Below are 144,179 nucleotides of genomic sequence, written 5' to 3' on the forward strand. Positions count from 1 at the left end.
AAGGACCGACAACATCATCAAAATTTAAAGTACTAGATCTAGAGGCAAAGGTACAAATGGCCATAAATAAACCATTCCAACTTTCTGGCAATGAGCATAGAAATAATAGAGCCCTAACTTCATCATCAAAAGTTACCCCTACAGAATTTAACTGACTGGTAACTGCATTAAATTCAATTAAATGATGAGCAACAGATCCACCTTCTGACATCTTCATATTAAATAATGCTTCATAAGAAATACCTTATTTGAGGCCAAGGGTTCTTCATATAGTTTGGCGAATGTCGACATTAAACCCTCTATTGTCGTTTCCTTTGAAATATTAAAGGCTATCGACGCCGCTAAGCACAACGTGATTGTTCCAAGTTCCTTTCTATCCAGAATATCCCATTCTGTGTCTGTCATACTCATCGGCTTCTTTGTCTTTCCACTCAATGGTAGGTACATATCTCTCTAATATAGATAATATTCCATCTGCATCTTCCATAGCTGGTAGTTTTGGTCATTAATTTTTTTGACCCTAAACCTACCATCCTCCGCCATTTCTCCCACTCAAACTAGGAACCCTTCTCTCTTGTGAATTTATCAGCCAAAAATACCTTCGTTTTGATACCAATTACTAGAAAATTATATATATTACAGAGAAATGGAACGCATAAAATATATTGTAGAAATATAAGCACAGAAACAGATAAAACAAGAGAGAGAAAGATATACGTGGTTCAGCCAATTTGGGCTATGTCCATAGCAAACAGCTAGTCCTTCCATTTATATTAGTGAACAAACTAAAGAGATACAATGTACAGCAGATCCACTATAATTCCCTCTTTTCTCTCACGCAAGCTCCTCTCTCTTTCTCACTCTAAATATAGATCTACATAAACGCAATAAAATTCCCTCATATATAGCGAGGGGTTTCCTTCCAGGGAAAAAAACACTAAATTAAACATAACTTCTATTGTCAAATCTCCACCTAATTAATGGCCTAGATTGACTATGAAATTAAAACATTTTAGAAGGAAATTTTACATCTATTTTTGGCTTCGGGGGCGGTGGTGGGGGGAGGGGGTGGCGGGGATGGGGGGCTCCCAAAGTTCACATCCATCCCCCCTGGACCCCATTTGCAGTGCAAATATTACAAGCAGCATTGCCACCACATTACAAACTGGGGTCCAATGTGGTGATACCTCTGAATAAAGAAGATAATCAGGCTCCACACCCAACAGTTGCAAGTATATGCAAGAAACTAAATCTTGAAAGACTCCAAGAGTTAGAGGAGATTAATCTATCTCTTCGAATGGAGGATGTTGCGCTAATGAGGTTGCTTGAAATTGTAGATGAGGATAGAGGGAAAATGTGCCTACATTTGTAGCATGTAGTGGACGAACATATTAGTGAGAGTTATATCCCATAACTAATAAAGAATTCCTATAAATTGAAGCCAATTTGTGGGCATGGTTCATACACAGGATATGGACCCTATGTTGAGAATTATGCTTGTGAGTTTTATCAGCATCTCAAATATTCTTCTTTTATGCAAGTTCGTAAAACTGGTTTGCTTGATTCATCTTCCACTTCTTCATTAAAATCTGAAATAGAAAATATGGGTGATAGGCCAAAAGAGGTAATTAACATTTCTAGTTCTACTCATCTAGCTAATGTTGATCATACATGTTTTGTAGCCTTTTAAAATCATAGTAAAGGTATTGGTATGAAAATTTTAACCTGGATGGGTTATGAAGGAAGAGACCTTGGAGTCAATGGCAAAGGTATCACTAATCCTATCGAGGTGAAGGAATGGCCACTATATGAAGGATTGGGTTATGGTCATGAGAAATTGGAGAGTGCTCTAAAAATTTTGAGGCAAATAAATCATCAAGTGATGATATGTCACACCATAATGGTGGTGATAATGACAAATTGTCTCCAGAGAGAGATAAACATTCCAAAGGACATGCAGATTCCAGTTCTTCTCTTCAAATTCACTTCCCAAAGGACAAGTATATGTGTCATGGGGATTCCATAAATCTTGGCGATTTTGATTATTTATAGGAAAAGTTTCCTTACACATTTTGTGATGCAACTAACCATTGTGTGGTTGAATGTGAGAAAAATAAGGTGATTGTCAAATGGATGGATTAAATCCTTGGGACAAAGAATGTAGAATCTCTCCCTGTTATTAGAGTTCCTTCTTAATGGGAAAGCAAAAGCATTTTTGTACCCATTGTAGCAGGAATGGGTACCGAATTGAAAATTTTTGGAAACTCCTTTCAGAAATTCATCCCAAGAAGGACAAAGAGGTCATGTGATCTGTTGTGAGGAAAGAGGCAGGTGGAAAAATGGAAATTGATGTAGTTCCTGAAGTATCCTTTAAAGGAAAACAAGTGCATAAAGAGAACCCATAAGCCGAGATAGGCAAAGAATGGGTATACTATTTTGTATAGTCTGTTTTCTTTGTAAAATTGTAGATACTTGTTGTATATTCCTGTTTGGGTACATTGTACAGTGAATTTATGTGCAATCAATTATTTTCAAAAAGCGTGTCTTTTTTGACATGTTATGCTATCTTCACTTGATGATAATTCAAGTTGAATGGGAGATTTTGGATGAGCATTTGTATTCGATATAGTATGTCTACAGTCATGTGAATCACTCACTCATAAAAGTATTTCGATGTGAAGCTTCTTTGTGAATTTTGTTGGGTTGTGTTATATTCTTTCCACGACTAGCCCCCGCAGTATGAGGGGTTTGAGGGTTCAGTGGTCCACCTCTACGAGGTCTGTGCCAGTGCCCCAAGGAAATTTTTTTGGACCCTATAGTAGGTGGGCAGAGCTACCTATGGTTTTGTGCATGGATGCGATGGTTTTCGGTCCATGGTATTTTGTAGATCCGATCAAGGGAACTACGGTTATCTTCTAATCTAGGGTTAATGGATTGGGGTTTCTGGATGCTTCGGCATGTATATATATCTATTGTAACATTGAAAGGAACATAATGAAAAATCAATATCATATTCCTAGTTTTGGGATCTAGGGGAAAATATCTGTGTATATTTGTTTTATGTGCTATGCTCTCGTGTAGTGTCCCTTCATGGTGAGATACCTTTGATGACACTTAGCTAGGGTGATTTTGATATAATGACATAATATTATGCATGAGAAACTTATGTAGATTCTTATATGCTATAGATCTGGTTTGGGTCACCTAGTTGTTGTGTGCTTAGGATAATATTTATGGTTGTGTGTATAAGAATTGATTTTGGTTAAGAGCATATTATCGATGTTTTCTCTTTTGGTATCTTAGTTTGGAAATAAGTGTATGACATGGATGTTGATTCAGGATTGAGACACATAGATCCATGGATAATCATGGTCATGTGGAACATATGGTTAATTATGATTTATGGCTGATACATGAGTTATATGATTATATATTTTTAATATTGTAATGAGAAAGATGTGGCAAGGGACATACTTATTTGGAAACAAGGATGCTCAAATTATAAATGACTATGGAAGTCATGATACATTATTTTTATGGTTTTATATGCTTAAGATTGTATTGAGAAGGATGTGATATGGAACGTGGTTATTTCGAAACAATGACGTTTAAATTTTAAATGGTTGCAGAAGTCATTTCTCTAGAACCAAAATGGTTGTGGAAGTCATGCACAATCTTTAGTAAAATATGAATAAGTTAATTATGAAATTCATTGATTCCTTTGATCTATGAGATTGTGATGTGTGCAGGTCTTGGAACAAGGCCTTACCAATGAATCATTAGATGGGTATGTGTTCACAATCAGTACCTTAAGGTGAAGCATGGAGTTTCAAATCAGACTAGATGAGAAGCCATGCTAATTAGGACATAAAGTCCTAAATCCATGAAATATAAACAGGCATAGTCTTATATCTATAATAAAATGTTTACGGCACAGGGTCCTAAACATTTAAAAATATCAAGGTGTGGAATCTTGGATCTTTAGAGTAGATCAGGGTGCGAAGTCCTCAATCTACTAAGGCATGAAGATGCATGCAATAGGAGTACGAAATCCCTATTCTATGGAAGAAAAATACCACTCATGGGAAGCCCAGGGATGAATTTCCTTAATAAAACATCTTTTCTGAAAATCCAAGAGTTACTTTCTAAAAATAGAAAGTCATGTCTAGCATCTCAATCATGACTTTCCAAAAATAGTATATCACCTTACATAAATTTCTAATCAAGTATAGTTGAAGGAAAATCACTTAACTTATCATTAATCAATCCTAATCATTCAATCTCAAATTAATCCTCAATATCATTAATATTATTAATATTATTATTATCTTTTATGAGACTATGATATTATTATTAAAAGAGAATTACAAGTCACCTTCATCTCCTCAATCACTTCGTACCTATCTCTTTGATGACTCTCATGGCTATATGTAAATCTCTCTCTTTTAATAATACATTACACTCTATTTTATGCAGTCATCAATGAAGAGGACAAGTGCCACAGTATTGTAGCACTAGACATTGGATTTAGTTTGACTATGGTAGTGGATTTCTGACTTCCTAGGGAGGAGGTGAATTCTGGTATTACTTTGAGGGTGGAGGTGTAAGATTTTGGATTCCCTTGTTGCAGACACAAGCATCGTATCCATTTATTTGTTGGTTGAGAAAATGTGCATATGTGTATAATGTTAGTTTGAGAACTAAGACTATTGTAAGTGCCATTATGATGTTGGAATGTCATGCTTATTATGTGATGTGGATGGAACGAAAGTTGGAAGAGTGATTTCGAATCACACTTCATGGTTGTAATTCTTACTTCTATTCAATAAAGTATTTACACCTTTTTCCATATGCTTATCTTGATATATGATGCCCATATATGTGAATGTATTTGGTTCCATTTACTTGTAATCAATAGATCTTTTGCTTTGATTGGTTCTTTGTCTTCTATTGATGTTTACAGGTACTTCTCAAGCCTATTATGTATGGGAAGGAGCGACAGGACCAATACAAAGAAGACAAGAGAAAAGCGAAAGTACAAGGAGGTACTCTAATTCTCTTTGTCTTATATATTATTTATAAAAAAAGGTTTAAGTGCTTTAAACTGTTGTTCTAGATATGGCTACTTATCTAGGGAATTAGTATTTATCTGTAGATACCACATTCTTAATAACACTAGCAGATATATATATATATATATATATCTGTGTGTGTGTGCTGATGTATGGGTGTGGAATCCATACTAGCATATATCTATGAGAAAATGTATGGGTGTGGAATCGATATTAACATATATCTGTGAGCTAAGTAATTCTTCTGGTTAGAATGAACAAAAATATTTTGATGAAATGTGAGACATGATTAAGGAGGATTGATTATGTGTAATTAAGTTAAATGGAGAGAGAGTCGTAACGTGTATTTGATTGAGATTTAAATCCATTATTTTAATTGAAGATACTAATATTCGTATATTAAACACCATTAGGTGGTTTAGAATGTTTGGAATAATTGATTTTGATATATGGAGTCAAGTGTGAACTAGGTATCTATCCTCTAGTATTTTGATTATTTTGTATGTGTTGGATTTAGGTAGAATTAAAATGTTTTTCAAATGATTGAAATGTCAAAAAATAATATTGTGATAAATTGATGAAATATCCTTTCTATTGGCTCAAGAAAAATTAGGTATAGGAAAGCCATAACAGTCTCTTTAATTATTTTTTCAGTCGAATATTGGCTGAATTTTATTTAACCAAATTAATTAGAGAAATTATGAGGATTGAACTCATGAACTACTCTAAACTATTACTAGTTAGGTGATTGAGTCAAAATTCATATTGTTTATGAACTTGATGAACTGCTTTCTTAGAATTTGATTAAATTGTAAATTTTTAAGAGAATAACATGTTTAGAAGATAAACATTTTATGTGGTAAGAACTTTGTTTTATTTGAACTTAAAGAAAAAGGTATGTGATTAATGAAAAGCTTAGTTGAGTTCTTGTTTTATAAGAAGTGATATTCTTTTTAGGGAGAAAATGATGGAGAGTGAGATCACATTTTGATGAATTGGAATTCTTGCATGATTTAGAAGCATAAGATGATTGTATTATATGTGGAATGGAAGAGATTGAAGGATTTAGGAATTTTGTTCTTGGATGTATAGTTGTATTAGTTAGTAATCATGTAGAAGGTTATAATCTTTGGAGAGGTAGTAAAAAAAAAAAAAAATTATCCTTAGTCTATAAATGTCTTTATGATAGCCTAAAGCTTCTTTAAAATAAACAATATTCTTCATAATTTGAGAAATGCATGGTTTTCATAACTTGTTTTTTATTTGTTTGTTTGTATGTATTAATAGTAAGGAATAAGACATGAAACCAAGTGGATTGATCGATTATTCAATAGAAATTATGAGTGATTTTATAGTGGGAGAACAAGTTGACTTATAGTTATCAAGATAGATTGAATAATATAGATATTGTATTTGTATAATTACAAAAGTTGTTCTTGATTACAAGACACTTTCGGAAAGATATATTTAATTATTTTTGGAATGAATATCTTCTAACTGAATCATTCATAATTGATTCTCAAGTAAGAGAAGTGAATAATAATGAAGATTATGGGAATTAAAGGAATGGTATATAATAAAAAAGTGGGTCAATGAGGACTATATGGAACCTTAGCTTGTTAGTTTAAAAAGAAAAATGTTGTCTTAAACCTAAAATTGTAATTTTTCCTAACGATTAAGCATTTCGTAAAAACTATAGGTAGATCCTAAAGATTTTGATTGAAAGAATTTCTTATGGAATGAAAAGGGGAAAATTGGATTGGTAAGACATAAATTAAGTGAGATGTAAGAGTGGGTTTTATATATGACATTAGGTTTTGGTGCATAGTTTCACAAGAAATTGTATGTGGATGATTTTATGCTTCTTGTATGCAGATTTGGTTGTTAGATGGGATGGACCATTATTTTTCTTTTACAACCAATGTGTGAGCTATTTATAGCTTGTCAAGCTCAACATACTATAGAACCAAGAAGATGACACATGTATGATTCATATAGAATATGAAAAGGAACATGTAGAATATAAAAATATTATAGATATCTTAATTAGATATCATATCAATTACATAAAGTAATATTTTGATATGGTACTATAAATTGTATGGTTGGTTTTGAAATAGAAATATTTGGAATTTTATATAGAAACATGCCTAATATGGCATGGCTATATTTTCTACTTGATTAAGCATGGCATGTTTCAGTTTTCATGGAGTTGCTTCCAATTTAGAAAACATTAAACTATGGTTTGGCACGAAGAAAAATATATCAAATACATATACATAAGGTTAACACCTTTGTGATAGGAGAATAAAAAATAACTAAGTATCTTATGACTATAGGAAAAGCTTCGGGCCAAGTTTAGCCCAAGAGGGGGAGTATGTAGTGTACCTTCTTGGTGAGATAGCTTTGATCACACTTAGAGAGGGTGATTTTGATATAATGACATAATATTACACTTGAGAAACTTATGTACATGCTTATATGTTATCGATTTGGTTTGGGTCACCTAGTTGTTGTGTGCTTAGCATAATATCTATGGTTCTGTGTATAAGAATTTATTTTGGTTAAGAGCATATTATCGATGTTTTATCTTTTGGTATCTTACTTTGGTAATAGGTGTATGACATGGATGTTGATTTGGGATTGAGACACATAAATCGATGGATGATCATGGTTATGTGGAACATATGGTTAAATATGATTTATGGATGATACATGATTTATATGATTATATATGTTTCATCTTGTAATGAGCAAGACGTGGCAAGGGACATAATTATTTGTAAACAAGGATGCTCAAAATATAAATGACTGTGGAAGTCATGATATTATTTTTATGGTTTTATATGGTTAATCTTGTATTGAGCAGGATGTGATATGGAACGTGGTTATTTTCAAATAATGATGTTCAAATTTTAAATGGTTGTGAAGTCATTTCTCTAGAACCAAAATGGTTGTGGAAGTCATGCACAATCTTTGGTAAAATATGAATAAGTTAATTATGAAATTCATTGATTCCTTTGATCTATGAGTTTTTGATGTGTGCAAGTCTTGGAGCAAGGCCTTACCAATGAACCATCAGATGCGTATGAGCTCACAATCAGTACCTTAAGGTGAAGCATGGAGTTTCAAAGCAGACTAGATGATAAGCCATAGAAATTACGGCGCAAAGTCCTAAATCCATGAAAGATAAAGATGTGGAGTCCTGTATCTATAATAAAATGTTTAGGGCATGGGGTCCTAAACATTTAAAAATATCAAGGTGTGGAATCTTGGATCTTTAGAGTAGATCAAGGTGCGGAGTCCTCAATCTACTAAGGCATGGAGATGCATGCAATAGGAGTACGAAATCCATATTCTCTGGAAGAAAAATACCACTCCTTGGAAGCTCAGGGATGAATTTCCTTAATAAAAAATATTTTCTAACAATCCTAGAGTTACTTTCTAAAAATAGAAAGTCATGTCTACCATCTCAAGACTGAATTTCCAAAAATGGTAAACCACCTTACATAAATTATCAATTAATTATAATTGAAGGAAAATCGCTTAACTTATCAATAATCAATCCTAGTCATTCAATCTCGAATTAATCCTCAATATTATTAATATTATTATTATCTTTTATGAGACTATGATATTATTATTAAAAGAAAATTAAAAGTCACCTTCGTCTCTTCAATCACTTCACACCTCTCTCTTTGATGACTCTCATGGCTCTATGTAAATCTTTCTCTTTTAATAATAAATTACACTCTATTTAATGCACTCATCAAACAATGGCATATTCCTCCTACACTCATTAAAGAGATGTCATAAAAGATTCCTCTTACGCTCTCTTTAATGCATAAGTTACACTATCCTTAACTAAGGCATGGATACCACTCCTTACTGGCATGAGTTACACTCCTATAAATGGAATACAAGGCATGCATATTACTGCTCCTTTAAGACAAGAATTTGTTGCTCTTCCTATATATGTGTCTCATGTATCCTCACTTAGGGGGAGCAGGAGGTGCATTGTGAAAATATTATGAGAGTGAGATACTTGGAGAGCAACCATTTCCTTTCGAAATGATTTTGAAATTCCTAAACTAAATTACTATGTAGCTCTAGCTGTTGGAGCTGACCATGAGTGGTGTTGGGAGGAAGTGAAACTTATCTTCCTCAACTTGCCTTGGATATCTCTCTACTGCTATATTTTGGTATTGTTTATAAGATCTTACAGCACGGGGGTTCCAGGGGGAGAAATTCTCCTTGGATATGGTTGCATGGAAAACCGAATGGTTCATATTAGTTGGTTAAGGGATCAATGATGGATCATATTCTTAGCGATTGGAGTTGAATACCTCTTCAGGTATAATTTTTATTGTCCTAAAATTATAGTATAGCTTTAGCATAAAATAAAAGTGGAAATTTAAATTATTGTAACAATCTATTTTTTTTTTAAGCTTATGTTATTTGGAATCTTATTGGATAGTTGAAAATGAAGACTAAGAGTGGTCTAAATGAATGGATTTTCAAATCTCAAGATGTAATGGAATTATTATTGGTGTAGTCTATTGTACTAACATTGGTATTGTAGCATTTCAGAAAGGAAAGACAAATATTGTTGAAGGTAATGGAAATAAAGAAATTCCAAAGGACTTGGGTAAGAGTTCATGAGTTATGGTTTTGTTTCGTGTAACTAGAGACATGTTTTAGAAAAGGTTTCAGGATATTTTGCAAAGTGTTTGAAAAAACCCATGAATGAGAAATGTTATTATTATTTTTATCATTATGCATGAATAAGTGTTAACTTGTAGCCTACCAGAGTAGGAAATGGATGCATACCTAAAATATATCAGGAAGATTCACTAGATCAGTCGTTGAAATAAAAACATTAAAAAAAAACAAGATGGAAGACAAGAGTTTCAAAGAGAATCATTGAGGTAATTTTAAATCATTATGTATTGCAATAGTTCAAGATGCTTGCCATGGGTTTGTAGGAATGATTGAATGAAAATAATGTTTGATGAATCTGAAAGCCCTTCGATTCACTTATAGTGGATGAAATGATTTTGAAAGGAATTTAGATAATACATAAGTGATTATAATTTAATTCTAGGTTGTTATTTGCTTTTCATAGTTGTAGATTCAAGATTGCATGCCATGTGTTTGACAAAAATTGTAAATTAAATTCTCGGAGTAAACATATTCGTTAGTTTTTAAAAATTCATCTATGCATGGTTGCGTACCGATTGAGGACAACATCAGGGGTTATCTGTGCCTTATGAACCTGTAGCCCCCGATTTGATTACCAAAAATCTCTTTTCAAGACCCAGATCATAAATCTGGGCAATTTTGCAGATTCTTGTTGCCAACTTTGTACGCCTATTATCAAGTTTTGGGTGAAAGATTAAGATGATTTAGTCATTGTTTTAATATTTTTTCATTTGAAGAATTAATATATAAATTTTATGATCTAAATAGGTTGAACGAGAATCCTATATTCATTTCAAATTTCGTTAAGATAATTGTAGCTTGCAAGTGTTTGACAAAATACCACAATTGTTGTAGATTGCAGGTTTGTAAAGTGTTTGTTAAAATGCGTCAATGGTTGTAGATTGCATGCTTGCAAAGTGTTTGTTAAAAGGCCTCAATGGCTTTAGATTGCATTCTTGCAAAGTTTTTTTCAAAGGGCCTCAATGGCTATAGTTTGTAGATTGCATGCTTGTAAAGTGTTTGTCAAAACTTCAATGCATGTAGTTTTTGTGCATACAAATTGTTAGAGTAAATGTCCTACTTACTGTAGCTTTTATTCACTAGAAAATTTATGAATAGATTATTTAATGGATGTAGCTTCCTATGTCTACAAGTTTTTTCATGAATGTGAAATTGAATTTAATAAGTTGTTGAGTTGTGAATAGAGAATAATGCAGGTGTTACTTTTATTATCTAAAGCTTTCATTTAAAAAAATGGTTGTTGGAAATCATTTTACAGTGACTAATTCTGTAGGAATTTGTGCAAATGAGCATAATAAGTTCCGTATGAGTTGCATGTATTCATGGGTGCATTCTTGTGCTTCAATGACTGTAGAAAACAACTACTTGTCCCCAGTTTATGTAGGTCCATTGTTTTACTTGACACGTTTTGAAGAATAATATGATTTTGAATTGGTAACACTAATTTCTCCAACTGTAACATTCATTATACAATTCTCATGATTGAAGCATTAGCTTAATAATTGGGATTTGGAATTTTAATTGATGAATTTGGAAATGTTGTTGGGTCAATATATTTTGTGATATTCAGGGAAAGTTATCCCCAACTTCTTATGTTATATTCTTAAATTGAAATAGTTGAAGGAACATGATTACGAGATAGCTAAGTTAGTTATATTATGAGTAAAACAAAAATAAAATAAAAATAAAAACTGAGTAATAGTATTCAATGTGACCTTTACTTCTCTATACTATGGATGGTTGGTAAGGTGGGACCTTACATCTCTGTTAGCCTCACCATCATAATAAAACAATTATAAATCCAAATATCATAATTAAATATATTAAATCTTGAGAATTAGGAGTTAGTTCCTCAAACTAGGGAGTTTTGTTAGGATGAGAGATTCTCTCCAACTAGTTCTTCTAGATTAGTGTTTTTTTTGAGAAAATATCTCAACCATAGTGTCCAAGTTAGACGTACTATCTTGAGACCAACTTCCTCATGTATTTATTTGTACTATTATCATTCTTTGTAAATTGGATTGATTAATAATGAGAATGAGAGGAATACAGTAAGGCTGAGGCTTTTTCCGCCATGTCTACTCTGTATATATCTGATATTTATTTTATGAGTGAGTGAGTGTGTTATTATTAATTTATTAGTCTTTTACATGTGGTACAAAGCTTATGGTTTTCTCTTTGGGAGTGACAAAGTAAGTGAGTAGAGAATGGTTTGTTTCTTCATTGTAATTTGTGTAGACGTGTAATCTCAATTGAGCATACTATTGCATGAGAGGAGGATCTATAGATTTAGATCTAGAAAGAAATTGGTATCAAAGATTCTAACCATTGCAGTACCCTTTTCAAATGTGGCCTCACGGTTCGACTTTGCATTGGATCCGTCGGTAATAAGATTGTTATGATCCATGGGCATTTTAGTTGGGGGAAAATGTAATGTGACCGAGGCCTGATCTTCGAGACCAATGTCAGTTATAGCTTTGCTTCTATCTATGTCCATGTAGTCCTCAAACCCTGAATCTCCTTCTCCTCCTGTTACTGCGGGTTGTTCTACTTCTTCTTCTAGTAGTGACTTGTGGTTATCATAATAGTCATCATTTCTAGCATTAATGTCATCCATTTTTCAGAGGGTAATTAACTGGTCCGAGGCAATGTAGTCTGGTGTACCAACAATTGAATAAGCCAGGATGCACCTATTCCTTTACCAATGTGAAAGCTGCTCCTGTTGAGTGCGCTTTGGTGTGGTTGATGTGTTCAAATGCCCATCCATATCCAAAACATATTTTAGATTTTTTCTAGTGGTGAAGCCATTTCGATGTTATTTGATTAAATATGCAATTATTGTCTACCTCGGCAAGAAGATTCCTCTCTTCCTTCAACTTTTTCATTGCATAGACATTACTAGTTTACGTTTCGAAATCCAGCTTCTCTCTTTGCGCTCCTTTAAATCCCTCATTTGAGCTTTATAGTGGTTCTCTATGTATTGCTTGGTGACAGCTACTTTCTGTTTTCGTGATGTTTGAGGGAGCTTCGCCGTGAGTGTTGGAAATAATACTGAGAGGGGGGGGTGAATCAGTATTATTAGATCAATATAACCTTTTCTCTTTCCATATTAAGATTCATATGTGATGCAACAAGTATATATCCATTAAACATATGATTCAGTTAGTTGATCTCTAATGAGTGCATCAGAACATTATTAACCATATGAGTAGTAAACCAGAGCAGTAAAATAGAACAGATCATCACACACAAGAAGCACACATGAACACCATGATGTAAGGTGGAAACCCAATGTGGGTGAAAACCACCTGCTACAAGTCGTCTCAATCTTCTTTAATAAGAAATACCTTTTACAATAGTTTTGTACTGGTGTAGACTTATACCAGTACATAGGCTTCTACCTGCAGAAGGCTACAACCCTCTCTCGTTCTCCAGACTCTCCTGGAAGGGAGCTACAACCCCCTTTGCGCAGGCTGCTACCTGCTGAGATGCTCCAACCTTTACTTGTTTTCCAGCTGCTACTAGAAGGGAGCTACCACCCCCTTGGCTCTTGTACTAGCTGATGTACTAGTACGTAGGTGCGGACCTACCGAAGGCTACAACCTTCTCTTTCTTCCTCCAGGTACCATGTTTCATCAATTTTCAGACTGGATACACTGAAGCACAACATCATAATCTGAAAGGCCACGTTTCATCCAATTTTCATACTGGACCCATTAATATCATTGAAGCACATAATCAATCAATCTTCTGAATCACCCAAACACCATATCAATACATATACAAGGATAATATATCTGTTAGCACCCAGATCTAGTCCATCAGATCACATAAATATGAGTCATTATGATCCTGATCCAATATTAGTTCTCATCCATCAATACTGAAGCTAAACGCAATCAACCAAACAGGATATGCAGAATACTGACACCTTTAAACTGTCATCAGAACCCATCAACAACCAGAACCACCTGTGACTTCAAATATCATAGCTCAAATTGTATACGCTACTACAATGAACCAAACCTGCATACATACACGCTTACACCAAAGCCAACCCGCGTACAGATCTATAATATTCAAACATGACATGCAGCGATTTCAAAATTAAGTTATACCCAGTTCAGATCAGTATACAGATCTAGAATAAGCGTAATCAAATATATAGAGATAGTTCATTTCAAACCATTTGATCCCGATCTATCCTTAGATCTTGTTCTCCATTAACCGGTGAGATCCCTCTTTAGCTCAGATCCAAATCTGCACCATAACCCAATCACAGTATTCCAGATCTAGCACTTTATCAGATATTCAATAATTCAAAAGATGCTTTGCCAAATGATCTCCTTCCTCTTTTATAGCCTTAGTCCTTTCTCAATACCACGGTCCAAAACCATAGGATCAAAAAACTGTTGGACTAATACCATGAACCAACCATGAAAGTGCGTGAGATCAACACTTTTGGATGCAATACCACGGACCAAAACCATAGAATCAAAAACTGTCAGACTAATACCATGAACCAACCATGAAAGTGCGTGAGATCAACACTTTTGGATGCAATACCATGGACCAAAACCATAGGATCAAAAACTGTCGGACTAATACCATGAACCAACCATGAAAGTGTGTGAACTTTTCTCTTGCATGAAGGGAACTTTTCTCTGCATGAAAGTGCATAAACGTTTCTCTACATGAAATAAACTTTTCTCTTCATAAAAGTGCGTGAACATTTCTCTACATGAAATAAACTCTTCTCTGCATAAAAGTGCATGAACGTTTCTCTACATGAAATAAACTTTTCTCTGCATAAAAGTGCGTGAACTTTTCTCTACATGGAGTAAACCTTTCTCTGCATAAAAGTGCATGAACTTTTCTCTACATGGAATAAACGTTTCTCTGCATAAAAGTGCGTGAACTTTTCTCTACATGGAATAAAATTTTCTCTGCATAAAAGTGCGTGAACTTTTCTCTACATGAAGGAAACTTTGTTGCACTATAATTTATCAAATAAATTTGTTGCACTATAATTTATCATTTGTGTGATTTGCCATCAAGGACAACACTTGTCTCATAATGCCAACAATCTCCCCCTTTGGACTTGTCATACTGAGAATTGTCATCTGATATCTCTTCCGTAGATTCATCTAGATATAAATAAGAGAGATGTTCTTTTATGAGTGGGTTTCCATCAAGTACAACACATGCATCATAATGCCAACAGTGAGTAGGTCTGGGGCGAAATGATGCTTGAATCTGTTATTTTTTTTCACGTTGTTGAATCGCTTTCATGTTCTTAAACCCCCAACTGAATATCACATTAATATCCTTCAATTGGATCCCCGATTGGGCCATAACATTGAGTGATCAACCACCGCTATGGAAACATAGGTGTTCCAAATTTGGACAATTATTCATGATGGTTAAAGTAGCAGAGTCCCCAAGGGGTGAATGAGAGAACGACATCATGATACTTTCCCCAAATACCCGTGCCTAAATTTGAGGGACAGGGTCTCAAGTTTTTGATAGTTAATGGCAAGTGATCTGTGTATGATTACCCTAGCCGTGGGCTTAACTATACACTTTCTCAAAAGAGAGATAGAGTTTTCTTGGAGGGTTGTTTGAATCTTGCAACGTCTCAGCTCAGCTACAGCAAAATGACGTTGACATCAACTTGCAATGTTTTGTTTCGACAACGATGTTGATAACATCCATTTCCTTGGTGTTCAAGTCCCTCGTATAAAGCCCGTTCAAACTAATGATGATGGCATACAACTGGAATTAGGCCCACGCATTTCACCCAACATGCGGTCAGGTTGTGGAAAGTAGCAAGCCCATTGGGGCAAGTCGCCACTGTAACTCACAATAGGGCAGTAACCTTCAACCTCCCTATTATAGGTGCAACCTGAGGAATGTGTAGAATTGTAATGATAAGCCCCCTTCCATTGGTCACATGGAGAAGTAACAAAGTTGATTCCTTGATGTTGCCCCCATTCTAGTTGTTCAGCCATGCTATAATTTGCCAGATACCACCCACTATCCTCTAAGAGATAAAGTGTCATTGGTGAAACAACTGACCTCATGTCTATGGAATTTGAGTGTGATCAATGAGGGCGTACAATTGCAGGTCATGTAAATGTAGCACCTCGGCATCTAACAACAGAGGCTAAAACATTGCCTTTGCAACTTACTATTATTATTTAGGCTCCCCCCATCTATTGAAGCCATGAGGCTACACAGATCCCTCCTACAACGATTTCATAATTGTTTGAAGTAAAGTGAACCTTTTGCAATTAGGAGATAAGGTGTATTAAATGTTTTGGAGAAATAAGGTGCATTAATGTTCATTTTATTGGAGAGAGGATTTTTAAATAAGAAATGTTGGTAAAGTTTTTTTTGGAAAAATAAATATATTGTAATGGAGTGATAAGGTGTATTTGTTAAGAAGGTCATCTTCATATTTTTGTTGAATAAAGAGGGTGAGTCATTTCTAAAGACAAATTGTTTCAAGGAGTTCTCAAACTTTGTGCTTGAGAAATTTCAAGGAAGATGTTGTAAATACGAAAGGTTGACGTACTCAAATACTTAATAAAGACATATTTTTTTGTGGTGCTTGTGTCCTAGATCCCCCTGAAATTGAATAAGGGGATCTTAGGTACACCTTGTGTAGTGACTGATTGTGCATGTTGCGTATGCATGTCTTGTGTTCAGATTATAAAAAAAACACTCTCTTTGTATTATGCTTAAACAACTACATGCACATAAGTATGCTTAAGTATAAGAACGCTTAATCAAGCTTAAGTGCACAAGCACAAAAAGTCACATCATCAATTTTATAAGATGATCTTCCAAGAGAGAACATTTCACTAATCAAAGCATTCAAGTTAAGGACGCTACAAAATCAAGCATTTCAAGCCAAGACGACATCAACATCATCAATGCTTTTTGTATCACTTGCAGATAAAAATTATGTAACTAAATTGTACGAGTGAATTCTTGGTTGTAACCGACACCCTAATTTGAATTGCTAAGGTGAATACATTAAGTCAAGTATGTCCTCAATTGATTCATCAAGATTGAGCTTGTCATTTGTCTCTTGGGTGCATTTTCAACAGTGTTCGACACCCTTCTTTTTTGAAAATCAGCACATTTAGTGAGTACAATCAAGAAAGCACAAAGAGTCAGTAATCAATCAAGCAAGTTCAAGCAAGCCATCTATCAAGAAATCATCATCAAAAAAGTGTATTCTATTCTTAAAGTGAGCATCAAATCAAGTCAATGTTTAACGCAAGTGTAATAAGCAATAAAGTAAGCAAGCGTGTCATTCAAACAACCAATCAAGCAAGTGTTTCAACATCAAGTGCGAAAGTTCAAAGCATGACATCTATGACAATTAAGCCAGTGTGAAGTTGATTGAAGCTTTCAAAAAGTGTTAGTGAAGCATTTAAGCAAAGCAATAGTCATCAAGCGAGCGTGAAATCAAGAGTTCAAGCAACCAAGTTATAAAACTCTAGCAAGTAAAGCATCAGCAATAAGCAACAGTACAAGTGAGCCTAAATTCAAAGTGAGCAAGATAACATGGTGACACACATTCAGTTGTCCCAACTTATTAATAATTTGATTTTATCTCCATCCTTCTCTCCTTTCTATTGACAAAGGGGGGGAAATGTCAATGAAATTGACAGTGGTTGTCAGGCTAAAACTCTTGACAACATCAACCAAGCAACCAGTGAACATTTTCATCAGCTAGTGAGCATCAAAAACAAAAGCTATAGTGAGAAGTTTCGACATCAACAAATTCACCAGTGGGCGATCATCAACAAAGTCAGCCATGAGCAGTTTTCAAACATAGCAAAAGCAACAGTGAGTTGTTTTTCAATGTCATCAGCCAGTGGGCATTCATCAAATTTTGTCAGTGGACGTAAGATGCTAATTTCAATCAAAGGAAAGATGCATCCTTTTGTAGCTTGACACGTGATGGAGTTTTCAAGCTGAATTTCATATATGACTCAGAATTTTAGGTGATTCATTGTCTCTTTATATTGCAGTTTCTTCAGCACCCAGCTTTGGTGGTTTTTTCAGGAAAATGTTTTTTGAGGATCAACTTGAGAACTTGGAAGAGGGTTCCTTGTTCTTATTTTGGATTTATTGTTGGGGGGGACTGTTAGCCTCGCTCTCATAATAAAATAATTATAAATCCAAATATCATAATTAAATAAATAAAATGTTGATAATTAGGAGTTAGTTCCTCAAACTAGGGAGTTTAGTTAGGATGAGAGATTCTCTCCAACTAGTTCTCCTAGATTAGTGTTTTGTTGAGAAAATATCTCAACCATAGTATCCAAGATAGACGTACTATCTTGAGAACAACTTCATCATGTATTTATTTGTACTATTATCATTCTTTGTAAATTGGATTGATTAATAATGAGAATGAGAGGAATGCAGTAAGGCTAAGGCCTTTTCCGCCATGTTTGCTATGTATATATCTAATATTTATTTTATGACTGAGTGAGTGTGTTATTATTAATTTATTAGTTTTCTACAATATCGCCATTATTGATTTTCTGTTTTTTAGAATTCATATGTAGGTAATTTCTATACGGAGTTAAAACATACATTTGGTATCAGAGCTTTTTTGGCTTCGAGGGGACATCTTTGCTATTGAGGGGTTTTGCTCAGGTTTGTGGTAGATGTTGTTTAGTGCGAGATTTGTAGGATCTATTCTTGTGGTGAAAGGAGATGGTGAGTAGTGTAAAGATAGAGATCAAGAAATTTAATGGTCAAAGTTTTGAGTTGTGGAAAGTCAAGATGGAGGATCTATTGGTGGATAAATATCAGTGGATCGCGAAAGATCCCGATACTAAACCAACAAGAGTGTCCAATGAAGAATTTCATAAGTTAGACCGGAAGGCAAAAATCACAATATGATTGTGTGTCTCAAATTCAGTACTGGTGAAAGTATGAGGGGAAACTACGGTGAAGGCTTTGTGGGACAATTTAGGGACATTTTACCAATCTAAGTCTCTGATGAATAAACTGTTCCTATAGAAAAAGTTGAATAAGTTGAGGATGAAAGATGAAGACTCTGTGACACAGAATCTGAACGCATTTAATACTATCGTAAGCTAATTATTATCTGTTGATATTAAAATTTCAGACGAAGATAAGTGCATCAGTTTTTTGTGTTCTCTACCAGATTCATGGGATAGTCTGGTTATTGCAATAGGTAGCAATGCAATTGCCTTGTAGTTTGATGAAACAGTCTCAGTCTTGTTGATGAAGGAGATGAGACGAAAAATATGTAGAGAAAAAAAGGTGATGCCTTGTCTATAAGAGATAGTCCTAGAATAGAAACAAAAATAAGTCATGGAGTGGGATATCTAAATCTAGAGGGAGATATAAATCTCCAGGAAAACCTATAAGGGTGTGCTGGAAATGCGGAAAGGAAGGACACCACTAAAGGGACTATAAATCTAAATCTCCTGAGAAAGGAAATGGATCTGATGATGCTCCTTCTATAGAGACAAAAACCACCTCAGATGAAGGTGGGGATGTGTACTTGGCTTCTTCTACAAATACACATGTGGATCATGAGGCATGGTTGATTGACTTGGGTGCATCCTTTCACTTCACTCCCCATAGAGAGTGGTTCTGCGAATGTGAGAAATATGATGGTGGTGATGTCTTCTTGGGGGATAACAAGAAGGCTAGAATCGTTGGTCATAGAAAATTCAAGCTGAAACTGCAGGGTGGGAGGAATAGAACACTTTCGATTGTTCTGCATATTCCTACATTAGCTAGAAATTTGATTTTTGTAAGCAAGTTATATGTTACAGGTGTAAAAACATTGTTCGAGAAAGATACCTAGAAGATGGTTCGAGGAGCACTAGTATTGATGTGTGGAGTTCAGATTGGAAATTTGTGCAAGCTGTAAGGTAGTACTATTATTGATGAGTGCAACAGTTCTATGGTTCCTCAAAGTGGAGCAAAAATCTAGCGGTCTCTAGAGAAAATTCCATACTACGGCATCAAAGGCTTAGACATATTAGAGAGAAGGGCATTCAAATATTTCATGGTAAAGGTATGGTAGAAGATATGACTAATAGCTCTCTAGATTTTGATTTTTGTGAAAATTGTGCTTATGGGAAGGAGAATCGGGTGAGTTTCCCCTCTGGTGGTAAGAGGGCGAAACAGATAATAGAGCTTGTGCATAGTGATGTGTTTGGACCTATGAAGGTTCCATCACTAGGTAAGTTAGTCTATTACGTATCATTTATAAATGAATTTTCTAGGAATACATGGATATATTTCCTCAAGAAAAATCTTGAAGTCTTTGACAGGTTTAAAGAATTTAAAGCTCTGCTGGAATACCAGACAGAGAAGAAGATAAATGTGTTGAGGACAGATAACTGTGGAGAGTTTTGTAAGAAGGAATTTGAAGAATTTTGCAAGAAGTGTGGTATATCACGACTGAAGAATACCCAATAGACACCTGAGAAAAATGGAGTTGCAGAAAGAATTAACAAGACTTTGATGGAAGGGGTGAGAAGCATGCTCAATTTTACCGGGTTAGGATAGGAATTCTGGACAGAGGCGATGGAGATTGCATGTTACATGGTGAATAGATCACCTTCATCAGCTTTGGCGAATAAGACTTGAAAAGATGTATGTGCTGGTAAGAAACCCTCTCTTTCACATATGAGGGTATTTAGATGTGATGCATATGTACATGTTCCAAAGGAGAAAATAACAAAGTTGGATAGTAAATCTGAAAAGTGCATCTTTATTGGGTATAAGGATGGTTTAAAAGGTTATAAGCTTTGGAACCCAGTAACAAGGAAGGTTGTGTACAGCCGAGATGTGGTGTTTAGAGAAGTGAAAGATGTTATCAAACATGAAGTCCTACCAAAGGAGCCTAACAAGATAGAGTTTGATCCAAAGGAGGAAGAATTAGACTCGATAGTAGAAGAGGAATCAGAAGATGAATAGCCACAAAATTTGGTTGTGAGAAGATTAGTTCAAGATAGAAGGAAGCGAGAAATGTATAGTCCATCTTCTTTTTGTTCAAATTTTGCTTTATCTATTATTGATGATTATCCCAGAACTGTGAAGGAAGCAGTAGATTCAAAGGATGGAAAACTCTGGAAAGAGGCCATGGTTGGTGAAATGACATCTTTGCAAAAAAGGTGAGGCTTGGGATCTAGTGGAATTGTTGGCTGGAAGGAAACCCATTGGAAGCAAATGGGTGTTCAAGAAGAAGATGAATTCAGAAGGAAAGGTGGAGAAATACAAAGCTTGGTTGGTAGCAAAAGGTTATTCCCAGGTGTGACGAATTGATTTTGGTAATATTTTTTCTCTTGTTGCCAAGGAAGCTTCTATTAGATTAGTTTTATTTGTTGGTGCTGCTTTTCATTTTAAGGTAGAACAGATGGATGTGAATACAAAATTTCTTCACAGGGATCTGGAAGAAGAGATCTACATGAAGCAACCTGAATGATTTGTAGTGAAGTGTTGGCTAGTTTGGGCCTGACCCAGGTTCGAAAGAGTTATTTAGCCAAAAAAATCCCACAGCTACTGGCCCTTTCGGCAACAGCCCGCAGAGCGCGGACTGAGGTCTCACCTGAGGTAGCAGGGGAGGGTGTTGGAACTAGGTTTCAACACCCTAGGGATGTCTAGATGTGTACTGGAGGGTTCACTCACTGTTCTATAACTTCGCGCTACTTGACCTTCGCGCTGATCTAGGGTGATTATAATTTTCTTATTCATGCGCTATTCTACTTGAAGGAAGCAGTTCTGATTCAGAACTATTCAACAGGATCTCTAAGCAAACATTTAACCAACATAATTCATTTTCACACAAAATGAACCCAGATTCGCACGCATTCATCACATTTTCATTAACCAAATATAGAAAGATAAACCATAAATATAGATGTGTGATAATATAGAATTACAAAAGCAAACTTTTCTTTATTATTATTCTTCACCAATACATCCAAATCTACCCTGCGCACTCAGCTGCAGTGGTCTACACACACAGTTGCAGACTTTCTAGGCCTCTATGCACACAACTGCAGAGCCTCTACCTCCTACCAAACCCTTGAATCAAACTTACAGACACTTTTAGACTATCTTCTATAAGAACCAATTACATCTTCTTTTTCAAAACAACTACTTTTCCCTCATAGAGCCACACTCTATTTATACTCTCCCTTGGCCTGCGATTCCTCTGCAGCCCGACTCTATTTTTATTTCTTTAAATTATTTTTGGGCGAACTACCCTTTGACTCAACCTACTGTAGTTCACACTCCATGCTTTCCGTGGAGTCTTTTACCCTAATATTTCCCAAAATTGCAGGCTTCGCACCCCATACTTGTTCCGTGGGGCTTGTTCTACCCAACATGAAGGGTAAGAAAGAACTGGTATGCAAGTTAAAAATGTCTTTGTATGGGTTAAAACAGTCACCAAGGATGTAGTATCAGAAATTTGATACATTTATCCAGGGAATTGGCTTCACCATAAGCAAAGAAGATCACTATGTATATTTTAAATTAGTTGGTGATCGTGTTATTTATCTAGTCTTGTATGTGGATGATATGTTCCTGGTTGGAAATGAAAATGAAATTATCCAGGATTTGAAGATCCAATTATCCTCTAAATTCTACATGAAAGATCTTGGTGCTGCAAACTATATTTTGGGCATGGAAATTAAACGAGATTGGGCAAACAAGAATCTCTAGTTAAACCAGAGGAAGTATGTCAAGACAATACTGTAGAGGTTTAATAGAAAGATAGTAAACCGGTGAAGGTTCCTATTCATGTAGATGTAAATTTATTTGTTGAATAGTGTCCCAAGACACAAGAGGAGGAAGAGGACATGTCTCGTGTTCCATATGCAAGTGCGTTCAGTAGTCTGATGTATGAAATGGTATGTACTAGACTAGACATTACACATGCAGTGGAAGTATTCAGTAGGTTTATGTCAAAACCATGGAAGGAGCATTGGACAACAGTGAAGCAGGTTTTCAGGTATTTGTGTGGTACTAGTAATTATGATTTGTGCTACCAAGGAAGACCAAAATTGGATAATGTTTTGGACATCCATGGCTTTGTTGATGCAGACTCAGCTTGAAATCTGGATCAGAGAAGATCTACAAGTGGGTATGTGTTTAATCTATTTGGATGTGTAGTCAGTGGGTTGAGTAAGAGAAAATCTGTAGTGGCACTATCAGCTACAGAGGCATAATAAATGGCAGGAACTCATGCAAGCAAGGAAGCAGTTTGGTTTCAAAGATTGTGTTCAAGTATGGGGTTAGTACAATGATCTATAATGATAGACTCTGATAGCCAAAGTGCAATTTTCTTAGCAAAGAACCCTATCAAAGATAAAGCACATTTATGTTTAGTATGACTTTGTGAGGGATATGGCAGAAGACAAAAGGTGTTTTTGGTAAAGGTGGGCACTTTCAAGAATATTGTAGATGCATTGACAAAATTTGTGAGCTCTGAGAAGTTCTCTTGGTGTATAGAAACAATGGGCATTGCTAGGTTGGATCAATGACTAAGCTCTCCTGTGGCCCCCTATGGAAAGAAAACAACAAGTGGGAGAATGTTGGGGTTGTGTTATATTCTTTCCACAACTAGCCCCAGTAGGCAAATTGGAGGGTTAGCCCCCCCATCATTGCACCGATGCATGGTGTGGATACAACCCCCACAGTACGGGGGGTTTGAGTGGGGCAGTAGTCCCCCTCTATGAGGTCTAGCGAAATTCCCAAGGGAATATTTATTTGGACCATATATTAGGTGGATGGACCTACCTAAGGTTTTGTGCATGGATTTCGCACATGGTTTTTGGCGTGATGGTTTTTGGTCCATGGTATTTTGTAGATCCAGTCAAGGTAAATATGGTTATGTTATAATCTAGGGTTAATGGATGCTTCGACATGTATATATATGTATTGTAACATTGAAAGGAACATAATGAAAAATCAATCTAGAAGTCATGGTCTTGGGATCCCAGGGGAAAATCTTTGTGTATATTTTTTTTATGTGTTATGCTCTTGCCATTGTTTACTTTCTGTTTTTTAGAATTTTTATGTAGGTAATTTTTGTATGGGGTTAAAACCTACAAATTTCATCTTTGATAACCATAGTTTAGAAGATTACAATAGTAATTTCGACAAAGCCATGTATGTCATTATATAAGTACATCTTAAGGAGATAAAAGAAAAATATGAATCAATGCATGAAAAGCATTGAGTTTCTTTTGATTTCCAGGTGGAAAATCAAGTTTTTCCTTAGTAAAGATTGGCTTCAAGGTGAAGTTTGTTTGAGCCAAAGAAAGATGGTTTTGGAGAGAATGTTCATATTCCATCCATTGACGTTTTTGTCCCTGCATGTTTAGAAGAAATGTTACAAGCCAAAATGATTAATAGGAAGATAAGGACTTTAGGCAATAGCAAGCTGAAGTACCTTGATTGGAGCTCGAAGGCACCAATTCAAACAAAAAAATAAGGATTGAGATAAATAAAGTTAATGAGTTTTTTCCTCACTTATTTACTAATTCAAGATAAACTTTTGGGGGTCAAAAAGTTCCTAGTGGGGAGGTATGATCTGGAGGGTCAAAATGAAAGTGTTGAGAATCTCCCGAAGTGGGTGTTAAGTCATAATGTTCATCATCCTCATTCCAATGTTTCTTGAATTGTCTCAATCCAACATCGTATGAAGAAATTTTGGCATTATGAAGTTTTTGACCAACAACTAAAAAGTCAATAGAACGGTTGATTGAGTAGTCTGTACAGATGACATCATCACCTAACTATGCAGGGTACAGTTAGTGAAGGACCAATCGGGTCTTGAGAAGTGGACTTTTTGTTTAGGTGTAGGTGGCATAGCTTGGTTGGTTGTTGAATTTGAGGTGGCCCAATCAAAGGTCGCCACATGGCCCAATGAGAGGATGCCATGTGGCACCCCATGATTGATCAAGTTTTTTATATAGGCTCGAAGACTTCAGCAAGGTTCAACCCCTCAACTTGAAGTGTAACAACTCTGTGCTCCATCATCATCCCATACAATTATTTATTAACTCATATAAATGGTCATTTATATTTAATTTCATATTGTTTGATAGTTAAGAGGAGGGGTCGGGTGGTTATCCCTGACCCTAAGTCACATACCCACCATATACCCCACAACAGAAGGGAGAGGGGTGAGTGGAAGCTCAAGCCCCTACTCTTGGTGTTTACCATACAATCAATGATGAGAATCAGTGGGAAGGGTCGGGCGGTTAGGACCTAGCCCTCGAACACATTGCAACCCATGCAACCTCAAGCGAAGGCCTATGCATAGGGTGTGGGTCAATAAGGCCTGACCCTTGGATCTCGAAAAATATTGTGATTATGACATAGTGGCTTTAGTAGTGGGGGCAAGTAGTTGGATCTCGACCACAGCCACATTAGCACCATATAGCCTTATCCCCGAAGGAGCAGAGGCCAAAACCATGGCGGGCGGGTAGTTGTCCCTTGCCCTCGACCCTATGGTGCCACGTGACCCAATTTTTGTGCATAGGGGTTATTGGAAAATTTAACGAGGTAATAAATTGCACTTTTCCTGGAGGGAATCTCATTAGTCCCAGGAAAAAATTTCACTCGGAGGATTGTTGAAAAGGGAAAAATCATTGTGTAGTTAGCAGGTTTGGCCAATTTTCAAGACATATAACAGAGCTTGGCATGGAGAAGCATATCTTTCTCAAGTTTTAATATTTTTGAGCTCAAGAAGACCCTAGATGGTGCTTTTTAGCATCCTGGACTCAATGACAATCTCAAATTCTGATTTGAGAACTTTGTGATGGATTTTTTGCATAGTCAAGTCTTTTAGTGCTAGAGGTAGAGACAACTTTAGAGCAATATGGAGGCATGTTTGAGCATGGAGAAAGCCTAGTTAGATGTTTTCTAGCCTTCCATTTTCATATGCAACAATTGTTACTTCAGTAGGCCAGCTATTTTTAGTATTTTCTCAATGTGTTAAGGAGAGAAGCCATTTTTAACTATTGATTGTGAAGGAATTGCATGTTTACGCTTTTTATTTCAGTTGGACTACAAGGACCTATTAGATGTGAATTCCTTTTATGTTGAAATTTTTATGACTTGCTTTAGGGAGTCGTCTTTCTGGGTGAGAATTTTATGTATGAGAAATAAGCCACTATACTGTCAGCAAGTTGTATGTACTCATTTACTATTGAAATCAATATATTGTCTAGTTTTTGTGGCCAGCTCGTTTCTTTGCGTTGGTAAAGAAACATGTCTCTAGTCTATGCCTAATGTTGGATACATGTAGGAAGTATCAAATATCCTTGAAATTGATAAAATTCATTTTTTGTGTACCTTGTGGAATGTTGTTAGGCCATGTTGTTTGTAGGCATGGATTGATTGTAGACCCTAGTAAGATTGTCGTAATTATCAATTTGGAGCCCCCTAGGAATGTAAAGAAGATACACACGACATGTACTACAATAAATTTATTTAGTCATGTGCACAGATCACTGCGCCCATGGAGAAGCTCTTGAAGAAGGATGTTATGTTTCTTGGGGATGATGACTGTGAAAAGAGCTTGGATAATCTCAAGGAAAAGATGGTTACGACACCAATCCTAGTATTCCCGGATTGGAAGAAGGAATTTTATGTGCATGTAGATCCATCTTGTATAGAATGGGAGTTGTCTTAACTCAGCCAGGGGAAAGGTATATTGATCACCCAATTTCCTTTGGCAGTCGAAAACTATCTAGGATGAGAAGAAATACTCCACCACCGAACCCCAAGGATTGGCCATGGTTTAGGGACTAGAGAAATTCAACCATTATCTACAAGGTGTGCACTTATAAATGTACACGGACCATTCTGCTTTGAAGTACCTGGTCAATAATCTTGTGTTGGGGGGGGGGAATTTGTACATGGTTTCTCATTTTCTAGGAATATGATTTTGAAGTGACAGTGAAGCCCGGGTGATTGAATTCTTGACTAGAACACCTCTTTTGGATCGAGAATAATGAAGATCCTACAAATATTGATGAATTATTTCCTGACACGCAACTCTTTGTTGTCAGGGTTGCGGATGGGAATTTTGAATACATTATTCAATTTTTATCTACCAGCGTAGATTCTGAAGGTTATATGACATAGTAGAAGGACTTCATTATCAGGGCTGCATATTTTTTCATGATTGTAGGGAAATTTTATAATATGGGGTCAGATGAATTTCTACACTAATATGTCCCTGAATATGAAATAAACATTTTTCTAGCTGAAGCATATGCTGATGTTGCTGGAGGAAACTACGCAAGCAAGGAAACTGCGTAGAAGATTCTACGAGAAAGATTATGGTGGCCTATGCTATGTAAAGATTCTAAGGAGTACTACGGTGCATGTGATGTGTGTCAAAGGACTGGGAGGCCATTTCAAAGAGATGAAATGCCATTAAATCCACAGGTGATGCTACAAGAATTTGTATAAATGGTCAATTGACTTTGCTAGACCTATTCAGCCACCAGGGAAGAAGATGGAAGCACATTATGTTATCAGTATGATAGAGTACTCAACCAGGTGGGCTGAGGCACAACCTGTGAAGGGTTGTAGTGTGTTAACACTCATGTTTTCCTTAGAAGTTATTAGAAAGAAGGAAATGATCCAAGGTAACTACAAATCAATCTTTTAAGTATAGATCCTAGCCGATCTACACTCAGAGAGGGCTCTCTCTTTATTATTTAGATTTGTTTGCTGGGATATTAGGCTAGTTACAAAAGTTCAAGGGTGTTTTGATTTTGATTGGGTGGTGGAATTCTGGAAACATATGGGTAGAGCAAGCCTTCAGTCCATTGGGCTATGGAGTCAAACAAAAAGTATCTTAGCCGGATCAGATCAATTTCTAAAGGAGGAATTCACAGGGCAAGCTAATACAATAGACATAAAATCTGTGGGTTGAAATGGATGAGGTAAACCTAGTCAAGGTAGAAGAGCAATGAAGAATCCTTAAACCAAGATCAGGATGAGGAAAAGAGGGAAGTAAAATGTAAAGGGCAATTAAGAGTCCTTCACTTTTGACTTAAGGAAAAAACTACAGAAGTAGGGGAGCAACTAAGATTTCCCAAACCAAGGTAATTCAGTTGAAAAGAATGTGAATGTAAGCATGTCAAAACAGAGAGCTTAAAGCTAATTCTGAAATACTTTTCTTTGTTTGCTCTTCAAATTTTATAAAAAAAAACATATGAATATTTATAACATGATGAGAAAACAATAATAACATGAAGAGATAATACTTATTTGGTTTCCATCATGCACAAGAATCTTGTGAAATGTCTTTAATTTTATTTCATGATCCAGCAGCCAATCAAGACTTGATTATGACAGCTCACTAGCTTGATATGAAATGTATACCAGAAATGTCTTCGAATCACCCTAAAGACTTCAATTTCTGTAGTATTTATACAAAAATTACACAAAAATATATCATAACCATATGAGATTTATTATGGGAAATACAAACTATATTTTAAATAAAGATAGATACAGATGGAAAACAGATTGTTGTTGTCCCTTTATTTATGAATGAGCTGGATATTGGAACTCGGATTTAACTCTTGCAGTTTCTTTTGTAATTGTGTGCTGGATCTTCTTTTTACTTTCATCTGATGACACTCTTTACCTGTATTCTAATACTCTTTACCTGTGTTTTGATACTCTTTACTTGTGTTACCAGACCTTACCGTAGTAAATATTTTATAATTTACAGATTTCCCACAACAACTTATAGTATCTGTGTCATATTAATCCACCATTCATAATTTGGTATTTTAATTTTAATCAATTTCCTATACACTTCATCAACTTCAATGTACTTTGCAAAGTTTGGCTGGACCATTAACAAGTGCTTCACTTCATGTTCAATATAAAAAGGATTTTCTAAACCATCATAAATCACTTTTCCTGTAGGTAGTGCTTTTGTTGTAGAAGAGTTGGCTTGACTTCTGGCTTGTTTGTGCAGTTTCTCAATGTAATCGTCATGAGTCATTAACTTGTCATTTATGACCAATGGGATTGGAAGGCCTTTATCTCTTAGAATGCCATATTTTAACATAAAATCATCTATTTCCTCTTGAATACTTTGACATCTTTTTTTCCAAATTAAGCATCAAGTTCTTTTTAGTAAGAACTTTCTTAATTCCCAGGATGGTGGTAGTTTTATCCTCAATTTCCAATTGCTCCAGTTGGTCCCTGTTTCTGCTATTCAAAAAGTTAATCAATTTGGTTGCCTCTTCAGGGTTCTCTCCCAATTCTTCTATGGTTTTTTGTATGGCCTTCATAGCTATTTTAACTAGCTCAGTCTATTCAAAAATGATTTGGATGGAAGGCCAAATATCATTGATGGAATCAATGATATTGGCCCATAAGATATCTTTAATATCCCTCAAAGGTTTTTCTAATGTTAATTCCTTTTCCAGGACTTTGATTCTTTCTTCCATCCTTTTGTTTTTCCTTTCTTCTTCTTTGTTCTGAATCTGTGCAAGCTCATAATTGGTTTCTAAGCTTGACATTTGTTCTTTAAGTTTCTTCAACTCAGTTTCCTGGATGCTCATCTGTTCCATGGCTTTGATCATCTCATCTGTCTTTTCTGATGCTGACTCTATGCTGGATGGTGTACCTGTAGTCGAAATGGTCTGTGTTACTAGTAGTGTTGTAATTGGTGGTAGCTTTGGTGCCAAGGAAGTTGCCAAAGTAGAAGGCACAGCTATAGAAACTGTGGGAATAACAGTCCGAGAAGTGGTTGACTCACTTTGCTTAGACTGTATTTCTTTTTCCATTTTTTCCTCAGTTTCCTTTAGTTGGTCATTTAGTCTTAGGACCAAGTCCATGAGTTCTTCCTCCTTTTTTCTTTCTATAATTTCTACAGTTTGGGGATGATGGAGTGGAGGGATCTTAAGCTGCTTTTTCAAGGCAGCAATGTCATTATTCTTCTTTTTAATTAACGGTTCAGCTGCCTTCACATCTTTGGGATCATGTCTCAATTCTATTATCAGATCTTCTAAAGCTTTTATTCTTGTGTCCTTAGCTTGAGAGGAAGATTTTTCTAATTGCAGTTGCGCAGAAGTGTTATGCAATGAATTTTGCAGTTGATGGGCTACAATGGCATTGCTAGTTAAAGTAGAATAAACCATTTCCCCGATCTGCTTATGTAGTTCTATTTGGTCAATAGGATGAATATCCTTTTCCAATACTTCAAGATCAGTTTTAAAGTAATCTGCCATGGATTTTAGCTGTTGTATAGTGGGCTTGAGGAAACTCATCTGCATTTTCCCTTCCTTTATGTCAAAAGCTAACATAAGTCTAGTCTAGTTGGTTGGGGCCATTTTGAGGTAATGGGCATAAGTTTGTGCTTTCAATGTCTCATTCCTTGCTTTTATTTCTTTATACTTACCCTTGATATCCAGGCTCTTTTCAGAGGAAGCCCTGAAGGATGGCACCTCAATGCTTTGTTGTCTTTCCAATACTTGCATATATGAAGTAGATGGGGTCCCACCTGTTGGGACAATTTCCCTGCTCCCTATTCTTTCTGCCACTGTGTTGCCTGTGGTCTCCTCAATGAATTCTTCTTTTTCATAGGGATTCAACCTTTGCCTCTTAGCAAAGGTTTGATCTGTAGGTCTACTGGAAGGAGTGGCCTCTTCCCAATATATTTTAGGATTAATTTCCTCATTGAGAGGAGTTTGTAAAATTGGAGGGTTGCTCATGATTTGTTGTGGTTGAGCTATCTCCTCTAAAATTTCGGGATGCCCTGATTCTTCTTGTTGTCCTGAAATTCTTGTTGTTCTGATGTATCTTGATGCTCTGGTGGTTGAGTGTTGGGTTCTTGTGACTGTTTTCATGATGAGGTCTCCCTTGGCACCCGTACAAAGGAATTTTCATCAATCTTCCTTTCCAAATCTACCCATACATTGTCAACTTCAACTTGTGTGCTATCCCAGCCTATTAGAGTTCCTTCCACCCATTCTGAATAATTTGCATATTGTTCAATCTCTGGGATGTTATGGCGGATGTAGGCACATAGCTTATGCTTTTGCCTTCTGTCACAGATGAAGCTATGTGGCTCATATGACCAGACGAAGCTCTTTATTAATCTCAATCTCTCAAGGATTTCCTTCACCTCTTGCCTTGCTCTTATTTTGTTTCAAGTAAAGGGGCCTAGGTGATCCTTTATCCTTAGCTAAGCTTTCTTCTTAGTTTTTACAAAGTGGATTTCATCAGAATTGATCATTTTCCTGTAGTACTCCAAGGCAAATAATCGCATGGGGAGATATTTGGGCAGTTTATAGGGAGGCAGCCCACACCCATAAACTATGATCTTGATATGGTTTTGGTATAAGTACCAATCCCCAACCTCGTACTGCTAGGATAACTGAAGAACTCTTTTAATGTTTGCACTAATTTTAGGTGGAGGATTTCCCAATAACATAGTATTTACTGGATGTAAAAATAATTCAATGAAATCTGTGTAAGGATGAGGAGAAGAGCTAGAATAGTGAAAATTGAGGTCCAAAAGATAACAGACCTAGGATTCCCTTTAGTATCAAGATTTTAGACAGAGAAAAGGAATTTATCAGTTTGAAAGTAGAGAAAAAGATGATACAAGACTAAAGAATATTTATATAATCTCTCTTGCTCTAAACCCATGAATTGGTCACGCATCTTATATGCAATAAATGTAGCATAGTCAAATTTGGTTGCATGAGGTTGACGAGGGGTAAAAATAGACATGTAGGCTAAGGTCATCTCATCTACATACTCATTAGTAGTAAAACCCAAAATGAAAGCAATCATGGTGATGATATCCTTGCCCAGATTAGTAAAGAATCATGACATATAAGGAGGGGGTTCATTTGGCCTATACTTTTCTTCAATGAAAATCTGACAGATTTTGGTAATTTTGGAACTAGACAGATTTGAAGATTTTTCAAGTAAATGAAAAATGGAAAGGGGAGTGAGGTCCTGACTAGGCTGTAACTATAACATCTCATTTATGGATTCGGATATAATGCTGAATAGGATTTTTTGGTCTGGGGATATTACAGCTCTCATATTAGGGTCGTAGTTTGCATGGCATTGGTGGATAATATCTCGGAAAATATGGACCATCAGGAATTGATACTTAGGTAGGTTTGATTCCCATAGACCTATGTTATCAAAATGGTTTGGATAATTGTCTTGGTACTTACAATATAGCTTCAAGGGGGTTTCATCAAAACTAAGGTCCTTTATTTGAAAATCTTTGTCGGTTAAGGGAAGGTGGTCCAAATCCCTGTGGGGTGAAGTAAGTGGCATAACATTCAGGGCGATGAGAGCTTCCATCCTTGGTTCTTGTGTGTTCAAGGAAGTCATGAGGAAAATTAGGGGCCTTATGGAGAACCAAGTTTTTCTAGGGAGTATTCACAGTATTGGACCATTTAAATTTTGATAAAAACACTCAATTTCTAAAGCAATTTAGTCCTGGCTGGATATGAACATAGGGTTTTCCAGTAGAAGTGGGTAAATACCTGGTTATGGTGGTACAGGAAACATAATGGCACTGGTATGTAGTCTAGATGTGGCATGCTTCTCTACAGTGGTGACTGGGAGTTCAGCAGCTTCTTGAAGTTGATGGTTTGAATGCAGGGTGACAGTATGAACATGCTTCTGTGTGCATGGAGAACAGGAGGTTCTATTGTTTTTGGAAAACAAAAATAATGAGTATTTCCGTTTTATTCACAAAGTCAAAATGTTTGGTGGGTGTGGTGAAAGGGACAGATGGTGCCAATCAATGGATGGGACATTTCATTGTTTAGTGATGGTGGTAAGTGGAAGCAATAATGGTTTTCATCACACAGCCTTTGAGCGCTAGGTGGTATTGGGAGAGGTCCACTCGATGCCATTCATTGGGTGACAGGTAGCAGTGGGTAAATAGTGAAACCACTCACATCGGGCGGGTAAAGTTCAGTATCGGAGGCCATTCGATATGAGCATCAATCATCAGATTTGAAAGGGTCAGATCATACAATGGTTGCGGCGTGGATTTGATCAGGAGTTAATGGAGGGGCCCAATGGGAACTAATTGCGGATATACGGAAATTAATAACATCGGGTGTGGTGTGATTGGAGGAGGTTAACTTCTAATTAATCATAGATCAATTAATTAACATCGATTGTGGGAGGTTTTATTTATAAAGTTTATATGACAAACTTTGGGGATGGGATATTATCATTAAAGGGATTTAATAAATACATAGGGGAAAGGGGTTATTTTCCGAGATTTAATATACAAGTAAAATCAGCTGTTAATATGAGATGAAAAATAAAAGTGCACTAAGTATAATGCATTTAACCTTAATTTGTTTTTCATATTAAAACATTATAACTTAGGCTAAAGGGATTTTGTGGGGTAATTACTTTTCTTTAGCAAATAGTGAATTTGCTTAGGGAAAAGGGGTTTTTAGAGGAAGTGAATAAATGATGAAGGGGTGAATGTTTATGAGGGGTTTTTAGCACCTTTAACCTTATAAGTTATTGGGCCGAGGGTCCGGTCCCTCCAGAAGTCAGAGAAATGCTCTGAGCCCCTTTAACTCAAGGTTTTTGGAACCTTTTACTTGTGTGCAATTCATTATAATAAGGGGTAAAATGAATGAGGAAATTAATCATGCAACCTTGTAAATGTGCCTTTGTCATCAATGCTTTGCCAAAGTAATGTGATGATGAAAGAAAATGATTTGAGCTTTTAACTTAACCATTCATCATACATAGTTTTGCAACCAATCATCTACTTACCCACCTACACATCCTACCATTTTTACTTCTTTTATTAGGGTGCACTTAAACTGGTAAACCCTTATCAAACTTTTTCTTTTCTTTTACAATGGAAATCTATCGAAGTCTAACCTTATTACATCCAAGGGCTCAGAATAAATAGTTGAGCTTCTTCTATTTACTCTACCTATCTACTTATCTTCCAAGATTATAGAGTTTGGTCAGATTTTATTCTCTATCTATGAACATAGAAATTGAAAACATGAAATATCCAAGTTTACACTATCTGACCATTCATGGATTATGGCATAAGTGACAAGCTGCACACAATCTTTTATTTTTCACCAAAGTAAATAGTAGTGGCATTTGGACTTGCACACTTTCATGGTCTTTTTCTTTTCCTTGGAGTTCATTTTTTAGCTTTTTTGACCTTTTCTTTTTATTCTTTTTATCCTTTGATTTTCTTTTAGGATATACCCTCTTTACATTTTTCCATTTTTTTGAATTTTTCAATATGGAAAACATTTGCAGAAAGCAAAGGTATGTACATATTACAAAGATAAACTAAGTCAATCATAAATTATGACACCTATTGGTATCGGAACATAACACAGTGCAGACACTACTATGAATTTTATATTTGAATTTAGCACGAAGATTGTGATGAGTGACCATGCTTCACACTTCTTGAATGAGACAATTGCAGCTTTAACAAAAGAGTTCCAGATGCACCATCAAAAGAGTACGTCATATCATCCCTAGGAAAATGGAACTATCGAATCTTTCAACAAGATCTTGGCGAATGCCCTCACAAAGGTTTGCAATGTTAATAGGAATGATTAGGATGTGCACATACCAATGGTTCTATGAGCATATAGGATAAACTGTAAGAAATCGACTGGGTAAACACCATTTCGACTAGTTTATGGACAAGAAGCAGTGATGCCAATGGAATACATAGTGCCCAGCCTAAGGATTCCAGTAGTAACGGAAATGGTAGATCATGACATAATCAAGGAATAACTAGCACAACTACTTGCATTAGAAGAAGACTGCGTTTTTGGCTGGCTTTCATTAGCAAGTGCAAAATGCTAGGGAAAAGGCATGGCACGATCGTCACATTAAGCAGTGCACTTTCAAGAATGTCAATTTGGTCCTAATGTATGATAGCAAGTTTACCAAATTTCGTCGGAAGTTTCAGATGCATTGGCTAGGACCATATGTAATTAAACATATTTCAGATGGTGGCACAATTGAACTTGCAAAGCTAAACGAGGAAGTATTTCCTGAAAGGATTAATGGGAGCAGATTGAAGTTTTAAAGGGATGGTCTTGCCCCTGCATAATGACTACATGGCCACAGAAAATTCTTAGTGCTTCTGACAGTTGAAAGAGAGTGCCTGACTATAAAATACTTTAGCGAGGAAACATTTTATTAAATAAGGAGGGTTGTGTGATGTTTTGGATGACGGCGTGGGTGGAAGTTGTGACGAGGTAGCTGCTCCACAAGGAGGAGTATCACACAACCTACTTAGAAAGTGACTGTTGGAACAAATATAATTGATTTGATGGGGAATTTTCCGTTGAAAGGAGTGGGGGAAATGCATTTAAGGAACAAATCTAGGAAAATCCTCTGCCAAATTTGCATTTATGAGGAGGATGAGGGGGTATAGACAATTTGAATTTGAATTGGGTTATAAATATCACACCCCGCTCCACTTTTGGACACTTTTCGTCTTGAGAATTTTCTATGTGCTTTTGTGCTTAAAGAGCCGAGTGTGTTGCTATATGTCTGGTTTCCTAAGTTGGGAGGAAGTTGAACAATAGTTGTTGAAGAGAGGGTTAGGAAACATCATGACTGCACATTGCCTTCTATGCTACAACACCTAGGTTTCTAATGCCAAAGTATATTACCTCCACGACACATGAGAAAAAGTAGAGGAAACCATAACAGACCCTGATTCGACAATCGTCGTGGAAAGTTCCAACTGAGAAAAGAAAGAAGGGAAAAATGGATAAAGTAAGCAGTCAATGGAGCCTTAAGACTTGGCTGAGGAAAATTTGCATGAGGAGTTTGAGGATATCAGCACAGAAGCAATAGATCCAACTTCTCGGTTGCTACCATATATATCACCACGAAAGCCTACCTCCAAAGTAACTAAGGATCAAAACTCTATAAATTTTGAGGTATTCACACCATTGATTCTAGAGCAAGTACCTATTGAGGGTGAATTACATGCCTATGTACCATACCTAAAGATTGAAGATTGGGATTGGGGTGACATGGGAAATTTCCACAACTAGAACCCAGCAAGTATCTGAAGGCGGTATAATCCGAGGAGGCGAGCCTCACTATATTTGAGCCAATGAAATGGGTAGCCGATACTGAGTGCACATGATTTCCAAACATGTTGTATGTCCTAGAAAAATAACCATTTTTTTGGCTTGAGGGGACTTGGACCCAGGTTTTGAGTTAGTAGCGCTAACAAATAAAACCCTACATTACCAGCCCTTTCAGTAACAACCTCCTTAGCGCAGGCTGCAGTCTCCCCTCAGGCAGTATTGGGGATTCTAGAACTAGGTTTCCACATCAAAAAGGATATTTTATGTGGGGTTAAGGTGTTCCTTCAGTTTTAGACCTGATTTGACCTTCACGAACCCTTATTCCCAAAATTCCCAAACTTGAAGAAATTTTTAGTTAAATAGAGTTATGAACTTCGCATAAATGTCTAGTCATGCATAAATAACATATAATAGTAGATTTAGATCTTTGCAGAGCCATTAATACAAAAATATGGATAAATGGAATTCAAGTGAGCATAATTTTACAAAACACATAAGTATATAAATTGGACACAAAAAATTTTCAAATACTCTTTATTTTGTTAGATCTTCAATATATAGACTTTCCAGATCCTACACACACAGGTGTAAGGGCCCATGCACTCAGTTCTGGAGATACTGAGGTCTCTGCATACACAACTGCAGGATCCTTCCACTTTGTCCAAACTACACAAACATATTATGCTTACAGACTCAAAACATATCCAATCTTACTTATTTATCTATCTTATGCTTGCTAAGACACCCTTTTATTAACCTTTTCCTATTACAATACCACGGTCTGCAAACCATGGGCGGATCTCAAAACAATACCAAAATTTAAAGAGTCTTGACCTTCCTAAAATCTATTGACTCTTATTCTCCTACATGTTGCGTGCTCCATTCCTCAAAATGTGGAGACTTATCAATATCTCATCTTAGCAGCAAAAGAGATGACTACGAAAATGTTGGTCGAAGAAGTTCGATAGGAAACAGTACCATGCAAAGATGCGGCTCACCCAGTGAAGTCTTCACTCAGTAGCCCAAAAGAAAAGATCCAGATCATACCAGTGGAGTGACTCAAGGACAAGTGACTTATTTGTGTTGGGGGCCTATTGGGATGGGGTCCCCTGGGTCCAGTTTTGATAAGATATTGTAAAGTCTCCACATTTTGAGGAGTGGGGCATGTATCATGCAAGTCAATAGGAGTCCAAGGGTTTCATGAAGGTCAAAACCCCTTAAATTTTGGTATTATTTTGAGATCCACCTATGGTTTTCAGACCATGGTATTGTAATAGGAAAAAGTATATAAAAGGGTGTCTTAGAGAGTTGAAGGCAACAAATTGATAGAATTGGATTTGATATGTTTTGAGTCTGTAAAGGTACAATCTTTTATGTAGTTTGGGTGAAGGGGAAGACTCCTGTAGTTAAGTATGTGGAGACCTTTGTAAGTACACAGTTGAGTGTGTGGGCCCCTGTAGTTGTTTACATAGGACCTGGAAAGATTGTATATTGAAGATCTGAAGTAATAAAGAGTATTTGAAGAAATAGTGTTTCTAATTTATATACTTAAGTGTTTTCTATATTTACATGCAATTGAATGCCATTTATCTGTATTTTTGTATCTATCTCTCAGTGAAGATCTGGATTTAGTATTATACATTATTTTATGCATGATTAAACCCTTACACGAAATTCATAACTCTGTTTAACTGAAAAATTTCTTTAATTCAGGGATTTCAAGTATAAGGGTTTGTGAAGGTGAGGTCAGGCCTGAAGCTGAAGAAACACCCTAACCCCATGTCACATAGCCTTCTATATGTAGAACCCTATTTCTAGCATCCCCCAACACTTCCTTAGGTGAGACTCCAACGTACGCTAAGTGGGTTGCTGCCAAAAGGGCCAGTAGTGTAGGGTTTTGTTGGTTAGCGTAGCTCACTCAGAACTTAAGTCGAAGCCCCCTTAATCCAACACATACACAAAGTAACATGAACTCCAAATTGATGCTTCCCCTATGGGATGACATGTCTCCCTATCAATTTAGATATTTTTTAAACCTTTCCCCATTACGCGGAGGTGTGCCCGGACTCCGGTCATTTAGGCATAGAGGACGTCACACAACGACCATTATTGGATCTTATTTTATTGGTGCATATTTGCTCAAAACTCCTCCTGGGAAAAGGACACTCTTCACCACTCTAGAATGATCCCCACATGTGACCCCCTTTGGGATCACACACTCAACTCCTCCAAATAGTCTCGAAGACACCCATCAAGGTAGTTCTCCCAACACATCCCCATAGATGACCCCTTTGCATATAGATTTCCAAAAACGTTTTTCGATGGCAGGTAATGCATAGATCCCAATCTTAGCTTCACTAAATGTACTAGTTTTAAGTAAGCTAACCAATGACCCAATCACTCATGGCCAAAATTGGCCAACTATTCCCACCAAGCTTCTTTAGATATTCCAAAATTTGAAAGGTAGCAGGGCAAATACCGAGGGAACCATGTCATGGTTTTTTTCATATGGTGTTGATCTAATATTATCACTGACTATACTATTAAATTAAGACTATTTTAATGCACCATAACAGGACCTGAAATGAAATGGTATGTCGACCACCCTTCTACATCGTACATAGACTTTAGCCCATTAGCTACAACCTTCCTTACCTTATTCTAGCTTCTATTCTGCGATGATGTAGGTCTAGAACTCCTCACCCACTTGAAACAAACACTTGCTACTCATATCTCAGACCATATCCATGAATTGTGAAAATGGTGTAGTCTGTGGAAAACCTAGTTTGAAGATAAAGTCCTCTTGGACTTATTCCCGAGATGCCCCACATCTGAAATCTCTAAAGACATGGAAAATTGATCCCCCAATACCGAGGAAGAATAGATTAATAAAGCCCAATAGTTGGATCTTATCTCTACCTAGTCTAGGTACATTTACCATGTGCTCCCAGATAGCCTGTGCCTACAAACTTACAAAGAGATCCCAGGTGAATCCATGTTGGTTATAGATTAATTGGGCCCATATCCAAAAATCAACACAACAATAACTACCATTACCCTAGATATCCGTTCAATAGCCAAGAATTTGATGCCACAAAAAATGCGTAATCATTGCAACATATGGGGTATTATCATGGTCAATTTGCACCTATGTAGAATACAGTCAATAGGGTTAACCAATATCAACCCCTTCAAGGAGGCTCATATCGTACCCCACAGGGAAAACAATACTCCTCTTAGAATATGGACACGATGTCCTCTTCCCATAACCCATACATTAACCAGGTACAGGGCAACTAATATTCTCCTTTCCCATCACAACAATAGAATCACCCACCAATGCAAAACAATGCAAGGGTGAATCTAGTGAAACCTTCTCTCACTTCACAACAAAAATCAAAGGAACAACTGAGTTCAGCTAATCCTTCAAATTTTGTTAAGGAAAAACGAAAACGTAAGCCAAAGGGAGAACCCAAGTGATGGGTGGGGGGGGACTAGTAGCAACCCCCACGAGGACCCGGAAGGGGCAACCCCCACCAGAATCAAAACCAGGGAATGACAAACAATAACCCACAGAAACAAGGAAATAACACATGTCTATGGACTAATCATTCATGTGCTATCTATGGGGAATATGGCCACTATACCCACCACTATTCTCAAATTCATGATTTAAAAAGGATACCAGATAGTAGGGGGAAAGGAGGCCAACAAACTGTAGTGATGCAAGACCCCTTCCCCCATTAAGGAGTAGTTAACATACAACAACAAACTCCCCACCCTCATCCATCTGGAGGGAAATCCCATTGCAATCCTAATCATGATATTTTCAGGCTAGAGGAGGATATCCTCCTACAAATTCAGAATCAAATTTACGAAGCTCCCTGAGAGCCCAATCCATCAACCTCAGCTAGAGCGATACCTTTAGGGTCATTGAGCATCCCTCGACCTTCTGTAGAATCTATGCCTAAAATGGTCAAAGGACATTTATGGCATACAGGACACAACTCAGAACGTTCTCATAACTACAACATAGTCGATGACATAGCACAATCGCCATCATCTATGTCAGCATTAGAGGTCTTGCAAACATGCCCAACCCAATGGAAAGCCTTACTTTCTGCTCTAGGCACAATTGACCCAGCTGATTCTCATCTAATGGCCTTCAACCTGGATAAAGTTATTTTCTCATCATTTTTTGGTGTTGATGTCGCAAAATACACCTCACCATTGGTAACATTACTGACAATGTAGAACCATCTAATATGCACTTTTTCAACCCTTCTTGGTTCTATGGCATCAACCAATGAATCATATTCTTTCTTGTCACCCAACATAATCAAGTCTGAACCCTAACCTCAAGACCTGACACAACCCGAGTTAACACTAGATAATAATTTTCACTCATATGATGATATTCTAGAAGCCACGCTGGAACTTGAATTTTGATGGGATCCCATGCACCATTATTCATATTTTATACTTGAAAAAGAATTTATTCCCAATAATGCACAAACTCATGATATTTGCATCATTGAGTCAAAATGTTTCCTCCCATCAAGGAAGGTCAATTGGGTAAAAAATCCCATCCAAAAACCTAATTCATTTGAGGAAGTGAACATGTCAAACATTTCACCTACCATAAAGGTTGATATTTCAATCAAACATAGCACTATTGATGAGATCTCGATGAGGGAAGCATGCTCCCCAGAACAGGTAACCTCCTAGAAAGCCCTGTTGCCTGAATATAGGGACATTCCCACATGGCCATTTTTTGAGATGCCCAGTATCATCCCTTCGATCATGGAGCACCACACCAAGATGTCGCTTGATGCTTACCTAGTTAGGAAAAAGCAACATCAACTTCACTCTTTCAGAGAACCCATCAAGTGCGCCTTCCTGTGTTTTTGGTACATCCTTCTTTCTAGTTTTCATATTTTGATAGATGGATGTTTTCACTTGGGGTATTGGATTTCGAATTTATAGGATATCAACACCTTCACAACAAGTTAATTCCCTCAATAGAAATCAACACTTCAAGTATCATCGCCCACTCAGCATGACAAGCTTCCTCCACCTCCTTGCATATATTTCCATCACATCTATGAAATCAGCCATAGGGTTCACCATCTTGACCATGCTTACCATCACCTTCTATCTGCACATGGTAACTACCCACATTAGTTGATAGAGCCCCACCTGCATGGATCACCCCAATTCATATTCCCCTTCACACTATTGGTATCCATGTTCATCCTTTAGTCCCCGGAGTCATTTTACACACATGTATCAAAGATCAACCTCATACTTATCTTCTTTGCACCATGCATTCCTCCCCTATTCCTAGGCTTCCATCCTTGATCATAGAGTGGTTGAACTGCATGCACCATCACATGCTACACTGTGCCTACCTTCCACCTATATTACAATAGATGAATTTTATCACTTGATCCACCTCAACAACCCTAACACAGAGACCAACAAATGGGGCCCTTACCCTCTGTAGATACACCACATCTCCATATAGGTTACCATCATTATGGGGCACCTGTCTCTGTGGCTATACATCGAAACCATGCTCATATTCTTTTGGAACATGTACAAATATTTTTTACAAAAAAAAATAAAAATCTCCCATCCACATTTTTTGTTGTTCATATCTTTTACTCGACATAAATCTCTAGTCAGTATTGGTCGAATCTTACACCTAACTAGAAGTTTCTTTCCATTTCTATTCTTGTTAAAACATGTCTACACCCATCATGGAAATCCTACCAACTCCTAGGCTATCACCACCAGTAAAAAAAATTTGTCTGCAACCATTTGCACAACAAGCTCCGACCTCGGGCCCGTTGTCCATATCCTCTTGTATCAACGACTCTCACTATCATGCTTATCTAACCCAATTTGTTACAATATGTTCACACCTCATATTGATTTCCCAACTTAGCATGTCGGGAGGTTAACACTACTTCCCTGCCGACTTCAACACTTGCATTCCAGGATGGGGGTAGTATCTTGGATACTCCCCCTCTCAAAGGGATATCCTTGGGTGACACAGTGGGAAACATTATTGCCCATTAACGTCATTGGTCCCCTTGGAATTGAACACCAACAAAAAATTTCATGTCAATAGATGAGCCTCATCATTGGGTAATTATATGGGCCTTCATTCACCTACTATCTTAGTTAAACCAACTATTCTCATAACTTATTACATGCTTTTGATTATATTTTGTTTATGAGGTGAGTTAGACTTGGATATTTTGCTTTGTGGTCTAATGTGCATTTAATGCAGGATTAAAGGAGAAAATCAAGGAATTTTGGCAAAGACCAAGGTCAAAACTAAAATGGGAAAAGGGAGAGGGATTATAAGAGGCAAATCCTCCTCATTTAACACCCCTCCATTCAAATATCACTCCATCATCTCAGAGTGCAAACAACGTAATCATGAGGACTAGAAGGCAGCCGAGAAAGTGAGAGACAAAGTACCAGTTTATCTCGAGTTTGAGAGCCGAGCCTACCTAACTTTAAGGAATTCATTGGAGACTTCAGATGTATAAGTAGAGAGGCCTAGGACCTTATTAGGATTTGTATTTCCATTGTAAAACTTTACTCCATTTTCGACCTGCAATACTTGTGACAGTTCTTTTTATGTAATTTGTGGTTTTGGTAATAAGAATGAGTTTTGTTTTGAGCCAGAACTAAGTTAACTTAGAGGGATGAAGCTCTTGGGTTAGGGCCCAATGCTAGTAGCCAAGGGTCCTCTTGATTGTACATGTATGCTTAGTTTAGATTCATAGTTTAATTTCTACTTTCCTTATTAGATGCATTTTCATTACAAGTGGTGTAGATTAGATTGGTTGTGTGATAGTTTGCTTCCATTTGTGACTTATTGCAAGTAGCATGTTAGCAAGGAGAAAAAGGATCACCACAAGGTTTTTAGTAGGTTTATTGGCCTCACTTCCTCCCTCTAGGACTAAGACTTGAGGAAGGGACCCTTAAGCAGCCCCAAAACATAGATTTCTAGTTCTTTTATGAGCTTTGAAGTTTGATGTCTTTAACTTAGTATTTGGTTAATGTTGCAAGGTAGAGTTCATTTTCATCTTTTCCATCTCCATTTCTACAGTATATCTCACTCATGCTTTCAATCCCTTCAGCAACTTTCTTCATGCATAATAAAGGTAGTTAATTCATTAGTTCTGCTTTTCTAGTTTATGAAAATGTATCTTGTCGCATGACTTTTTGGAAGACCCACATGTTTTATGTAGAGTAGGCGCTTCAAGAGGAGACCAAGACTTTAGAGCCAATAGCCACCTTCCACTTCATCCACCTTAGCCATCGCTTATCTCCACAACCACCCTCACTAGTTTTTCATTTTTCTTCATTGAAATTCTCCTAAACACATTGAGAGAATCTAGCCATCTCTTATCTTGGATATTCACTCTTGAGTGCTCCTAGACCTTCTAACACTCCATTCCACCCATCACACACCTTCCCCAAGCCTCCCAACACCTCCAATACCTCACAATTAGCTCTCGCCTATATCCTATATGTTTCCTATAATTCCTACAGGATCATCTTGTAGGTATCTAGTACATCCTATAGGTTTTCCTGAAACGGCTTGTTTTGATGTTGAATTGATGGGAAACTTCCAGGAAGTCATAAAAATCCTACTAGGACCCCTCCACACCATCCAACCACTTCATAAACCTTCCATCCATCCCTAAACACCTTTTATCCACCTGTCACATCCATAAGAACAATTTGTTTGCATACTTGATTTTGCCTAAAAAGACCAAAAAAGTGAAAACAGATTTAGTTTAGTTTCTTTACTTGCACATTAGTATTGTTTCATGATTTTTATTTCTGAAACTTAGATGGTAGCATTTGTTTATTGTTGATTTAGAATTTCTGCTTAGCATAGCCTCTTAAAGGGTTAATTAGGGTATGGTGTGGCTTAGCATTACATGATGGATTTCTCCATTACTACAATAGAGTAACTCTCTTAGAGTAGATTTTCATTTCTTCCATCAAAAGAATCAAGATTCTTCTGACTCTATAAATGTCTGGCTTGGAATGCCAGTGGTCTCTCACCTGTTGAATAGTGATAAAAAGCAGAACCATCACTTTTACTTGTGCATACAACACTGTCACCTTCAAGTTTGTACGAACCCTGGGTTGATAAGTAAAGCTGGTAGCTTAGGAGTTGTATCATGCTTACTGTGATGCTGGTGCTCATCACTTTTTGGCGTCGTTGCGGGGGAGGTGTGAGTAGAACATGATTACTGCTTTCTTTTCTTCTATTTCTTGTCTTCAATATTCTTCTATTACTTTATTTCTACAAAGGTAATCTAGTTCTCTCATTTCTTTCATTTTGCATTATCTGCTTTCCTTTCCATTCTACAAGTAGGATTTCAATTCAGCAAGTAGCTTTTTCATTTTGTCAGTAATTTTCATTCAATCAACAATTTCAATTCTGCAAGTACTTTCCAAGTTTTAAAAATAATACAAAACCAACCCAAAAATATTTCCTTTCATGCCTCGTAGGAATAGGGACAACTTAGGGAAATTTTTGCCAAATACCCCCACTCCATCCAACATCCAACCTTCTCTCTTCTTCGGTGACTATGAACTGGAGGAACTCTTAGCTGAGCAACCTGAAATATTTGAAGAACCTACATAGGAAGAAGAAGGGGGACCCATTCCTACTAAAACAATGGCTAAAAGCTAAAATGACAGAGGGTATAGAGAGAGAGTTGAGGGTGCCTTCCTCATCAGGGAAACCAATGGGGAGACTAAGATGAAAAATATAAGCCCCTCTACCCTACCTCATTTCAATGGCCTAACCACAAAGGACACTCACACTTTCCTATTTAAGTTTGTTGTTATATGTCAAACCTATAACTATAAAGATGATGAGGAAAAGTTAAAACTCTTTCCATCTACCCTCAAGGATGCAGCATTGCTGGTTCATGGGTTTACCTGGAGATAGTATCACAACTTGGGATCAGATGCAGCAGGCCTTTAACAACAATATCGTGACTATTTTTGGTCAAAGGATACTAAAGAAGAAATTTTCAGGATGACCATAGGCCATGATGAATCGTTATAAAGCTACGAAGAAAAATTCTAGCTTAGTCACAAAAGGGTCAGGTGCACACTTGACCCTGAGTCACTAAAGTTGGTCCTGCTTAGGGGAGTAAGAGAAGATCCTGGATACCTTACATTTGTTAGCAAGAGGTGATATCTACCAATTACCCTATGAGGATATCAACGCTATCCTTATAAACCATTCTAGGGTAGCCACGAAAAAGGGTAGGGGTAGTCAACCTATGGCCAGTACATCAGCTTCCAACTCATCCATCAAGGGTGAAATTGGAAACATCCTGGAAGATTTCAAAAGTGAGATGCTGCAAACCCTTGTCTTGCAGCTGGAGACCATCAACATTAGGAGCAAGTAGGAGGAAGCACAGAGATCCTTGCCCATCTCTTTTCCCAGATGCACCAGAAGGCATCCCAGGAATGAATGCCCATTGAACTCTATTGAGATTTACGCGGTCTACGAAGAAAACCACTCCACACACAAGTTTCCTTCTTTACCTAGACTCAAAGTTGTATATCAAGGAGTTGAAGGGGTCACTAAGTAGCTTTACTACATTAACCAACGGAGACATCAGGGGCCTATACCATACTAGCCGGGCATGCAAGGGTCATCCCATGCATATTACAACCCCAACCAAACCACAACCATACCTTATTGGGGAGCCCATACTCATTCTTCTTGGTCTACACCCCCTCCTTGGTTCTATCCATCTCAGTATCACTCCTAGTCAGCCAACTAGTCTGTTACACTAAAAAATGTCACCATGGCTATCTTGTACACTCTGTATGTAAAGGGGCAGGTGCGTACCCCTGTAAAGGTCAAAAGGCGCGAGTTTCATCTTTAAAAAGTTACTTGTGGTCATTTCTAGAGCATTCTAGAAGGGTGTCCGACGTGTATTGAGCGCCTCCAGATGGTTCATGTACCCCTATGAAAGAGGAACTTATCCCATCAAGAGAGGAGCTATCCCATCCAAAGAGGGGATTATCCCATTGATGGTGGACCTGATTAACTTCCTCTTGAGCACTATAAATACAGGCATTGGGCCAGAAGGAGGGGAGGTTGAAAGCTAAACATTTCTAAGGGTAGATGCTGCTGGAATTAGGACTCCCATTTAGAAGCTTGTGAGGAGAGATTCCCATCCTTTCTTGTTTCATTTGGAAGTGGGTGAGCTTTGTCAAAGTAAAGGAGAACTCTTGATGGACCCTGGGAGGGACTTGCACAACACCAAGGCTCAGGTTGTAATTGTTCCTTTTGTTTCCTATTAATGCAAATGAGTCCATTCTTCTCAATAACTTGTTATTTATGAGTTGTTTCATGTACTCCTTGGTTTATATGTTAAATATGTTTTATTTTATGAGATTATCAAGTGCTATTTAATCGTTTGATTGTTAGTGAATGCAGGTTTCGAAGTGAAGGAGGAGCTCATCCGGATCAGCGAGACTGGACTACTACAACAGCGTTGGACTACAGGTAGGATCTAAACACTTGATTTCTTGTATGGTAAATGCATGTTTAGAGAAGGATTGCTCTTGTTTGTCTTGTTTGTCACTAGAGAGTCTTAGACTCCTAGGGAGGTTGGTTGTGTCCACACTATCGACTCTTTCCGCCTGACAAAATGGCGACTCCACTGGGGAATCCATTGATGTGAAAGTTTTTTCCTTTGTATGCAACTTTGATCTGAGAAAAGTCATTTATTTTCTGGTTTTTGGCTGTGTGACTTTGTATTTGGGTGGGCTAGCTTAGGGTTAAATTAGATTTAGTTTTTCTTGGTTTTTCCAGTAGTACGCACCCTCTGAGTATTGCACAGTGCGTACGTGTACGCACTGTTGCTGTGTGAAAAGAGCGGGCCCGCACCTGGCTTAACAGGTTGCCTGTGTACCCTGCTAAAAATCAAGAAATTTCCAATTTTTACATTTTTCCTCTTAGGTTTTGCTTTTTCTTAGTTTTTACTACCCAGATCCATTAGTCCCCTGTCAAAGATCTTCACCTGAACTTGTTTCGATAGCATTGAGTGTTTTAGTGGATTTTATAGAAGTTTAAGCCCTAGGGTTTGATTTTTGAGTAGGTCCTGTAGTGACTTTGGCGGTAGAAGTTGTCAAGCCTTAGATCTCTCTGGTTTTGTCAGCCTTCTTAGGAGTCGGACCTGTCATAAAAGTCTACCTGTGAGAGCAACTTACCTTTGAGTTGTCTCTTTGGCGAATTTCGAAGTGCTTGTTGATTGAGTATTGAATTCCATTTTACAAAAAGAACAAAAAGATTTGAGTTTTGTTTTCACTGGTTTTTTGATTCTGCATTAGCTGGTCCTTGGCTTGATTGTGGTCAAGTAAAACAACCTAGAATCATCCTTGTAGGCTTTTGCCTCGTTAAGTTTGTTTTAGAGTAAATTTCCTTTTGATTTGCTTGTGAGTCAATTTTTCATAGATTTTATAGATTTTGAGATTGTTTTTTGTTAAAATAGATTTATATGCTTTATTAAATAAGAAAAATACAAAAACATCTCCTTTGAAAAGTTTTGTTTCAAGTAGCTTTTGGAGTATTTTGAAAGAGAAAGAATTTTTCGTGCACGTAATGAGTGGTCATGTTTGTATGCTTGGAAAGATAAAGAGTTTTATTTCTTTGATTTTCGTTGCCAAGAGAGTTGTTTTTATATAAATTTGCATTCTCTAAACTTTCTTAGCTAAGAATTTCATTGAAAAAGAAAAGTAGTGTAAATCATCCTAAGTGCATCTTTGTAGTGGTTTGAGTCGAGTCTACACACCATTGGTTTCATTTCCGCTACCTTTTGTCTTTAAAGAAAACCATAAAAAATTAACGCTTAAAGTAAAATCAACATAGTAACTTTTTCTTTTACTAGGGCTCTGAAGCACCAATATAGATCAGGCTAGTGTCTTAGAGTAGGAGAGTAATTAACTCTCCAAGACAGCAAAACCAAACAAGTAGCTTATCTTGTGGTAGAATAAATCCAACTGTTGCATTTATACTCTGGGAAAGCTCCTCTTAAAGGAGAAGCACGAGCTCGTGTCCGAACTAGTGAGGGGATCAATCCTCTCTCGTTGGGAACGACGCCAGACACACACGTATTACAAACGGTAAACCTCGGATTAACCATTGTCGAGGAGCCAGGGGTGACTTATCGGTAAACCTTGGATTGTTGTCAAGGAGCCGGTAAGGGGATTGAGCTTGATACTCTGCCCTTGCGTGTTCTTGGAGTTTAGACTGTTCCCCCAGGTGTACTTGCCGCTGTTGGTAACCTTAGTGGCCATAATCTTAGGATTCTACCCAAGGTGACGGTGGAGGGAAGATCCCACTGTACCTGGAGCAGACGTCGGCTATACTCACTTGGATTTTCCGGGGGGTTCACTTCACTCGAGACGGTTAAAGTGGAGGAACTTGTGCCGGCCTATTCATTAAGTAGGTTGCCGGGGTAACTGTTCCACCCTCCACTTCTGTACTGAATTCGGCAATGTTGGGTTTCATCTCCAACTAGTGTTTTCGGTCCGGAAGGCTACTGTTTGTGCATGGTTTGACGCCCTAGATTCTTTTGGCGTGTGATTCAAATATGTTTGGTTCTTTAGCGACTTTAGGTGGTTTGATTTGAGATTTTACTTTGTTTTCGTGTGTAGTAGTTAAAAGTTTTTAGCTGTGGCGGAATTACCGAGACAGTCCCGTAGACTTCGGGGCAAGTCACCTGAGATTGTTACCGGAACTGATTTGTTGAGGAAACTCCGTAGATCACGGGGTGGACCTCCTGAAGACGTCCCGGGTCAGTACGAAGGATTGAAGGTCCTTGTAACTCCTCCTAGTGGCAGTAGAGTACGATCACCTGAAGAAGGAGAGTCTTCCTTGGTAGTCCATCCAGATTACCAAAGTCTAGAGACAGGTTATAATCCCGAAGCTGTTACAGTTTCCGAGCTTGCTGGTAGTTTTTCATCTACTAGTGATTTAGGTGAGGAACCTGAAATATCTGAGCTTGTTACTCCAACTTCTAGTGTTCCAGATTCACCAAGAGTAGAACGAGTTATCATCGAAAATCTTCCTACTGGTTTGATTGCTATTGAAGAACTTGCTCCAGAGGAAGAAATAGGCGTCTCTAACCTTGAAGATCAACTTACTATTGATCTAAGGGAGCGTGAATCTATCTTTTACAATCCTCCTAGAAGTACTACTTGGTACCTTTCGTTAACTAACTATTTAGACAACTCAGGGTTAAGTTTTTCTTCACCTCGTACTCCTTTTCCACCCGGAGGTATTTATACTCCTGTAAATATGTATGGTCAGTCGTCCGTGTTCACTCAATCTTCTGAATCTTTCTTACACGGCGGTCTTTATGTTCCCACCGGGTATCAGTCACTTTCTGGTACCTTTGCGGGGGCATCTCCTCAACCCATTGATCATGGGTTATTAGCTGGAAACAATGGTAATAGACCGTTGGGTGTAGGGGACATTTACATGATGTCAGGAGCAGTTCCCGTTTCTCAACCTCAAGGTGGCCAATTACCGCCTGGGGGGCAGCCTCAATTAACGCCTGGGGGGCAACCTCAAGGTACAAAAATTGTGTCTGGGGGGCAACCTCAAGGCCAGTATGTACCTATGGTACAATACATGCCTCAAGGTCAACCCCAGCCTCAATATGTACCCCAAGTTCAACCCCAGTATCAGTATTTACCCCAAGGTTATCAACCTCAAGGTCAATACTCGAGTCAAGGTTATCAACCACCTCAGTGTCAGTCTTATGTTCAAGGTCCGGGAAATGTACCTTTCAATTATCAACCCTACCCTCAACCTGGTTACGGATCTCAATATCCTCAACCTGTTACGGGTCAATACCCCGGAATGATAGTGTGGGATCCATCACAAGGTCAACAGGTGTTGCAGCCAAGTGTACAGTTGTTACCTCAAACCGGACAACCCGTAGTTTCTGGTTCACCCCAGCAACCGCAACCTGTCCAGTCAAATGTTCAAACTTCTGTAACTTCGGTAGTTACTCAGCCGCCAATTGCACCTAGTACTCCATCTCAAACGGCTGCTGCAACTACCGCAACATCTGCCGCACTTACTTCTGGAGTATCGACAGCTCCTGTTTCTACTCTCTCTGTAACTACTCCTTAGGCATCTTTACCCTTATCTGGATCTACGATTCAAACTACGGTTCAGATGCCTGTAGGTCAGCCTGGTATAAGTACGGTTGTCACTACTTAACCACAATTTGTTCATCAACCATACCAGGGACAGTACCAATATGGGCAAGCTGTCCAGCAGCCAGTTTACCAGTATCAACCATATCCTGGGTATACTTATCAACAACCTCAGCAACCCCAGTATGGTCCGGTTAATCCTGGTTTTCCAAGAGGATACAATATCCCGAATGCAATGCCTATATCCTGGATATCCTCCTCCTGGGGCTGGTGTCATGACTCAGAGTTTTAGGGATCCGAACCAGCAATGGCCATTTATCGAAACTTTGGATTTACCAGACTTGTCGCGCCTAACGAACGATCCAATCAATTATCTTCCGTTCTGGCCGGCAATGCCAAATAAGTTGCCCAGTGATATACCCAAGTTTGAAGGTAAGTCTGGAGAGGACCCGTCGAATCATGTGATGACTTACCACCTCTGGTGTGCTTCAAATTCTATCTCGGATGATTCGATCCGCTTACGTCTTTTCTAGCGTATACTGATTGGTCTCGCGGCCAAGTGGTACATTGAGTTACCACGGGCCTCTTTTTACAATTTTAGCCAGTTAGCTACCTCGTTCTTAACTCACTTTCAGTTGTCGGTCAGATACGATAACGGCACGGAGTTATTAACTTCTCTAAAACAATCGACGTCCACGTATATTTCCAATCACATTCATGAGTGGAGACGTCGAAGAAGGTTAGTGAAATTTTATATTCCGGACCAAATCTTAGCTGAATGGTTTGTTAAATCATTATTACCGAAGATTACTGAAGATGTAGCTAAGGCTGGAGTAGTTACTGAGGAGCAGGTCATTGCTCAGGTGCAGTACCTTGACTTAGTTTATACTTAGTCGGGTACGTTACACGAGAAGATCCCAGATCTTCCAAAATCGAATCAAATCGCTGCTGCTCCTTCGGGATCTCATGCTGCTGATGGTATGATTGGTACGGTGAACACAAAGAGCAAGAAGAAGTCTTCCAAGAATTCTACTGCTCCTATAATCACCTTGCCTGATTCCCCGACAGGAGAGTCTTCTCCTGAACTTTCCACCGATATTCATGCTGTAGAGTCATCTACGGCCAAATCAAAAAACGGTGGAAAGAAGAAAGGAAAGAAGAAGGCTAAAGCAGACAAGGCTCCAAAGGAGAAAACAGAAAAGTCAGAAACCAATGACGAAAAGCACAAACCCCGATATCCTTGTCTTATTTGTGAAGAGGATCATTTTACAAGAGATTGCCCTCATCGAGCCGAGGTTGTGAAAATAGTCAAAGGTTCTCCCACTCCTGCTGTGTTGAAAGATCCCTTTCCAAAGCAGGAGAGTAAGATGATAGGTTCTTCCTCGACTGCCAGTGAAGAACCCATTTTGATGATGTCTCATGTGAGGATTGTGACTCGGTCGCAAGATTATGGTAGTAAGAATCCTGTTGATGGTAAGGAAGCAGAATCTTCTCATTCTAATCCATCAACCTCAGCTCCTGGTTCCGATCCACTACAGATCGAAAAACCTAACCCGGACTTAGTAATCAAACCGCCCGCCAAGGGTGTACTTCGAAGGTCTGCTCTTAATGCACATGCAAGAGCAGCCCAGAATTACAACATTGTTGAGGATTTAGCTGTTTCACCCTCTGCAATGTCGGCTTTAGAAGTGCTGCAATCATGCCCAACACAACGAAAATTACTTTTGTCGGCTATCGGAGCTGTTCATGTTCAGGACCCGAATCTGATAATCTTCGATCTAGAAAGTAGTACACCGCGCCTACCCCATCAAATGGCTTTCCAGATTCCAGTGATAGTCAAAAATAGGCCTATTCATCGGACTGTAATTGATGGGGGAGCTTCCACGTGTATTATGTCGATTCAGTGTTGGAGATCGCTTGGTTCTCCTTCACTGAACCAATCCCCGACCATCCTTAAGGCCTTTGATGGTCGTGGGTTCCGTCCGTTTGGTATTCTACAGGAATTGCCTATAGGGGTAGAAGGTAAAACCGTTAGTCTGGATGTGGAGGTGGTTGATGCCCCTCTAGACTACAACCTTCTTTTGGGTTGAAGTTGGTCATATGCTATGACAGCGGTCATTTCATCGGTCTTCAGAGTAATAAATTTCCACATAACAGCAAGATCATGACAATTGATCAGCTGACATACTTTTCATCCAACCCAGCCTCTTCAGAGAGTATCCAGCATGTCGGTAAGACGACAATCCCTTATAGGGACGTTGGCGTAGGTTTAGTTAAAGATTCCGGTTTACTGGGAACTTTTCCTTTCCCTCCAATCAACGCAGACCCTTCATTTGCATCAATTCATATGATTACATTAGACACCATTATTTACGACGATCCTTGGATTGTCCCATCTGAATCTGAGATAGACTCATTCGGTGATGCTATGCCTTTGAGTCCATATGAAATTGCTTATGAAGCCGTCGTGTCTTTTACCGAGTCGCGTTCAACCCAAATCGACCAAATGAATGTGGTCAATGAGGAATCACTTTTCACATCAACCTCAGAATGGATAGCATTTCCCGAAGTCGTGTCATCTGATGAGCAACTTCGCGAAATCCTAAGTGTAGACGATCTACCATGGGAAGATCTCCATCATAGATCTTCGTTTTTACCTGAGGGTGATGCTTTTGAAAACGATTTTTCATGTATTTTTACCGCTGAATATGTCAAAGACGCTCAGAATCCAACGAAACATCCTGATTCAGAGTTGAATTTAGGGAATATTTCTCGCACTATTCCCATTGACATTTCAGTGAAGCCCGGAATTGAGGAAAACATTCATATAGGTGCCTCATGTACAGAAGATGAAATTCAAACTTACAAGGCCCTATTCCAAGAATTCCACGATGTGTTTGCCTGGTCTTACGAGGAAATGCCAGGAATCGATCCTGCCATTGTTGTTCATGAAATAAAGACCTACCCGGACGCTAAACCCGTCCGGCAACGGTTGCGTCAGATTCACCCTCGAAAAGCAGCTGCGATTAAAGCAGAATTTGAAAAGCTGTTGAAAGCAGGTTTCATTTATCCAATCCCGTTAACGGATTGGGTATCGAATATTGTTTCGGTTAACAAAAAACAAGGAACAATAAGAATCTGTATCGACTATAGGGATATAAATCGAGCTTATCCAAAAGACAACTATCCTACGCCCTATATCGATCAAATAATTGATGATTGTGCCGGAAGTGAAATGTTTTCCTTTATGGATGGTTTTTCGAGCTATAATCAAATCAATATTCTACCTGCCGATCAACCAAAAACGACATTCATTTGTCCATGGGGGACATTTGCTTACTGCAAATTACCTTTTGCGCTTAAGAATGCCGGAGCTAATTTTCAACGGGTGATATCTTATGCATTTCATGACATCAAGCACATTGTGCAACCGTACCTCGATGATTTGCCTGCTCATTCTTTACATCGAGCTGATCACCTTGTCCAATTACGAGCAATCTTTATGAGGTGTAGGCATTATTGTATTCAGTTGAATCCGCACAAGTGTGTATTCTTTATAGAAGCGGGTCGATTGCTGGGATTTGTTGTTTCAAAAGCCGGCATTCGCGTCGATCCCTCGAAGGTCGAAGCCATCATCAAATTTCCTCCTCCTTCGAGTTTGTGCCAACTCCAAAGTTTGCAAGGGAAAGCAAACTTTTTACGCCGATTCATTCCAAACTACGCCGAGGTCACTAAGGGTTTTACACGGTTTTTGAAACAGAACGCTCAATTCTTTTCGGACGAGATTGCCCAACAATCTTTTGATGCACTTAAGCATGCATTGACCCATGCACCGTTGTTGCATCCTCCCAACTACAACCAGGACTACTTCTTATACCTCGCAGCTTCGCATTCCACTATTGGAATGGTGTTAGTCCAAGAAGATGAATTCGGAATGGAACATGTGATATATTATCTTAGTAGGACGTTAAACCCCACTGAGCTAAAATATTCGCATGTGGAGAAATTGGCCCTGGCAGCCATTCAAGCTGTCCAGCGTTTTCGTCACTACATTCTTCTCCGTAAAACTACAATTATTTCGGATTGCAACCCTATGATTTATATTTTGACTAAACAACTGCTAGGGGGCAAGTACTCTAAATGGATCGTTATCCTGCAAGAGTTCGACTTGGAGTTCGAGAAGTCCAAGTCTAAGAAATCCTTAGTTTTTGCGGAATTGATGTGTGATTTCCCGCGTGCTGACACAGAAACTGTGGCAGAGGAGTCCATTGCGGACAAATCTTTGTTTCTTATCAGTACTTTAGATCCGTGGTATGGGGATATAATCATCTATCTCCAAACCCAAACCTTTCGGCCTGAAGCTTCAAAGTCAGAGCGTCGAAAAATTCGGTTTCAATCCCAGCAATACAGAATTATTGGAGATGCACTTTATCGCCGGGGGGCAGACTCGGTTTTTCGACGTTGTTTAACTCATGAAGAGGCTGAGAGGGTTTTGAATGATTGTCACTCTGGAGCGTGTGGTGGTCATATGTCTGGGTATGCCACAGCTCAGAAGGTGTTGCGTGCTGGCTATTTCTGGCCGTCCATATTTAAAGATTGTATCATTGCGGTCCGAAAATGCCACAACTGTCAAGTGTTTGATCACAAGATGCGCGTACCACCTGCTCCTCTCCATCCTATAATTGCCGTTGGTCCTTTCTCCAAATGGGGTATCGATTTTATTACTTGTAACCCTCACTCGGCTGGGGGGCATGCGTATATCATCCTCGCGGTTGATTATTTTACTAAATGGGCCGAGGCGATGCCTACATTCGACGCAAGCGGCAAAACAGCTGCAGTTTTCGTATTCAATCACATTATAACTAGGTTTGGTGTCCCGCAAGCGATCATCACTGACCATGGGAGCCATTTTCGAAATATCATGATGACTGAGCTTACAAGCCAGCTTGGTTTGCGCCACGATAGCTCTACTCCTTATTATCCGCAAGCCAATGGTTTGGTTGAGTCTATCAACAAAGTTCTGGTTATCATGATCCGATGAATCATTGGTATTCATTGGTCGAATTGGCACAACATGTTATTTTCAGCGCTATGGGCATACCGAACTTCAGTGAAAACTTCAACAGGGTTCACTCCTTTCCAGCTAGTTTATGGCTTGGAAGCTGTGTTACCCATTGAATGCGAAATCCCATCACTTCAAATGGCTGTCGAATTACTCCCAGCTACTTCCGAAGAGGAGAAACGTTTATTATACTTAGCTTAATTAGATGAGACTCGACGTGACACTGCATTGGCAATCGAGACTCACGCGAAGCGAATGAAATCTCAGTATGATAGAAATGTGACCCCTCGAAGTTTTTCGGAGGGAGACCTAGTGCTATTATATGATCAAGCTAACGATAAGCTAGGTGCTGGAAAATTTGTTCCTATGTGGCATGGACCCTACATTGTAAAGCGAAAGCTAGCAAAAGGGGCCTATGAGCTGGTAGATTTTGATGGGGACTCTTTGGGTAAACCCAGAAATGGACTTTACCTTAAGAGGTATTATGCTTAAATGATGGGTATGGAGAATTTTTAGTTAGGTTAGGTTTTCTTTCTAGCTAGTATGTTTGTTAGTTTAGATAGTGTGCTTAGCTTAGAAAGTGTGTTTTTCGTCGTTATTCTGGCTTATCTTGGTTTTACTCTTGATATTGCAAATGCCGACGCCTCTCCAAACGTACATTGGATTTGCCGATGGTGCTTATCGTAGTACACAGAATATCTCTTCCGCAGCTTGGGCTATCTATTCGCCCTCTGACGAGTTAGTTTCTATGCATGGGGTGAGCCTCGGTCAAACAACAAACAACATTGCAGAATACAGTGCAGTGGTTGAATTATTGTCTGAATCTATTTCATTTGGAATTCGACGTTTGATAGTGAGGTTAGATTCTGAACTCGTTGTATTACAGTTTAATAGAGTATATGCCATTAGAAATCCTGTGTTATTAAGGTTGTTTTTGAGAGTGCATCTCTTGGAACGTGAATTTAATTACATTGAATATCAGCATATTCCAAGGTCTTTAAATACATTAGCAGATGCAATTGCTTCTCGAATGTTGGACAGACATTTGCGATAATCATGCAAGTAAATTTAAAAAACATTTCATCACATATGTTAAACAAGATAAGCTGGTAATAATGATATATATATATATATAGATAGGAGTGTGTCAAAAATATACATCATCTTCGATCATAGGTTGAAAAACACCTTATGATCGGCAAAAATGATAAGTACAAAAAACCAAAAATGTCATATGTGTCTACAAAAGTGACTAGCCAATCACTGATGGTGCTCTCTATACGAGACCACTGCCCGCGCTACCCTACACAGGAACCTCCTGAAAGGTCCTGGGACTGCGACCACATAGCGCTGAAGTCGAATAGGAATGTCATCTATGGTGGTCTCTGGTATATCCGACGTCAGACGCTCTAGATCCTATTCCAACTGGGCTAAGGTCTCTGCGGCTGCATCCTGTGGGGCTGGTGCTGGTACAGCTGGTACTCTTCTCTCAAAAGCCCGGAGATTGGCCGGACGCCGTGGACCTACATCTGAATTTTGCATTTTTCCACTGTCAGTTTTGAGACGATATATATAAAAAACAAAAAAAAAATATATAAATTAAAAACTTGTGAAAAATGAAGTACCTCTGTCGTCCCACTGTTCTCCCTGTGGAAGAACCATGTACGGATCATTCCGAAAATCCATTCCGGCATAGGGAAAATCCTGAATAGCAAAGACCTGGCCCTCTAGCCAGTGTAAGTAACCATCAGGAAATCGAACAACTGTCGCGCCCTCATCAGGATGCCAGGCCATTACCGCAACCCATCTCGTCAACTTAGGCTCCCGAGGAGCCCCAAATGGAACAGTAAGATGTTGGGGGATCAGCATTGGAACTCTCTCTAGGGCAAAGCTCACAGCCAAAGGCCCATATCCAAAGGTCTTCAATCGTCCGGTCTTTGCCCTAGTCAGTTGGCCCTTCATATTGGCCAACACAGCATCGCACCAGTTGAAAATGGTGCCTTGGTAGCAATCAATCGCCATCCGCATTTGGGACCCGGTGGCATTGTGCAAGGCAGCTGCGCTGCAGAGTCTGGTAACAGTAAAGGCTATCACCATAAGTTCAGGTCGGGATATGTATTTGATTTCTATCCCCTTCTCCTGGTTTTGATTGTTTCACCACTCTAGCCGGAGACTAGTAAGGGATTGGCCAGTCGGCCTAGTCCTGAATAGAGAGAGTTGCTCGCCCCTGTTAGGAAAGCCAGTGAGAAAATATATGTCGGAGGACTCTATCTCGAGTTGGTTCTCTCCGATGTAGAAGCATTGATCCTGAATGTTCCACCTTTCAACCAGCCACTCAAGGAATGCCACCTGGCCCCTCATGCCAGGTATGGCCCAGTATTTGTACAGACCGCATGCTTTTAGCGCATCAATAGAAGGTTGATGATTTATTGCGGCCAAATCAACGTCCTTGTGTTCTCTTTCTCTCCAATCTAGCATGGTGACTGCCCTACACACCAAAAAACAATAGTTAGAATTCATTAAATAAAACTTGGTTGGTTGAAATTGGAGTTTGGGGTTTCAAAATGCGTGTTTCACGGGGTACGCACCCCGCGTTCAGAACACAGAGAGGCGGTACGCAGCTGGTCTGAAGGCGGGCTGCGTACCCCGACCTTTTTCCTATATACAAAAAGGTTGGGGTACGCAGGTCACCCATGGGGCACCTGCGTACCCCGAGAAACATATCCTAAAACCCTAAACCCCCTAAAAAATCAAACTAAAACTTGAAATGAAATTCTAAACGGATGAAATTGAAGAGGAGGATGTTGTGGAATACCTGAAAGAGACGGCGCTCGATTCTGACGGTCGGATTCTCCGCAATGTCCACGGGAAGTTTCTTGCCAAAAGCCCTTTTCTCAACCTCAACAGTAAAATGGTAAAAATGACATGGTAAAAAGTCTTTTTATAGGTTTTTTGGATGAATGAATGCTAAGTTTGTTTATTTTTCACCATGAAAGGATATTTTTCAATGTATTTTTGCCTATCTTAAACAGGTATGAGTAATGTGTTGTTATTGTGCAGGACAAAAGGATTTAGAGGGAAAATTGTCATTTTTCACGAACCAAAACATCAGAGTCATCTTTTAAGCCCTTTTCTGACTCCTAAAATATGAAAAGATTGCCGAGCGTTTCTTTTACACTCGTTAAAACGGAATTAAAAGACGGTCCCCTTATAGCCCTTTTCTGACCGTAAAAACAGGAAAAGATTGCCGGGTTTTTGTCGTTTCAAACTCGATACTGGAAATAAAATGACGTGTCCTTGATCGCTTTTTACTTTTCAGGTCAGTGACACTAATCATGAAAGTACTCCTTGGTCGCGAGATCAAGCGGTTCTCCCAGGTATTATTTTATACTTTTTCGGGCTTGGGGGACACAAATTTACGAAAAAGTTCAACCTGGAGTCTTCTTAAGTTTTTCAGACTCTCTAAAATTGAAAAACGCCGAGTTTCTCCTATACTGGGCTCGTTAAAATTTCACAGTAAAGGGCCTGTTCAATTACAAACAGGAACAAACCACTCCTTCCTAGGGTTCGAATCAAAACTAGGTTGGACTCATCCGAAGGGTGAGCTTATAATCAAGCATATGTTATCCTCCTCAAGCTTGTAAAAAATAAAGAGGTACTTGCCAGAAATGGTGGGGGAAAAGAGAGAAGAATGAGCCTATTTGTTATCCTTTGTCTCAAAAGAAACCTTATTACCACTCTTGAACACGACACTTTTCATTCACCTAGGTTGGGAAATCCTTTGCCTCACAGTTGATCAAACCACATTGAAAGTCTTCAGCCGGGTTCCAGGGATTAACTTTGAGTCATTCGTTACCAAGCCATCTATTGTGTCGTTATGTGTTCAAGAGGTCTGCAAATAAAACTTTCATCTGCAAAATACTTGTCATCCATTTTGACCATCCCTGAGTCAGTCCTTACAACAACATTTTCTCCAACTTGAACCATGATTTCGTGTTGTGGGCCTGCCTGCAACGGGTCGCTTTCTATCGACATCACCACAGTATCTAGAGAGATGACTTAGAAATCGTCAGTACCTTGAAGTCTGCATGCATCAATGGCAGGCTTCTCGCCTTTGACGTCAGTTTACATCATTGACTTTCGATCGAAGGATTCCATGAAATGTTCGACATCAACTCATTCATTCACATCTCATGGATTGTACTGGGTACTTTGAGAACCATTGACATTACTGGTGGTCTCTCTCACACTTATTAACAGTTTACATCATCGACTGGTAATCAAGTGGTTTCTACCATGTTCGACATCAACTCATTTATTCGCATGGCTAGAATCGTACCAATTCGGGAAGTAGAAATGAAGACCCTGGATCTAGTTCCCACCATCCAGGCTGCGAGGAGTTTTGTATTCATTATATAGTAGACCAATTATAAATAGATGGCTGCGTCCATACTGTGTCTACGCAAGTCTATGATTATGATGTACTGCAAGATCATTCCTGTATCAGAGTAGTTAGTCTGTTAGTTAAATTTTTGATCTGAGTATGGGAATGCCTACCTCAGCGATGATATAATCTTGTACATGTATTTTGTGTTGAAAATTGTAGGTTCTGACCAGGCTCTCCATGAAATAATCCTTGAAATGATAAAGCGCTTCACCCTTCCTAGATAATACAAAACCCTAATTTACTACAGGCTTCGCACTTTAGGGGGCAATCTGTTACACTAAAAAATGTCACCATGGCTATTTACAGTTAGTATGGCTCTATCAACAGTCATGCTAACCTCCTGGGCAAGTCTTATACCTCTGCTCTCCATGTCAAACTCCAAAAAGAGAGAAAGTCTTTGTAAATGTGTTTATCTCTGGGTACGCAGATTCTCTCAGCCTTACCTGCGTATACGCACCTAATGTTCACAAAAACTGCGTACTTGTACGCTCTGTATGTAAAGGGGCAGGTGCGTACACCTGTAAAGGTCAAAAGGCGCGAGTTTCATCTTTAAAAAGTTACTTGTGGTCATTTCTAGAGCATTCTAGAAGAGTGTTCGACGTGTATTGAGCGCCTCCAGATGGTTCATGTACCCCTATGAAAGAGGAACTTATCCCATCAAGAGAGGAGCTATCCCATCCAAAGAGGGGATTATCCCATTGATGGTGGACCTGATTAACTTCCTCTTGAGCACTGTAAATACAGGCATTGGGCCAGAAGGAGGGGAGGTTGAAAGCTAAACATTTCTAAGGGTAGATGCTGCTGGAATTAGGACTCCCATTTAGAAGCTTGTGAGGAGAGATTCCCATCCTTTCTTGTTTCATTTGGAAGTGGGTGAGCTTTGTCAAAGTAAAGGAGAACTCTTGATGGACCCTGGGAGGGACTTGCACAACACCAAGGCTCAGGTTGTAATTGTTCCTTTTGTTTCCTATTAATGCAAATGAGTCCATTCTTCTCAATAACTTGTTATTTATGAGTTGTTTCATGTACTCCTTGGTCTATATGTTAAATATGTTTTATTTTATGAGATTATCAAGTGCTATTTAATTGTTTGATTGTTAGTGAATGCAGGTTTCGAAGTGAAGGAGGAGCTCATCCGGATCAGCGAGGCTGGACTACTACAACAGCGTTGGACTATAGGTAGGATCTAAACACTTGATTTCTTGTATGGTAAATGCATGTTTAGAGAAGGATTGCTCTTGTTTGTCTTGTTTGTCACTAGAGAGTCTTAGACTCCTAGGGAGGTTGGTTGTGTCCGCACTATCGACTCTTTCCGCCTGACAAAATGGCGACTCCACTGGGGAATCCATTGATGTGAAAGTTTTTTCCTTTGTATGCAACTTTGATCTGAGAAAAATCATTTATTTTCTAGTTTTTGGCTGTGTGACTTTGTATTTGGGTGGGCTAGCTTAGGGTTAAATTAGATTTAGTTTTTCTTGGTTTTTCCAGTAGTACGCACCCTCTGAGTATTGCACAGTGCGTACTTGTACACACTGTTGCTGTGTGCACAGAGCGGGCCCGCACCTGGCTTAACAGGTTGCCTGCGTACCCTGCTAAAAATCAAGAAATTTCCATATTTTACATTTTTCCTCTTAGGTTTTTCTTTTTCTTAGTTCTTACTGCCCAAATCCATTAGTCCCCTGTGAAAGATCTTCACCTGAACTTGTTTCGATAGCATTGAGTGTTTTAGTGGATTTCTTAGAAGTTTAAGCCCTAGGGTTTGATTTTTGAGTAGGTCATGTAGTGACTTTGGTGGTAGAAGTTGTCAAGCCTTAGATCTCTCTGGTTTTGTCAGCCTTTTTAGGAGTCGGACCTATCATAAAAGTCTACCTGTGAGAGCAACTTACCTTTGAGTTGTCTCTTTGTCGAATTTCGAAGTGCTTGTTGATTGAGTATTGAATTCCATTTTACAAAAAGAACAAAAAGATTTGAGTTTTGTTTTGACTGGTTTTTTGATTCTACATTAGCTGGTCCTTGGCTTGATTGTGGTCAAGTAAAAGAACCTAGAATCATCCTTGTAGGCTTTTTCCTCGTTAGGTTTGCTTTAGAGTAAATTTCCTTTTGATTTGCTTGAGAGTCAATTTTTCGTAGATTTTATAGATTTTGAGATTGATTTTTGTTAAAATAGATTTATATGCTTTATTAAATAAGGAAAATACAAAAACATCTCCTTTGAAAAGTTTTGTTTCAAGTAGCTTTTGGAGTATTTTGAAAGAGAAAGAATTTTTTGTGCACGTAAAGAGTGGTCATGTTTGTATACTTGGAAAGATAAAGAGTTTTATTTCTTTGATTTTCGTTGCCAAGAGAGTTGTTTTTATATAAATTTGCATTCTCTAAACTTTCTTAGCTAAGAATTTCATTGAAAAAGAAAAGTAGTGTAAATCATCCTAAGTGCATCCTTGTAGTGGTTTGAGTCGAGTCTACACACCATTGGTTTCATTTCCGCTACGTTTTGTCTTTAAAGAAAACCATAAAAAATTAACGCTTAAAGTAAAATCAACATAGTAACTTTTTCTTTTACTAGGGCTCTGAAGCACCAATATAGATCAGGCTAGTGTCTTGGAGTAGGAGAGTAATTAACTCTCCAAGACAGCAAAACCAAACAAGTAGCTTATCTTGTGGTAGAATAAATCCAACTGTTGCATTTATACTCTGGGAAAGCTCCTCTTAAAGGAGAAGCACGAGCTCGTGTCCGAACCAGTGAGGGGATCAATCCTCCCTCGTTGGGAACGACGCCAAACACGCACGTATTACAAATGGTAAACCTCGGATTAACCATTGTCGAGGAGCCAGGGGTCACTTATCGGTAAACCTTGGATTGTTGTCAAGGAGCCGGTAAGGGGATTGAGCTTGATACTCTGCCCTTGCGTGCTGTCAGAGTTTAGACTGTTCCCCTAGGTGTATTTGCCGCTGTTGGTAACCTTAGTGGCCATAATCTTAGGATTCTACCCAAGGTGACGGTGGTGGGAAGATCCCACTGTACCTGGAGCAGACGTCGGCTAGACTCACTTGGATTTTCCGGGGGGTTCACTTCACTCGAGACGGTTAAAGTGGAGGAACTTGTGCCGGTCTATTCATTAAGCAGGTTGCCGGGGTAACTGTTCCACCCTCCACTTCTGTACTGAATTCGGCGATGTTGGGTTTCATCTCCAACTAGTGTTTCCGGTCCGGAAGGCTACTGTTTGTGCATGGTTTGACGCCCTAGATTCTTTAGGCGTGTGATTCAAATTTGTTTGGTTCTTTAGCAACTTTAGGTGGTTTGATTTGAGATTTTACTTTGTTTTCGTGTGTAGTAGTTAAAAGTTTTTAGCTGTGGCGGAATTACCGAGACAGTCCCGTAGACTTCGGGGCAAGTCACCTGAGATTGTTACCGGAACTGATTTGTTGAGGAAACTCCGTAGATCACGGGGTGGACCTCTTGAAGACGTCCCGGGTCAGTACGAAGGATTGAAGGTCCTTGTAACTCCTCCTAGTGGCAGTAGAGTACGATCACCTGAAGAAGGAGAGTCTTCCTTGGTAGTCCATCCAGATTACCAAAGTCTAGAGATAGGTTATAATCCCGAAGCTGTTACAGTTTCCGAGCTTGCTGGTAGTTTTTCATCTACTAGTGATTTAGGTGAGGAACCTGAAATATCTGAGCCTGTTACTCCAACTTCTAGTGTTCCAGATTCACCAAGAGTAGAATGAGTTATCACCGAAAATCTTCCTATTGGTTTGATTGCTATTGAAGAACTTGCTCCAGAGGAAGAAATAGGCGTCTCTAACCTTGAAGATAAACTTACTATTGATCTGAGGGAGCGTGAATCTATCTTTTACAGTCCTCCTAGAAGTACTACTTGGTACCTTTCGTTAACTAACTATTTAGACAACTCATGGTTAAGTTTTTCTCCACCTCGTACTCCTTTTCCACCTGGAGGTATTTATACTCCTGTAAATATGTCTGGTCAGTCGTCCGTGTTCACTCAATCTTCTGAATCTTTCTTACAGGGTGGTCCTTCTGTTCCCACCGGGTATCAGTCACTTTCTGGTACCTTTGCGGGGGCATCTCCTCAACCCATTGATCATGGGTTATTAGCTGGAAACAATGGTAATAGACCGTTGGGTATAGGGGACATTTACATGATGTTAGGATCAGTTCTCATTTCTCAACCTCAAGGTGGCCAATTACCGCCTGGGGGGCAGCCTCAATTAACGCCTGGGGGGCAACCTCAAGGTACACAAATTGTGTCTGGGGGGCAACCTCAAGGCTAGTATGTACCTATGGTACAATACATGCCTCAAGGTCAACCCCAGCCTCAATATGTACCTCAGGGTCAACCTCAGTATCAATATCAACCTCAAGGGTATCAACCTCAAGGTCAAGGTCAACCCCAGTATCAGTATTTACCCCAAGGTTATCAACCTCAAGGTCAATACTCGAGTCAAGGTTATCAACCACCTCAGGGTCAGTCTTATGTTCAAGGTCCGAGAAATGTACCTTTTAATTATCAACCCTACCTCAACCTGGTTACGGATCTCAGTATCCTCAACCTGTTACAGGTCAATACCCCAGAATGATAGTGTGGGATCCATCACAAGGTCAACAGGTGTTGCAGCCAAGTGTACAGTTGTTACCTCAAACCGGACAACCCGTAGTTTCTGGTTCACCCCAGCAACCGCAACCTGTCCAGTCAAATGTTCAAACTTCTGTAACTTCGGTAGTTACTCAGCCACCAATTGCACCTAGTACTCCATCTCAAACGGCTGCTGCAACTACCGCAACATCTGCCACACTTACTTCTGGAGTATCGACAGCTCCTGTTTCTACTGTCTCTGTAACTACTCCTCAGGCATCTTTACCCTTATCTGGATCTACGATTCAAACTATGGTTCAGATGCCTATAGGTCAGCCTGGTATAAGTACGGTTGTCACTACTCAACCACAATTTGTTCATCAACCGTACCAGGGACAGTATCAATATGGGCAAGCTGTCCAGCAGCCAGTTTACCAGTATCAACCGTATCCTGGGTACACTTATCAACAACCTCAACAACCCCAGTACGGTCTGGTTAATCCTGGTTTTCCAGGAGGATACAATATCCCGAATGCAATGCCTATTCCAAGTTATCCTGGATATCCTCCTCCTGGGGCTGGTGTCATGACTCAGAGTTTTAGGGATCCAAACCGGCAATTGCCGTTTATCGCAACTTTGGATTTACCAGACTTGTCGCGCCTAACGAACGATCCAATCAATTATCTTCCGTTTTGGCCGGCAATGCCAAATAAGTTGCCCAGTGATATACCCAAGTTTGAAGGTAAGTCTGGAGAGGACCCGTCGAATCATGTGATGACTTACCACCTCTGGTGTGCTTCAAATTCTATCTCGGATGATTCGATCCGCTTACGTCTTTTCCAGCGTACACTCATTGGTCTCGCGGCCAAGTGGTACATTGAGTTACCACGGGCCTCTTTTTACAATTTTAGCCAGTTAGCTACCTCGTTCTTAACTCACTTTCAGTTGCCGGTCAGATACGATAACGGCACGGAGTTATTAACTTCTCTAAAACAATCGATGTCCACGTATATTTCCGATCACATTCATGAGTGGAGACGTCGAAGAAGGTTAGTGAAAGTTTTTATTCCGGACCAAATCTTAGCTGAATGGTTTGTTAAATCATTATTACCGAAGATTACTGAAGATGTAGCTAAGGCCGGAGTAGTTACTGAGGAGCGAGTCATTGCTCAGGCGCAGTACCTTGACTTAGTTTATACTCAGTCGGGTACGTTACACGAGAAGATCCCAGATCTTCCAAAATCGAATCAAATCGCTGCTGCTCCTTCGGGATCTCATGCCGCTGATGGTATGATTGGTACGGTGAACACAAAGAGCAAGAAGAAGTCTTCCAAGAATTCTACTACTCCTATAATCACCTTGCCTGATTCCCCGATAGGAGAGTCTTCTCCTGCACTTTCCGCCGATATTCACGCTGTAGAGTCATCTACGGCCAAATCAAAAAACAGTGGAAGGAAGAAAGGAAAGAAGAAGGCTAAAGCAGACAAGGCTCCGAAGGAGAAAACAGAAAAGTTGGAAACCAATGAAGAAAAGCGCAAACCTCGATATCCTTGTCTTATTTGTGAAGAGGATCATTTTACAAGAGATTGCCCTCATCGGGCCGAGGTTGTGAAAATAGTCAAAGGTTCTCCCACTCCTGCTGTGTTGAAAGATCCATTTCCAAAGCAGGAGAGTAAGATGATAGGTTCTTCCTCGACTGCCAGTGAAGAACCCATTTTGATGATGTCTCATGTGAGGATTGCGACTCGGTCGCAAGATTATGGTAGTAAGAATCCTTTTGATGGTAAGGAAGCAGAATCTTCTCATTCTAATCCATCAACCTCAGCTCCTGGTTCCGATCCACTACAGATCGAAAAACCTAACCCGGACTTAGTAATCAAACCGCCCGCCAAGGGTGTACTTCGAAGGTCTGCTTTTAATCCACATGCAAGAGTGGCCCAGAATTACAACATTGTTGAGGATTTAGATGTTTCACCCTCAACAATGTCAGCTTTAGATGTGCTGCAATCATGCCCAGCACAACAAAAATTACTTTTGTCGGCTATCGGAGCTGTTGATGTTCAGGACCCGAATCTGATAATCTTCGATCTAGAAAGTAGTACACCACGCCTACCCCATCAAATGGCTTTCCAGATTCCAGTGATAGTCAAAAACAGACCTATTCATCGGACTGTAATTGATGAGGGAGCTTCCACGTGTATTATGTCGATTCAGTGTTGGAGATCGCTTGGTTCTCCTTCGCTGAACCAATCCCCGACCATCCTTAAGGCCTTTGATGGCCGTGGGTTCCGTCCGTTTGGTATTCTATAGGAATTGCCTATAGGGGTAGAAGGTAAAACCGTTAGTCTGGATGTGGAGGTGGTTGATGCCCCACTAGACTACAACCTTCTTTTGGGTCGAAGTTGGTCATATGCTATGACAGCGGTCGTTTCATCGGTCTTCAGAGTAATAAAGTTTCCACATAACGGCAAGATCATGACAATTGATCAGCTGACATACTTTTCATCCGACCCAACCTCTTCAGAGAGTATCCAGCATGTCGGTAAGACGACAATCCCTTATAGGGACGTTGGCGTAGGTTTAGTTAAAGATTCCGGTTTACTGGGAACTTTTCCTTTCCCTCCAATCAACGCAGACCCTTCATTTGCATCAATTCATATGATTACATCAGACACCATTATTTACGACGATCCTTGGATTGTCCCATCTAAATCTGAGATAGACTCATTCGGTGATGCTATGCCTTTGAGTCCATATGAAATTGCTTATGAAGCCGTCGTGTCTTTTACCGACTCGCGTTCAACCCAAATCGACCAAATGAATGTGGTCAATGAGGAATCACTTTTCACATCAACCTCAGAACGGATAGCGTTTCCCGAAGTCGTGTCATCTGACGAGCAACTTCGCGAAATCCTAAGTGTAGACGATCTACCATGGGAAGATCTACATCATAGATCTTCGTTTTTACCTGAGGGTGATGCTTTTGAAAACGATTTTTCATCTATTTTTACCGCTGAATATGTCAAAGGCGCTCAGAATCCAATGAAACATCATGATTTAGAGTTGAATTTAGGGAATATTTCTCGCACTATTCCCATTGACATTTCAGTGAAGCCCGGAATTGAGGAAAACATTCATATAGGTGCCTCATGTACAGAAGATGAAATTCAAACTTACAAGGCCCTATTCCAAGAATTCCGCGATGTGTTTGCCTGGTCTTACGAGGAAATGCCAGGAATCGATCCTGCCATTGTTGTTCATGAAATAAAGACCTACCCGGACGCTAAACCCGTCCGGCAATGGTTGCGTCAGATTCACCCTCGAAAAGCAGCTGCGATTAAAGCAGAAGTCAAAAAGCTGTTGAAAGCAGGTTTCATTTATCCAATCCCGTTAACGGATTGGGTATCGAATATTGTTCCGGTTAACAAGAAACAAGGAACAATAAGAATCTGTATCGACTATAGGGATATAAATCGAGAAGACAACTATCCTACGCCCTATATCGATCAAATAATTGATGATTGTGCCGGAAGTGAAATGTTTTCCTTTATGGATGGTTTTTCGGGCTATAATCAAATCAATATTCTACCTGCCGATCAACCAAAAACGGCATTCATTTGTCCATGGGGGACATTTGCTTACTGCAAATTACCTTTTGGGCTTAAGAATGCCGGAGCCACTTTTCAACGGGCGATGTCTTATGCATTTCATGACATCAAGCACATTGTGCAACCGTACCTCGATGATTTGCCTGCTCTTTCTTTACATCGAGCTGATCACCTTGTCCACTTACGAGCAATCTTTATGAGGTGTAGGCATTATCGTATTCGGTTGAATCCGCACAAGTGTGTATTCTGTATAGAAGCAGGTCGATTGCTGGGATTTGTTGTTTCAAAAGCCGGCATTCGCGTCGATCCCTCGAAGGTCGAAGCCATCATCAAATTGCCTCCTCCTTCGAGTTTGCGCCAACTCCAAAGTTTGCAAGGGAAAGCAAACTTTTTACGCCGATTCATTCCAAACTACGCCGAGGTCACTAAGGGTTTTACACGGTTGTTGAAACAGAACACTCAATTCTTTTGGGACAAGATTGCCCAACAATCTTTTGATGCACTTAAGCACGCATTGACCCATGCACCGTTGTTGCATCCTCCTAACTACAACCAAGACTACTTCTTATACCTCGCAGCTTCGCATTCCACTATTGGAATGGTGTTAGTCCAAGAAGATGAATTCGGAACGGAACATGTGATATATTATCTTAGTAGGACGTTAAACCCTACTGAGCTAAAATATTCGCATGTGGAGAAATTGGCCCTGGCAGCCGTTCAAGCTGTCCAGCGTTTTTGTCACTACATTCTTCTCCGTAAAACTACAGTTATTTCGGATTGCAACCCTATGATTTATATTTTGACTAAACAACTGCTAGGGGGCAAGTACTCTAAATGGATCGTTATCCTGCAAGAGTTCGACTTGGAGTTCGAGAAGTCCAAGTCTAAGAAATCCTTAGTTTTTGCGGAATTGATGTGTGATTTCCTGCGTGCTGACACAGAAACTGTGGCAGAGGAGTCCATTGCGGACGAATCTTTGTTTCTTATCAGTACTTTAGATCCGTGGTATGGGGATATAATCATCTATCTTCAAACCCAAACCTTTCGGCCTGAAACTTCAAAGTCGGAGCGTCGAAAAATTCGGTTTCAATCCCAACAATACAGAATTATTGGAGATACACTTTATCGCCGGGGGGCAGACTCGGTTTTTCGACGTTGTTTAACTCACGAAGAGGCTGAGAGGGTTTTGAATGATTGTCACTCTGGAGCGTGTGGTGGTCATATGTCTGGGTATGCCACAACTCAGAAGGTGTTGCGTGCTGGCTATTTCTGGCCGTCCATGTTTAAAGATTGTATCATTGCGGTCCGAAAATGCCACAACTGTCAAGTGTTTGATCGCAAGATGCGCGCACCACCTGCTCCTCTCCATCCTATAATTGCCGTTGGTCTTTTCGCCAAATGGGGTATCGATTTTATTACTTGTAACCCTCACTCGGCCGGGGGGCATGCGTATATCATCCTCGCGGTTGATTATTTTACTAAATGGGCCGAGGCGATGCCTACATTCGACGCAAGCGGCAAAACAGCTGCAGTTTTCATATTCAATAACATTATAACTAGGTTTGGTGTCCCGCAAGCGATCATCACTGACCATGGGAGCCATTTTTGAAACATCATGATGATTGACCTTACAAGCCAGCTTGGTTTTCGCCACAATAGCTCTACTCCTTATTATCCGCAAGCCAACGGTTTGGTTGAGTCTATCAACAAAGTTCTAGTTATCATGATCCGACGAATCATTGGTATTCATTGGTCGAATTGGCACAACATGTTATTTTCAGCGCTATGGGCATACCCAACTTCAGTGAAAACTTCAACAGGGTTCACTCCTTTCCAGCTGTGTTACCCATTGAATGCGAAATTCCATCACTTCAAATGGCTGTCGAATTACTCCCAGCTACTTCCGAAGAGGAGAAACGTTTATTATACTTAGCTCAATTAGATGAGACTCGACGTGACGCTGCATTGGCAATCGAGACTCACGCGAAGCGAATGAAAGCTCAGTATGATAGAAATGTGACCCATCGAAGTTTTTCGGAGGGAGACCTAGTGCTATTATATGATCAAGCTAACGATAAGCTAGGTGCTGGAAAATTCGTTCCTATGTGGCATGGACCCTACATTGTAAAGCGAAAGCTAGCAAAAGGGGCCTATGAGCTGGTAGATTTTGATGGGGACTCTTTGGGTAAACCCAGAAATGGACTTTACCTTAAGAGGTATTATGCTTAAATGATGGGTATGGAGAATTTTTAGTTAGGTTAGGTTTTCTTTCTAGCTAGTATGTTTGTTAGTTTAGATAGTGTGCTTAGCTTAGAAAGTGTGTTTTTCGTCGTTATTCTGGCTTATCTTGGTTTTACTCTTGATATTGCAGATGTCGACGCCTCTCCAAACGTACATTGGATTTGCCGATGGTGCTTGTCGTAGTACACGGAATATCTCTTCCGCAGCTTGGGTTATCTATTCGCCCTCTGACGAGTTAGTTTCTATGCATGGGGTGAGCCTCGGTCAAACAACGAACAACATTGCAGAATACAGTGCAGTGGTTGAATTATTGTCTGAATCTATTTCATTTGGAATTCGACGTTTGATAGTGAGGTTAGATTCTGAACTCGTTGTATTACAGCTTTAGAGTATATGCCATTAGAAATCCTGTGTTATTAAGGTTGTTTTTGAGAGTGCATCTCTTGGAACGTGAATTTGATTACATTGAATATCAGCATATTCCAAGGTCTTTAAATACATTAGCAGATGCAATTGCTTCTCGAATGTTGGACAGACATTTGCGATAATCATGCAAGTAAATTTAAAAAACATTTCATCACATATGTTAAACAAGATAAGCCGGTAATAATGATATATATATATAGATAGGAGTGTGTCAAAAATATACATCGTCTTCGATCATAGGTTGAAAAACACCTTATGATCGGCAAAAATGATAAGTACAAAAAAACAAAAATGTCATATGTGTCTACAAAAGTGACTAGCCAATCACTGATGGTGCTCTCTATACGAGACCACTGCCCGCGCTACCCTACACAGGAACCTCCTGAAAGGTCCTGGGACTGCGACCACATAGCGCTGAAGTCGAATAGGAATGTCATCTATGGTGGTCTCTGGTATATCCGCTGTCAGACGCTCTAGATCCTGTTCCAACTCGGCTAAGGTCTCTGCGACCGCATCCTATGGGGCTGGTGCTGGTACAGCTGGTACTCTTCTCTCAAAAGCCCGGAGATTGGCCGGACGCCGTGGACCTACATCTGCATTTTGGAAATTTGCCACTGTCAGTTTTGAGACGATATATAAAAAAAAAACAAAAAAAAATAGATAAATTAAAAACTTGTGAAAAATGAAGTACCTCTGTCATCCCACTGTTCTCCCTGTGGAAGAACCATGTCCGGATCATTCCGAAAATCCATTCTGGCATAGGGAAAATCCTGAATAGCAAAGACCTGGCCCTCTAGCCAGTGAAAGTAACCATCAGGAAATCGAACAACTGTCGCGCCCTCATCAGGATGCCGGGCCATTACCGCAACCCATCTCGTCAACTTAGGCTCCTGAGGAGCCCCAACTGGAACAGTAAGATGCTGGGGGATCAGCATTGGAACTCTCTCTAGGGCAAAGCTCACAACCAAAGGCCCATATCCAAAGGTCTTCAATCGTCCGGTCTTTGCCCTAGTCAGTTGGCCCTTCATATTGGCCAACACAGCATCGCACCAGTTGAAAATGGTGCCTCGGTAGCAATCTATCGCCATCCGCATTTGGGACCCGGTGGCATTGTGCAAGGCGGCTGCGCCGCAGAGTCTGGTAACAGTAAAGGCTATCACCATAAGTTCAGGTCGGGATATGTATTTGATTTCTATCCCCTTCTCCTGGTTTTGATTGTTGCACCACTCTAGCCGGAGACTAGTAAGGGATTGGCCACCCGGCCTAGTCCCGAATAGAGAGAGTTGCTCGCCCCTGTTAGGCAAGCCAGTGAGAAAATATATGTCGGAGGACTCTATCTCGAGCTGGTTCTCTCCGATGTAGAAGCATTGATCCTGAATGTTCCACCTTTCAACCAGCCACTCAAGGAATGCCACCTGGCCCCTCATGCCAGGTATGGCCCAGTATTTGTACAGACCGCATGCTTTTAACACATCAATAGAAGGTTGATGATTTATTGCGGCCAAATCAACGTCCTCGTGTTCTCTTTCTCTCCAATCTAGCATGGTGACTGCCCTACACACCAAAAAACAATAGTTAGAATTCATTAAATAAAATTTGGTTGGTTGAAATTGGAGTTTGGGTTTTCAAAATGCGTGTTTCACGGGGTACGCACCCCGCGTTTAGGACACAGAGCGGCGGTACGCAGCTGGTCTGAAGGCGGGCTGCGTACCCCGACCTTTTTCCTATATACGAAAAAGGTCGGGGTACGCAGGTCACCCATGGGGCACCTGCGTACCCCGAGAAATATATCCTAAAACCCTAAACCCCCTAAAAAATCAAACTAAAACTTGAAATGAAATTCTAAATGGATGAAATTGAAGAGGAGGATGTTGTGGAATACCTGAAAGAGACGGCGCTCGATTTTGACGGTCGGATTCTTCGCAATGTCCACGGGAAGTTTCTTGCCAAAATCCCTTTTCTCAACCTCAACAGTAAAATGGTAAAAATGACATGGTAAAAAGTCTTTTTATAGGTTTTTTGGATGAATGAATGCTAAGTTTGTTTATTTTTCACCATGGAAAGATGTTTTTCAATGTATTTTTGCCTATCTTAAACAGGTATGAGTAATGTGTTGTTTTTGTGCAGGACAAAAGGATTTAGAGGGAAAATTGTCATTTTTCACGAACCAAAACATCAGAGTCATCTTTTAAGCCCTTTTCTGACTCCTAAAATATGAAAAGATTGCCGAGCGTTTCTTTACACTCGTTAAAATGGAATTAAAAGATGGTCCCCTTATAGCCCTTTTCTAACGGTAAAAACAGGAAAAGATTGCCGGGTTTTTGTCGTTTCAAGCTCGATACTGGAAATAAAATGACGTGTCCTTGATCGCTTTTTACTTTTCAGGTCAGTGACACTAATCATGAAAGTACTCCTTGGTCGCGAGATCAAGCGGTTCTCCCAGGTATTATTTTATACTTTTTCGGGCTTGGGGGACACAAATTTACGAAAAAGTTCAACCTGGAGTCTTCTTAAGTTTTTCAGACTCTCTAAAATTGAAAAACGCCGAGTTTCTCCTATACTGGGCTCGTTAAAATTTCACAGTAAAGGGCCTGTTCAATTACAAACAGGAACGAACCACTCCTTCCTAGGGTTCGAATCAAAACTAGGTTGGACTCATCCGAAGGATGAGCTTATAATCAAGCATATGTTATCCTCCTCAAGCTTGTAAAAAATAAAGAGGTATTTGCCAGAAATGGTGGGGGAAAAGAGAGAAGAATGAGCCTATTTGTTATCCTTTGTCTCAAAAGAAACCTTATTACCACTCTTGAACACGACACTTTTCATTCACCTGGGTTGGGAAATCCTTTGCCTCATAGTTGATCAAACCACATTGAAAGTCTTCAGTCGGGTTCCGGGGATTAACTTTGAGTCATTCGTTACCAAGCCATCTGTTGTGTCATTATGTGTTCAAGAGGTCTGCAAATAAAACTTTCATCTGCAAAATACTTGTCATCCATTTGGACCATCCCTGAGTCAGTCCTTACAGCAACATTTTCTCCAACTTGGACTATGATTTCGTGTTCTGGGCTTGCCTGCAACGGGTCGCTTTCTATCGACATCAGCACAGTATCTAGAGAGATGACTTAGAAGTCGTCAGTACCTTGAAGTCTGCATGCATCAATGGCAGGTTTCGCGCCTTTGACGTCAGTTTACATCATTGACTTTCGATCGAAGGATTCCATGAAATGTTCGACATCAACTCATTCATTCACATCTCATGGATTGTACTGGGTACTTTGAGAACCATTGACATTACTGGTGGTCTCTCTCACACTTGTTAACAGTTTACATCATCGACTGGTAATCAAGTGGTTTCTACCATGTTCGACATCAACTCATTTATTCGCATGGCTAGAATCGTACCAATTCGGGAAGTAGAAAATAAGACCCTGGATCTAGTTTCCACCATCCAGGCTGCGAGGAGTTTTGTATTCATTATATAGTAGACCAATTATAAACAGATGGATGCGTCCATACTGTGTCTACGCAAGTCTATGATTATGATGTACTGCAAGATCATTCCTGTATCAGAATAGTTAGTCTGTTAGTTAAAGTTTTGATCTGAGTATGGGAATGCCTACCTCAGCGATGATATAATCTTATACATGTATTTTGTGTTGAAAATTGCAGGTTCTGACCAGGCTCTCCACGAGATAATCCTTGAAATGATAAAGCGCTTCACCCTTCCTAGATAATACAAAACCCTAATCTACTACAGGCTTCGCACTTTAGGGGGCAATCTGTTACACTAAAAAATGTCACCATGGCTATTTACAGTTAGTATGGCTCTATCAACAGTCATGCTATCCCCCTGGGCAAGTCTTATGCCTCTGCTCTCCATGTCAAACTCCAAAAAGAGAGAAAGTCTTTGTAAATGTGTTTATCTCTGGGTACGTAGATTCTCTCAGCCTTACCTGCGTATACGCACCTAATGTTCACAAAAACTGCGTACTTGTACGCTCTGTATGTAAAGGGGCAGGTGCGTACCCCTGTAAAGGTCAAAAGGCGTGAGTTTCATCTTTAAAAAGTTACTTGTGGTCATTTCTAGAGCATTCTAGAAGGGTGTTTGACGTGTATTGAGCGCCTCCAGATGGTTCATGTACCCCTATGAAAGAGGAACTTATCCCATCAAGAGAGGAGCTATCCCATCCAAAGAGGGGATTATCCCATTGATGGTGGACCTGATTAACTTCCTCTTGAGCACTATAAATACAGGCATTGGGCCAGAAGGAGGGGAGGTTGAAAGCTAAACATTTCTAAGGGTAGATGTTGCAGGAATTAGGACTCCCATTTAGAAGCTTGTGAGGAGAGATTCCCATCCTTTCTTGTTTCATTTGGAAGTGGGTGAGCTTTGTCAAAGTAAAGGAGAACTCTTGATGGACCCTGGGAGGGACTTGCACAACACCAAGGCTCAGGTTGTAATTGTTCCTTTTGTTTCCTATTAATGAAAATGAGTCCATTCTTCTCAATAACTTGTTATTTATGAGTTGTTTCATGTACTCCTTGGTCTATATGTTAAATATGTTTTATTTTATGAGATTATCAAGTGCTATTTAATCGTTTTATTGTTAGTGAATGCAGGTTTCGAAGTGAAGGAGGAGCTCATTCGGATCAGCGAGGCTGGACTACTACAACAACGTTGGACTACAGGTTGGATCTAAACACTTGATTTCTTGTATGGTAAATGCATGTTTAGAGAAGGATTGCTCTTGTTTGTCTTGTTTGTCACTAGAGAGTCTTAGACTCCTAGGGAGGTTGGTTGTGTCCGCACTATCGACTCTTTCCGCTTGACATAGTCATTTCAATCTTATGCTCTACCAAAACCTCAATGGAATACACCAGTCTAGTTGTGGAGGCCCCAATACAACAATGCTGAAGCTCTATTGCTTCCACACCCTGCCCAACCACATCTCCTACAATTTTCTCCACCTAAACAACCTCAGATGCCTGCCTAGCCAAATCCAAACCTAAACAACAGTTAGGTTCAGCAAGCATACAGTGGAGGGACATCATATCTAGCTTATGTTGTGGAAATCCAGTAGATCAACCTGAGATCTAGGAGAGCTCTCCCGGATAACCAACCTCCACCTCCACCTAGGGAGGTTGAGGAAGAAAGAGAGGAAAGAGACCTTAAAGTAAATCCACCCTTTCCTAAGAGATTAACCCAACCACTCTAGCCTACCCTAGAAGAGACTGAACTTCTAGGAGAATTGAAAAATCTATGTGTAAAGATCCCCCTTCTCCAGGAAATAAAATATGTTACCATTTACAATAAGTTGATTAAGGAGAAGGGGTTCAAGCATCTAGGAAGGCGAAATATGGATGCCCCTACCATTAATGTCATTGGGAAGCTGTTCGACTTGATGTTGGGGAAGGTAATATGTCCAAAATTTTTGGACCCTGGAAACCCTGTAGTAGATGTGCACATCGATGGCACCATTGTCCCACACACTCTGATCGATCTAGGGGCTGCCATTAATGTGATGACCAAGGACACCATGCTCAAGCTCAAGGAAGACCACAACAGTTCTGCAACTTGTAGACCGTTCCATAGTAACCCCTGAGGGAATTGTGGAGGATGTGATTGTCTCCATTAAATCTTGGGAGTACCCTATAGATTTCCTAGTTCCCCAGCCTAAGGCTAAGCTAAGTGGTTACCCTCTCATCCTTGGGAGGCCATGGTTGGCCATTGCTAATGGCTATATTAGTTGCAAAGCTGGGAATATGACCATCAAGAATGGGCATATGTCAAAGCAGTTAGTCCTATACCCACCTGCTCAACCTTCTCTAGAGCATGACTTACCTTTATGGTTGGAGGAGGAGGAAGAAGATGAAACTTATTCCACCCAAATTTATGCTTTGGAAACAACCATGGGAGGAGGACAACAGGATGAGGATGACTTTATTGAACACTTGCTCCAAAGTCCAACTCCCGGTTCATTACCTTTAGAAGAAGAAGTAAAGGAAACCCAAAACAATCATCCAATTGACTTATGCTTCGCCGATTCCAATCCACTCCATGTCAAAACCATAGAATTCAGCCCAAAGAGAACCTTGAAAATCAATCCATCTCTTTTTGCTCTCGAAGAGGAGAAGCTATGCAACATGTTAAAGGAAAATATAGAAGCCTTCGCTTAGAGTTACAAGGAAATGGAAGGAGTACACCCATAAGTGTGTACTCAACACATATAGATCAAAGAAGGTTGCAAGTTGGACTAGCAATCACAAAGGAGGATGAATCTAGATCTTAAAGATATAGTCAATGAATAACTACAACAACTACTAGATGTGGGATTCGTTTACCCTATCTCCAACAGTGAGTGGGTCTCTCCTTTGGTGTTAGTTCCCAGGATAAATGGTAAGTGGAGGATTTGTGTCGATTACAGGGAGTTGAACAAAGCCACAAAGAAGGATCATTTTCCTCTACCCTTCATTGACCAAGTGCTAGATGGCTTGGAAGGGAAAAGGTTTTTCTCTTTCCTAGATGGATTTAGTGGGTACAACCAAATCTAGATCTACCTAGAAGACCAAGATAAGACCAATTCACCTGTCCTTGGGGTACTTTTTCCTATAGGGTCCTTCGTTTTGGCCTATCCAATGCTCCTACAACTTTCCAGAGAGCAGTCTTGAGTATTTTCACCGAATTGGTCCATGATGCAGTGGAGATTTATATGAATGATTTTACACCTTATGGCTGTGATTTTCAAGAAGCCCTATCTAACCTAGGAAAAGTACTGCACAAATGCATTGAAATGAACTTTTCTCTCAGTCTTGAAAAGTGTGAATTCCTAATGACTACAAGGACCGTGTTAGGGCATTCAATATCTCAGCAAGGACTGAAGGTGGACCCAAACAAAATAACTATCATCCAAAGGGCCCCACCTCCTCAAAATCAGAGAGATGTCAGAAGTTTCCTAGGGTTAGCTCGATACTACCAGAGGTTCATAAAGGACTTCAACAAGTTGATCTCTCCTTTATTTGGATTGTTGGCCAAACATTATGAGTTTATATGGTTAAAAAGTTGTCAAGAGGCCTTAGACATCATAAACGATAAGTTAACAACTGCACCAATTCCCTGAGGCCCAAATTGGGCCCTCCTCTTTCATATTCAAGATTATGCCTCACACAAGGCCATAGGAGGAGCCCTTGGTCAGATAGATTAAAAAATACCTTGTGATATATATTTTATCAGTAAGAGCTTATCAAAGGTTGAACTAAATTACACAGTGACCAAAAAGGAACTCCTGGCTATTGTGCATTCATTAAAGAAATTTAGGCATTATATTACAGGTTATCAAACATTTGTGCATACTAACCATGGTGAAATCAATTATTTAATGAACACACCAGATGTGAATGCTCGAATTATAAGACATGTACTTTTAATATAGTAGTTTGATCTAACCATTGTTGGTAAGCCTGGTAAGGAAAACGTTGTTGCAAACTTTTTGTCTAGGGTAAATTTGCCTGTAGGTGAAGAAGGAATGGTGGATGACCAATTACCGGACGAGCACTTTCTTTCTATTTCAGTTCTCTCTCCATGGTTTTCTAATGTAGAAAACTATTTGGTATCAGCACAGTTCCCACCAAACTTGTCCTTCAAAGAAAAGAGCAAGATAGTCAGGAAAAGCACCCCCTTCACTTGGATTGGAGGAAATCTTCTCAAATTTAGCCTAGATCAAAACTTTAGAAGGTGTGTCAGGGAGGAGGAAGAATTTGACATCCTTTTGACCTGTCATGATGGGCCTTGTGGAGGTCACTTTGCAGAAAAGAGGACAACATTCAAAGTGTTACAAGCAGGCTATTGTTGACCCACTCTTCATCAGGATGTGAAAGAATACACTAGTCAGTGTGATCAGTGTCGTAGGATGGGGAGGCCTACTCCAAGAGATGAAATGCCTCTGCAGGCTCAATTGACTTTGACCCATTTGACAAGTGGAGCATGGACTTCATTAGGCCTATTGACCCTCCTTGAAATAAAAAATAGTACATTATTGTGTGCACTAATTATTTGACTAAGTGGGCTGAAACCAAGGCAATTAAGGTAACAGTGTAAGGGAAGGTGGCTATGTTCCTAAGGGAGAATTTATTCTACAAATTTGGGTACCTTAGAGAGACGGTCATAGACCAAGGCAACCATTTTAGCACCAACATGATTGAATACTTGCTTAGCCATCACAAGATCGAGCATAAGACCTCCACTCCCTATCATCCACAAGCTAATGGGAAAGTGGAGGTGACCAATAGAGCACTGGAGGGCATCTTCACCAGGGTGTTGAGCAGCAGCAGGAAAGATTTCGCATAAATACTAGTTGCAGCCACGTGGGCCTATAATACCACATGGAAGACTGCCACTAGATTCACACCCTATGAGCTGGTCTATGGGAAAAAGGCCTTGTTGTCCATTGAATTTGAATATAACACATTAAGGATGGCAACCCAGCTAGATCTAGATCTCAGTAGTCCACAGAAAGATATATTGTTCCAATTGAATGATTTGGATGAATTTATAATGCACACCCTCCTACATACGGAGGTAGTTCAACTTCAGAGGAAGATCTGGCATGATAAAAATATCAAAGAGAAGCAATTTCAAGAAGGCAATCGGGAATTGTTATATGATTCTAGGTATAAATACTTCAAGGGCAAGTTAAGGACAAGATGGCTCGAATCTTATGTTCCAGAAAGATGCCATGATAATGGTTCAGTGCAAATGAGAACCATAGATGAAGAAGCCATTCCTTTACTTGTTAATGGACACTGATTGAAAATTTACAAGAGACCTTTATCAAAACAAGAGTTTGTTGATCATATCAATAAAACGATGATGATAGTGGAGAAAATTCCAGCTCCTCACTCAACAAATCACTAAGAAAAAGAAAAAATAAGGACTCAGGTGAAAACCTCCATGAGGTGCCTAAGTCCCATCATTGAGTTGAAAACCTATTGAGGTGGCTCAGTGATGACAAAAAAGAAGAGAAAAATAAAACAAAATTAAAAATAGAATCAGAAGATCCCTAGGTGAAAACCTTTCTTGAAGTGCCCAAGGCAAATAGCTAGGGTGAAAACCTCTCTGAGGCAGCGTAGTTGTTTGTCAAAAAAAATAAAAAAGTTAATCATGAAATTTTTATTTGTAGGTGGGCAAGAAGGACAGTCAAGGAGCAAAAGAGGATCCCAAGGAGACCCCTGCCACTCACATATTTATTTTTCTTCACTCATTCCATGCATCCCTCCATCATTTTTCCCATTTCTCCATTCCATTGCTTTAGTTTATACAAAGATTCTGTTTTCTACAGGATCCCCTGTATTCCAACAAGATCCCCTGAAAACCTACAGGATGATCCTGCAGGAATCACAGTGACCCAGAAATCCTACAGGAAGCAATCTGAAGGAAAACGATGGACTTGTTAAGTCCCTAAAATTCAACCTCTTCATGATCTAGCAGCTCATCTTGTCCACCATCATCATCCCTACACTCACCATTCAGAAAAATCAATTTCAAGAGTTTTTATCAGTCTTAAAAAACAAAAAAACAAAACAAAAAAGAACAACAAAAAAAGGAAATAGAGAGGAGTAAGGAGAATCAGCTGAGTATTCTTTGATCTCCACCCTCCCACTCCTTCTTCCATCCATGTCACCATCCTCACAGCCCCCGCAAGAAAAATGATTAAAGAGTTCTGAGGGAGAAGCAACTACAATACATCCTGTAGCATACTATCCCACAGAATACCAATCACATCAGTAACAAGTCTTCACCATGATGATCTAGGAGGTCCAAAATAGTAGCATCAGATCTTCCAACACAGGTACCTACAAAAACAAAGAAGTCATTAATAGACAATAAGAGGAGGAAGAAGAATGGCATGCAACAAATATACAGAGTATCACCTCTAATCTTCTACAGCATAGCATTGGAACCACAGGTAAGTATTCTGCTCGCTCTCTCATATGCATCATGTAGTCAAAAAATGTAAGGGTTAGGAGGTATTTGGTTTATAAGTGAAAAGGTGGCTAGTTAACTTGGACACCTTCATTTAGTCATCACGTGCACAACCACGTTTCCTCTCACACGCAGCTGCAGTCAACTTAGAGATAGAGAAGGAGTAGGACAAAAAGTGGTTAAACTGTGAATGTACAAGGTGGGAGATGATTACAAGGAGTGGGAAATGATGAGGTGGTTGTGGGGACATTGGTCCAAAAATGGCAACATACCTTTGCTTCCAGCACACCACCTCACCCCAAATCACTATAAGAGGAAATAAAACATCGTTCCCATGCATTCATGCATTTCACCTCATCGAAACTCCCTCACTCAAGTCGCTCTCATACCCAGGAAACCCACCGGAAGCAATACTCCATCATTCCACTGCACAGGAATTCCTATAGGACTGCACAGGAATTCTTACAGGAGCATGCACAGGAATTCCTACAGGACTGCACAGGAATTCTTATCGGAGCATACACAGGAATTCCTATAGGATACACAGAGACTATCTACAGGATACACATAAACGGTCTATAGGATACATAAAGACTATCTATAGGATTGGCAGAGAAGAGTTCACAAGGGATATCACAGGAGTCGGCCACTGCAAACAGTTTAAAGAGGTAGGCTCTTAAATTACATTCCCCTTTACAATTAAATGAACCAAGAATACTCTAAATTTGAGTGAATTTAGCAATTGTGTGAAGGGAATTAAATACACAGTCATCTCTATTTTGCTCCTGCATTTGAAAAATTGTTTCAACCCTCTCATTTTCTCCTCAAGATTCACTAGCAAGATGATAGGAGGGTTTAATAGGAGAGAGCCCACAAAAACTGTGAGAATCCAACAACACCCCAAAGTGCTTGAAATCTTCAAAAATCATAACTGAATGGGGTTTTTTGAAAAATTCAGAGGGTATGATGATAAGGAGGTTCAAGAATTTTCTCTCTCCCTCACTCCACACACCAGAATCCATGCCACTGTTGTAATAAGGGGCTTCACTATAGATCTCGCCCCTGAGCTCATCAGCAGAGTCACCACCCTTCCCCAGGAATACCATGGAGGAAATAAGAGAAAGGAGATAGCCAGGTTGCCAAAACAAAATTCTTTTTAGAAGGTGAGAAACCCACTGAGGACAATAATGAAGGAGGGAAAGTCTGCCATATCCATGGAATGAGGTAGGCTACCAACTGATCAAATAAATCTCATGTGAGGGTATGCATAGTGTTGTCTATGGCTATCATTTCAGGATCCTTGAAGAATTAAGATTTGGAGCAGAAACACCCCCTCACCAAAGGCTCAACATACCATACTTCTTGCTTCAATCACTCATAGACTCAAGCATCAAAGTGAAGGACAGAAATTCCCAACAATTATCTCACCATGGGTTCATTAGGATCCTCATAGAATATGCCCTCCAAAACCTCAGAACTCCTATAACATGGTTGGTTTTCAAAGACATGCTAGCAGAGGATGACATCAAATATCTCACTTATGATGTTAGTCCTACTGTCATTGAAGAGGAAGTAAAATAGGAAGAGAAAGATGCAGAAGGAGATGAGGATGAGATGGATGGAGAAGGAGGTGACATAGAGGAACATGATGAAGATGAATAAGAAGAGGGAGAAGATAAAGTAGGATGATGAAGAGACAAAGGAGGAAATTAAGGAGGAAACTGATAGAGATGATGAAGATCTACAAGAGGAAGAAGGCAACAGAATAGAGGGGATAGAAAAAAAGGAGGAGTCACCTAGGGTGTCTCCAGAGGCCACTGAGAGAGAGGCAGTAGCTACCCTCACTACTCTCAACACCCTAATCAAGAAAAAACGAAAAAGGCAGAGGCAGAAAGAACACAAGAATAAGACAAGGGAAGCCACAAACATCAACCAAAACTGCTATTGTGATTGAATATTCCCCTAGACAAGAAGAAAAAATGCCTTCCTCTAAGTGACCTATCACCTATGTGAGGAGGCCTACTATTAGATCAAATTCCTCAAAGGGAAAGGAAATCCTACAGGATCCACATCAAAATCTACAAGAAGTAAAAATAGTCCTATAAGATACTTTATTGAATCTACAGGAGGCATAGAAATTGGAAAGTAAGGTATGGGAGCAGAAAGAAACTAAAGAGGAGGACCCAGAGACAAAAGAACCCAACCCCCAACCTAACCTAGACTCCTATTACCAGTTTATTGAAGGAGGAAGGGTCATACCTCAAAAAATTTTCATCCCATTGTTCTTCAAGATTGAGAAGGAGAGGGCCAAAACTCACTGATGGATGCAGATAGCCAAATTAAAGGAGGTGGAAGACACTGGGCACACGGAAGAGAAACTGAAGGAAATGGGCAAAGAGCTAAGTGGATTGAGGGACAATGAAGCTATAATGAGAAATCAACTAGAGACAGAAAATGCATGGCTGAGGGGACAACTACAAGAAAGAGAGAACCAACTGGCATGTATGGCCAACCTCTCCTTGGAGGAAATCTAATGTAGGATACCAACTAAGTCCTATGTTCTCTACCTCAAAGAACAATGGTTGTAGTTTTAGAGTAAGACCCTAGAATAGAGGGGAACCATGCCATTTCAGGACTACAGGAAGTTTATTGATCTTTGCAACCAAAGTACACTAGAGGATAGGGCAAAAATGGCTGAGTTTTATTTGCACAACATGGCCCTCACAGACATGAATGTATGGGACCCTAATGCCAAGCTAGGAGATCTACAATTAATGGCTTTGGCATCATGGATGAACCATGAGGATTCAAGAGCTATAGAGATGAAAAAGATATTGGCAAGAGAGCAAACTGAACCTATTTTGATTAGAACTGAACAATAAAATCCCGTGGCCCTCATCAATACCCATAATTTGATTACAAATGATCCTCAACTGGTACCTAGATATCTTGCTGCCCAAGAGCAAGCAATTTCACATTTTGAGGACATGTTTAGGATGATAGGAGATGATAGTATACATGTGTTCTTAAGGAGATGGAACACCCTACTATATAGCTTAAAGCTTAGAGAATATCACTCCCCTCAAAGGTTGAGAGAGGCACTCAACAAGACATCGATGTATAAGCAATCTATGCGAAGGTTGAAGGTCAATTGGATAGGCCTAAAACTAAATCCACCACTAGTCTTAGGGGTGTTAGATGGGAGAAAAGGAGAAGAAGAAAAGAGGTAGTGGGAAGAGTTAGAAAAGAAAGTTGGCTTCTATGAACAAGAAGAGGAGACCACAATAGAAGCATCGGATGTCAAAGAGGCTACGAAAGCCATGAAGGATATGGATATTAACTAAGTTTCTCAGAGGATGAGCAACCCTTTTAGTAGGGGGTGATGATGAGCGTCATCATTGGGTAATTATATGGGCCTTAATTCACCTCCTATCTTAGTCAAACTAGGTATTCTCATAACTTATTGCATGCTTTTGATTAGATTTTGTTTATGAGGTGAGTTAGAGTTCGATATTTTTCTTTGTGGTCTAATGTCCATTTAATGCAGGATTAAAGGAGAAAATCAAGGAATTTTGGCAAAGACCAATGTCAAAACTTGAATGGGACAAAGGAGAGGGATTATAGGAAATTAATCCTCCTCATTTAATTCCCCTCCATTCGAATATTCCTCCATCATCTCGAAGTGAAAATAGCCAAATCATGAGGTCTAGAAGGTAGTCGACCAAGTGAGAGACAAAGCACCATTTTATCTCAAGTTTAGGAGCCAAGCCTCCCTAATTTTAAGGAAGTCGTTGTATACTTTATATGTATAAGTAGAGAGTCCTAGGACCTCAGTAGGATTCAGATTTTCATTGTAAAACTTTACTCCATTTTCGAGCTACAAGACTTGTGACAGTTCTTTTGGATGTCATTTGTTGTTTTGGTAATGATAATGAATTTTGTTTTGAGCCAGCACTGAGTTAACTCAGAGGGCTGAAGCTCTTGGTTTAGGGCCCAACCTTAGTAGCCAAGGCTCCTCTTGATTGTACATGTATGTTTATCATAGATTCATAGTTTAATTGCTACTTTTCTTATTAGATGCATTTCCATTACAAGTAGTGTAGATTAGATTGGTTGTGTGATAGTTTGATTCCATTTGTGCTTTATTGCAAGTAGGAGGTTAGCAAGGAGAAAAAGGATCACCGAAAGGTTGTTAGTAGGTGTCTCAGCCTCACTTCCTCCCTCTACGACCATGACTTGTGGAAGGGACCCTTAACCAGCCCCGAAAACACAGGTTTCCAGTTCTTTTATGAGCTTTGGAGTTTGATGTCTTTAAATTGGTATTTGGTTAATGTTGCAAGGTAGATTTCATTGTCATCTTTTCCATCTCCACTTTTGCAATAGATCTAAATCATGCTTTCATTCCCTTTAGAAACTTTCATCATGCATAGTAAAGGCAGTTGATTCATTAGTTCTGCTTTTCTAGTTTTTGAAAATGTATCTTGTTGCATGAATTTTTGGAAGACACACATGTTTTATGTAGAGCAGGTGCTTCGAGAGGAGACCTAGACTTAAGAGCTAGAAGCCACCTTCCACTTCATCCACCTTAGCCATCCCCTGTCTCAACCATCACCCTCACTAGTTTTTCATCATTTTGCACTGAAATTCTCCTAAACACATTGAGTGAATCTAGCCATTTCTTATCCTTGATATTGACTCTTGAGTGCTTCTAGACCTCCTAACGCTCCATTCCACCTATCACGCACCTTTCCTAAGCCTCCCAACACCTCCAATGCATCACAATTAGCTCTCGTATGTATCCTATAGGTTTCTTGTAGTTCCTACAGGATCATCCTGTAGGTTTCTAGTACATCCTGTAAGTTTTCCTGAAACGGTCTGTTTTGAGGATGAATTTATGGGAAACCTATAGGAAGTCACAAAAATCCTCCTAGGACCCCTCCACAGCATCCAACCACTTCATAAACCTTCCATCCATCCTCAAACACCTTCAATCCACCTGTCACATCCACAAGAACAATTAGTTTGCATACTTGATTTTGCCTAAAAGGACCAAAAAAGTGGAAACAAATTTAGTTTAGTTTCTTTACATTCACATTAGTATTGTTTGATGATTTTTACTTCTGCAACTTAGATGGTAGCATTTGTTTGTTTTTGATTGAGCATTTCTTCTTAGCATAGCTTCTTAAATGGTTAATTAGGGTATGGTGTGGTTTAGCATTACATGTTGGCTTTCTCCATTACTGTAGTAGAGTAACTCTCTTAGAGCAGATTTTCCTTTCTTCTATCAAAAGAATCAAGCTTCTTCTGACTCTATAGAAGTCTGGCTTGGAACCCCAGTGATCTCTCACCAGTTGAACAGTGACAATAGGCAAAACCATCACTTTTACTTATGCATACAACACTGTCACCTCCAAGTTTGTACGGACCCGAGGTTGATAGGTAAAGTTGGTAGCCCAAGAGTTGTAGCATCCTTGCTACAATACTGGTGCTCATCATCAAAGTGGTTTTGTACTTAGTTACCATTTCAGTTCTTTCATTTAGTCAAATACCCCCACATCACTAAGCACCTCATTCAATAGTTCTTACATCATGATATGGGGGAGTTACCCAAATTCGAAGACCTATGCATACCAGAACACCCCAGTCAACAGTGCTTCACCTATGTTATGCATAAGGGGAGCCATATTATAGCTATTTGACTAGGAAGCACGCTTGAGGGCATAAATAGTTATCATCATCAACTATCAGTACATCAACTACCATAATGTTGACTAGACAAAAAACTAGTATTTGTCTAATTGTAATAAGTTTTGATTAGCCATCATAATGAGCATGGGACATGCCCACCTTATATAGACACATTTGTCTTTTAGGTTTTAACCAAAGCATGGTTACAATTTATACTCGGTCAAGGGGTTTTTCTCTAATTGTCTCCACAACAAGTTATCCTCTCTCTTAAAAGGTTGATCAGACTCTCCATTAGAAAATAAAACGTGATGTATTTTGGTTATACAATTCCTCCTAACCTCATTCATCATGGGGAAACTATTAACGCTGAAAAATCATACACTTGTTAGTAAAATCCATAAGACACTAAAAAGTATCCAATAGAATGCACAAGTAAACATTTTCCAGCAAAATAAATCATGAAGTTTAAAAAATAAAAGTTCTCCTATGGCCCAAAGTTTATAAAGAAAAACCAATTGAGACCACACATTTATTCTTCAATAAACGCGTGCATGCAAAATATGTTTCGAAAGTAGTGTGTGTTGGGTCAATTTATTATGCGAATTAACACAAGTATTTAATTATTAATCCAGGTTTGTAGAACTTAGAAGCATGTCCAAAGTCTATGGATTCCAATGGTAGTCAATGTTAGAAGATGAAATATAAAGATTGAAAGAAATGCATCTTACAAATATAAAATCTAATTAAGTAATTTCTTATTCACTTATGTAATATGTGAGGGATGAGGCTCCTAACTTAGGAGAACTAGGTTGTCCTTCCCTACAATACTACTTTCATGAAGAGAAATCCAAAAGCACTAATTAACAATGGTTTATGATGCAGAAGATGTAAAAGAAGAGGCTCCTAACTAAGGAGGACCAGGTTGTCCTTCTTCACAATTCTTGCTTCAAACCAAAAATGTAGAAATAACTTCAAATAAGAAAAGTAGAATGAAATTTAGTTTTAGTTCAAGATAAAATAGAAGGGGGATTTAACTTAAATTCCTATGTGTCCCTTCATATGTAGATTAGAATTAAACCAATATCCATTCAACAATCATCACACATCTAAATACATTTGAAACAAGAACTAATTTATGAAAACTATGAAATTTAACCAAAAACTGCACCCAGCTTGGTGTGGGGGCCCTCCACCCTTGCCTTGCACACTTGAAGAAATCTCAGCTACAACAACTTCAGTAAATCAACCAATCATGAACACTAAATTGAAATGAAACAGGTTCTTTAATTAACTTTCAGACCTCAAAGAGTCTCAAAATCAGATTACATAAATTCTACATGCTTAAGCCTTCAATAGTCTTGGCTTAAATAGAGAAATAATAAAAAAAAATTGACTAAAAAGTCTCTAACAACCTTATCTATCCTAATCCAATCTATCCTGGTCTAATCCACCCATTCAGTTACACAAAATTTGGAAAAATCCCCAAAATCATTAATTTTGACATATTTTCTAGGGATTTTCTCGACAAGAAGTCATGTTTAACCAGAGTTGACTGGGGCTATTTATGCTCAGTTTGACTGAACCAATAGGAATTCGTTCAATATTAGTTCCCAATATTTCTAGAAATGTGCTCAAATCATGCCCAGGTATCCTGCAAGTATGACTTCAATGGATCCATTACTAGAATTTCTTATCTTGTCCAAAAATGGACTTAAAACCCAATTTTTATAAAAACATCTAAAAATTGAAAAAATTAATTTATATACCTGTATATGCATAAAGTGGTGAAAATAAGGTGTATATGGATGTTATATGGTTGAGAATGATGGAAATTAGGTGTATTTTAATAAGCAAAATTTGATCAAAACCAAGGGCCAACATCTCCCCCTTGTCGATGTTGAAGCATGTCCTCATGCTTGCCTCCTCCATTGTTTTGATATTCTGTCCCTGTATGTTGACTGACCTGTTGATGTACCTATGGCTCTGACCCCTGAAGATGAAGCTTCCTATTGAGATGCTTGTGAAAGGATATCTATGCCTTCAACTTTTAAAATCAAAACCATACTTGTTTCAGAAACTGAATTTTAACCTTCTTCGCTTTTAATTAACACCATACTTGCAAATCAAATCTCATTCTGCCTTTAGAGACCCTTAAATTCTGAAATAAAGAATCCTTTTTATTTCTTTAAAAATCAATTTTGGAAAATATACTTCTGTCTATCCTTCAAATTGACTTTGATTTTTATTTTAAACTCTTCTCGAAGAAAAACATTCTCATATCAATATTCTTTAATTCAAAGACAATGTTCGAACTCCTAGGAAGCAAAAATAAATACATTTCCTTGAAATTTTAATCAAAGGATAGAAAAAAATTCTCAACTCTAAGCTCCTGAAACAATGAATCAAAGGACTTCCAAAAATCATTACAGTTTATCAAAGAGAGAAGATGTTGCTTAATGACCAGAGTCCTACTTTTCATAGAATGTCGTATATTGATCTATATCGAACAATGAGTCCACATTTGTAGCATTATTCATGCTTAATTTTTCTATCCATCCACCATTTTATGGTCTTCCATTAACCAAACCAGGAGAGCCATTTAAGCTCAAAGTTGACTTCAACAATTTTCCCCATGAAATTTTCAAAATAAGGGTTGAAAGAACCAGGAAAATATTCCAAATATAAATGAATTTGAGAAAACTACCTGCATGGAGCCTAATTAGGCTCGTTCTAAAGAAATCCCATGTTTACATTTTTCAAATTTCATTTTCATTTTCTCAAAAGAATCTATGAAAAATAGTGGCTTCTTAACAATTTAGAATTTTTAAAACTGTGCATGAGATGTTTCATCTCTAGAATGCAGCATTGAACCAACTCTTTGAGTATTTAAACCTCCAAATTCTTCCTCTCCATTCGTTTCACCATTTGACGTATCCAAATGCAAAATATTACATGTGGAATTTGGGATAGATGATCCTGAAAGGCAATCTTTTTGTGAGGCAAAGACTTGTACTAAAGATGACCTTGATAGATCCGTTGATATCAAAGTATCTATTGCATGAACAACCCCTTCTTTTACGAACAACTTGGGAAAAGTATTAGGAAGGTTTTTTTATAAGAAATTATGCTATTTGTAGAGCAGGGACCAAAACATGGGGATCTTTCCATGCTATAACACTAGCAAAAAAAGAAACTTAATATGTTTGTCACATGAAAAAAAAAAATATGAGCATTTCAACATTGCTAAAATATACCAATGTGCTAATGATCGCAATAGACTTGTGTCAAATAGGAGTTTTCATGCTTGAGCCATAAACCTAGAATAGGACGGGAAAAAGATCTAATCCAAATTGCAACAAAAGCTCTGGTTGATCATGCAACAACTTTTCATGAGTAGAAATTTCTCTCATAGCTCCATTTAAATCTTCACCTATATCGAAAATTCTCTCTATGCACATGGATGGAACAAATTTACCATTGTATATATATGAGAATAGGGAAAATTTATGCCCAGAGTGTGTATAAAAATAGTAAAAATTCTGCTCTTTGTATGTATCAAAATCAAAAACTCTGTGTTTTCACATACAACCATGCATGAGGAAATTGCGAGATTACCTGATCTTTGATTAACTGCAAGAAAACTTGTAGAAATTTCTAGGAAATGCTTGTTTTACCGTGTTAAACAAAACAATTTAAATTAAAAATCTTCTCTCGACATTTCAAAATCTACAGGTGGTAGCATGTGGCAGTGTGTATCTATGGTGACAAATCCTTAACTGAAGTCACATTTTCCATAATATGACACCTCTTGAATAAAATCCTAAGTTTAACTATCCTTGTAAGCCTCTAACTATTGATAAATTTATGGATTGACTCTTTCCTGCCACTTGTGAAACGCTTGGGATTTTCTTGAGAGAACGGTTAGCTTGGTGTAGAAAAAATCTCGGCCTCTGACTTCATCATTTAAACTAATTTATTTCCCTCTATTTCTCCACACACTCCTTTAATTTCTTCACCCAATTCCATGCTATTCTCCATAGCATAGTGATTCCTCCACACAGGGTTTCTTTCTGCATTTGTTAGGCAGTCTTCTTCATTGTTATTTCTACTTTGTTCCTACACAATTTTCTTCTTTCCACGGCTCAGAGTCTCACAAATTTTACTACATCTATCCTTCTATAGCCTAGAGTATCCTCTATGGCTAATCAACACTACTCCACAACTCACATCATTTCAGAATTGCATATTTCTTTGAGTTTCAGAACTACAGACTTCTCTTTGAAAATTTGACCATTATGATTTGACCCTCTGATGTCAATTTCAAAGTTGTTGTGATTTGAAATTTTGTTTCATAAGGCATTAACTAATTCTATTGTATGCCCATCTTGGTTTCAATCATTTCATGGCTGCATTTGTATTTGCAATGATATATATATATATATATATATGCACCTTTTCATTGCTTATAGTTTTGCCTTCATACATATATTTATCATTTTATTCATTTCTTCTGATTTTGATTTTAAAATGACCATTGGATAGGTCATTTTGAAATTCAATATTTTTATGTTGACTCTAACCCTTGGGTTTTGTAAGCAAAAAAAGAATTCCTCAAGGGAAAAAATATTGTCCTCAATTTTGGATCAAAAATTCTTATAGGAAAATGCAAGGATATAATGAATGAAATATGATTATGATGGATAGGATAATGAGTATAGGTATCATAGGGTAATGAATAAAATGAATGTAGGTATGGATATAAATAGATATGATTATGATGAAGCTTATAGGACTTCAATGTAGTATGACAAGATGCATATCCAAGCTAAATTTGCTTTAAACAATCTCTAGATAATTTTTAAAAAATCAAAGGTTCTAAGAACATTTTTTTTTTACACTTACTATACTTGTACTTCCATAATAGCTTGATGTCAATGCTAACTGATGATGTCCTTTGTGGTTCATTTTTTACTCATGATGATGGTTCTTTAAGGATATTCCTTGATGGAATGTAGACACTAGTTTCTACATCTGATATTCAGGTCCCTTTTATATTGTATTTGACCAGGTCCCTCACTGATCTTTATTCAGGTCCCTAACCGACAAATGTTAATGCAGGTGCTTTATTCAAGTCCCTTAACTGATAAATGTGAATGCAGGTTCTTTATTTAGGTCCCTTATCAAACCATTGCATGGTTTTCCTTTTATGAATCTTCCCCCCTGCTGATCTTGAGACTTGTCCTCAAGTCTTGTGGAGAATGATCTTGTAAAATGACAGAAGAAAAAGTAAAAGAAATTGGGAAATTCATATCGGCCAAACTAGTTGGTTTTCCCATATGACTTCGACTTTGTATTGTGCCAGTTTCCTAGATTTTCACAACCAAACTCCTTTATTATTTTTTATTTTTTCTATATTTTTTTCTTTTATTTTCTAGATGGAGGTGGGGTGTAATGGAGTAGGGAAGTATGAAAGGCTTATGAAAGTAGTTCGGGTTGAATTCACAATCTAGTAGTAAATGGATAGATAATAAGTTTGGACTTCAACATGCATGATCACGGAGCTTAACATACAATATGGATGATGGATGAAATAATGACCAATATGCCTTACGAAAGGCCTCTTTGGCAATGGATGTGACTTTTCATGGTACAAAACTTGAATTCTTCTTCTGATGATTAGCTTCATGCCTTTTTCCTTGATCTCGATTCACGTTGTAGGGTTTGTTGGTGTTGTTGGTCAACAACTAAGAGAAAGCTTCACAAATTTGAGTTTCATTGGATGAACTCAATATCAGGTGAATTCCCACTTCATTTTTGCTTGGTTACTTTCATTTCATATTTTTAGATATGAATTTCTAAGGATTTATTTTGAAAATCCTTCATCTATGAAATTGACCTCTCAAATTTTCTGGGGACCTGCAAAAACATAGCACTTGCATACAATACAATATTAGATGATGGAGGAAGAGAGGTGTACACTCTCTCTTCTTCCAAGAAATATGTATAATAATTACAAGCAATGCTTAAAAATAAGTCCAAAGATGATATTAAAAGAACTTGCATTTGTTTACCCCCTTCAGCAATGGTGGCAAGCCTAAACCTCCTAGCGATATTTCATTCACACAATATTTGTTTTATGTCCAATCAGAGTGATTCCAAATCCAATTTAAGTTGAATTCATATAGGTACTTCTAGTATAAACAGGCTTTTAAGATAGTTTGAAATGATATGCTAAAAATGATAAAAAGTACCATGTTTGATATAGTTGCTTGTGATTTGTTTTACTAGACCAACAATCACAGTTTGTAGTGCAACTTCTTCGTTAAAGATTGGATTGATGTGATTCCACTTGGAGATTAACATAGATTAGTTCTTTTATTTACAATAGAAGCAGGTTTTAAAAATTCTTAGGCTTGATATCACAAAATTGGTGATGAACAACACTAAGAGGCGGAGTTTTACTATGCTAATTTGAAGACATGTAGTCAGTAAATGTGGCATATATTTTTCATTTGACCTCCAAATGAGATGATTCAAATTGTTTATTGATCTATACTTTAATATCTATCTCACATATAAATATGTTTTGAAACTAGGATGATTTCTTATACTAAATATGCCAATGAACAGTCAAGACCTAGAATTGTCACCATGCAGATTTTTCAACAAACAATTAGTATTTTAAGAATAAATTTTTGATATGGTACCTGATTGAGGTGATTCAAATTGATTTGAAAACTAGATTCCAAGGGATATATTTCCTATGAAATTCAAGTAAAAATGTTTTCATTAGACACCTCAAATCAAGCCTGTACTAACTTTGTCCTCAAACATTTCACTTGAGAGCTAGTTTTGATTTTGATCACATTTTTATTTGTGATATAAATTGAAAATTTCAAAATAGATTCAAAAAATACATTTCAAGAGATATATTAAAAACATGATTTCAAATGACCCTATATGGTTACCCAAATAGTATTGTTCTTACTGCATTTTTCCATGTAATCCCCTCAAATGAGTATTGAACAATGATGTGAAATTTTATTCATGGGAATTTAAACCAAAAGTCTTATTGTGAAATCATTCTACTTATATATTTATTTATGTTATTCTATCCTACTCTATTGTAGATAAATAAATCATTCTCTCAAGTATAAGAGAATTTCCAATGCGTCCATTTTCATAACAAGGTCATGAGTAAATTGACATCCAAATTTGAAAAATATACTTTAATGAATGTTTGGACATTAAAAATTATTTGATCATAAAGATTTGATGCTAAAGAATGATGAAAAATGGAGTGGTGTTGTGACCTAATGACTAGTTGAAACCAAGTTTGAATGTGATCTTTAAGTTTTTTATTTTGCTCAACTATCATAGCACAAAGTTCTTCTTGTGGAACTTGTTCAAAATCTTGAATGCACAAGGGATCTTGTGATATACATGCTACAAATTCTTCAATTTCAGGTTCTAATGTTTGATCTTCATTGCATGTGATCCATGACTCATTCACCTCCTTACAAAGATAACTAGAAGAATCTTCTATGTTTTGTTCTTGAGGATCCTCTTCATGGATGCTTTGTTCCTCTTCTAACTTCTGAAATGAAGATTCATCCCTAGTGACCATTCTAAATTGTGGACAAGGATTTGAGAAGATCCTTGTGGTGCTATACCCTTCTTCTCTAAATGACTTATTTAACATCATTTTTTTAGATCTTTTCTTGCAAATGGATGTTGTAGTTATTACATTTTTATTTATTTTTTTGTTGGGGGGTTTTGTTTTGAGAATCTACTTTTCTAATTTCTATGTCTAAAAATAAATAACCATAATGAAAAGTGTTTTTGTTTTTATGTTTTGTTGTTGTTGTTATTTATTTATTTATTTAAACGATCTTCCTAATTGACTATATTGAAGTATGCTTCCTTGGCAATGACGACAAAATGTTGGGTCAATTTACTATGCAAATTAACACAAGTATTTAATTATCAATCCGGATTTGCAAAACTTAGGAGGATGTCCAAAGTCTATGGATTCAAATGGTAATCAATGTTTGAAGATGAAATATAAAGATTGAAAGAAATGCATATTACAAATAAAAAATCTAATTAAGTAATTTCTTATTCACTTATGTAATATGTGAGGGATGAGGCTCCTAACTTAGGAGAGCCAGGTTGTCCTCCCCTACAGTACTACTTTCATGAACAAAAATCCAAAAGTAGTAATTAGCAATGGTTTATGATGCAGAAGATGTAAAAGAGGAGGCTCCTAACTAAGGAAGACTAGGTTGTCCTTCTTCATAATTCTTGCTTCAAACCATAAATGTGGAAATAACTTCAAATAAGAAAAGGAGAATGAAATTCAGTTTTAGTTCAAGATCAAATCGAAGGGGAATTTAACTCAAATTGATGCCTGCCCTTCATATGTAGACTAGAATTAAACCAATATCCATTCAAAAATCATCACACATATAAATACATTTGAAACAAGAACTAATTTATGAAAACTATGAAAATTTAACCAAGAAGTGCACTTAGCTTGGTATGGGGGGCCTCTAGCCTTGCCTTGCACACTTGAAGAAATATCAGATACAAATGCTTGAGTAAATAAACCAAGAATGAACATCAAATTAAAATGGAAAATGTTCTTCAATTATCTTCAAGTCTTCAAAGAGTCTCAAAATCAGATTACATAAATTCCACATGCTTAAGCCTTCAATAGTCTTGGCTTAAATAGAGAAATAATAAACAAACTTGACTAAAAAGCCTCTAACAAAATTATCTATCCTAATTCCATCTATCCTGGTTGAATCTACCCATCCAGTTACACAAAATTTGGAAAAAACCCAAAAATCACTAATTTTGACCTATTTCCTAGGGATTTTCTGGACAACAGGTCATGTTTGAGTAGAGTTGACCTAGCCTGTTTAAGATCAGTTTGACCGAACCAATAGGAATTTGTTCAATATTAGTTCCCAATCTTTATAGAAATGTGCTCAGCTCGTGCCCAGGTATCCTACAAGTATGAATTCAATGGAGCAATTATGGGAATTTATGATTGTGTCCAAAAAAGCACTTAAACCCCAATTTTTATAAAAATATCTTAAAATTGTAAAACTTAATTTATATATCTGTATATGCATAAATTGGTCGAAATAAGGTGTATATGGATTGTATATGGTTTAGAATGATGGAAGTTAGGTGTATTTTGATAAGAAAAAATTTATAATAATCGAGGGCCAATAGTGTGGTTGCAGAAAAGGATGACTCAACGATCCAGCACCACTCTACACACTTGGGGCCAATTCTTTGACATTAAATTAATCCAATAAACTGAATTCGAGCCACCTCGAAAATATGTATACCTCAATGGAAACATCTTGTCCTACTCATGTGTTATTATCATGCATGAACCAAGAGGGGGAAGAAGGATTAAAAAAATTCTATATAAACAGGCCATGGGAGAATCAAAACATGAGACAATGGTATGTTGCCCAAATTGTTATTTGATCAAACCACCATTTCATCGCTAAAGCCAGAGAAGGGAAGAACACTAGCATGTTGGCCATATTGCTTCTAAGAAATCAATCAACTTAGTGAGAGAAGATGAATCCACCATTGGAGATTCTTCATACTTCTTTGAGAGAAAGGAGAAACTTGCAAAGAGTTTGAGGAAGGGAAACCCATTTGCTAAGGATTTTTGGGCTCCATATCTCAAATAATTCTCGTCAAATGTCTAAGATTCATCTATTGTATTCAACCTCTGTTACCAACAGTCAATAAAGGGATTTTTTTTTTTCCATTCTCTTATTGATTTTTTTGCTCCATTTGAACATTCTTTGTGTATTTACCTCTTTGTTTAGTTTATGTTTATGTATGCAATGTTTCCACTAGTTACAATGTTGAGTTTATTTAACTTTGTCCACGAACAACACCAATTTTGTCTATGATCATTTACAGGGAACAATCAACTGCTAAGGGGGTATCTTTTGGTACACTTGTGCTCCAAAAACAATACAAAAACAATGAAAGAAATCCATGGAATGCTTTAAAATAGGAACAAGATAGAAATAAAAAATATGGACCAAATCCTCTGGGTTGAGCCCAAACCCAAGGGTTTCAACCCTCTAAACTAGCTCAAATGCAGATTAATAACCAACTTCTCATTATTAGAAAATAGTAGTGTCATACATCACAGGAAGGTTAACAATGAAAATGTCAAGCCCTGGGCTCAATAACAACTCCCAGGTGAATCAAAAATTCAAATCCTAATGAGCCTTTCCTCTCATTTATTTATACAAAAGTGTAGCTGACAGAAACTCCCTTGAAAATAGGAGTGATTCCCTCCTTGATCTCAAAAATTGTGGATCTTGTCCTCCTTGAGCTTCTCATGCACTTGGAGGTACTTAGCTATCAGTGAATTTGAGATTGTGAGTGAGGATTTGATGATCTCAAACCGATTTAGAGAGTTAAGGAGGTCGAGAAGCCTCCCTAGATTCCCTTCTAGATGTCTACATCTATCCCTCACATAGTATATGCCTAAAAAATGCTTATTTTTCCTACAATCTAATCACATTATGCCACATACTATGACAAACAACTTTTACTCTTATTACTAATCATATTATAACAAAAAATGTGAATTAATGTGAGAAAAGGATAGTTTTAAGGTTGGACGACAACATAATGAACTTCAAGATATACCTATTGATGGGAATCATCATGACCCTCCTGTTGAAGGTGTTTCTCATCCTTTGAGAAATTTAGTCATCCACATCAAGCTCATTCATTGTTGTGGTGGCCTCTCTGACATGCCGAGGCATCTAAGTTGGTGTGCCCTCATGTGGATAAAAATGTGCATTTTTCTTTTTCTCTGTCCATACCTTTTGTTCCTTTGGCTAGTCCCCTTCTTCTTGTAAGCCCAAAAACAAATTTGGATTGAGTTTGAGTCCTATCCATTTGATTTTTAGTCTTTGCATGATTATTTTGTACAATAGGCTTCTTTCCAAGGAATTCATTAGCATTTCAGGAGAGTGATACTCTTTGATTTGGAGACTGTGGGGTAAGTCATGTCACCTTCTCTGAAAAGCTTGTAGGCTCTTCATTCCTGACATCCTAAAATTTTCCTCAAAATGCAGAATGACTTTCTCTTAGGTTTCTATGTATCTAGGTGATAAAACAGGATTAGAGGTAATAAGGTTATGATTGCTGATGGCAATGTTAGGACTTAGTAGCTCTACTCTGATATGCAAGGGTTCCTTGTCTTCTTTTATCATTACCTTTTTCACTTCTTCCACCCTTGCCTCATCATGAGTCAACCAAGATGCCAAATCCATTAGTTGCATGTCTGCTAATCTTGAATTGGGATCCCATAAATTTAGATATGATACAGTAAAATTGTGTATATATAATTCAACTACCTTTTCCCTATCTTCCATACTAGCTTGTTCCAAAACTCAATAAATTTCCTGTAGTTTTGAAAAAGAAAAGATCCATATTGTCCTAGTTTATTAATATGGAATTGCAACCACTCTTCCTTGAGGAAAAGAGCATATTATTGTGATGACTTCCTACACTATATGGCTTCCATAGAGAGACTTTCCATAATGGCAACTTGTGTTTCTTTCCCTCACAGTTTCTCTCTCAACCTTGTGCTTTCTGCCTATAGTTGCTCCATCATAATTAACTCTCTTAGTCTCAAATCACTCAACTCCTTGCCCATTTCAGTGAATTTCTCCTCCATAAGGCCAACATATTCTGCATGCGTAGATTTGGCAATTTACATCCACCTATGTGTTCTTCCTCTCTCTAATTCCAATTTATAGATGAGTAGGACTCCAAACTTTTTAGGTACAATCCTTCCTGCAGCTTCTTTTTCTACTCCTGTAGCATTTCTTATTTCTCTTGTAACTGCCCATGTTTCTCTTGTAGCTCCTCTTTCTTTACTTGCTCAATGAAAACTTATGTCTTGGGTTTCTTGAAGGTCACTTCCCTAGTGGTGGGCCTTCTATCATATGTCACAGTTGGTTTTAGTTTTCCCAAAGAAGAGGTAATCTCCTCAATTTTTCCTTCACTAGGCCCCACTTCTCCCTTTTTACAAGGTGACTCCTCAATAGTGATAGGGACCTCTAAAGGAGGCTGTGGTTTCCCCTGCTTGATCCTGGTGCTCTTCCTTGCTTTGAGATATATGGGACCTTGCCTCGGTCACCTCCTTTTGGTCTTGACAGGTGTGGTCAATGTGGCCAATGTGGAAACCAATTCTTACTCTCAATTCCCCGGAGAAATACTTGTCTGAGGTCCTTTCTTCTATTTTCATTTGGATTTAGAAGTATTCTTAGGGCTTCCTTTTTCTTCTACCTGTTTCTCTCCTTTTTCTTTCCTAAGCTCGACTTCTTCTCCCTTTGTTCCTACTGCTTCTTCATCCTCTGTTCTGCCTACCTCTTCCTCTTCTTTTTTCCTCCTTCTAGTCCAATTTAAGGGTGTAAATTAGATAATCAATCTAAAATTCGTGAACTTAGAAGCACACCAAAATCTATGGTTTAGAGACTAATTCTGAAACATTAACACTTTAACTAGCTTGATATCTTAAGCATTGTTACCAAGAAAACTTCAATATCCCTTAGAGGAGATGGACTCAAAAATATTCCATTGATGAAATCAACACTTCTAGACCATCAGTTACTATCAATCAAATAATTAATTAACCAAATTTAAACAATCCAATCACACATAAGCAATTTGACCAAAATGAGCAATTTTAACAATATTAACCATTGAGAATGAAAGGAATATCAATCTCCTTTATAGGAGTTCACTTCATAATACTTCTGGTCAAGCATAACAACAACCAATATTGTCAAATAATACTAAAAATCAACATAAATTACGACAATGAAATTACAGCAAACTAAAAGATCCAACCATTGACAATTTTAATCATTGAGAATGAAAGGAATATCAAGCCCCTTTACAGAATGTCGCTTGATAATAGTTCTTGTCAAGAATAACAACAACCAATATTGTCAAATAATACTGAAATGCAGAATAATTTAACACAATGAAATTGTAGCAAACTAAAATATCATACCATACAATTAGAAACAAGTGTAGAGGCTTGGCAATGGGGCCCCCCCATGCTTTTCTTGCACACTTGAGTTGAAAACCAGCTAAAATAAATTGAAGAATATGATAAGAATCATCCATTAGTCACAATGAAGACTTGAGAAACTTTGAATCAATTTACCTCAACCAGGTAGCTATTTCAAACATAAGATACCATAATATGTCTTTCTACCTCAAATCCTACATGTTGGAAATAATACTTGGAGGGGGGGGGGGGTGAATCAGTATTAGCAAGTCAATTATTTTTCATTTCACAATCAGATTTGTATACGCTACTTCAATTAGTGAAAACTGCATATATACGCAACTATAGTTAAGGAAACTAGCATATAACCTGCAGACTTATAATTTAATTTATTCTTCAGATGTTGATCATTAATCTGTGCATCAAAACCATATAAATAGTAACCAGGTATAGTAAAATAGAGCAGACAGTCACACACAAGATATAGGGTGGAAACCCAATGTGGATGAGAACCACCTACTGCAATTCGTCTCTATCTTATTTTAATAAGAAACTTCTTTTTACAATGTTTCTGTACTGGTGCAGTCTTATACCACTACGCAGGCTTCTACCTACAGAAGGCTACAACCTTCTCTCATTCTCTAGATTCTCCTGGAAGGGAGCTACAACCCCCTTAGCTCTTGAACTAGCTGAAGTACTAGTACATAGGTGCTAGCCTACTGAAGGCTACAACCTTCTCTTTTCTTCTAGGGACCGCGTTTCATAAATTTTCAGACTGGATCCATCAATAACATCAATCAAACATTAAATATACCTGCATCAACCAATCTCCTATGTACCCACCAAAACTAAATCAAACAATAACTTCTCTGAATGTCGTAACCATAATACAATAACACTAGCCAGAAACCAATCCAGAACCCAAAACACAACAACAATAAATAGAAGTAGCTAAAACATATTTTATGGGACGTACACTACTTCAATATGTAGAACTTGTGTGCATACGTTCTTATATCAAGGCAAACCTGCATATACACAGTTTTGAATTAGCGAACCAGCATGTATATGAATCTTTGCTGTGCTGAACTTGTGTACAGATCTGTAAAAGATAATTTACCCTTTTCAACTATTCAGATATCAGTTTTACCCAGATCATTAGATTTACAGATCAAGTCATGCGCCAAATATAAAAGATCAAAATCACACAAAGATACTTCTCTTCAAGCTTTAAGATCTTGATCCATCAATATAACTTATCCTTCTTCTAGCGCTCAGGTTCCTCCTTGATTCAGATCTAGCTATACACCATAACCTAATGACTAGTATATTAGATCTTTCTCTTCATAAGATATTCAATCCTTGAGTGCCTTTGCCTAATGATCTCCTTCCCCTTTTATAGTCTTAGGCCTTACTCAATACCATGGTCCAAAAACCATTTAGAACCAATATTTGGGTCCAAATACCTGGGTTCAACACTTCGGATGAGATACCATGGTCCAAAACCATAGGTCTGAATACCAAGGACCAAAAACCAAGTTTTCCAAACTGTACGCACTTTTCTGTGCACAAAAGTGTGTGTATACGCATACACACCTTTTGGTCTATGAATCTACGTGTATATGCGGCTTGGTCAATAGGAACCTGCGTATACCTCCTTTTTCTTTATTCTGAGTGCCTGTGATTCTGAACTGTCATTTGAGTGATTTGTCAAATGTGTTGCCATCAAGGACAATACCTGTACCATAGTGCCAAGCCTATGTCATAATGCCAACAATATCCCCCTTTGGAGTTGATGGCAACCCCAAGTCACTCAACGTCATTCTCCCCCTTTGTCATCAAGGACAAAGGGTTATGCTCCCCTTGAGTTCATGATGAAATATCTACTCTGCAGTGCTGTCCATGCTCCCCCTGACTGTAGGCAAGGTCTGCAAAAAAATGTTCTATAAGAAAGAACATGACTCTATACATCATAAATGACTTTCTTATCACCAAAGACTCATACATACATCCATCTCCCAACCAAGTGGGGATATACCAAAATTGACTCATCCACCCAACCAAGTGGGGATACACCAAAAGTTTGTTCATGATAAAACAAGAACATTACATCATCTGTCCCAGGCATAGTGGGGAAAAAATAGGTCATTACATGACCCTGATATTAAAAGAAATAGATGACATAGATACCAAATATCTAAGACAATATCAGCAACATTTGTCAATCACCATCCAAACTAGCAACCATGATCTCCCTCTACACTTGTTCCAACTGAATCAAAAACAACTGTGAAATTGTACCAAGATCTTCTAAGGTAATGCCAACAATGCATTATTAGAAGTATATGCTCCCACTAAACCTATTCCAGATGATCAGACCCACATCAGAGTCTTTTCATCCTGAGTCTGGCCCACTTTTTTTCTTCAAACCAACATATATTCGACTGTATCCACTAAAACCTACATATGTACGTAGATACGCTTCATGAAACTCACGTACACCCACTTTTCTCTGAAACAGATAAGTATCAACAACAAGATGATGCATCAACTACTCCCAGCTTCTGCCTGAGGTATTCAAATCTCTCTCTGGGCAGAGGTTTGGTGATTATATCAACAACCTATTCCTTGGAGGGAACATACACCAATTTGAATTTTTGTTCAAACACTTGTTCTTGATGAAAATGATATTTGATAGGTATGTGCTTGGTCTTGGAATGCATGACAAGATTCTTTGAAATATTGATTGCACTTGTATTATCACATAAAATGGAGATAGGTGGAGTAGAAGTGATTTGAAAGTCTTGCAATGTTTGCATCATCCAAAGGAGTTGTGTGCAACAAGATGCAGTAACCACATATTCTGCTTCAGTTGTAGATAATGCAATTGAACTTTGTTTCTTTCTGAACCAAGACACTAATCTGGAACCCATGAAGAATGCACCACCACTAGTACTTTTCCTAACATCCACGCTTCCTACCCAATCTACATCTGTATATGCATGAAGTGTGAGATCTGTATCTCTAGGATACCATAAGCCATAGTTTTCTATTCCCTGAAGATATTTGAAAATATTTTAACTGCTTGAAGGTGTGCTTCTTTTGGATTTTCCTGGAATCTTCCAACTATACCCACTGCATGCATGACATCTGGTCGGGTACCTATTAGATAGAGCAGACTACCAATCATGGATCTATAGGTTGGCTAATGTACTGCTATTGATTCGTCATTTGTGCTGAGGCTGCATCCTGTTACCATAGGGGTACATACTGGTTTTGAATATTCCATGCCATATTTCTCCAAGATCTGCTTGAGATACTTGGTTTGTGATACAAAGATATTGTCTTTGTTTTGTTGGACTTGTAAACTAAGAAAATATGTGAGCTCATTAAGCAAGGACATTTCAAATTCTTTCTGCATCACCAAGGCAAAGTTTTGACTCATGTCTTCTTCATTGCTACCAAAGATGATATCATCAACATACACAACAAGTATTAGCAATTTATCATTGTCAATTTATATATATATATATATATATGTATATATATGTATATTACTATTTGTTGATCCTTTTGAAAAACCTTGTTGATGGGGGTATTTGTCTAGACGATAATACCAAGCCCTTGGAGCCTGTTTAAGACCATAGAGAGCCTTTTTGAGTCTGCATACAAGTTTTGGATCATTTCCAAGGATAAATCCATCTAATTGCTCAATATACACTTCTTCTTTTAAGTCTCCATTTAGAAAGGTAGATTTCACATCCATTTGATATACTTTGAACTTATGAAAGCTAGAAAGAGCAAGGAACATTCTTATGGCTTCAAGTCTAGCAACCGGTGCAAAAGTTTCTTCAAAGTCTATACTTTCTTATTCAGCATACCCTTTACAAACAAGTCTATCCTTGTTTCTAATAACATCTCCATTTTCATTCATCTTGTTTTTGAATATCCATTTTGTCCCTATGACATTCTTATCATTTGTTCTAGGAACCAACAACCAAGTGTTGTTATTTTCAATTTGCTCAAGTTCTTCATTCATGGCCTTGACCCAGCATTCATCTTTGCATGCTTCACTTACATTTCGTGGTTCAATAGAGGAGAGAAATGCTAGATAGCTTGAAGCTTCTGTAATAGTTCTTCTTGTTTATACACCTGCCTCTTTCTGCCCCAAAATTTGAGTCTCTAGATGGTTCTTCTAGACGTACTTGGATGGAGTCCTTTCTCTTACCCTTATCTGTTCTTCTGCTGCCTCATAGGTTTCTTCTTCATCATTAGCCTAATTTGATGTTGAAGGATAGTCCTCGTCGTCTTCAAAATCTTAGAATTTTACCTGCTTTGACTTGTAGCCTACTTCATCAACCACCACATCAATACTTTCAACAATTTTTCCAAGTCTTTTATTGTAACACTTATATCCTTTACTTCGGGAAGAGTAACCAAGGAGCATGCCTTCATCTTCTCTAGGTTCAAACTTGCCAAGCTTTTCATCAATCCTTTTGATGTAACATTTGCTTCCAAAGACGTTGAAGTATTTTACAGTAAGCGTCTTACCATACCAAATTTCATGAGGAGTTTGAATGCTGTTTACTCGGATGTTTGTTTTGTTGATAATAGTAACGGTAACAAATTTAGCTTCACCCCAGAAGGTTGCAAGAGTTCTAGATTCATCAAGCATAGCATGAGTCATTTGTTGAACCATTTTGTTCATCCTTTCTACCACTCCATTTTGTTGAGGAGTCCTTGTAGTGCAGAATTCCCTTCATATTTCATGTTCTTCACAAAAGTCAAAAACTTCATCCGAGGTAAATTCCCCTCCTCAATCAGACCTGAGACATTTGATTTTATGATTTGATTCATTTTCAACCAAGGCTTTGAAAGCTTTGAACTTTTCGAAAGCTTCGTCTTTATGCTTCAGAAGTCCTATCCAACACATCCTTGAAAAATTGTCAATGAACAATATAAATTATTCTTCTCCTCGAGGTGACCTTTTCCATGATGGACCACATAAATCAGTATGGACAAGTTCAAGTGGCTTACTAGCTAATCCTTGCTTCTCAGGAAAATGTGTTCTGGTTTGCTTATCAAACTGACATGATTTACATATTGTATTGTCAAGAATTCTGATGTCAGGAAGATCACGAACAACCTAATACTTGCATGCTTTCCTTATTTGACGGAAGCTCAGATCCCCCAATCTTCTGTGCCATAGCTAGTGTTCATCATTTTTGCTTAGATAGCATTGTTGTTGTCCTCCCTTGAGTATTCATAAATTATTTGGAGTTCTTATGCCTTTGATCAATATTTCTCCTGTATCAAGCTCATGAACAATACATCCATTTGATCGAAATACTACCTCATTTCCTTGATCACACATTTGACTAACACTTAATAGATTATGCTTTAAGCCATCAACATACATAACATTTCTAGCTTTGACCTTTTCCTTTAAAAGAATAGAGCCTTTACTTTTTATGAGCACAGGAGTGTCATTTCCAAATGAGACCTTCCTTTCCTTTTCTAAGGCACTATATGATTGAAGTTTTTCTTTATCACCTGTGATATGTTTCAAGCATCCACTGTCGATGTACCACTAATTTTCCTATCCTTCCACATATAAGCCTATACCACATCTTTCTGGTTGCAGTTCTTTCTTTCTCCATGTTTTGGGACCCAATGAAGCTTGCTCCTTTTGAGATGTTTGCTAAAACTTGCTCCTGCATTTAGAATCTTCATGACCGAAGTTGTTACAAATAGAGCATTCTATTTCATTTTCAAGAGTAGAAAAGTTATTGTAGGTCCTCTTCATGATCCCAGTCACACTCTTTTGATTTCGTGCTTCTCTAGTCATGATGGTCTTGTAGGCAACACATTGAGCAGCTTTGTGTCCACAGTTATGACATGAGAAACGTTGGCCATTAAATAAATTCATGTGATTATCAAATCTACTGACTAGGTGATTGTAGTTTCCATTGGCATTCATCCTTGAGACAAATTGAGAATGATTTACATGTGGTTGTTTGTAGCTTCTGTTCATCCTTGAAGTAGATTGACCTCGATTTACCTGGTGATTTGCTTTATGCCTTTACTGATGATTGTTAATCTATTCACTTCTCCTTGCTGCATCAAGATAACTTTTGGAGGTGGATGGCTTCTGTGCTTGAGATGCTTCTTCAGTATATCCAAGACCTGTTTTGATTAGAGGAGAACGTTTCACTTTGATAATCTCATCTAAAGTTTCAGATCCTTTAGCAAATCTAAGATTGAGATCTTTTGTTTTCTCAATATCTTTTCTAAGTCCCACAATTTCACATTCTAACTTTTCATTGTGTTTTTCTCTTTCAGCAAGTTTGAATGTCATGGTCTCTATAATCATACTCTTTTCTTCTAAATAGATTTTAAGTTTAGAAATTTCTTCATAGAGATCATCTTCATCTATAGCATCCAAGAAATCATCATCTTCAAAAGCCATCAAAAGTCTATAATCATTACCATGTTCATCTTCATCACTATTTGAAAACCCATCGCTTTCTTCATGTGTATAATAGCTATTTTTACTTACATTCCATTTTCTACTCCATTTAACTGGTTCCTTACCTTTATCAAGCTTATATTTATGAGGATATTTGGTTGCATAGTGACCGACTCTTTCACAACCAAAGAATTTGAAAGGTAACTTACCTCTGAATCTTCCAGAGCCCCATTGAATGTTCCTGACAAGATTTGATTCTTCCTCTCCTTCTGACGTATGTTTTGACTCATTGTATTCTCATTTTCTTGAAGCTTTGAATGTAGCTTCTCTCATGTCTGATGGACCCCCTTTTCTCATTTCAAAAGTAGTTAGGATTCCGTGCAGCTGTGACATAGTAATACTTTGAAGATTCTTCTTTTCTTCTATGGAAGAAATTTTTGATTCAAACTTTGAAGACAAGGATCTTAGAACCTTTTCATCTAAAGTGACTTCTTTTATCTATCACCCAGATTTTTCATACGATTAACAATCTCATCTATATTTAGGAAATAATTAGCTACACTTTCATCATTGTGCATTTTGAGAGTTTCATATTGAATTTTGAGAGATTGTAATTTTGCACGTTTTACTTGATCATCTCCTTCATAGCATAGAATGATCTTGTGTCATATTTATTTGGCGGTTTTGAGCTGCATAACCTTGACAAATTCTGATTGAGATAGACGCCCCAATAGAGTATTGACAGCCTTTGCATTTGTTTCATACTTCTTTTTACCAGTCGTATCTGTAGGAGTTGTTGATGGAAATGTGTATCCTCCTTCCATGATATCCCAAACTTCTATACCAAGATATTGAAGATAGGTTGTGATTCTTACCTTCCAATAGATGAAGTTGCTCCCATCAAAGATTGGTGGTCTGATAAATGCCTCTTTTTCGTAGTTGCTCATGATGATAGATCTTCCTTCAAGCGATCAATATTCTTCTGAAGGACCTGCTCTGATACCAATTGATGGAAATAATACTGAGAGGGGGGGGGGGGGTGAATCAGTATTAGCAAGTCAATTATTTTTCATTTCACAATCAGATTTGTATATGCTACTTCAGTTAGTGAAAACTGCATATATACGCAACTGTAGTTAAGGAAACTAGCATATAACTTGTAGAATTATAATTTAATTTATACTTCAGATGTTGATCATTAATCTATGCATCAGAACCATATAAATAGTAACCAGGTACAGTAAAATAGAGCAGACAGTCACACACAATATATAAGGTGGAAACCCAGTGTCGGTGAAAACCACCTGTTGCAATTTGTCTCTATCTTCTTTTGATAAGAAACTTATTTTTACAATGTCTTTGTATTGGTGTAGTCTTATACCAGTACGCAAGCTTCTACCTGCAGAAGGCTACAACCTTCTCTCTTTCTCCAGATTCTCCTGGAAGGGAGCTACAACCCCCTTAGCTCTTGTACTAGCTGATGTACTAGTACGTAGGTGCTGGCCTACAAAAGGCTACATCCTTCTCTTTTCATTGAGGGACCACATTTCATAAATTTTTAGACTAGATCCATCAATAACATCAATATAACATTAAATATACCTACATCAACCAATCTCTTATGTACCCACCAAAACTAAATCAAACAATCACTTCTCTAAATGCTAAAATGAGAATACAATAACACTAACCAAAAACCAATCCTGAACCCAGAACACTGTAACAATAAACAAAAGTACCTAAAACATATTTTATGGGACGTACGCTACTTCAATGTGTAGAACCTGCATGCATACACTCTTATATCAAGGCAAATCTGTGTATACGCAGTTTTGAATTACCGAACTAGCGTGTATACATGTCTTTGCTATGCTAAACCTGTGTATAGATCTGTAAAAGATAATTTACCATTTTCAACTATTCAGATATCAGTTTTACCCAGATCATCAGATTTACAGATCAAGTCATGCGCCAAATATAAAAGATCAAAATCACACAAAGATACTTCTCTTCAAGCTTTAAGATCTTGACCCATCAATAGAACTCATCCTTCTTCTAGCGCTCAAGTTCCTCCTTGATTCAAATCTAGCTATACACAATAACCCAATGACCACTATATTAGATCTTGCTCTTCATAAAATATTCAATCCTTGAGTGCCTTTGCCTAATGATCTCCTTCCCCTTTTATAGTCTTAGGCCTTACTCAATACCATGGTCCAAAAACCATTTAGAACCAATACTTGGGTTCAACACTTCGAAGAGATACCATGGTCGAAAACCATAGGTCCAAATACCAAGGACCAAAAACCAAGTTTTCCAAACTATATGCGCTTTCCTGTGCATGAAAGTGCGTGTATCTGCATACGCGCCTTTTGCTATGTGAATCTGCGTGTATACGTAGCTTGGTCAATGGGAACATGTGTATACCTCCTTTTCCTTTATTCTGAGTGCCTGTGATCTTGAACTATCATCTGAGTGATTTGTTGAGTGAGTTGCCTTTAAGGACAATACCTATACCATAGTGCCAAGCCTATGTCATAATGCTAACACTAATTATTTATATAAGTGTTTTTGGAACCAAATGCCTAAAAATGCTCAAATGCATTTATGAAAATCCTAGATAAAGGCTAATAGGTCAAATACATCCTTCTTATCACTAGAATTTGGGAGAAATCCCTCAAAATCCAAAACTACCCTGATTTTGTTCTCAAAATAGGGGATTTTCTGCATAAGTGGCCTAGTTTGACCAACGTTGACCAGGCGCCTCAGTGAACCTTTTTGGGAGAAAAATAGGATTTTCACCAACCTTGCACAGTGATGATTACCCAACAACTTTCATATTTTTTCCAACTATCCTACATATATGAAAACCATGGAGCTATTATGGGATGTTGCAACATCCTGTAATTACTGCTAAAATTTTAAGTTTAATGTCAACTTTTGCCAAAATTTAATTCATAAAAAGTAAATGATAAATATTACTAAGATGCTAAATTTCAAGTAATTATGGGTGATAAATGAGACATATGGAAGGAATATATAGCCAAAATATAGGTAATGTGACTAAAAATAACATCAAAAAGTCACACCCAACATTCCCCCAAGAGGAAGATATTGCATGTCCACATGCACAAAAAGTGTTCTTGTGTTGCTATCACTATTCCTCTGGTTCTTTTGCTTCCTCTTGTACGTACAACAAAATGGCTATATTGGCTAGGGCCATGTGAAGAACCTTCAACATTTGGTACTTTGTTTTCAATGCCTTCTTTTGGTGATACCATTTATGTGCATGTTTGGAGATTAGAAGTTCTCCCACTTCCAACCTCTTATTTCTCTTCTCTATCATCACTTGGGAAAAAAATATGTTCCTCTTCTGAACCATATTTCCTCTTCTAAAAATCATTACTTGTTATGAATTGATTCCATACAAAGTTATATTTTTGAAGCTCATGCATAATGATCAATTTTATTAACCCATGATGATAAAGACTCTTTTCTAGATTACTGTTTTGTTTTTGCACTCCTTTGGCCATCTTAGTGAGACTTCACAACAGGTAATAAGGCATATTGATTTTGTTGTCACCTTTCAATTGTTGTAGGAGTTTGACATGATATATAGACTATACTAAACCTTCCTTCACATGTAATAAATATATGAATGATATATACCATCTCATCCTTAGGATGCATTAGCCAACTTCTAGAGATTCCCTTTTCCCAATTGACTATTGACACTCTAGATCTAAAGATGAATGGGGGCCATGAATTATCTTTCCTTTCCCTAATTTTAAAGCATCTCTCTCCTACTTGAGGAAGGTTAATTATTTTTTCCATGATATCTTATGACAGTCTTATGGTGAGGTTTCCTATAGTAGCTTTTAATCCATCAAATGAGGTTGCAAACTCCATAGATACTTTCTCATTATAACCACCAAAATTTAATAGAAATGGAATCGAGTGATTTATTTAAAGAAATTCAAGATAGTCTCTATGAATTGATGCAAAATAAAAATTTCTTGGTTCAACCCTAGACATCATAATGATTTTATTTTTTCTCTCTGAAATTTCCTACTGTATATTTGAAATAACTTTTTTTCTGTCTCTAAAATTTTCCTTTTTTCTAGCACAATGTGATTTTTTTCTTTTTCTTTTTTATCTCGGTTCATTAAAAAAAAAAACATTATTTTTCTTTAATTCTTCCTTCCAGACTCCTAACCTTATACCAATCAGGGTTTATATGGATAAATTTTTTCCTGTTCACCAAAATCTGAGGAGAAATTATGCTCTCTATGACTAATTAGTTCAAAATTGTGTTCTTTGTGGCTCGAAATTTTACACTATGCTCCTCCCTACTTCAAAAAAAAGGTCGAATACATTGCTATTTTGATAGTTTTGGTTTCAAAATTCCCTCAAATGGAGTTATCTAAATCACCCTAAATCTGTCTTTCAAAAATTTCGGCACCCTATTTGACTTTGGCGAAACATAAACGATTTTATGGTGGAATCTATTATGGTGGAATCTATTTCATTAAATTTTATGTGTATTTTGTGACGAGGGAGGCATAAACATTGTTACAGGAAGACAACTCAGTTTCAAACAACCACCATTTGATTCTTACAAGCTATACATGCGAAAAATAATTCAGGTTTTACACACCAATAGTTAGATTCACATGGAATAATTATGCTTTTAAATTATGTTGGAGAACACAGGGTTTACATTCAGTCAAATGGTGGCATGAAGACATCAAAATCATTTCAAAATGAAAGTTGGGAAAAATTCTAGTTGAATAAGAATTACCTCCAAAAATTGTAACACCATTTTGACACAGCCTAAGCCTATCAAAATACCTCTAGAGCATATTCATTGGATCACTGGATTTGAATTATGGCAACATAATGGAAGAGTCAAAGGTAAATTATCTTGAAATAAATTACAAAGTACTCAGCAAGGCATTGTTTCAATAACCAACAAATCGTAGTTTATATGAGAAAGAAAGGTGTATAACTTTAGTACCGAGGTCATGGTCATAGTTTCAATAAAAATAATAAAACATGGACTAGGACATAGGAATTAGATTAGGACAGAGTATTCATATCACCAAGATATAGCTTCTCCAACACTTCTAAACATAATAGCCATAATGAAACTCTTGTAGGTGTAATTTACCATATCAACTTCATGTTACTTCTTAAGTTATGTGTCGCTTTCGTGCAACTTGTGCATTTCATCTCTTGTTTCTTGAAAGCACCCAAATTAATTCTCTTATGTCGCCAAATGAACTTGTCGACATTAAAAATAAATGGCGTAAATGAGAACACTCTCTAATTACAAAATTCTTACTTCCTTGATCATTCCCTATTCTATGCGATGATGTAGATCCTTATTATGCATGTGTTTAAGAGTAGACATCCTGGTATAATGTAGACATCCTTTTCCTTCTTTTGAAACTGAATTTGTATCCCTGTGACCAATTTAGCTTTATAATTCCTTGGCCTTGTTGGAAAAATTGTATACCCCTTTTTGATGTTTTAAGGAAAAATGAGATGAAAATGTGATGAATGAGTGAAGGGATCTTGAAGGTAAGTGAAGGGTAGAAGGGTTAATCATAAGGAGTAGTGATGAAGAGGAAATAGTTATACTAACATTATTTTTAAATGAAGAAAGTTTATCAAAAATAAAATTAAAATTAAAAAATTCTGTTACAAATTTTACAATTACTTCCTTGGTCATGATTTTTGTAGCTGAAGCGTCTTCTTTTCTCTTCTTCTAGCTATCCTTAGCTAGAGTTGTAGACCTCATAATTTTCATATTTTATTGTTGGTGTAAGGTACAGGTCCCTCTATCAAAGATGCTATCAGGATAAGCATTTTAGGCCCCTCTGAAACTCCTTTATTGTCTTCAAAGGATGAGTTGAAATTTAGGCCCCTTTGTCTAATCATTACAGGTCCCTTAGAAACTAAAATTTTATTCAAAATGTGACTGGAAATTTTGGTCCCTTTTATTAAGACAAGGTCTCAGGTCCCTCTTGACACTTGCAAAAGACATTGCTGATGGTTGTTATTCAAAACAAGTCTCTCTAATCATACATGTCCCTCTAACCTTGAAATATAGATCAAAAGGCCGATGCAAATGGATGTAAAAAGATTTACATAACAAAGATCAAAAATTATTTTTACCCTCCCCTCCGCTGAAGAGTTGACTTTTCTTGAAGTCTATATGGAGAATTGTTTTATTCAATTACATAAATAAAACTTGACATGGAAAAACAAATGAAGTAACTATTTTTGTGAATTCTCACCAGCCTATGTGACTTGGTTTTCTAATGAGAATTTTGAGCTTATGTTTCGTGTTGTTCACAACTAGACTACCTTTTTTTTTATCTTTAAAGTAAATCTAAAATGGAAGAGAAAGTGGGTGGAGTAAGGGAGTATGGTAAGCTTGTGAAGGGAAATAGATGGAAAGTAAAATGGATGAATTCAGACTTCAATATGAATGGATTATAAAACTTGGATGGAGGAAAATAGGATAGAGCATGGTGGATGAATGGAATTATGAATAGTAGAGATTTTGATAGGTTTCTTTAGTAGTTTAGGTGACTTTGACTTCAAACTTGACTCTTTTTTTTTCACGGTTCATTTCAAGGATTTTTCCTTGATCTCAATTCATCTTCAAGTATCTATCAGTCATCCACTAGGAGGTTTTTATAACAATCTCTAAGGATTTATAATTCAATGTTAGATGATATTCAACTTTTTTTAAATTCAATATTTCATATTCTTATGTATGAATTTTGAAAACTTTGACTTTTAAAATCACTTGTTCATAGATTTGAACCTTTGGACTTCCTCGGACTTGCAAAAACTAAGCATTGCCTCTAATAAAATGTGAGATGATAGGACAATAAAGGTGTAGATATTTATTATTATAATAAATATGTAAAATAAATGCAACAGTTCCTAGAAAAAGTAAATCCAAAGAAGATAGATGAAGAAAAGGGTTTACTTGTTAAAAAGTGGTGGTTAGCCTAGATCCTGACGATATTTATTCTCAAAATATTCATTTTATATCGTACTTAAGTGATTACAAAGCTAAATTGAAGTGGATTCATTAGAATATTTCTAGTAGAAACATGTTTCAAAGTAATTTTGAATTACATTTCAAACATATTGAGGAACTGCTTACTTGGTGGGACTATTCGTGAATTTCTTTCTAGACCAACAATCACTAATTCGAGCATAACATTTTCATTCAAGCATGGATTTATGTGTCTCCACTTGGATATTAACTTAGACACATGTAATTACCTAAAATATAAACATGTTTTTAATATATATTTATTTGATATCTCAAATCCACTGATGAACAGACCTTCGAGGTAGTGTTCCACCATGTTGGTTTTAAGACATGCAGTTACTAAATGTAGTAAAACATTTTCATGTGATCTCCAAATGGGATGATTCAAATTGGGGATTAAACTAGACTTGAATTATTTTCTCCCTTATAAACAGGTTTTAAAAGGAATATTATTTGATATGTGAAATATGCCACTGAACAATCAATATGTAGAGTTGTCATAATGAAGATTTTATGACAAGTAGTTCATAATTTGAGGATAAAATTTTCATACAATGTTGGTTTGAGGTGATTCAAATTGAATTGAAAACTAGGTTTTAAGGGCCATCTCTCGTAGAAATATCTTGTCAAAATATTTCCATTAAATCCCTCAAATCATAGTTATACTAACTTTGTTCTTGAATTTTGTGCTTGAGACTTAGTAACTATTTTCACAATTTTTTTTTCGTTTGAGATGAAAATTGAAAAATTCAAAATGGTTTAGAAAATAGATTTCAAGGGATTCTTTGTGTAGAAATAGGTTTGTAAATGAGCCCATATGGTCCTCCAAAATAGGACTGTCATAACTACATTTTGTCATAAAATCCTTTCAAAATGAGTTTTATTCACACAATATTCAACTAACTTTATTATGCATTTTTTTAATTACTTTTTATTCATTCCTTTATTACTCTATATCATCCTATTCTATTTGGAAAAATACAACATTCCCTCACGTATAAGATGATTTCTAATGCATCCATTTGCGTAATAAGATCATCAGTAAACTCATATCTAACTTTGAAAAAGATGCCTTAATGGTTGCTTGGACATGGGATATCAATTGTTCATACAAATTTGATGCCAGAAATATTAAAAAATAGAGTGGTATGGTGGCCCAGTGACTCTTTGGAACCAATTTTTGATATGATCTTTGTCTCCTTCGATTTCCTTTGTTGTCATACTATAAATTTCTTCTAAAATTTGTTCTTGACATCCATGAATGCACAAGGAATATTGTGATAGACATGAGACAAATTCTTCAATATCTGACTCTAATGTTTGATCTTCATTGGATATGGCCAGTGACTCTTTGTCTTCCTTACAAGGATAAATAGAAGAAGCTTCTAGGTTCTCCTTTCGTGAATCATCTTCATAGATGTCTTTCTCCCTTTATATCTTTTGAAATGAAAACTCATCCCTAGTGACAATTCTAAATTGAGGATGTTATCACTCAAGTTGTTCCCTGCCTCCTGAAGGGAATACAACCAAGGTAACCACTAACCAATCTTTTAGCTGCAGGTCCTAGCCTACCTGCAACTAGAGAGGGCTCTCTCTTTGTAATTTAGCTTTGTTTTTTGGAGTATTTTAGGCTAGTTATTATGCACAAGTTTTGTTTTGAGTTTGTTGGAAGGTCATTTCAGGTGGAACAAGAATGCAAGTAGGAAACAGTTTCTTCCATTGGGTAGATGGAGTCAGAGTGAGTGAACTGGTGAAATGTTGAAGTGTTCATTTGGTAAAAGGAGTTTGCTACAAAGCAGGGTAGTCAATTTTAGGAGCAATTTTGATATTTGAAATGGTGGAATGAAGTCAGTGAATGAAAGGCAATCAAGAATCTTTCATTATGCTGGCAGATGGAAAGTGCATGAAGATTACTAAGGAGCAATGAAGAATTCCTAAGCAATATTCAGAGTGAAAGAACTAATGCAAATAGGAGCAATTAAGAATTCCTATTTATGACTAATTCTGAAGAAAACATATACAGTAGCTGAGATTGAACACAGAGTGCTTTTAGGCAAATTTTGTGCTATTCTTCTTCTCTGCTACCAAGTTTATGGAACATACATGAAATTGTATACATAGAAGACATAAAAAACACAGAGAAGAGAGACTTATTGATCCATAAACGACACAAGAATTCTGTAGCATCTCCCAGAGCATTAATTCCACATTCAGATGGTTCAGCACACTGAAATTCCATCAGCCTTTGTATTATACAAGCTCAATAACTTACAGCGCGGTTCAGAGATGAAACTACCAACCCCAAATACATATTATGGGGAGGTATTTATACAAAAGGGAGATACAAAATATCATGAGGATAAGTCTTGAACTCATAACTTTCTTTACCAACTATTAAGAAGTAGTAAGTGAGGGAATAAATGCTGTAGTAAATATGAATGCGCTAGTTGTCCAATTTGTTAGAGGAATTTTGACTTTATGGGCTGAATGAGTCGGCTGCTTGTTGCACATTCATTCTGCGTGTGCTGTCCTGATGCTGGTATGCTGTTTGTTGCTGTCTTGGTCTTCATCATCGGTGCTCGGTTTCTTTGCATTCAATGAGCTGTAGTGACCATTCTGTTTCTGCCTTGCACCACTTTTTCTTCCCTTTTGACAGGTGGACCGTGCCATCTGTATATGCTGACCTGTAGCTTAAAAAAAGAATTAATAAACAAAATCACCTGAGCAATGTCTCCATCATTCCTTTCCACCAATCCTCTGTAGGCAGCTGATGTCTTTGTATCTTTATGACTGTTTCATCAGCTTCAGTGTATCTATAAAAATTTGGCTGGACTTCAAAGAGATGGTTTATCTCATGTGCAATGTAGAAGAGATTCTCTAGTTTGTCATAGACACTCTGTCCAGATGGAGGCCCTGTTTCTTCTGATGTGCTTGAGGAAGCTGTGATTTGATTGGAAGCATAGTTGTTTACCCTGTTGGGATAATGCTCATGTGACAGCAGTCTTCTAGTGCTAGTTACTAAATTTGGTAGCCCTCTGCTCTGTAATGCTGCAAACTTTACCCTGAATTCATTCACCTTTGCTTTCATTTCTTAGCATTTTCTTTCCAGGGTTTGCACAAAATTCCTTAGGGTCAACACTCTTTTTACCAGAAAGATAGTATTAGTCCTGTTCCTGATTCCTATTGCTGCCAGTTTCTCTTTAGTATGAGTGTTAATAAATTGAACCATCCTGTTGGCTTGCTCAGGCATATTTCCCAAAGATGTTATAGCCTTTTGATTTTCAAACTGAGCCAAGCCTATCAAATCCATTTGCTCATGAATGGTTTCAATGGATTTCCATTGGTCTGTAATGGATTGGCCAATCTTGGCCCAAAAACTTTTTTTGACCTCAGCTAGGGTCATATCAAAGATAAGCTCTTTCTCTAGCTCCTTTATTCATTTTTCTAGGGTTTTCACCTCCCTTGTCCTCTCAACTACATCCTGCTTTGACTTGTCATATTTTTCTTCAATTTTAGCCAGCTTTTCCTTGGCTTCTCTCAATTCTGCCATTTGCACTTCCAGGGCCTTTATTTCTTTCATCATATTGTCCATACTTAGGCTGGTCTCTTGCTCTGCAGGTGCTATAGTAGTTGCCGATACTGGTGCTGAACTTTAGGTACCTGCTTGTGATGCTGTAACAATGGGAGGGACTATTGTGGTGGCCGTAGGAGGAGCAGCTGTAAGAATCTGAGCTGTTTGAGTTGGCTGAGAGGAAAACTCTCCCTGTCTTCCTTGTAATGATGCCTCCAAGGCACTCTCTGTTTCTATCAACCTTTTATGCAAGCTCATAAGAAAAGTTACCACATCCTGCTCTTCTTTTTGTTGTGCTATCTCTGTGGTTTGAGGATGTAGTGTAGCTGGCAGCTTGAGTTGTCTTTTGAGGGCTGCTATGTCCTCCTCTTTCTTCTTTATCAAAGCCTGCACACCCTTGGGATCAGTGGGATCATGTCCCATCTCTATAATGATCTCCTCCAGGGACTTGATTCTATTGTCCTTGGCCTGTGATGAAGCTTTCTCTAATTCTAGCTGGGCAGCAATATTGTGCAAAGAGTTTTGCAATCTATGGGCCAACAATGTTTTATCTGCCAAGGTAGAATATACCATTTCCCCGGTCTTCTTGTGCAATTCAATCTGGTCCATCAGATGGATATCTCTGGCGAGCACTTCCAGATTGGTTCTAATATAGTGAACAACTAATTGTGGTTGTTGCATTATAGGTCTGAAATGACTGAGAGTCATTTTGCCTTCCTGGATGTCATAGGTTGCCATTAGCCTTTGTTGATTGGTGGGAGCCATCCTTAGCAACTGGTTGTACAACTGGTACCTTACTGGCTCATTTCTAGCTTTGATATCGGTGAATGCTTTTTTAATGTCAGAGCCCTGTCTGCTCTGTTGCCTGGTGGATGTGACCTCCACCCCTTGTTGTCTCTCTTGCTCCTGCTGAAAGGAGCTAGCTGATGTCTCCATGCTTGGGGGAACTTGCTGTTCTATTGGCCCTTCTGGTATTTCCTCTTCTGAAAAAGGATTTAATCTCTGTCTCTTTTCTCCTTGCTGCTTGGTAGATGTCCCTGGAGGGGTATCTTCTTGTCTATCCCTTTTCTTTGCTCTCTCTTCATTGGCAGGAGTTTGTAATACTGGAATTTCAGCTGCCTTTGCTTGAGTAGAAGGGTCTTGCCCTTGACTTTGTTCATCTGTAGAAGCAGCCCGGTCTACCATTGTTTCTTGATGTTCCAAATTGTGCACTTGCTCTTCTAAATGCTGCACCTCTTTACCTTTATCCATTGCTACTGGTGGGGCACTTACTTGGGCAGGTTGCTGGGAGGTCGTCGTAGATGAGGTGCCTTCTCCAAAGTGCCGAGGAGCTGTGAAAAATACCTGTCCAAAAGATTCTAGGTCAACCACTTTTTCAAGGTCTTTGATTGCTTTTTCTGTTATCTCTTCTTCAGAAAGTTCTTCAACTAGTGTGCCCTCTACCCATTCTTGTTGATTAGAATATTGTTCAATTTGAGGGAGATTGCAGTGTTCATATCCTGCAAGCCTTTGTTTGACTCTTCTAAGGCTTATAAAGTGATTGGGGTCATGTGGTGCCCAATAAAATCTTGTTTTTAGCAAAAGAAAATTTTTCAAAATCTTGTCTGCCTCTTCCCAGGCTTCATCTCTCTTATTGAAAATAAATGGGCCCAATTGATGTCTAATCTTGAGCTGTGCCTTTTTTATTTTTCCATAGAAATGAATCATATCTGAATTACCAAATTGCCAAAAGTATTCCAAGGCAAAGAGTTTCATGGGGACATATTTGGGCAGTCTGTAGGGGGCTAATTCATAGCCATAAATCCTGATTACTGTGTGGTTTTGGTAAAAATACCAGTCACCAATGCTGTAGCTTTTGGAAAGCTGTAGAATCTTTTGCATCTCATCAGTGAGTCTAGGAAGAGGAGTGCTCACCAATAAGGAGGAAGCTGGATGTATAAATAGGTCAATAAACTCGTAGTAGGTATATGGAGAGTAATAAACATGGTGGCAGACTGATGACCAAAATATTACAGACCTTCGCTCCCCCTTGGCATCCAATTTTTTGAGGAAAACTAGGAAACTATCAGGCTGATAGTACAACAACAAATGATATATGTAGGAGGTGTATTTGAATACCCTTTCTCTCTCCAGGTTCATGAATTGCTCATGAATTTTGTCAGCTATGAAGGTGGCATAATCATATTGGACAGCAGGGGGTTGTCCTGGAGCAAACATGGACAGCAGCACCAAGACTGTCTCATCAACAAACTCACTGGTATTGAATCCTAAGATGCAGGATATGATGTCTACCAGTAGTCTCCCTGTTTCATTGAACCAAACATGTAGATAAGGAGGAGGTTGTCGGGGCTGAAAACCTGGTTGCATGAACAGCTGGGAAATTCTTGTGATCTCTGAGATAGGCAGCTTGGCACCTTGGTCAAGCAGAAGTTTCATGGAGAGAGGAGCCAGAGGCTTAGTTGGCTCAAAGTTTAGCATCTTGTTTATGGCTTGAGGGGTGATGTGAAACAAAATAGTCCTAGATGGAGCCAAAACTACTCTTTGACTGGGCTCATAATTTTCACAACACTGATGGATGACGTCAAGGAATACATTTACTTGTGGGAGATAATAGATTGGCATGTTGGACTCCCAGATACCAAGGACATCAGCATTGCTTCTGTATCTTTTCCTTATCTCACAAAAGGTTTCAATGTGATATTTGTTGCTCAGTTCAACTGTTTCCTTCATTTGGTAATCCTTGTCAGCAAGGGGCAACCACTCCAAATTCCTATGTGGTGCATTCAAGGGGGCAATATTTAAAGCTGTGGGAGTGGCCATTTTGAAGTTTTTCTGTGTTTATACTTGGAACCAGGATTAGTGCAACAACAGACTGATGAAAACTGCTTCTGAGGACTTGTAAGGGAGCTAAAGAATGAGTTTAAATATGGCAGTGGCCTTCACTATCTGTAGTTATGACAAAACAAGGAAAATTTACAGGGTTCAGATAGGCTTTTATCTAATTAATGAATTCACTAGATTGATAGGCTATGTGGGAAAACTGCAGAGGGAATGAGGATGTTTTTTGAGCCAGATGGGTGAAATTTTGCAGAAGAATTTGGCAAAGGGAGTGAGTGCACGGGCAATATGTAGATTCTGCCGGCAAAACGAACTTAAAAATGATTTTTAATAGTGAATTTGTAGAGGAGCGCAAGTTCGTAGGGTTTCTTTTGAACGGGGGACTGACCAGTGAATTTATAGGCAAATTTGAGGTGCAGAAGTGTTTTTCGGTGGGAATTTGCGGGGGTTTAAGCAACTGAAATGGAGAAAAATGGTGAAAAAAGAGGTTAATAGGTGAAATGTGAGCAAATACCTGGTTTTTTTGGCGCAGAGGGCGGCTCAGGAGGTTCAATGGCGAACTGTGGAGTTGAATTTGCAAGCGGCACTAGCGTAGTTGATAAAATTTGGCTTTGGGTAGTAAGTCGTTGTAAAACTGCATGCACATCGCTCCCCAATTAACCAATAGAAATGAATGAAAAAAGTCGTTGTCATGTATTTTTATAAAATATGGGACTTTTGGCGCTTTTTGGCGATGACATCAGCGTGACGTCATTTGGCGGGTAGCGGGTACGGTATGGTGACGTGCCAGCCGACGTGGGCACTGACATGGCTAGATGATGAGGCAGACATGTCGGACGGAATAGTGGCATGGGGGCTGGCGTGGCGTATGACGTGTGCGGCGGGGACAGAAGGCGGTAAATGGTTTTATCAGACCGCCTTTGGTACGGGGGCAGTATATGTCAGAGGAGGCTCGACGCAATCAAAAGAGGGCATGCGTCTTTTGTACGATGGCAAAACCACCATTCTATTGGGTGCTAACTCTCGGACGTCAGGGCAGCTCTAAAATCGGCGAGGGCCATCGAATCTGGGAGGGCGGATCAAAGGGTTGACAGGATGCAGAGTTACGGGTATGATACGGCGTGGGGACCCGCCCATATATTAAATATTATATAAAATACCGAGGGGGTAAAACTTTGGTTATGTGGGTTTTGGGCGCCGAGGGTCATGGTTTATCCGTTTAATCAAATACCAAAACAAAACCCAAAGATATGAGCCTGGAGGGTAAAATAGTAATGTTTATGAGTGAGGAGGGGAATGGTTATTAACTTAACCAAATGCTAAGTTATTTCCAAGGGCTAGGATGCAGAAAGGCTAATATTAGTCCCAAATGGATTAAATATTTCCCAAGACTATATTATATGGCTATAGTGCCATGGGGTGGGATATTTTAATATTTTTTTTTGGAGTTTTTATATAATTCTTTGTAGAACTAGGGGTAGGGAAAATGATTTAAGGAGCTATATAATAGAATTAGAGGTTAATATGACCTTGTGAATTGAGATTGTATGGATGAATGCCAAGTTTATAAAGTGAAAACTTAGACACAAGGAAGATGAAAGGAGTATAGAACAATGATTTTTACACAAGAAATGTGGCTTCTTTTTACTAAGTGGAGTCAAAATTCAACTCAGCATCTAGCATGAAATGAAGTGAAACAGGCCCCTTGAGCAGACCCCAAGCTCCTTGAGGGGATGTTAGTAAATGATTTATGGGGGAATGAAGGGGAATTAGACATGCTTCCATTGTTATGCAACCAAACAACTGGCATGGTACCAATGTCATTGATAAGATGAATCTTCCTTGACAAAACAAAAATGAGCACCCACCTGCTTCTGCAACCTCAAACTACCTACCCAGCTTAATACACCTAGCATTTTTCTTCCATTTGATTGGGTGCACTTGAACTAGCAAGCCCTGATTGTCCTCTTTTTCTTTTGAGTGTCCTCCTATCTAAATCTACCCTTATTTCTTCCAAGGGCCTAGATTAAGTTTGGGCTCCTTAATTTCTCTGCCTAGCTACTCATCTGCCAAGCTTGAACTATTTGGACAGATATTCATTCTCTATTCTACAAAAGTAAATTCAAATATGGATTGGCCTAGATTGACCTATTGGACCATCCATCAAATGTGAGTAAATTACTCATGACTTGAAGTTCTTCAAAAATGGAACAGTAGTGGCACTTGAGCTAGCACACTTTCCTGGTCTTTTGGTTTGGGGTTCATTTCTGTTATTTTTTTTGACCAATTCATTTTTCTTGCCCTTTGATTTTTCTTTTAGGGCATACCCTCTTTGCATTTTTTAATTCTCTCTAATTCTTTACAAAATATGGAACCTTTGCATCATGAAAAGATGAACATATTTGGCAGTTCCATAGTCAATCATGAAACATGAAACCTATTGGTATATGAACCTAAGAGTGGCTCCACTTGGGGATGGCTTTTCCTGATGAAAAGCCAAGAACAACAGGTCGATTGCCTTATTTTTCAACTCTTGCTGTAGTCTTAAACGTCCTTCTCTTGAAGACCAATGATCTGAACCTTTGTATCCTGTATGCAGTCCTTATGAGTTGATCTGTGCAAAATTATAGCTCTGCCTTTTGCTGATTTTTCTGATTATTTACCATCATCTTTATACTTCCCAAGTATTCTTGTTGATCTCTTGTGTTAAATTCAAAATATACACCAAAAGTGGTGTAATTCCTTGACTTTTTTCTCAAAATCTACTGCATGTTGTTCCTTATCAAATTGCTGTAAATAAAAATTGTTGAAAATACAAGTATTTATGTACAATATACAGTGGTGTTATGCTAATTACAGGGGATCAAAATAGTGCTTGAGCATTCACCCATTGATTGGTCCTTCTTCAGTATCTTTGCCATCCAAACTTCTCAAAAAATAGGTGTTGTTGCCTTGTATTGCCTGAATAACATATGGTCTCTTCCATAGGAAATCAAATTGGCCATGCTTCCCTTTATCTTCCCTCCTAGAATACCATCTCAGCATTTTGTTTCCTATGAAGAAATCTTCAGCTCTTTTTCTTGCATCAAAGATCTTCTTGAGTTTATCCTATAGAACCTGGGTTCTATGATATACTTGCTCTCTTGTTTGCTGCAAGTGAATAGTTTGATTGACCCTTCTTTGAATATCATTAGGCTCTGCTTGTATTTCTTGCAGCAACTTGATCACAGGGATTCCCAAAGATGAAGGGAACCTTGCCTCCATTCCATAAACCAATTCATAGGGACTTGTACCAATAGATCTTTTAGTGGTCAATCTGTCTGCCCATAGTGCATTCACAAGTTTTTTATGCCAATTTTTCTTATTTTCCTCCAAGACCTTTTTGATGATGTTGATGAGGCTTTTGTTGGAGGATTCAGCTAAGCCATTACCTTGAGGATAATAGGCTGTGGAATGGCCTAAGGTAATGTGGTATTTGTGGCAAAAATTGATCATTCTTTTGGATTTGAAAGCAGCAGCATTGTCTGTAATAATTTTATCTGGACAGCCAAATCTGGACAAGATGTTGGTTTCTAAAAATTGCATAATAATGGAGTCATTGGCTTGCCTACAAGGGATGGCTTCTATCCATTTGGTGAAATAGTCCGTGGCAGTCAAAATCCACCTATGTTGGCCAGAAGAGGAGGGGTGAATTTCACCAATGAAGTCTAAACCCCATTGTTGAAAAGGTCTTTCAGTTGAAATAGGTTTGAGAGGTAAAGGTAACAACTTTCTCTTGCCTTCAAAGATCTGGCATTTATGGCAAGACATTACAATTTTTTTCACATCATCAAATAGGGAAGGCTAATAAAATCCAGCCCTTAGGATTTTATCAGCTGTTGATTTCCAGTATAAGTGTCCTCCACAGTCCCCAGCATGAAATTCCTTGAGTACCTTGTTAGTTTCATCCAATGTTAGGCAATTAAGTAAAACACCTTCATGATTTTTCCAAAACAAAACATTGTCTAAGATACAAAATTTTGATGCCTTCATTTTCAAGAATCTCTTTTTAGTCCTGGACAACCCTGGAAGAGCTTTCAGGCTTAACAATACAAAACATATATCAACATACCAAGGTGATTGTAAAAAGGCTTCATTGATTTGTGGAGTTGCCATCTCCTGTTCGTTGTCTAGTTCATTGACGTCAAGGGCTTGAAAATTAGTTTCAGTCATCAATTTGGCTAACCCTTGTCCTTTCATCAGTTTTGTAGGCTTGATTTCAATGTCATACTCTAAAATATTGGCTATCCATTTGCCCCTATTGCCTTCAATTCCTTCTTGAGTTAAAATGTCCTTAACCACAACATTTGGAACATAGGCGATCACATGAGAGTACAAGATGTAAACTCTGAAATCCTTGATGGCTTTTACAAGGGCATAAGCTTGCGTTTCCATGATCTGATATTTTAAGGGAGCATCTCTAAGGGATTTGCTAAAGAAAGAAATTGGCTTCTTGCATCCTTGGTCATCTTTTTGTAATAGGACAACAGCAATAGTATGCTCAGATGCAAAGGAAAAAAATGATGAAATCTCTATCAAACCTGGGACTTGTGAGGACTGGTGTATTTGTCAAAGCTCTTTTGATGTCCTCAAAGGCTTGTTTAGCTTCTATGGTCCACTTGACTTTAGAATCCTTCTTCAGCATATTATTTAACAATCTAATTAGCTCAACCAAATTGGGAATGAACCTTCTTAGGAAATTGATCTTTCCTAGAAAAGCTTGCAGTTCTTTAATGTTTCTTGGATGAGGCACTTGAAGGATAGCTTGAATTCTATTCGGGTCAATCCTAATGCCATCTTTTGAAATTATGTGACCTAGGAGTTTGCCTTCTTCTAGGCCAAACAATGATTTCTTTGGATTCAATGATATGCCATATTTCCTGCAAATTATGAACACTTGTCTGAGATGTTCTAAATGTTCTTGGTTTGATTTTGAAAAGTAAGATCATCAGGTATATGACTAGGAAATCATGGATTTCTTTGGCAAAGGCTATGTCCATTGCTCTTTGAAAAGTGGCCCCTGCATTTTTGAGTCCAAAAGGAATTTTCACATATTTGAAGGTTCCCCAAGGTGTTGTAAAGGCAGTTTTGTCTTGGTCATCGGGGTGTACCAAGATCTAATTGAATCCTAAGAATCCATCTAGCAATGAGATCCTAGAGGCTCCCACTACCCTTTGTAGGATATGATCCATTTTTGGTGAAGGGTAGTGGTCTTTGAGAGAGACTTTATTCAAATTTCTCAAGTTAACACACAGTCTTATCTCTCCCATTTTCTTTCTAGTAGGTACTAGATTTGAAATCCATTCTGAGAACCTGATAGGTGCAATGATTCCAGCTTCATACATTCGCTTAACTTCTTTTTCAATCAAGGGAAGGAGGATGGGATTCACCCTTTTGAGCTTTTGTTTAAAAGGTTTTTGATTCTCTCTCAAAGGTATAGTATGTTGGATGACTGAAGTATCATAGGATTTGAGGTCCTCATAACTCCAGGCAAAGGCATCTTGGAACTCTTTAAACAATTCAATGTATTTCAATTTCTAATCAGTGGGCAATGATTTTGACATTTTTACCATCTTGGGATTTTGTGTGGTTCCAATGTTGCAGTCCTCAATTTCAGCATTCAGTGGTTGCATTTTTGGCTTCCTTGAAATATCATTTGAATCGAATAGATCCTCCAAAGGAGTTAAACCTGTGGGCAGAAAATTGTCTTTTAGATCAATTACTTCAGCTTCTGCCTCAGCTATTTCATCATGGTCTATTTGTCTCAGTTCTTGTACAATCTTGTCATCAAAAGTAGTTGGGTGCAATATCAGATTTTTTGTTTCAGCTGATATATTTTGTTGAATTTTGTCTATCTGTTGTTGGTCATCCACAGTGTTAGTATCAATGTTCATGCTGGAGAATTCCTCTTTCAAAGTCAGGAATTTATTTATCTGTGTATCATTTTCAAAGATCTGCCAATTTTTGACATTATCAGGGATAGCGGGTCTATGTTTGATTTCGGTAGTGAAATGGTGGTTGGGCTCAAAAGGAAGCTTGCAAGTGCTGGCAAAAGTTGCCAAGCTATGTGCATGTAAATTGTGCTTTCTAGGGATTTTGGTTAGTTGAGATTCTAAGAAAGTGTTAAGTATTTCAATGGCTGCCCCTCTGTAAGCCCTCAACCTTAGATCATTTGTGACAAAATTTCCCTTCATCTGTTGTATGATCAGATCTGAATCCCCTAGTATTGAAACCTTAGTTGCCCCAAGACCTCTAATGAGTTTGAGTCCCAACAACAGGGCTTCATACTCAGCCATATTGTTTGTGCATCTGAAATTTAACCTATATGCATGACCTTCAGCATGGTCATTTTGCATGTTGTGAATCCAAACCCCTGCCCCTGCTCCTAACTTGTTTGCTGAGCCATCAAACTCTAAGTACCATAAGATTTCTTGGTTATGACTTGTCTTAAGGGTTTTGGAAGTTTGTTCAGTGGGCAGATTTGGATCTTGTATGTCACATGATATGTCATTTCTCTTTATTGCATTAACCATATCAACAATTTTTTGATCTTGAGCAGCATATTGTTCATTCATGCTTTCTAGTTGCGTTGTTATTAGGAGTTTGGCATCAGTTTTGGGACACATTCCAGCATTATATAAAATGAATGAATCCATGTCGGAATGCATTGCATAGATGGGGAAGTTTTGAGGCTTTTCTTGACTACTCACCACATATTTCATCAGTGTTTCACGGTATAATCTCTTTGGCTGGCCAAAGACTGAAATAGTGGCATAGGACATGTCTAGTTGCAAAGATCCTTGGAGTTTTGCACCCCAAGATCTGGATAAAAGCATGCCATACTTGGGTGGAATGTCAGCTACCACCACATCCATCAAGATTGTTTTCGCTGGATATTGGACTAAGGATACACAAAGGTCTTTGATTAGGCCAAGACACCTGACCTGGCTGGAATCAAATGAGAACAAATCTTTGTAGGGCCTTGTGATGTCTAGGTCCAGTCTTTCCATCACAGATTTTGGCATTAGGTTATGGGAAGCTCCTGAATCAAACATAGCATTATGGAGCACCTTGTCATGAATGTTTAAGCTCACATAGAATGGAGGAACTCCTCCATCTACTATTTTACCATTGACTTCAGGACCAAAAATTAGTTCTGGTTGATCATCAAGAACATTGACTGCATCCTTGTTCTCTGGTATTTGTAGTGACCTATTGATTTGCTGTCTGTATACCTCATGTTTTGGTAATTCAGAGAGAGGAATAGATATTTTCAGCTTGGCTATTTCTATTTCTAAATTAAAGGGTTTTTCTATCTGCACTTTTGTATTATGGACAACAAACTTTTCCTTTTCAGCTGGATTTTCAATGACTTTCTCCTCATGCTGAATTTTGTTTTCAATCAAATCTGTTTTTAAATTGTTTTCAGGAGGGCCGGTTACATTTTCTTTTGGAGGAGAGGATGTGCATGGCTGGTTTTTTTAGGGTTGTTCATATAATATGTCCTCAACAGAGACTTCCTTTTGATTTAAGTCTGTTTTGGCAGGGAGTTCTCTCAGGACAACTTTATCTTTCTCTTTCTTTGGCTGCTTGGTATCCTTGAGCTTGGTAGGTTCAAGCACATCTATGGTTCTACTTGTCAACTTGTATTGTTTCTGTACCTCATAGACTGCTGCATCATAACCTTCTATAAAGTTGAATGACTCTCCTGATTTGGTTTGAAAATGATTGAAATTATGGGCCTCTTGATCTTCTTGTGTTAGAAAGACTTGCTGTTCACTGTCTAAACCCATTAAGTTGATGTGAGGATCCTCTGTTGGTTCACTAGATGTTGAGGCTTCGGCATAGTTCTCTTGAAATGGAGGTCTGATGTTCTGGTCAGGGCCAGCCCTTCCAACATTTGGACTTTGGTTTTTTCTAAAATTTGGGTTCCTTGCTGTATTACTTGTTTGACCTTCCCATGATGATTTTCTTTCAATGGTTTCCACCCTATCTCCAAGTCTGTCCATGCCTTTGATGATTGCATCAAGCTTTTGTTCAAACGCTGAAGGTTCTTCCTTGAAAGTTGTTCTTCTTTCAGCTCTTGCCCGATTTCTTTTAGCAATGAGATTTTCCTCCACACTAACCGCTATATTCTGCATGTCTGCTAAGGTTGGAGGGGCTCTTTCCCTCAATTGGTATGCCATGTCAGAGTCAAATCCATCTGGAAATTTGATCAAAGCTAGATCAGGTGGAGGTCTAAGGTTTTGAGGGATAGCGTTGTATACACTGTTGAATCTAGCACAGTAATCTAGGACAGTTTCTTGTGGGCCTCTTTTTATATTGTCATACTCTGATAGGATATGCAATGGATCCTTCTTCTTTTCCCACCTATTCAAAAATGACTGATAAAGGGCATCAGGATTGGCTATAGAGTTTACAGCAAGTGCTCTAAACCAAGTCCTAACATCACCAGTTAGACTTTGGACGAAAATTTTCATTCTTACATCATCATCGTCAATTTCATAGTTCTCAAAATAGTCTTGCATTTTCTTTGTGTGTTGTTGGGTTGTATATGTACCGGTACCATCAAAATAAGTGATCTTACTTTGATAATCTTGAGGCATAGCCCCTGGATTTGCAGGTAACTGTAAAGGAGCATATCTATTTGCCATATTTACAGGGATAAATGGAGCAACAGGAAGAAATGGGACGGCTGGAACTGCAGGGACTGGAGTTGAAATATGTGCAGTGGATGGAGGTGTAGGGAAGGTGCTTTGAGAGGTGGATGAAGAACTGGGAGAAGCAGCAGTAATATGAAGACGGATTGAGGGTTTAGCAGGAGTTGGGATATAGTTCTGCTAAACTGTTTCAAGGTCTAAATCGGCAGAACTTTCTTGAGCATCTTGTTTCCTAAGGGCCTTGGGAATTAAGTTGGGATTTTCAAAAACAGCTGGAGGATCTGGGTCAGGGTTTGACCTGGTGTATCGAGTTTTCTTCTTTGGAGCCAACTTCTAAATCTGTTTTTGGTATTTTCTAAGAATGTTTTTGGTATTTTCTTTGAAATATGGGAGGCTTTGGGTTTTTCCTTTGAATATTTTGAAACAGGGAAACTGATCGAATTTTGGAACAACTGTTTATAGCTTAAAACTATACTGGAGATTGACTGAAGCAGCTTTTATCTACTCCTGTAAATGCACAACAAGAACAGTTTCAAAGGCTACCTGGCTAACTTCAGGCTCCATCTGTAGTTTTAGAAAATAGACAGTAGTTACAAATAAACATTCAAAGTCCCCAGTGGAGTCGCCAATGATGTTATCACTCAGGTTGTTCCCTGCCTCCTGAAGGGAATACGGCCGAGGTAACCACTAACCAATCTTTTAGCTGCAGGTCCTAGCCTACCTGCAACCAGAGAGGGCTCTCTCTTTGTAATTTAGCTTTGTTTTTTGGAGTATTTTAGGCTAGTTATTATGCACAAGTTTTGTTTTGAGTTTGTTGGAAGGTAATTTCAGGTGGAACAGGAATGCAAGTAGGAAACAGTTTCTTATATTGGGTAGATGGAGTCAGAGTGAGTGAACTGGTGAAATGTTGAAGTGTTTGTTTGGTAAAAGAGTTTGCTACAGAGCAGGGTAGCCAATTTTAGGGGCAATTTTGATATCGGAAATGGTGGAATGAAGGCAGTGAATGAAAGGCAATCAAGAATCTTTGATTATGCTAGCAGATGGAAAGTCCATAAATATTACTAAGGAGCAATGAAGAATTCCTAAGCAATATTCAGAGTGAAAGAACTAATGCAAATAGGAGCAATTAAGAATTCCTATTTATGACTAATTCTGAAGAAAACATATACAGTAGCTGAGATTGATCACAGAGTGCTTTTAGGCAAATTCTGTGCTATTCTTTTTCTCTGCTACCAAGTTTATCGAACATACATGAAATTGTATACATAGAAGACATAAAAAACACATAGAAGAGAGACTTATTGATCCATAAACGATGCAAGAATTCTGTAGCATCTCCCAGAGCATTAATTCCACATTCAGATGGTTTAGCACATTGAAATTCCATCCGCCTTTGTATTATACAAGCTCAATAACTTACAACGTGGTTCAGAGATGAAACTACCAACCCCAAATACATATTATGGGGAGGTATTTATACAAAAGGGAGATACAAAATATCATGAGGATAAGTCTTGAACTCATAACTTTCTTTACCAACTATTAAGAAGTAGTAAGTGAGGGAATAAATGTTGTAGTAAATATGAATGCGCTAGCTGTCCAATTTGTCAGAGGAATTTTGACTTTCTGGGCTGAATGAGTCGGCTGCTTGCTGCGCATTCATTCTGCGTGTGTTGTCCTGATGCTGGTACGTTGTTTGTTGCTGTCTTGGTCTTCATCATCGGTGCTCAGTTTCTTTGCATTCAATGAGCTGTAGTGACCATTCTGTTTCTACCTTGCACCGCTTTTTCTTCCCTTTTGACAGGTGGACCGTGCCATCTGTATATGCTGACCTGTAGCTTACAAAAAGAATTAATAAACAAAATCACCTAAGCAATGTCTCCATCATTCCTTTCCACCAATCCTCTGTAGGCAGCTGATGTCTTTGTATCTTTATCAGTGTTTCATCAGCTTCAGTGTATCTATAAAAATTTGGCTGGACTTCAAAGAGATGGTTTATCTCGTGTGCAATGTAGAACAGATTCTCTAGTTTGTCATAGACACTCTGTCCAGATGGAGGCCCTGTTTCTTCTGATGTGCTTGAGGAAGCTGTGATTTGATTGGAAGCATAGTTGTTTACCTTGTTGGCATAATGCTCATGTGACAGTAGTCTTCCAGTGCTAGTTACTAAACTTGGTAGCCCTCTGCTCTGTAATGCTGCAAACTTTACCCTGAATTCATTCACCTCTGCTTGCATTTCTTGGCATTTTCTTTCCAGGGTTTGCACAAAATTCCTTAGGGTCAACACTCTTTTTACTAGCAAGATAGTATCAGTCCTATTCCTGATTCCTATTGCTGCCAGTTGCTCTTTAGTATGAGTGTTAAGAAATTGAATCATCATGTTGGCTTGCTCAGGCATATTTCCCAAAGACGTTCTAGCCTTTTGATTTTCAAACTGAGCCAAGCCTATCAAATCCATTTTCTCATGAATGGTTTCAATGGATTGCCATTGGTCTGTAATGGATTGGCCAATCTTGGCCCACAAAATTTTCTTGACCTCAGCTAGGGTCGTATCAAAAGTAAGCTCTTTCTCTAGCTCCTTTATTCTTTTTTCTAGGGTTTTCACTTCCCTTGTCCTCTTAGCTACATCTTGCTTTGACTTGTCATATTTTTCTTCAATTTTAGCCAGCTTTTCTTTGGCTTCTCTCAATTCTACCATTTTCACTTCTAGGGCCTTTATTTCTTTCATCATATTTTCCATACTTAGGCTGGTCTCTTGCTCTGCAGGTGTTGTAGTAGTTGTCGAAACTAGTGCTTAACTTGAGGTACCTACTTCTGATGCTGTAACAGTGGGAGGGACTGTTGTGGTGGCCGTAGGAGGAGCAGCTGTAAGAATCTGAGCTGTTTGAATTGGCTGAGAGGCCAACTCTCCCTGTCTTCCTTGTAATGATGCCTCCAAGGCACTCTCTATTTCTATCAACCTTTTATGCAAGCTCATAAGCAAAGCTACCACATCCTGCTCTTCTTTTTGTTGTGCTATCTCTGTGGTTTGAGGATGTAGTGTAGCTGGCAGCTTGAGTTGTCTTTTGAGGGCTGCTATGTCCTCATCTTTCTTCTTTATCAAAGCCTGCATGCCCTTGGGATCAGTGGGATCATGTCCCAGCTCTATAATGATCTCCTCCAAGGACTTGATTCTATTGTCCTTGGCCTGTGATGAAGCTTTCTCTAATTCTAGCTGGGCAATAGTATTGTGCAAAGAGTTTTGCAATTTATGGGCCAACAATGTTTTATCTGCCAAGGTAAAATATACCATTTCCCCAGTCTGCTTGTGCAATTCAATCTGGTCCATCGGATGGATATCTCTGGTGAGCACTTCCAGATTGGTTCTAATATAGTTAGCAGTTGATTGTGGTTTCTGCATTATAGGTCTGAAATGAGTGAGAGTCATTTTGCCTTCCCGGATGTCATAGGCTGTCATTAGCCTTTGCTGATTGGTGGGAGCCATCCTTAGCAACTGGTTGTATAGCTAGTACCTTACTAGCTCATTTCTAGCTTTGATATCGGTGAATGCTTTTTTAATGTCAGAGCCCTGTATACTCTATTGCCTGGTGGATGTGACCTCCACCCCTTGTTGTCTCTCTTGCTCCTGCTGAAAGGAGCTAGCTGATGTCTCCATGCTTGGGGGAACTTGCTGTTCTGTTGGCCCTTCTGGTATTTCCTCTTCTGAAAAAGGATTTAATCTCTGTCTCTTTTCTCCTTGCTACTCGGTAGATGTCCCTGGAGGGGTATTTTCTTGTCTATCCCTTTTCTTTGCTCTCTCAACAATGTAAACTTTGAAATGGGAACTATAAACTCAAAACGGGAACTCTGGCCAAAAAACCCCAAAAAAACATCAAAAACAGTGCTAAAAATGAAAAGTGTTGATGCTGGAATAACACCTTTTTTTTTCTTGGGTAAATTTTCAACATGTTTTAAAAATGGCGGTGAAAACCAATTTTTTGCACAAAAATTATCCAAAAAACACCCTCAAAACGAATAGTGTTAATTCTGGAAGAACACTTTTTTTTTCGAAAGTAAAATTTCAACATTTCGAAATAATGGCATAAAATATTTTATCATGACCCCGAAAAACATTAAATTTTAAAAAAATAATGAAAACATAAAATTAAAAAAAAAAAAAAAAAAAAAAAAAAAAAAAAATTAAAACAATGAAAAAACACAAAACAAAAAAAAAATTTAAAAAATTAACAAAACATAAATTAAGATATATAATAAAAACAAGACACAAAATAAAAATATAAAACGTAAAAAAAAATCAAATATATAAAAAAAAATATCAATCATAAAAATGTAAAAAAAAAAAAAAGAAAAAAAAATTAATGGTAAAAATTAAAAAACTAAAAAAAATTATAAATTATAAACAAATAAATAGTGAAAAAAAAGAAAAAAAGAAAAAAAAATTATCTTGTAAACCATCAAAAAATTGGCAAAAGAAAAAAAAATACGGAAAAGAAAAAAAAATCATTTAAAATAAACTAAAAATTAAGTAGGTAAAAATAGAAAAAAAAAAAAAATTAAGAAAAAACAAAAAAAAATTAAAAACAAACTAGATTTAAAAAAAATAGAAAATTAACAAAAATAAAGAATAAAAAAAAGTTAAAAAAAAATATTTCACAAATCAAAAAGGAATTTGGAAAAAAAAATAAATTTAAATATATATATATATATATATATATATATATATATATATATATATATATATATATATATATAAAATTAAGTAAAAACAGAGAAATTAAAAAAAAAAAAACATTAGCAAAAACCAGGGAAAAAGAAAAAGAAATTAAAAACAAACTAGTTGAAAAAAAAATAGAAAATTAATGAAAAGAAATTAAAAAACTAGTGAAATTAATATTAAAAAAAAAAAACAAAAATAAATTCAAATTATAAAAAAAAAAAAACAAAAAAAATGCATATTTTTTATTTAAAAAAAAAAAAAAAATCTAATTATTTTTTATTAAACCTAGAATTTTTATTTAAACAAAAAAAAATTTAAATTTAAATTTTATTTTAAACAATCTTTTTCTTTAAACATTTTTTTTTTCAATTTAAAAATACAAATAATTAAAAACATTTTAATTTTTTTTCAAAAAAAAATTTTAAAATTTATTTTTTTTTTAACGGATTTTTTTTTTATTAAAAAAAAAAAAAAATTTGCGGCCCTGCGCTCCCCGGCCACCCATGGTGGCGTGGTCGTGGACGGACGACGGCCACGGGGAGGGGGGTCGATTCTGGGAATCGACCCACCGCCCCCCGGCCGACCGCGGTGGCGCGGCCATGGGAGGAGGGCCAGGGCGTGTATGGCCGCAAATATTTTTTTTTTTAATAAAAAACAAAAAAAATCTGTTTAAAAAAAAAATTAATTTTAATTTTTTTTTTTAATAAATTTTTTAAATTTGAAATTAAAAAAAGTATTTTTTTTGAAAAAAAGAATAATTTTTTTTAATTATTTGTATTTTTAAATTTAAAAAAAAAATGTTTAAAAAAATTATAATTTTTTTAATAAAAATAGAAGTTTGTTTAAAAAATAAGCGAATTTTAATTTTAATTTTTTTAAAATAAAAATGTTAGGTTTAATAAAAATAATTATTATTAACTTAAAAAAAAAAAAAAAATCAAAAATATGCATTTTTTGGGGTTTTTTTTTTTATTTTAATTTATTTTTTGGTTTTATTTTTATAATTTGAATTTAAAAAAAAAAAAAATCAAAAATAGCTATTTTTTTTTATAAATTGTAAATGTTTTTTTATTTTTTTATTTATTTTTTCATTTGAAAAGACATATATTTTCTGCCATTTTCATATTTTTTTGGGTTTTTTTTATAATTTGATTTTATTTTTGTTTTTTTTAATATTAATTTTACTAGTTTTTTAATTTTTTCATTAATTTTCTATTTATTTTTTTAAACTAGTTTGTTTTTAATTTTTTCCTAGTTTTTGTTAATGTTTTTTCTTAATTTTCTATTTTTACTTACTTATATATATATATATATTTTAATTTTTGTTTTTTGCCAAATTCTTTTAGGGTTTATGAGATAAATTTTTTTTAACATTTTTTATTTTTTATTTTTGTCTTTTTTATATATTTTTTTTATATTTGTTTTTTAGAGACAATTATTTCATTTGGATTGAAAATTTTATTAACAATGTATAAATACGTAGAAAATCGAAAATGCAAAATATCGGCCTTCTTCTTTAAATATGCAAAACAATAAAAACCTCACTACAAAAAAAAATAAAAAATAAAATAAAAACAAGATAATATGAAGAAGATGACCACTGCCAAAATTATTAAATTTAAAAAATAATTATTTACATTTCATACAATAAAAAAATTTAAAGTCAAAAAATAGGTCTTTTAAAAAAAGGGCGTGATGCAGAATAACCACTTTTTTAAATCAACATGAAAATCACTACCATTCACTACCATTTTAAAATGCAAAGTACATAAAAAAAATTAAAGTGCCAAAAAATATGCTCTAAAAAAAACACGTGTGTTCTACATCACCGCTTTTCAAAATTGGGTCACTTTTTTGCTATCTCTACAAAATGGGTAACAGTATCAGTTCCTGTTTCAAAGTTTACATTGTTTCTCTTCATTGGAAGGAGTTTGTAATACTGGAATTTCAGCTGCCTTTGCTTGAGTAGAAGGGTCTTGCCCTTGACTTTGTTCATCTGTAGAAGCAGGCCGGTCTACCATTGTTTCTTGTTGTTCCAAATTGTGCACTTGCTCTTCTGAATGCTGCACCTATTTACCTTTTTCTGTTGCTGCTGGTGGGGCACTTACTTGGGCAGGTTGCTGGGAGGTCGTGGTAGATGAGGTGCCTTCTCCAAAGTTCCGAGGAGCTGTGAAAAATACCTGTCCAAAAGATTCCAGGTCAACCGCTTTTTCAGGGTCTTTGATTTCCTTTTCTGCTATCTCTTCTTCAGAAAGTTCTTCAACTAGTGTGCCCTCTACCTATTCTTGTTGATTAGCATATTGTTCAATTTGAGGGAGATTGCAGTGTTCGTATCATGCAAGCCTGTGTTTGACTCTTCTAAGGCTTATAAAGTGATTGGGGTCATATGGTGCCCAATAAAAGCTTGTTTTTAGCAACAGAAAAAATTTCAAAATATTGTCTACCTCTTCCCAGGCTTCTTCTCTCTTATTGAAAATAAATGGGCCCAATTGATATCTAATCTTGAGCTGTGCCTTTTTGCTTTTGCCATAGAAATGAATCATATTTGAATTACCAAATTACCTGAAGTATTCCAAAGAAAAGAGTCTCATGGGGACATATTTGGGTAGTTTGTAGGGGGCTAATTCATAGCCATAAATCCTGATTACTGTGTGGTTTTGGTAAAAATACCAGTCACCAATGCTGTAGCTTTTGGAAAGCTGTAGAATCTTTTGCATCTCATCAGTGAGTCTAGGAAGAGGAGTGTTCACTAGTAAGGAGGAAGCTAGATGTATAGATAGGTCAATAAACTCGCAGTAGGTATATGGAGAGTAATAAACATGGTGGCAGACTGATTACCAAAATATTACAGACCTTCTCTCCCCCTTGGCATCCAATTTTTTGAGGAAAACTAGGAAACTATCAGGCTAATAGTACAACAGCAAATGATATATGCACGAGGTGTATTTTAATACCCTTTCTCTCTCCAGGTTCATGAATTGCTCATGAATTTTATCAGCTATGAAGGTGGCATAATCATATTGGACAACAGGGGGCTGTCCTGGAGCAAACATGGACAACAACACCAAGACTATCTCATCAACAAACTCACTGGTATTGAATCCTAAGATGCAGGATATGATGTCTACCAGTAGTCTCCCTGTTTCATTGAACCAAACATGTAGATAAGGAGGAGGTTGCCGGGGCTGAAAACCTGGTTGCATGAACAGTTGGGCAATTCTTGTGATCTTTGAGATAGGCAGCTTGGCACCTTGGTCAAGTAGAAGTTTCATGGAGAGAGGAGCCAGAGGCTTAGTTGGCTCAAAGTTTAGCATCTTGTTTATGGCTTGAGGGGTGATGTGAAACAAAACAGTCCCAGATGGAGCCAAAATTGCTCTTTGACTGGGCTCATAATTTTCACAACACTGATGGATGAGGTCAGGGAATACATTTACTTGTGGGAGATAATATATTAGCATGTTGGACTCCCAGATACAAAGGACATCAGCATTGCTTTTGTATCTTTTCCTTATCTCAAAAAAGATTTCAATGTGATATTTGTTGCTCAGTTCAACTGTTTCCTTCATTTGGTAATCCCTGTCAGCAAGGGGCAGCCACTCCAAATTCCTATGTGGTGCATTCAAGGGGGCAATATTTAAAGCTGTGGGAGTGGCCATTTTGAATTTTTTCTGTGTTTATACTTGGAACCAGGATTAGTGCAACAACAGACTGATGAAAACTGCTTCTGAGGACTTGTAAGGGAGCTGAAGAATGAGTTTAAATATGGCAGTGGCCTTCACTGTCCGTAGTTATGACAAAACAGGCAAATTTACAGGGTTCAGACAGGCTTTTCTCTATTTAATGAATTCACTGGATTGATAGGCTATGTGGGCAAACTGCAGAGGGAATGAGGATGTTTTTTGAGCCAGATGGGTGAAATTTTGCAGAGGAATTCGGAAAAGGGAGTGAGTGCACGGGCAGTATGTATATTCTGCTGGCAAAACGAACTTAAAAATGATTTTTAATAGCGAATTTACAGAGGAGCGCAAGTCCACAGGGTTTCTTTTGAACGAGGCGGCTCCGAAATCGGCGAGGGTCGTCGGATCTGGGAGGGCGGATCGGAGGGTTGACGGGATGCAGAGTTATGGGTATGATACAGCATGGGGACCCGCCGATATATTAAATATTATATAAAATATCGTGGGGGTAAAACTTTGGTTATGTGGGTTTTGGGCACCGAGGGTCACGGTTTATCCGTTTAATCAAATATCAAAACAAAACCCAAAGATATGAGCCCGGAGGGTAAAATAGTAGTGTTTATGAGTGAGGGGGGGAATGGTTATTAACTTAACCAAATGCTAAGTTAATTCTAAGGGCTAGGACGCGGAAAGGCTAATATTAGTCCCAAATGGACTAAATATTTCCCAAGACTGTATTATATGGCTATAGTGCCATGGGGTGGGATATTTTAATAATTTTTTTGGAGTTTTTATATAATTCTTTGTAGAACTAGCAGTAGGGAAAATGATTTAAGGAGCTATATAATAGAATTAGAGGTTAATATGACCTTGTGAATTGAGATTGTATGGATGAATGCCAAGTTTATAAAGTGAAAACTTAGACACAAGGAAGGTGAAAGGAGTATAGAGCAATGATTTTTACACAAGAAAAGTGGCTTCTTCTCACTAAGTGGAGTCAAAATTCAACTCAGCATCTAGCATGAAATGAAGTGAAATAGGCCCCTTGGGCAGATCCCAAGCTCCTTGAGGGGATGTTAGTAAATGATTTATGGGGGAATGAAGGGGAATTAGACATGCTTCCATTGTTATGCAACCAAACAACTGGCATGGTACTAATGTCATTGATGAAATGAATCTTCCATGACAAGACAAAAATGAGCACCCACCTGCTTCTGCAACCTCAAACTACCTACCCAGCTTAATACACCTAGCATTTTTTCTTCCATTTGATTGGGTGCACTTGAACTAGAAAACCCTAATTGTCCTCTTTTTCTTTTGAGTGTCCTCCTATCTAAATCTACCCTTATTTCTTCCAAGGGCCCAGATTAAGCATTTGGGCTCCTTAATTTCTTTGCCTAGCTACTCATCTGCCAAGCTTGAACTGTTTGGACAGATATTCATTTTATATTCTACAACAGTAAATTCAAATATGGATTGGCCCAGATTGAGCTATTGGACCATCCATCAAATGTGAGTAAATCACTCATGACTTGAAGTTCTTAAAAAATGGAACAGTAGTGGCACTTGAGCTAGCACACTTTCCTGGTCTTTTGGTTTGGGGTTCATTTCTGTTATTTTTTCTGACCAATTCATTTTTCTTGCCCTTTGATTTTCCTTTTAGGGCATACCCTCTTTACATTTTTTAATTCTCTCCAACTCTTTACAAAATATGGAACCTTTGCAGCATGAAAAGATGAACATATTTGGCACGTCCATAGTCAATCATGAAACATGAAACCTATTGGTATAGGAACCTAATAGAGGACGAGGATTTATTAAGATCCTTGTGGTGGCTGTTATAGACATTTTTGTGCCCTACAAATCCAAGCATGAAATGTCCATAAACCGAGGGCTCCTAAGTCCCTAAAAGTGTTGTTCTAACCCCTAAAGGAACGAGGTCAACAGATTACAGCTTCTCCAAGAAGTTCTCCACCAGAAACTGCTCAAAATTAGTCAAAACAGGATCATTGCAGCTGCTCCATTGGCTAAGTGCGTTGCATCTCACCTAAATACACTGTGAGGGTGCGTTGCATTTCAAAAGTCCCTTCTGTGGGGTGCAATGGGTGAGAAATGACAAATGGCAGTGTCATTCTACGAGGTGGGGAGGCAATGGAAGCTTCCAGAACCTTCTCCTGTGACACTTGCCTCACTGAATTCGACCAAGGATGAGTAAGAGGCCCTTAGTCTCCAAGTGGAAGCAAGAACTGACAGAGAGAAGACACTAATCAAATCACAAGCTGACTCATCCTCCTTACAGATATCTATATATGGATCCCTCATCCCAGAGATCCGGAGGCTGGAATTTTGCATATTGTAAGGAATTGTTGTTGGTTTCTAGAGACAAACATCAGATTGTTGGGTGATCTATGCTTTGTTTGAGGTGAAGAGGGGCTTCTTTGCTGGGAGGTTGATGCTGGGTCAGAACAATTGGTTGTAACTCCTCCTGGATCTTTTCTTGTTTATCAATAAAAGCTATTTGAGTTTTCCTCCATGCTTCTGTATCATTGATGCTTGTTACATTTGTATGGTCAATTTAAATATAATTCTAAGTTGTTTATGAATATAGATCCATGTCTTTGTATAGTGCTATGCTTCTGTGATCTTACAGGTACTTTGTGAAGCTGGGCGTGCAAAGGAGCAGGTAGCTGTGGACTATCGAGGAAGAGAGGGATCGAATCAAAGGATTAGCGCAAGACAGAGGTTAGTCTTTCTATTCCTCTCTATCTATAATTCATAAAGGAAAAACATAAGTAGCTTTTCTCTATTTGTTTCTAAGGCAGCTGTCACACCTTAGTGGGATAGAGCAGTTCTAAATAGACACTTTTCCCTGTAACAAAATGGCGACTCGGCTGGGGAGCTAATTAGTTTGTTTGTTTATCATTCTTTGTTGTTTGTTTCATAAACTTACAAGTAACATTCGAACTGCATTTGCCATAACAAATGCAAAGTAGATAACTGCTACTTCAATCCATCTACTGGATCTGTTTATGATTTAAAACAACTGATTCACAAACTATCTGATTGCCCTTGTGATAGCTCTTAGATCCTCCTTAGATCTACCCCTGATTGTTGCATTACTGATTGCTTTTTACTCGGCCAAAAACCAAGAACTGAACTGCAAACTGTGACCCAGAACCCGAACAGAGTCTCGTTTCTGGCCCAGCGCAGGCACTGTTCAGAGATTCTGAATTTCAGCGCACTTCCCGAGTGGACAGCCTGCGTTGCATTTCAGATTCTCTGTGTTACAGCTGTGCTGATCAGACTAGCTCTGTGCAGTTGTGGCTTTTGTGATTCATTCTTTCTAGTTCTATTCCTGAATTTTGCTGCCTGTGATCAGTATATGTCTGTTTGAAACCCCTTTTCCTTGTTGTTATTCCGCCTCCTTTGTAAAAAAGAACTGTAGATGTTTTTGTGTGTTTGTTGAGTCATTTACAGTTCTCCTTTGCAAAAGTAGCATAGTCGTACTGTCGTCCTTTGATTTGAATCTGTCGCAAGTGTCGATTTCGATCATAAGAGAAAGTTTGATTGCTGTTAATGGTCGATTATCCTGACGCTATTACTTTTGGTCTGAATTTGTAATTTTCTAGTGTCAAAAACAAGTATTCATTTCAAAATCGTAAGGTGTCGTAATCATCTCTATTTTTGATTTCAAAAAGAAGCTTGTTTATATTTGTCGCTTGAAAAGAAATTCAGATTTGTACATCAACTTTCTTTTTTTAGCATCCATATACTAAGAAAGTCGAAAACAAATACATGCATGTGCATTTGCATATAGACAGTCTGTTTGGCTTGATTTAGGAAAGTGCATTTACAGTGTGCTCTTTGCTCTTTGTGAAAGGATTCTGTCTTTCTTTTCCCTAGTAGCTAGGATTTTCATTGCATAAAAGAGATAAAAAGTTTGTTTATCATCTTTAGATTGCATTTTAGGAATTACATCTACATCTCGTGGTGAACCCGAAAGGAAAACTTCATAAACAAGATCAACTTAAAATAAATTCAATGAATCTAACAACATTTTGGAACTTAACGCACAACATTTAGAAGTCTAGGCTAGAGACGTATGCCGGCGTCGTAAAGCCTGGTAACTATTGTTCTCACTGATGGTTGGGTGATTCCTCCACTTTGAGACGATAAGTGCCAGTACGGACTTGTGCTCCCACGTATCGTCGAGTATATTTTGGGAGACCCCTATAGGCCTAAATCCTTTATCCATAGGAAGTCGTGTCTGCCGCCCTATCGATCGCAATGCACTGAACACAACATTCGAGAAGATTGACTGCCGTACCGTAAAAAGTATTTTGCAGTTTTGTGATTGGTTTGGTACTCCCTCTACCTAGACTTCTAGAGTAGTCCCTTTCGTTCCTTTTCAGACTCCTTAACGGAAAAGGTCCATCTGAGCACTTGTCACTTCAGGCTCATTAAAAATCGAAGGAGACAAGAGTCATCTTTTGTTTTTTCTCGACTCTTAAAAATTGAAAAAAAAAGTTGTGTCAAAGCGTCTAAAAATTTATTTTAAACGGAATAATCATCACCTTTCCCTCGTTGGTCTTCGAAGCTAGTCTCCCTTCATCGCAAGTTCTTGTAGAATCGCTAGGAAATCTTTTGGATAGACTAGATATGTCTGAACAACCGTCGACATCTAGGATTGTGTGATCCAACACAGCAGCAACAGAACCTCCTGCTGCTACTCCAACGATGTTCAATGGTATACCATCTGTCCTGGCAAGTTATCAACAACAAGCCGGAGTCCAATCAGGGACTGTTTCGACGACATGGTCAGTTCCTATTTCTTCATCCGGATTATCATCTGGTATTTCTTATGTTGAAACTCAACAAATTGATCCAATGTGTCTTCAAAGGAAAATCTACCCTTTAAGTACTGGATTTCCACCATATGGAGGGCAGTATGCCTTTTCATTGTTCCCTCCCAGAGAACAACCATATGGGAGTTTACAACAAAGTTCAGGTCAAACTGGAATTACATCCAACAGTTGGGTACCAATACTACCTCAGCAACCAAGGGTTGTATATTCAATGCAACCAGTCCATCCTGTGTCGAATATTCCCACTGTACCTGCTATGGTGACTGCATCGCAAGTACAAGCGCTACCTATTGTATGTCAACCCCAAGTTTCTCAGGTTGCAATACAACAACCTCTTGTCTCGACGACTCAATCACAACCTTAGGTTAGTGCCTCCTTATCTGGAGCGACTCAGACTCAAACTATGACTCCTCATCTTGGTCAATCATCCAGTATTGGACAACAGCAAATGGTCCAACAACCAGGGCTGGTTCAATCTCAACAACCGCAATTCCAACAATCATATCAAGGACCTGAGCAACAAGTCTTTGTAAGTAATGGGCAACCTCATTTCCAAAGCGGTTATCAACAACCATATTTAATGGTTATGCCCATCAACCTTGTCAAAGTTGCCAGCATCAAATACATTATGCTGGTATGCAAAGACCCACTGCTCAGGTGATTCCATCTTATGCTGGGTATGCTTCGCCTAACCTGAATCAACAGTTGCCCTTTGTAGCAACTCTATAATTACCAGATCTAAACCGGTTGACGAATGATCCAATTGCTTATGCCCCTTGGTGGCCAGCGATTCCGCATAAACTTCCATCAGATATTCCTAAATTTAATGGAAATCCGGGTGAAGATCCATCGAATCACGTGATGACCTTTCATCTGTGGTGTTCATCAAACACCCTAAATGATGATTCGATAAGACTTCGCCTCTTTCAGAGGACGTTAACGGGTCCGGCAGCAAAATGGTACACCGAATTACCTAGAGCTTCGTTTGAAAACTTCAGTAGCCTAGCCACAACCTTTTTAACCCATTTTCAGTTACCAATAAGGTACGAAACAGGAACAGAGCTTCTTACCAATTTCAAACAGACAACGGCCACTCACATATTCGATCATATTCATGAGTGGCAACCTCATCGTAGAATGGTAAAAACGTACATTCCTGATCAGCTTTTAGCTGAATGGTTTATTAAGTCATTATTACCTTCCATTACAGAAGATGTGGCAAAGGGAGGAGTCGTCACTGAAGTGCAAGTTATTGCTCGTGCGCAATATTTAGACTTGATTTATACTCAGTCTGGCATGCTCTACGATAAAATCCCTGATGCTCCCAGACCAGAACTTTCCGTTCCACCTCCTCCTAAATCAAACAATGACTCGCATGCCGGCGATGGCATGATTGGCGCAACAGACACGAAATCGACAAAGGCTACATCTAAAAAGGCCCGTAAGATTTCTAGTCAAAATGCAAATGAGGAACTTCTTGCCTCGGAAGTAAATGCCGTGTCGACCAACAAGGGCAAACAACTGAAGCAACCAGGGGGCAAGAAGAAAAAGAAAGGGAGAAAAGGGAAGCAGGATGAGTCATCTCCTGAAAAACCTTCTATGAACCATTATGGGCAAAGGAAACCCCCTGCGAGGTGTCATATATGCGATGAGGATCATTGGACGAGAGATTGTCCACATAAAGATGAAGTTAAGAAACTCTTTAAGAGTTCAAAAACCTCAGCAGTATTGACTGATCCGTTTCCAAACCAGGGAACCAAACTGATTTCTAATCAAAATGCTTCCCGATCCCAAGTGCTTATGTTGTCTATCTCAAAGCAAGAAAATAATGCTTTGACAAGGAATAAAGATTACGGGAATCCACAGCTGTCGAATAACAAGGCTAATGAACAACCTAGTAGTTCGACAACAACTTTGACCGAAGTTGTGCCACCCATCATTCCTGAACAAATGATAAAGTCGCCAAAGTGAGTAGTACACAAATCGACATTTAATATTTGTGCAAAAATAGCACAGAATTATAATATAATAGATGACCTGGCCCAATCGTCGTCCACTATGTCGACAGTTGAGGTACCGCAAAATTGCCTCTCCCAAGGGCAAGCTTTATTATCAGCAATAGGTGGGATTGGCCCAATGGATTCCAATCTTGTGGCCTTTGATCATAAAGGATATGACCCTCAGTTACCAGCTCAACTAGCTTTCCTTATTCAAGTGAAAGTCCTCAACAAAACGGTTCATCGAACAATTATTGATGAGGGGGCATCCACATGTATTATGTCGATGAGTTGCTGGAAAAATTTAGGCTCACCACCCTTGTCGCGATCATCAACAATGTTAAAAGCATTTGATGGACGATCATACACTCCATACGGGATTTTAAGTAACTTGCAGGTTGAACTAGGGGGTAAAACATTAGAAATTGATGTTGAAGTAATCAGCGGAAACCTCAATTACAACATCCTACTGGGAAGGCCCTGGATATATGCCATGGCCGCAGTTGTGTCGACCTACTTCAGGAAGATTGCATTTCCCTTCCAAGGAGGAATTACAATCGTCGACCAACAATGATTTCTCCCCAACAGTTCACAAGTTACGGGAAGCATTCCAATGATCCATGGAAGAAATCATTCGCTTCAAAATATCGGAGTAGGTCTCCTAAAAGACCCTGCCTTAATGGGTACTTTTGCCCTACCGCCTCCGAGTAATCTGGCGGAATTGGCTACAGTGGAATATGAAATCTTCTATATCTAATCGATTCAGAAGATTCCTAAACATTTTGTCAACATGGATCATTGCCATTTTAGAAATATTGTAGCAATCAATTTTCTTGGCTTGGGGTGCATACCCAAATCAACGCTCATCGAGTGTTTGGATAGATAGCTCTAAGGAATATGGCACCTCTTCAAAGCCTTCATCGCATGTACATTCA

Source organism: Pinus tabuliformis, chromosome 3_2, assembly GCF_031772625.1.
Source record: "Pinus tabuliformis cultivar Carrire ecotype Pingquan chromosome 3_2, CPIR1, whole genome shotgun sequence".
NCBI lineage: Eukaryota > Viridiplantae > Streptophyta > Pinopsida > Pinales > Pinaceae > Pinus > Pinus tabuliformis.